At 40.8% G+C, this 135,817-nt stretch overlaps 1 protein-coding gene across 1 annotated transcript; it reads right to left on the bottom strand.

Annotated features, from left to right (window-relative positions):
* Nucleotides 1-42,668: 42,668 nt before the first annotated feature.
* LOC134803702 (serine/threonine-protein kinase par-1) lies at nt 42,669-98,067 on the bottom strand. Its single transcript, XM_063776502.1, has 26 exons — nt 97,456-98,067; nt 85,000-85,116; nt 84,125-84,188; nt 82,670-82,824; nt 80,093-80,224; nt 72,703-72,826; nt 72,234-72,359; nt 71,617-71,735; nt 70,555-70,645; nt 69,727-69,788; nt 68,462-68,566; nt 66,467-66,565; nt 63,724-63,801; nt 62,161-62,296; nt 61,080-61,171; nt 59,577-59,638; nt 58,882-58,963; nt 55,647-55,725; nt 52,883-53,452; nt 51,289-51,395; nt 50,380-50,485; nt 49,300-49,385; nt 48,071-48,197; nt 46,456-46,558; nt 45,657-45,753; nt 42,669-43,879 (listed from the first exon to the last, which is right to left on the bottom strand). The coding sequence occupies exons 1-26, from the start codon at nt 97,603-97,605 to the stop codon at nt 42,797-42,799; spliced, it is 4,152 nt and encodes a 1,383-aa protein (XP_063632572.1). The 5' UTR covers nt 97,606-98,067; the 3' UTR covers nt 42,669-42,796.
* Nucleotides 98,068-135,817: the final 37,750 nt, after the last annotated feature.

The raw sequence follows: 135,817 nt of genomic DNA, 5'->3' as shown, positions 1-135,817 counted from the left end.
ACTTGTTGTCACTCGCGCGACATGCGTGCGTCGCGCGAGTGACAACAAGTAAAAACAAGTGAGTCTAAACCGTAAAATTATTCAATATTGAATTATTATAAGCAAAATTAGTTGATTGTATAAGATACGTACAATTTAAGAAAAAAATCATGCCTCAAACTCAGGAGTTGACTAGAGACTGAGAGACTGACTGATGCGCTACAGAAGCGAGACAGTCGAGACCACTATCGCCCGAAACGTGTGACAGCTTAACATCATCCATTTATTCGTTTTTTACAGGGCGGTTTCAACTGTCACTCCCGCGCTTCGGTCGCGAGCGGCCCGGCACGCCCAACGTGGCCGAGATCAACATCCACGACCTGGACTTCGTGCGCCACTCGGCCGACACCTACACGCTCAACGGACGCACCATCAGGTAGTACAGCTAGGTTATACTGTGACTGTACCACGCCAGTCGTGGTCATGTATTGTGTACCGCTTCGGTCGCGAGCGGCCCGGCACGCCCAACGTGGCTGAGATCAACATCCACGACCTGGACTTCGTGCGCCACTCGGCCGACACCTACACGCTCAACGGACGCACCATCAGGTAGTACAGCTAGGTTATACTGTGACTGTACCACGCCAGTCGTGGTCATGTATTGTGTACCGCTTCGGTCGCGAGCGGCCCGGCACGCCCAACGTGGCCGAGATCAACATCCACGACCTGGACTTCGTGCGCCACTCGGCCGACACCTACACGCTCAACGGACGCACCATCAGGTAGTACAGCTAGGTTATACTGTGACTGTACCACACCAGTCGTTGTCATGTATTGTGTACCGCTTCGGTCGCGAGCGGCCCGGCACGCCCAACGTGGCCGAGATCAACATCCACGACCTGGACTTCGTGCGCCACTCGGCCGACACCTACACGCTCAACGGACGCACCATCAGGTAGTACAGCTAGGTTATACTGTGACTGTACCACGCCAGTCGTGGTCATGTATTGTGTACCGCTTCGGTCGCGAGCGGCCCGGCACGCCCAACGTGGCCGAGATCAACATCCACGACCTGGACTTCGTGCGCCACTCGGCCGACACCTACACGCTCAACGGACGCACCATCAGGTAGTACAGCTAGGTTATACTGTGACTGTACCACGCCAGTCGTGGTCATGTATTGTGTACCGCTTCGGTCGCGAGCGGCCCGGCACGCCCAACGTGGCCGAGATCAACATCCACGACCTGGACTTCGTGCGCCACTCGGCCGACACCTACACGCTCAACGGACGCACCATCAGGTAGTACAGCTAGGTTATACTGTGACTGTACCACGCCAGTCATGGTCATGTATTGTGTACCGCTTCGGTCGCGAGCGGCCCGGCACGCCCAACGTGGCCGAGATCAACATCCACGACCTGGACTTCGTGCGCCACTCGGCCGACACCTACACGCTCAACGGACGCACCATCAGGTAGTACAGCTAGGTTATACTGTGACTGTACCACGCCAGTCGTGGTCATGTATTGTGTACCGCTTCGGTCGCGAGCGGCCCGGCACGCCCAACGTGGCCGAGATCAACATCCACGACCTGGACTTCGTGCGCCACTCGGCCGACACCTACACGCTCAACGGACGCACCATCAGGTAGTACAGCTAGGTTATACTGTGACTGTACCACGCCAGTCGTGGTCATGTATTGTGTACCGCTTCGGTCGCGAGCGGCCCGGCACGCCCAACGTGGCCGAGATCAACATCCACGACCTGGACTTCGTGCGCCACTCGGCCGACACCTACACGCTCAACGGACGCACCATCAGGTAGTACAGCTAGGTTATACTGTGACTGTACCACGCCAGTCGTGGTCATGTATTGTGTACCGCTTCGGTCGCGAGCGGCCCGGCACGCCCAACGTGGCCGAGATCAACATCCACGACCTGGACTTCGTGCGCCACTCGGCCGACACCTACACGCTCAACGGACGCACCATCAGGTAGTACAGCTAGGTTATACTGTGACTGTACCACGCCAGTCGTGGTCATGTATTGTGTACCGCTTCGGTCGCGAGCGGCCCGGCACGCCCAACGTGGCCGAGATCAACATCCACGACCTGGACTTCGTGCGCCACTCGGCCGACACCTACACGCTCAACGGACGCACCATCAGGTAGTACAGCTAGGTTATGTCCAATGTTCCGTCCAATATTCAGTCGTGTCCAATGCGCGCAGCGACATGGACGCATTGATGATCAATTAATTTAATTAATTGCGAAATTAGCGCGGCTCGGCCGCAGCTAGCGAAGTGACGCGATGAGTGCCTCCGGACAGAGTGCACCGATCGTGAACGAGCTCCTCGCCTTTCTGCAACAGAAGCTGCTGCTGGAAGGAGTGATGGACACGGTGTCTGCTGTCCAGATCTGTTCGTCGAGTTTTTCCGTCGAAGATATCTGTGCAGCAAAGAAGGTGCTGCACGAGTCCCTCGGGATCGTCGGCACGTATGTACCTCACCGGAGAGGAGATGAAACCGGGAAGAAGACCCTCGAGAACATCATAAACGTTCTAAGGGAGAATGAAGATCGGATTCCAGAGTTTACGACGACGGGTGCCTCCAGCCTGCCGTCCTATATTCCGGATCATGTCGACGTTAGCTGCTTGTTGAAGGAAATCGTGGCCCTAAAAACAAGTCTAGCAGATGTCATTTCGAAGTTTGATGCAGCCCAGGTCACTATAACCGAGTTACGCAACGAAGTCATCAGTTTGCGAAACAGTGCCCTTACTCGGTCGGCGGCGTCGAATTTCAAGTGCGATGACCGGCAAGCCACGAGCGCCGAGTCGGTCAGTTTGCGAGTTGCTGACACTGTAAAATGTGTTGCATCAGCTGTGTTGCCGCCCGCGAGCCTCCCGCGCGCGCGCCCTCCCCCCGCCTCCTCCAAATCACGTCATCGTGTTTACGCGGATGTCGTCGCCGGTCCGAAAGTCGCACCGAACCGGGTTAGTGTAAATAGTGTACCTGTAAAGGGTACTGAAGATCGAGCGGCTCCCAAGGAGAAGCTCCCTGTTACCAGTGTGGATGAGGAGGATTTCACAGTGGTATCAAGAAAGAAGAAGGCGCGCACGGCGCCTCGTAAGACTCAGTGTGGTACCGCCGAACCGGCTAATTCTGGCTTGCGGATTGCTACACCGAGTAAGGCGCTGTACGTATCGCGCCTGCATTACACCACCACGGCTGCTGAAGTGGTGGAGTATGTACACCAGAAGACCGGCTACACGCTGAGGGTGTTCCAGCTTCGATCGCGCCACTACGTGCACTTCAACTCTTTTGTGGTGCGCGTGCCGCGACCGCTGCAGGGAACCATCGAGTGCGTCGACTTCTGGCCGAAAGGTGTCGTGTTTCGGAGGTTCCGGGGCAAACTGCCGAATCCGACACAAGAGCAGCCGATGCAACGGAGCCACGCCGTTTTGTCGACTAAATAGTGTTTAGTTTTAAGTTTATAAAATACATATGTATGTTAGTCTGTAAGGTATTTGTAATATGGGCCTTGTTGCCTGAATTAAATTTCTAAATAAAAAAAATAAAAAAAATATATACTGTGACTGTACCACGCCAGTCGTGGTCATGTATTGTGTACCGCTTCGGTCGCGAGCGGCCCGGCACGCCCAACGTGGCCGAGATCAACATCAACGACCTGGACTTCGTGCGCCACTCGGCCGACACCTACACGCTCAACGGACGCACCATCAGGTAGTACAGCTAGGTTATACTGTGACTGTACCACGCCAGTCGTTGTCATGTATTGTGTACCGCTTCGGTCGCGAGCGGCCCGGCACGCCCAACGTGGCCGAGATCAACATCCACGACCTGGACTTCGTGCGCCACTCGGCCGACATCTACACGCTCAACGGACGCACCATCAGGTAGTACAGCTAGGTTATACTGTGACTGTACCACGCCAGTCGTGGTCATGTATTGTGTACCGCTTCGGTCGCGAGCGGCCCGGCACGCCCAACGTGGCCGAGATCAACATCCACGACCTGGACTTCGTGCGCCACTCGGCCGACACCTACACGCTCAACGGACGCACCATCAGGTAGTACAGCTAGGTTATACTGTGACTGTACCACGCCAGTCGTGGTCATGTATTGTGTACCGCTTCGGTCGCGAGCGGCCCGGCACGCCCAACGTGGCCGAGATCAACATCCACGACCTGGACTTCGTGCGCCACTCGGCCGACACCTACACGCTCAACGGACGCACCATCAGGTAGTACAGCTAGGTTATACTGTGACTGTACCACGCCAGTCGTGGTCATGTATTGTGTACCGCTTCGGTCGCGAGCGGCCCGGCACGCCCAACGTGGCCGAGATCAACATCCACGACCTGGACTTCGTGCGCCACTCGGCCGACACCTACGCGCTCAACGGACGCACGATCAGGTAGTACGGCTAGGTTATACTGTGACTGTACCACGCCAGTCGTGGTCATGTATTGTGTACCGCTTCGGTCGCGAGCGGCCCGACACGCCCAACGTGGCCGAGATCAACATCCACGACCTGGACTTCGTGCGCCACTCGGCCGACACCTACACGCTCAACGGACGCACCATCAGGTAGTACAGCTAGGTTATACTGTGACTGTACCACGCCAGTCGTGGTCATGTATTGTGTACCGCTTCGGTCGCGAGCGGCCCGGCACGCCCAACGTGGCCGAGATCAACATCCACGACCTGGACTTCGTGCGCCACTCGGCCGACACCTACACGCTCAACGGACGCACCATCACGTAGTACAGCTAGGTTATACTGTGACTGTACCACGCCAGTCGTGGTCATGTATTGTGTACCGCTTCGGTCGCGAGCGGCCCGGCACGCCCAACGTGGCCGAGATCAACATCCACGACCTGGACTTCGTGCGCCACTCGGCCGACACCTACACGCTCAACGGACGCACCATCAGGTAGTACAGCTAGGTTATACTGTGACTGTACCACGCCAGTCGTGGTCATGTATTGTGTACCGCTTCGGTCGCGAGCGGCCCGGCACGCCCAACGTGGCCGAGATCAACATCCACGACCTGGACTTCGTGCGCCACTCGGCCGACACCTACACGCTCAACGGACGCACCATCAGGTAGTACAGCTAGGTTATACTGTGACTGTACCACGCCAGTCGTGGTCATGTATTGTGTACCGCTTCGGTCGCGAGCGGCCCGGCACGCCCAACGTGGCCGAGATCAACATCCACGACCTGGACTTCGTGCGCCACTCGGCCGACACCTACACGCTCAACGGACGCACCATCAGGTAGTACAGCTAGGTTATACTGTGACTGTACCACGCCAGTCGTGGTCATGTATTGTGTACCGCTTCGGTCGCGAGCGGCCCGGCACGCCCAACGTGGCCGAGATCAACATCCACGACCTGGACTTCGTGCGCCACTCGGCCGACACCTACACGCTCAACGGACGCACCATCAGGTAGTACAGCTAGGTTATACTGTGACTGTACCACGCCAGTCGTGGTCATGTATTGTGTACCGCTTCGGTCGCGAGCGGCCCGGCACGCCCAACGTGGCCGAGATCAACATCCACGACCTGGACTTCGTGCGCCACTCGGCCGACACCTACACGCTCAACGGACGCACCATCAGGTAGTACAGCTAGGTTATACTGTGACTGTACCACGCCAGTCGTGGTCATGTATTGTGTACCGCTTCGGTCGCGAGCGGCCCGGCACGCCCAACGTGGCCGAGATCAACATCCACGACCTGGACTTCGTGCGCCACTCGGCCGACACCTACACGCTCAACGGACGCACCATCACGTAGTACAGCTAGGTTATACTGTGACTGTACCACGCCAGTCGTGGTCATGTATTGTGTACCGCTTCGGTCGCGAGCGGCCCGGCACGCCCAACGTGGCCGAGATCAACATCCACGACCTGGACTTCGTGCGCCACTCGGCCGACACCTACACGCTCAACGGACGCACCATCAGGTAGTACAGCTAGGTTATACTGTGACTGTACCACGCCAGTCGTGGTCATGTATTGTGTACCGCTTCGGTCGCGAGCGGCCCGGCACGCCCAACGTGGCCGAGATCAACATCCACGACCTGGACTCGTGCGCCACTCGGCCGACACCTACACGCTCAACGGACGCACCATCAGCTAGGTTATGCTACATAGCAGGTAGGATCCTATAGAAATGCTATACGCGTGCCTCCGTGATGGACAAAACATACGCAATGCGACGCTATGATTGCTCGAATTTATTTGTTGCCAACCATAATCCATACTAAATTTACGGTGGGGAATAAAAACAATGTGAGACTGTGACAAGGACAATAATAGCTCTTTCGCTGCTACTCCTACTGAAAGATACATAAGACTATCCTGTTCGGTCATTTCCTCCCTCTCCTCATGCCTGATCTATACTAGATTCATGTATGCTATAACTGTACCACGCCAGTCGTGGTCATGTATTGTGTACTATGGGTTCTATTAAAACTGTCTATGATACTATGGAAAACTCTTGAGTGATCTGTCGAAAGCATTTGACTATGTTAATCAAGCGAATTTAGAAAGAAAATTAAGTTGTGTAGTATAAAAATGGTTCATTTAGCCTTGTCTAATTCTATCTTTCGGTTAAAATACAGAAAATAAATGTTAGTGGTATTTAATCAGCTAGGTCGCCCGCAGCAGCGCTTGGAGTACCTCAAGGTTCAAAGCTGGGATCGTATACTTTTCTTTTCCCAATACATACACCCGTTGTAACAAATTGTAACGCGGCACGGTAAACCTCGTCGGAAATGGCTTTGACATTGCGTAGGGTGGGGATACGCGGAAGGAAAAGAGTAAGATGTTTGCCCAGCCAAGGGACACTATTGGCTAATAATGATAAATGTGTGCAGACTGCTGGGCGCGAACTTCTCGACGTGCCCGCGGCCGCCGCCCTACTCGTGGCGCAAGGCGGCCGGCCCGCCGCCCGACTACGTGCGCGCCGACGCCGCCGACACCACCGCCGCCGCCGACGCCGACGCCGATAACAACACCGAGATGCCGCCCAGGTACACTAGCGTTAGGTTAAGGAAGCCGGCCTAATTCGATTTTATAATGCCTATTAACTTTCGATTCTCTCTGAAAAACAAAAAAAAATCAACAAGTTGCACTCCGGGAGTGCCGGCAGAAGTGAAAACTCAATGAATGTCTGCAGCACTATGTGTAATTGAGGTTAACGCCATCTAGCGTTATTTCGCCGCATTACTTCAAACCCCTTAGCACATCACTGTTAGTACTCGGGTTATATTAGACCAGTTAGAGGGAAACTCACTAGATGGCATTTAAATCAATAAAGAAAAACTCAATGTAACAGTTTTTCGATCAGGTCACGTGTCCGTCTTACGGTCACGTGACACCTGTTACGAGTTTATCATTTTTTCCCGATCACAAAAAGTGCACAGCGCCGCTAAAGAAGTTTTCACTCCAAAAATATTTGACATCTAGTATTGGTTGCGATGACGTTCCATTCGATTGATTTAAGCGCGTGATTGTTTTATGCGATTCGATGCGATATTATTTATTGCATGCCACAATGGCAATCGCAATATGCGGTTTTGGAACACGTAGAGAGCTTATAGTACGTGTGTAGATAAAGCAGTGTATACTGTACGTAACTGTACATGAATGAATGAATGATGATCCTTCCGGCCGATTTCGACCATGGCGACCACTTCGACTCCTAGTTAGCTCGGCGCTCGTGCGCCCGAATATGGCGGACGCCTGTGAGGTGAGCCCGCGCACATTGCGGGCACGTGAGAACACCAGCCACATAGTGGTAGTGAACGGAAGCAGGCTGGCGTGCGTTTAGCGTCGCGTTTAGCGTCGAGGCATAGACAAGGAATCCTCTATACGGAACTTAGAGCAATTATTTCATGAAACCGATGCTGTCAAAAATACAGGGGTGCGGGGGACGAGGTGAGCGAGTCCCGTGCCGTGATTGGTCCGTTCAAAGACACGGACGTCACACAAAGACACTTTGACTCGAAAATGGAGTAAAACTACCGTATGCGTGGCAGAGGGGGTAGCGCGACTATGCTCAGTCTGGAGGACGTCTTGTCTGTGGTCGAGGTCAGCTGTACATAATTAGGCGTTAAAGCACTCTGTCATCCCATTAGGTATTAAACTTGCGTTTATAGTGTAGTAAATAAAGGTAGTGGACCCCGCAGTAATTCCTCAGCCAGAAAAAACTTTACAGTATGATAAAGTATCAATAAATAAAAAGTATTGTATAAATTTCCAAAGAATAATTATAATAGAATTAAAGTAAATACCTAAAGTCTTAAATCGTTAATATCTTTTTACGGAAAAATGCTCCGTTCAAACTTTCTTCACCAGACATATTCATGTAACGTATTGCAACAATATATGAAATATCAAAAAAATATCCCAGCAGAAACACCAGTATTAATAAAATCAAAATTTTTGGCGTGTCTTGGACCGGAAAATTGCTCAGTCTAATTTTTTCACTGGAATGCCATTTTATTGCCGTTTTATACCTACAAAATGAAAATCTAAAAATTTTCCACTCTCAGTTTTTAATAGTTCTATAATACATACATTTCGATACGCATTTTTTTTTGGATTTTTTTACCCACTGCGCCAAATTATATTCTAAGATCATATAAGAAGAAAAAAATGACAGAGCAATTTTCCGATGAAAATGAGCGTCAAAAAAAGGAAGTATCATAAAAAAATATTCTCATGTTTGACAAAACTTTTAGATTTTTTTCTAGTATCACATACTGATACAAATAACTTATTTTGTAAAATAATTTTGGACTGAGGAATTACTCGGTTCAATATACAGGGTGGAAAGGCACGACGATCCTTCCCGGAAGTATTAGGTCGTTTAAGTGATACAGAGACTATTGGTAATGGTAAGAATCGTTAATTGAGTAAAAAATAAAAATTGCAAAAATACTACTTTTTAACTGTGGTGATAACCCTATAGCATGTGCACATGACGGCTAGATTAAGGATCTCCGTCGGGAAAGCTCGGGACTTTACACTTTTTTCCGATCGTTGACAGTATCGCAATGATGTATGAATGACGCATAAATGTCAAATAAATCAAATGCATGCAAAAATATTACGAACAATTTTATTACTTTCTTAGATAATTACTTTTTTCCAATATTTAATACTATCTTCTTTTCACATACGGTGTTCAAATGTACCTCCGTGTATTACAACGCCGCCGCAGCCCGTACCCGAGTATGTCGATGCACATGCGATATAGTGTATGCTCTTCGTCATTTATCCTCCGCAGAAAGCACCAATTAGCCTTTGTCTCATTTCGTCCGCAGTTTCACATTCCGTTTGGTTTGGTACACCATATCTTTTACACAGCCCCACAAATTTAAATAGCCACGAGCATCTAACATTTTTATTTGAAGAATATGACATTCAATAAGTATAGTTCAATGATGGTTCAATGAAAATTTAATTTCAAACATCAGACGTCTTGTCTATTTCCTACCACGCAAGAAGGTTTGTTAGTTTGGTATTGAAGAAGTATTTATTCTTGATTTATTCTTAGTATTTCATTTTTGCAAGTTCATTTGGTGCAACTAACACAACCTACATGTATTTTTTTATTATTTTAAATAGTTTCCAATTATTCGAAAATAATTTTGTGAAACGTGTTAAGAAACTAAAACCTTTTTATCAGTCAAGGAAACCAGAGATATTTATAAGACGATTGCGTACTTTTGAGTGGTTGTCAATGTCACCATTTGAACTGTCGTTGTAAACAATGTTGTGGTTAGTATTATTAATATTAAGGAATAACATAACTATTTCATTCAAGTATTGAACAAGTGGAACCATTAAGAAAGCGAAAATCCTGCAATGATTCTTACCGTGCTGTAAGCAGACCTAAAAATGGTTAGATGGCAACAAATTAGCATAATTTCCTGTCGAATACTGATTGTTTACAAGTAAGTTCATTGACCCTGTCACCTGTTAGGGTTAGAACAAAGTAGTTTTTTGCGTGGATGTTTAAAAGGTCATAATTTAGAAACGGTTGCCCATATTAACATAGTTTCTATGGAGAAAATATAGAGCTTAGGCTAAACTATCTCCCATTTCCGGAAAGGATCGTCGTGCCTTTCCACCCTGTATATTCAGATTTGTGTTTTTACCTAACTTAGGAGTGTTTTTTTTTTTGGATATTTATATGTTAGTCTCGGCTCATACTATACAATAACCAAGCTAAATTTCATCGACTGAGAAATTAATGCATGGGTCTCCATACAACAACTTGCTTCATTTACTACACTATTAGCTCATTTCATGAAACCACATTCATATCCTAATGCCTTTTATTATGTAGCAGTTACATAAACAACTCTTAAATTTGTGACTGATCATTGGCTTCTTTGTATGTAAAGATTTAAAAAATATATGTCATCTTACTCGATTCATCATCAATATCATCATCATCATCTCAGCCATAAGACGTCCACTGCTGAACACAGGCCTCCCCTTCTTACCAAAAATCTTCTTATCTAAAATCTGGGGTATATACGAAGGAGGAGGCCTATGGTTCTTACTCGATTATTTTTGATAAAATGTATTAATTTCAAAAGGTACGAAGACGTGAACAGCAACGAAGAACACATAGAGCGAGTGACCGTCTCCCTCAATGCCATCCGCGAGAGCGGCGAGAGCCTCAACTCTACCGACAATGTCCTCGACAACGCCGACAACGACAACATGAACTCCATCGCGCACATGCTCGCCACCGACAACATACCCGCCATCGACGACGTCAACGCCAACGAGATTGTCAGTGATTAGTTTAGTCGGTGGATTTTTGTCGGTGAAAGTATGAAGCTCTCGCCACCGGCAACATACTCATCGACGATGTCAACGCCAACGAGTGTTGACGACTAGTTTAGTGGATGGATTTTTGTCGGTCAAAATTTGCAGCACCGACAACGCGCTTTCAACGACGACATTCGTTGGTCGATGTTTAATGTTATATGTGAAAGTTTGTAGTATTGTTTGTCAAAGACTGTTTTTGGTTTATTTCGTCTAGTTAGTCGGTGATCGTATGGTTGACGATGTTTTTAGTCAATGAAAGTAGCAGATTTTCGAAATTCGTTTTTACATGACAAAATTTCCTATATTTTTTTTTTCAGTGTGCCATAGGACAATAATCTGCCTTTTCAGACATATACATACAAGTTACAATTTTTACGTCTAAAATGTTAGACATATGAAATTGTAATTTGACACGTAAAAAAACTAAAGAGTTCGTGTTTGAAGACGTGGAGCAAATAATTTTGTCGACGACAAAACTGTTTGTCGGTGCCGACAAATCACCGACTAAAGTATTTTTCAAATTTTATTCTTGCACTTCAAATCTTGCCTCTCCTAAATGTGTTGTACATAGCATAGTGCCTTAGTAACACAATAAACACAAAGTATATTTACGAAGTATAGGTAGTGTAAATAAAATTAATTATAAATTCTAATGCAACTCTGGAGAATGGACAATAACGGTACCGGTATATAAAGTTTCGGTTTATGAATACCGATTTTTTGTCACTTGGTTATCACTTAATGCCTAGCTTTGCCCAAATTTAATTACTTTATCTACAGGACAATTTTACATTACCATTATTTGATTTATAATGCAATTTTTTTTAATAATTTGTATAATAAGAAAAAAAATTGCAATACGTACGATGAAAAAAATGTATACATATTATGAACTCTACTGTACTTGTTATTGAATTTTGCCCCCTAAAATCCGATCTCTGATTAAGTGCATAATTAATTGCATAATAAAACTCAATAAGTCATAGCTAATACTGGTTTTATGTCTTCTCTAGGGTTGCTAGGGCAATTCGCCAGTAACTGGCCACTTTTAGTAACTGGACCACCCCAAACTATTCTATTCACCTATTGAAACCTTATACTAAAATGAATTCTGTTTATAGGTGAATATAATTCGTTTTTAGTTTATGCCGGCCAGTTACTAAAAGTGGCCAGTTACTTTCGTATTACCCTATATGAATTAGTGGGAAATATAATATCATGTCTATTTTTACTCCAGTGCATTTAAACTCTATATAATAGTTTAACTTTTAGAGTGATTTGGGGTAATACCGAATAATACGTTTTTAAAATATTACACTATTCATAGATTTTTTACATATTTTTTTCACATATTTTTAATTTTACACTAATCATATTACTGACCGGTGTTTTAAAGTATAGAGTTTATTTCGCTATTTTTAAAGTAGAAAATTGAATGTATAGAAACATCTATCAGTAAAAATCAACGTTAATTTGTCAAAATATTTTTATTTGACATCTATTGATTTTATTTCGTACGAAAAGCATTCGGTATTACCCCAATGCACTTATACTATTTGTTATCGACGTTATCGTGCTGCCATGTTGACATATTACCATTTTATTATTAATAACGTTAGTGATATTAATTTTTAATGAATTTGTAAATAATTTATTTTAATTTAGATATGTTTTTTAATAAGGCAGCTGATACATGTTTGACTGAATCACACAGCGGCGCATGGAACGCACGGACCGTTTTCAATATAAAATGTACAGACAGAATCAAATAGGAGGGAACAGTATGGGGTTGTTCAAAAAATACGTTTTTAGAGGGTCGGCAACGCGCATGTAACACCCATGGACTTACAGGCGTCCATATGCTACGGTGATCGCTTACCATGAGGACCGTATGCTTGTTTGCCCCCTGCGTGGTATTAAAAAAAACACGGCACGACATATTTTGGCCGTCTCTATCTATTTGATGCTAATAGGGAATATTACGCAAAACTTTAGATGGCGTCACTAGGCCAATCACATGGCCTACCGTGAAACAAGACAGTCGAAAGTTCGGTTTCTGCCTCTCTATCACTCTAGCTTGTTCGATCGATAGAGAGGCAGATAAAGAAATGTCGATTTTCGCGTTTCGCGGTAGGCCACCTGTAAACAAACCGCCTTGATGCATCAATGTCATAGTGAAAATTTGTCAAAAAACAGTTTAAGGCCTAGTATGTACAAGTTACTCTATGGTTTACTAAACAAATTAGTGCTGCACTCTGGCGGCAGAACATTGCAGTAATACTCCCTATATTGACGTTACGAAACAAAATTTGTCGTCAACTGTACAAAGAGAATTAAAAAACCGGACAAGTGCGAGTCGGACTCGCCCACTAAGGGTTCCGTACTTTTTAGTATTTGTTGTTATAGCGGCAACAGAAATACATCATCTGTGAAAATTTCAACTGTCTAGCTATCACGGTTCGTGAGATACAGCCTGGTGACAGACAGACGGACGGACGGACGGACGGACAGCGGAGTCTTAGTAATAGGGTCCCGTTTTTACCCTTTGGGTACGGAACCCTAAAAACATGCGGAGCCGTGCGCCGCAGTGGGATTTCATCTTGATATATATGAGTAATTTTAATGGTCAAATCACACAAATGTTCATTAAAGTAAATGTTTTATTAATAGCAGAATTATAGGGACCGTGCTCGTTTTAGGGTCTGCCATCTTGTGGCCTGAATCGGTAACGTATGTGCACATGTACATTGCCAAAGGAAACTTGTGCTACCATCTACCGTTCTCGTCGGTACGTTTCCTTGTGCATAGTAGGTTCTGCCATCTTGTGGGCTACATCGGAAGCATAAACGACACATTTACGCCTCGCGCCAAAAATCTGACGGCTCCTATGCTGCCCCCTATAGTTCATGCACGGGGCCCATTGGTTGTATTGACCTTTATCAAGTTCGAAAGAGATCAAACCTTTTTAACGGCCTCCTAGCCTAGTCGGTAGTGACCCTGCCTATGAAGTAGGAGGTCCCGGGTTCGAATCCCGGTGAGGACATTTATTTGTACTTGAATATTTGATTTATTCGAAGACTACTCCTCTTCTGCTATCAATAACTCTTTGATTTTTTTTTTTTTATACTACGTCGGTGGCAAACAAGCATACGGCCCGCCTGCAACTCCAGAGGTGTCACATGTGCGTTGTCGACCTAACACCCCGCACCCTCGTTGAGCTCTAATTAATGTAACATTTAATTTAATGAATCTAGTGTCATCGGTTGATTATAACTATTTTATGTATAGTTTTAAGATTAACGATCTTTGTTTATTCCTAATAGCGAACACTGTTGTTTGCGAATTCGACACAAATTAGTAAAATTAGTATAAATTAAACGAAATACGTACTTAATAAGGTATTTTTAAAACATTTCTATGGCAGCCTAGCGCGGTGCGAGGGCAAAAAACAAAGTTCATTACCCATATTAGACGTAAACTTTATTTTTTGTTCCCATGCCGCGCGTATAGTTCGTAGCTTCCTAATAGAGCCCGACGGCTAATCCTATTGTCTATTGTTAAGTAAAACCGCACGTGCTACTTACCTGCAAAAAGGTCTTAATTATTCTATTTGGCACCTGAGCGCGGGCTAGTCCAACGCTCAAAAAACCAGTGTAGGTGCGCTCTCCGATAACGCGCCTTTGTTACGCATCTCGATGACACATTTTAGACTGGTTCTGTAGCGTTCGACTCGCCGGCACTCAGTAACCGAAGTACTGGGTGCCGGCGAGTTGAACGGACCACACACATCCTAACAAAATTAGTTCATTTTGAATCTTATTGCAATTTCCATAGGAGTTGTAATTCAATTATCTGGGTAAAGTGAACGAACGATTTTTTATGCAGGTGGTTGTGGCACGTGGCATGAGCGGTTTTACTTAACAATAGACAATAGGGTTAGCCGTCGGGCTCTATTAGGAAGCTACGAACTATATACGTATAATACATACATCCGACCAAATAATGCTTTACGATACGAGTAAATATATAAACTGACATACAAATTATGAGCCTAAATCCGGTTCTTATATTTGAATTTAAGTTGGAAGTCTCGTGGACATGTTTAAAATATATTAAAGATAATTAAAAACGCTCATGATCGAATTAATTTTTTTTGGCCGTAATTTAAAAAAAACCGGTCAAGTGCGAGTCGGACTCGCGTTCCAAGGGTTCCGTACATAAGTCCGACTCATGCTTGACTGCACATTTCTAATAGGTTTTCCTGTCATCTATAGGTAAAGTACTGTTTTGTGTGTTTTTTTTTTTCAAAATTTTAGGCCCAGTAGTTTCAGAGATAAAGGGGGGGAATGGTCGGACAGACAGACAGACGCACGAGTGATCCTATAAAGGTTCCGTTTTTGCCTTTTGAGGTACGGAACCCTAAAAATATGGGATCTTCCTAAAGGCGAATTCTTGGTGTGAAAAAAATACCTAATTTTGCCTGTGACGAATTATTTGAATGTTTTAAGTTATTCAATATACTTGTTAAAATGTGTATTTTAAAACGACAATTTATACAAAATTAAACTATTTATATATTATTTCCTGTTACTCAATAATTTTAAAGGAAAATATCATAATATTTGTTACAAAATGTAACACAATAGCAGGAGGAAAATTATGTATATTTGTTTTACTTTCCGTAAAGTTATGGTTTTAAATAATATTCAACCAAAACGTGTAATGATTAATGTTCCAATTATAAATATTTAAAATATCCTCGAGAATTGCCACGTATGCTAAATATTAAATTCAAATATTTGAACCCGATATCCTGTTTTAAAAGGGAGTAGAAATTTAAAGGCCGCACACACAACTTGATTTTTGCCGTCGCGATATCTGTATCTATATTCCATTATAATCTAAAAGCAAGTAAATATGTAGTGCGTAATTATTTTCCATCGTGTTTTCACGGAAACGTACGAACGTGTCTTGCTATTTCAGTCAGTCACGGTACAAAAAGTGCTGACGTTGACTGAGGTGGCATGACAAATACGAACGTTTCCGAGAAAATACGATGGAAAACAATGATGCCCTACATCTGTTTACTATAGAGTTGCCAATAGAAAACATGTCTTTTCATTGTTGATAACATACTAAAAATAACTTTCGTAATCAGGGCTCGGAACCGGTATTTTTTAAAAACCCCGAAATAGCCCTTGATTTTGAATTATTTTATGCTCTGTACGTAGGACTGAATCATGTATTTAGGTAACAACTTCGTATTATTAGATTGTTCCATTAAAAATGAAATAATAAACCAAAGAACGAAAACGAACGTAATAATACCGGTATTTTTGTATGGAGCAAATACCGGTTTCCGACCCCTGTTCGTAATTTAGTCGGGATCATTGTTGCCCGCCAAGCTTTGACATGTTGCCCACCAAGCTTAAGATTATTTACAAATATGAAAAAAAAAGTGAGAGAAAGAACGATAACGCTTTCTCTGCTACTCCTATTGAAAGTTCCATAAGACCATCTCGTTCGGACTCTGTATTATACCTTGGCATTTCTTCTTGCTTTTAGATTGGGATCTTAAAATGTGGCGCTCAGAAAAGGGTCCTTATGCACATCGAGCATAAGGTCCCTTTAGGCATGGATGCCACGATACTTCAGGTCCTAATGGATTAGACCAGCGGTCGGCAACCTTTTTTGCGTAGTTAACGATGAGTAAGGTGACGCGGGCCGCACTTTGTTAATATTTATGACTTTATCAGACATTGTCGTTTCTCAATATTACATAGCCAGGGAGGCTCGTAGGCTGCAAGTGACAGTTTCACGAGCCGCATGCGGCCCGCGGGCCGCAGGTTGCTGACCGCCGGATTAGACTATAAAATAAATTAAAAAATGTGACGTTATCTATGAAAAGGGACCTTTCTGTCGATGGCGCTTACGCCATTATTAACGATGCTCCGATATAAATACAATGCCGCGCGACGCTGTGCGGCGTAACGGCTCGTCCACGACATCGAGCGACTTGCGACGGCGGGAGCGATAACCATAGGTTGGAGCGTGACACAACGATCGGACCTTTCGCTCTAACCTATGGTTATCGCTCCCGCCGTCGCAAGTCGCTCGATGTCGTGGCCGAGCCGTAAGGCCAAGCGCGCACCACGACTTTTTATCGCGCGATAATTTAGTCGCAGAAATGTAACGTATGTGTTTATATGGCAGTGCGCGCATATGCGATGTTTTTTTTTTTTTTTTTTTTTTATTTATTTATTTTAAATAAAATAAAATAAATAAATAAATAAATTAAATAATCGTAGCGATTTTAAAATTGTGATTTGTCACATTTTTTCGCGACTGCTCGCGACGCGATTATCGCAAAGTGAATTGCAGCATGCGGAGTTGTATGGCCCCGCGCGCACTGCGATAATAAAATCGCACCCCGGCCGGACCTCAGTCGGCATTTCGCTCTCCAAGCCTCAACATCTCGGCACCTGCTTCTCCAATGGAGTCTCAAAATGAGACGCTAGATGTTGACCATTTAATTATGGAAATAGACGGGGATCACCTTTGTGTTATAAATGCTCAAAGTCATACAGCGATCGCATATTAAAGACACGTTTCATGACAAACGACTGGTACGAAATCCATGTTGAGAATGAACAAATCGTCGACTTTTTCGTCGCAGTGCGCGCAGTGAATTTTCTGCGATATATTACAGAGCGATTCTAAAATCGTGTCGCAAAAATTAAAATCGTGGTGCGCGCTTGGCCTAAGCGCCATCGACAATAAGGTCCCTTTTCATAGATAATGCCCCAAATAGAAGGCGCCATGTGAAACTATTTTCATACAACTTTTTCTATAACACATGAATTGTCTACTCTCTTGTTAGATGTAAGGATAGATAATTGTACATAACTATACTGTTAGTCTGTTAATTCATATGTAGTTGTGTGGGTACGCGCTTACAGATATTGTATGACAAGATAAAACGTATGACTCTTTCTAACGCCTAATGATAGAAAAAGAGAGATTCTTAATCTTGCCCCCATCCTCAGGGGGCCCCGAAGGACAGACAGTAACAGTATATTTGATTACCCATAATAAATAGAAGATCATAGTAGAAAAATGTTAGTATAATTTGCTTTCTTTACTTTCCAAAAGGGCCCCAAAATCTTATATGCCCAGGGGCCCCAGCATAGTTTAAGACGGCCCTGCCGACATGAAAGTTGGTATGTTTATACCCTCTATTGTCATATATATGTGTAAACGCGGACCCGCGCGGAGTTGCCAGTTTATAATTTAAGCTTCGGACCTGCAAGTTGACACGTTTTTGTTAAAAAAATCGAATTAATATGAATAAAATCGGTTCAGCCAAACGCGAGATAATCGCGGACAAACATACATACATAAAAACACACGTCTTAAACATAACCTTTATAAAAACTTACGGCTCGACTATTTAAAATTATACGTAGGGAACATAATTATAATTATTTTATTTTGCGTTATGAATGGTTACACATAATTATACATAAAAATACGTATGTGGGGGAGGGGGGGTAGCCAAAAACCTCACGAAATATCACCAAGGGGGAGGCCGGAGGGGCCTAAAAAGTAGCCGAAAACACCTCACGTGATTTGTGCACAACTCCATAATGGTACCTTATGGAGGTTGGCGCTAGGGCTCGGTTACACGTACCGAGTAGAGTGGCGAGACAGTAAAACGAAGTATGGAATTTGTACTCTGCCGAGTAACAATTTCATACTTCGTTTTACTGTCTCGCCACTCTACTCGGTACGTGCGATCCTGGCATTACGACGCGTACTTGTATTAGAGCGTCGTGAACAAAAGCATGAGCTCCGGCTGCCATGAGGTACCTTTTCCGCGGAACGTCACATTTTATCCTATGTGAGAAAAATCAAACGAATACTTCGTTTGTAAAGCTCAAATAATAAAATTACTTATTTCGGAAAATATATTGAATACTAGTACTTAATTATGTTTAAGTATAAAATCTACATATTCATATTAATTCGATTTGACCTCATTTGCAGCACCACACAAAATGAATGTCGATATTACTGTGTAATTGTTATACATATTCAATTTAATGGACAATATTAACGGTAGTGACATTATATCTGATTTTTTTAAATAAAATTAGCATAGTTTTGTTAATCGTGCCTTGAAACCCTCGCAACGCTCATGATTCCTGTTTAAGGAGGGGGCAAAGTTGTTTAACCCCTCGTTCTGATATTGATACTAGTTGCCCGGGCACAGTGAATACTTTAAATATGTAAATAAATAGAACAGGATGGAATTTAGAATGTAATGCAAACTGATACAATAGTTGTTTACGATACAAGTGCGGAAAAAAGGAAATTCGAGACCACTCGTTAAATTAAAACACGACCGACGGGAGTGTTTTAAATCGACACGAGTTGCGAATTACCTATTCGCACGTGTATCGTACAACGTTTTACAGTACATATGGCTCATTAGGGGTCATCCATTAATTACGTCACACGTTTAGTGGGAGGGAGGGGGTCAAGAAAATGTGACATGTTGTGACATGGGGGAGGGGGGAGTCACAAACATTGTGATGTCACTTTAACTTCATCAGTAACCGAAAATTATTATTTTTTTTTTTATTCGCTGTACAGTTAAATAACGAGATTTTGGATGTAACTTTCGTTGTGTTATAAAATTACTAATATTTATATATCAAAAATATTTTTTTATTAAAAAAATTATGCCGACTTAATATTGTCGATTTCATTGAAAACAAAATTGCCTAAAATGTGACGTCACACCAGGGGGGAGGGGTTTGCAAAATGTGACCAAGTGTGACAAGGAGGGGGGAGGGGTAAAAAAACCTAGAAATTCGTGTGACGTAATTAATGGATGATCCCTTAAACTTTCGACATACGCACGGAAAGTGCTCTTTCCCGCACTAGTTCGGGAAAGTAGCACCATATGTACTGTAAATAACTATATTTTGCTATAAACTTCTTTATGGTTTTCAGCTAGTGACGAATATTGTAAATTATTTCTACAAATTCCTGTATGGGGATATGTTTAGGTAGTTTACGTATACAAGCTAATAAATAGTGTTGACTGTCCATCCAAATATTTCCTGTATAATGTCACTCTCGTTAATATAGTGATGTACCTGCAATCAAGTGTAAAAATATGGGTGCATATAACTTACTCAAAAATATGTCCCATAGTTCTTAATTCGCTGACATAAGAGCTATGGGACATATTTTTGAGTAAGTTATATGCACCCATATCTTTACACTTAACCTTTTCGACGCCGTGTCAAACACAAAAGCTGTCACTCAGACGCCACGTCAAGGGCGATGTTGCTCTGTGGTCTGTGACTGCTTAATCCGTCTTTGGCGTTGGACCTACGGTGCGGATACATCCGTCATCAATTGGCGTCCAAAAGGTTAAATGTACGTGTACCTAACTGTAATGTTAGTTTAGAAACACTTGTGAATATTGACGGTAACAATAAATAACATATCATATAATTGTTGGATATTTTAATATTGCTGAATCCCCACTTCGGGGCTGTCCATAAATTACGTCATCGAGTTTTGACGATTTTCGACCCCCCCCCCCTAAAATCATCCAAAAATCAAGCTTCTAATGACCCCGTTTCCTCCTACGTCATGCTACCATCATCCGATGTCCAGACCCCCCCCCCCCCCCCCCTAATTTGAAATGACGTAATGTATGAATAGCCCCTTCGTATAGGGTCAAGGAACAGGGGCTCGGTAGAAAACAGCCAAGTACAGTGGCTCAAGCCATTTAAGGGTCTCCCCAGATATAAAAGCCGGTAGGAAACAGTTTTATGTCTGCGCAATAGGGTATTTGACTAAGGCCCACTTGCACCATTCCACTAACCCGGGGTTAACCGGTTAAACCTGGCGTTACCATGGTTACCAGTACAATTTGACACTAGGTTAACGGTTTAACCGCTTAATCCCGGGTTAGTGGAATGGTGCAAGTGGGCCTTATATAGGTATTTAGAATAAATAGTTTTACACTATGCATGAAATAAAGCACCAGAAGATTAATAGCGAAACGTGGACAGCAGTTATTTTTAGACACAATTTCTATTTTAAAGCACGCATAAAACTATAAAAAGTAGGTAATTTGATTGTGACGTCACATGCTAGTGTTTCATATAAATTCCATAGTAGCAAAATCGTTTCGACATTTAGATAAAAGAAACTGATTTGACTAGTCCATTCAATACATATTATAAACCAAAGTCCCCTGCCCCGTCTGTCTGTATGTTCGCGATAAACTCAAAAACTACTGTACCGATTTACATGCGGTTTTCACCTATTAATAGAGTGATACTTGAGGAAGGTTTTGTGTAAGTTTGTTGAACTATCCGTGCGAAGCCGGGGCGGGTCGCTAGTACCCTATAAAGGCCCCAGTACACAATGGGCCATCGCCGGCCACTCCAAGGGACGCAGCCATGCGGTAGAATGAGATAGCAATATCACTTGCTCCCTCTAACGCATAAATGCGTCCCTTGGTGTGGCCGGCGATGGCCCATTGTGTACTGGGGCCTTAAGAGCGAAAGAGCCGTCGACGCGTCGGCAGAACGACGAGTTTTTCGCTCTTATTGCGCAGATATAAAGCTATTTCCTATTCCGCGTCGATATATCTGGGGAGACCTTTACCCGTAAAGGCTCCAGTACACAGTGGTCAAGGATGGTCCATGCCAAGCCATGCTTTGCAATGCGCAACTGTAGGCCTATATCACGTAGATGTTCACACAATGGTGCATCAAAAAAAAAATGTAGGCTCTGATTGATATAAATCTATAAACTGAAAAGTCTCTTCATTGCTCCACGATAATGACATTTTGGGCTATCAACATTTAATCAAGCGGTCAAAATTCAAGCTGTCAGTGATAAACTAAACAAACAATGGCGACTGTGTGAACACTACAGGCCACGGTACGCCACGATTCCTTTGAAGTGTGCCAAAAAACCGACAACTTCCCGATTGGCCACCACGGCTGACAACTGACGGCCAGTCGTCCGCCATAGTATACCATTGCCCCCTGTACACAATGGCGAAGGCGTGGCATGGCCCATCCTTCACCACTGTGTACTGGGGCCTTTATGGCTGCCACTACTCATCGCGGTGAATGGTGGTCCCTATGACACTAACATTTAACAATATCGGGCTGTGCATAATTTTTTAAAGTTTTTAAAGAGATGACGGGCGAGAGAGAGGTATGGAAGAAAAAGACATGCTGCGCCGACCCCAAATGAATGGGATAAGGGCAAGCGAATGATGATGATGGCCTCACTTTTACCAAAGACATGACAGACAGACACAGCTCGGCTAGGTGGCGTTGACGACGCCGTTTGATATTTAACAATACAACACATAGGTATCAGTGAATGAACATGGGTCGAAATGATATAAAAATAATAAAATCATTTATCCATATATGCACATTTTTTTGACAGTTTTATACATTTTCATTTTGAGTTTTAATCGTGTGTCGATAGATGGCAGTAAATTTACTGTGACTACAAAATTTCCTATGACAGGACCCGTCTATAGTATCCCACCAAAAACATTTCATGTAAAGTGTTGCCAAGACTAGGCGCATAAAGCTTTTACACTAAAAAGTTATCAGATCCCGTAGTAGGTACCAAGACTTTTACTCTGTAAGTCCTAACTTTATAAGCTCTAAATGTATAAAGCCAACATCTTGGTCAAACAGTACGGCTTGGCCGTTTCGTTGCTGCCATATTTATAAACACTTTCAGAATTTGTAAGACCTGTGTTACTACTTTGTGCAAAAAGTCCACCCAGGGAGTGTTTATGTGACTGCAACGAAACGGCCAAGCCGTACTGTTTGACCAAGATGTTGGCTTTATACATTTAGAGCTTATAAAGTTAGGACTTACAGAGTAAAAGTCTTGGTACCTACTACGGGATCTGATAACTTTTTAGTGTAAAAGCTTTATGCGCCTAATAGTCTTGGCAACACTTTACATGAAATGTTTTTGGTGGGATTTCATTCATTTTTGTAAGAGGTGATATACCAGTTAGAAATGACATATTCGTTTATAGAACCTACGGACAGGGTCATATAAACGGGAATAATTTTAAAAGATTTTAAAATTCAGGTTTTCATAAAAGTTACGTATTGCTAGCGCCCTCTATGTAGGGCCTATATAGATTATACAGTTGACTAACTACACATCGCGAAACATGTCAGCCGAGTGACTTAAAACATGTGATTCTAAACCGTAAAATTATTCAATGTTAGTAAATGTCTCACAACAGTTTAAATTCGACTTTATTACCAACTAAAGTAACTAAATACAAACCCCACATTTTAATAAAATAATACATCTCCACATAATACGAGTAGGTACTTGACGTTGGTTTGGTACCTGTCTAAAGTGCTCGAGAAACCTTTCCTGAACTTATGCACTGGCACGGTCCCGTGCATGGCCCTTTCAGGCTGACCAGGGGCGATTGGCCTATTCTGACTGAAAAGCCGGTTCACTGTCGTCAATTTGGGAAGTGTTTCCGATAAAGCCTTAAGCCTTGAGCTGCAGTTCCACGTGTATTAACAACTCTCGAACATCGTAACCCATTTTAAAGAAAATCTAATACCAGTTTTGCAAATTTTTTGGTTTGTTTTGACAACCCGACGTGTTGATGACTTTTGAAATTGTCATGTCACAGTTTACAAAAAACTCTTTAATTACTGTATTAGAACCTCCATACATGAACGCAATGATAAGGACGACAATAATTTTGTGATATTTGTCTCAGTTTTTTAGCCCGTCCCCGTACCACGGCATGCCTCGTACCTTGCTCGTACCACATACGTGCTTTAGCGATATGAGAAACGACAATAGGGAATATTTCGCAAAACTCTGCGTCACTAACTCAATCACATGGCCTACCATGAAACACGGCAGTTGAAAATTCGGTTTCTGCCTCTCTATCACTCTTGCCTATTCGATCGATAGAGAGGCATATATAACGAAATTTCACGGTAGGCCACCTGTAAACAAACCGCCTTGATGCATCAATGTCATAGTGAAAACTTGTAAAAAAACTGTTTAAGGTCGAGTATGTATAAGTTACTTTATGGTTTAGTAGGTGCACTAGTGCTGCACTCTGGCGGCAGAACATTGCAGCAATACTCCCTATTGTATGTATTACAAATTGTATGTTTCTAGAAATTTTAAAAAATGATTCACGATGAATTTTGTGTTCTCGTGTTTTTTGATTCAGTTTATGGAAATTTTACAAAATGACGGAGTCATTGTATTTAGATCAGCGCCTAAAGAAGTAGCGGTTTCGATATCATTAGACATTTTCAGGGTTCCGTACCCAAAGAGTAAAAATGGGACCCCTCTTACTAAGACTCCGCTGTCCGTCAGTCCGTCTGTCCGTCTGTCTGTCTGTCTGTCTGTCTGTCTGTCTGTCTGTCTGTCCGTCCGTCCGTCCATCCGTCCGTCCGTCTGTCTGTCACCAGGCTGTATTTCATGAACCGTGATAGCTAGACAGTTGAAATTTTCAATTTATCACAGATGATGTATTTCTGTTGCCGCTATAACAACAAATAGGTACTAAAAACAGAATATAATAAATATTTAAGTGGGGCTCCCATACAACAAACGTAATTTTTTACCTTTTTTTGCGTAATGGTACGGAACCCTTCGAGCGCGGCGAGTCCGACTTGCACTTGGCCGGTTATTTTTAAAATTAAAATTTGTACTGTTCTGTATTGACCAAGCGAGTGCGAAGTGCGAGCTAAGCGTAACCGTTTCAGCTCGGCAAAAATATTTTCTTGTCTCCGGCTGTTCTCCTGTACAAGGTATTCTTTTCGAGCGATCATCATCTTGGTGACACTTTTTGATATTTAACAAATTTAACACATATCAGTGAAAGAATAAGGATCAAAGTTAAATGGCGTTCTAAAAGTTTTAAACATCTGTCGAAAGATGGCAGTAAATTCACTATGACAATCCGCCTCTATTTCAAATTCGCTTTGTAGAGGAAGTAAGGTTTTGAAAAGTTTACGACAAGAAACAGTGCCAATATAGAGGGCGCTACTTGGCTGGTTTACGTGAAGCTGGTTCAAATCTGAACTTCGAAAACTTTTTGGTTTTTTTTATTGTGTTTTCTTTCAGTAATCAGTGTATTTATTGCTTTCATAGGCTTTGCTTTTGCTTTTATTAGCACTCCGATCACTGCTCCCACACAAAATTTCACGATTCTAGTACTTCAGGAACCAATGTTTTCAGGTTTACGGCAAATTTTAGGTACCCCCATTTCAAGGGGTTGCAGGGCGAAAGTTACAGATTTCTCATCACCATATGTGTTAGTATACAGACCTATCATTACATGCCAAATTTCAGCCTTCTAGGTCTTCAGGAAGTAGTCTGTATTTTCTATGACACGAATTTCATAGGGTTCGGACAGTGAAAATTAAAGAATCTATAAAATTTTAAGTATAATAGGTAGCCTAATAAAACTTGGTGTTTTTGATAAGTTTACTAACACCATGGTATACTAAAAATTTCAGCCCTCTAGCATCATCCAAGCCGAAACTACGAGGGTTCGAAAATACGACGAAACGTGCCGAGAAAAGATATGCACTGCCTTTTGCCCTTTGTCTCGTCTTGGCGGGGGCACGGCCGTGCCCCCAGATCTATTCTCTTTGCTTTTATGTAAACATAAAAATTCAGAGCGCCAGGTTGGCGCCAGGAGAATTAAATGATATACAAGCTGATCGATTTCGTACATATTTGTATCATACGAAGGTCCAAACAACGCTAGTGAATGTGACACGGTGCACGAACGTAAAGTGCTATATAGTACGAGCACAGAATAAATAATAGTACTAGGTAAGATTCACTCTCTAACAAAACGCGTATATTACGACAGACATGCGCGAGCAGGCGTCCCAGTTGCGTAGCGGTGCGCGGCAAGTACTATGGCTAGACACCAAAATTGGTATCGGCCGCATGTACTTGGAGCGACACGACGAAATCGCGGAGTGAGCCACGCCTGTCACGAGGTGTTTCGCAGCGGCCTTGATAGTAAGTCTCTGAGTATTTAATTTTATGAGTGCACCCTCTGTGTACACACAGAACAATAGTATAGTAGAATAGAATATCATTTATTCGTAAGCACAAACAAGCGAGACAATACATAATATAAAAGAAAACAAAATAAGATTAAAGTGCCACGAAATGACCCCATCTCAGCATGTTGCTGGTGGCTTCCAGCGTTGATCTTCCGATGACACCATCGAGTGAGATGAATCACGGAGGCTAACAGACAAGAAGAAAAAGACATAAAATAACATACAGTGAACAAATAGTTAAATAAGAAAAAGCTACACAGAAAGAAGATACAACATAGTTAAGTACTTTATCAAATTAAGACTATTTATACATATAAAACAAGCATCGTGCATCGTGGTAATTAATAGGTATAGTTAAATACACACTCTGAGTATTTAGCGAATACATTAGCACATAAATATTTTACCCTAATCTGTTCACTTTCTCGTTAATTTTTTGTGTCTTCGATAACACTGTAGAGAGCTCATTAATGATATCAAGTTTTTCCTTTAAGGAACTTTTTATCCTGTTTTTCAAAGCGAGGCTCTTACTAACAATCTCTTCTGTGTGTGTACAAGCTTTACAGGCCTGAGTGGAGACAGTCGGCCCTGCTGGTGTGTGGAGCGCCGCGTCACACGCGCATGCCGCTCTGGGCTTCGTGCGGACGAGTACAGACGCAGGGTCCGACCACACCCTGTCGTCTGTCGCGTCCTCATGTCTGACGCTAACCCGCACCTCGTACTCGGTGTCCGGGTACGGGAGGGGCAACGCGAACTTGCACCAAATATCGTTACAGCGCACAGAGGTCGTGTCCGCCTGTCGCCATTCATCTCTGAATGCCGGCAGCCGGAACTCCACTCTGTACACACAAGCAACGCAGTCACTGACGCCCAAGCCCGAATCAGCGATCGGTATCCGTACATGCGGACCCCACAACGTCATAACAGCCTTGTGTGAACTTGTTTGTAATACTTCTAAGTGCGAAACCTTTTCTAGTTTTATAAGCGAGTTAGTATTTACATTAAATGTTTCATTAAAACAAAGTTCATAATAGCATGTCATAAGTAATAATGAAATATTTTGGTTCAAAGTAAATCTTCTATGGGATTTTTCTTGGATATTTTTCTTACACGTGATATTCAGCTCACCTGGCACAGTATCACAGAGCAGCGTCGCTCCTTTATAGTTATCGTTACGATCTGTATAAAACAGGCTGAATGTAAATCTGTCACTCGGATACCGCCACGTACACTCCAGTATACGCCAGTCATGTATAACGCACCGGAAATGTTCACACTGCGGGTAGTAGTCCACTGTAACCTTTATGGCGTTCAAAACATCGTATTTTTCACCGTCTACCGTTGTTACTTTATCCACACACTCGTACCATATCTCCTCTTCTCCGCGGTCCGCTCGTGTCCTGTACATCAATGTTGTGCTGTTGATTAAGTGTGTTGGTAGCTTTTTATCAAAAAGTTCTTGAATCCGGAGAGAAGCACCACGATGCCCGCTGCAGAGCACCCGGTATTTCTCGCCGTGAGGCACGAAGTAGACATGCCAACCATGCTCATTTAGTTTATAATACTGCGCCCTCGGCGATTGGACGGTAATCCCGGGCTGGACCACCACAGGCAAGGAGTTTCCGCAGCCTGTTCCACTGTCAGTGCTGATGTATTCATAGTAACCGAGGTCTGGTTTGTACACCTTCAGTTGTACGGTCGTCGTATTAATTTGTACAGCTTGTATAGATTGGCGGTTTACCTTCATCTCGATGTTGCGTATATCCTCGCCGGAACAATTTATTACAAGGCTTTCTCCGTAAGATATCTCATAGTCTTGTTTATAGTCTTTCTTGTGGAGATTAATAGTTATGTTCGGAGGCTGGTCCTTGCATGGGACGGCGCGGGCCCCGCCAGCAGGCCCGGCTCCCGCGCCGTCGTCATTATAGTCATAGTAATAGTAGTCATCATCTTCAACCTCGGCACGCGCCGCGCTCAGCACCAGCACTGCGAGCATCAACACCCTCATGGCACCAGCAGCAGTCTTCATCGCGGACACAAGGACACGACCGAGTAGCTCAGAGTTGCAAATAACACTGTGTTATGAGACGGAGATGAAGTTAATTAATCTTTTTATCGCCGTCTTATTTTGTTTTTAAACTTCCTCCCAAGTTTCATTATTATTTCGCCACTTAATTAGCGCTCCCTGTCTCACTTACCTACATACAAGCAAATATTACTTATCCTCATGTACAAATATCGGTCAAGTGTGAGTCTTAACTCGATCATAGTTCCGTTCGTACAGCCAAGAAGGGTTTGATAGTGTTTTTATTTAAATCACAGTTCAAATTCCACATAAATTTCCCAATGTTTAGGTAACTACCCCAGCTATATGTCCAATTAATTGTTCGTCATTCCAATGCATTTTCACAGGCTAATTCCGATCGTTGACACCCTGTCTGTTACCTCTATTATTAGGAATTAAGAACTTTAAGAAGGAAGGCGGCATTATAATAGTTAGGGTGGTGATACAAAATGACAGCAGAAGATATATTGTAAAGTAGAGGCATAGAGGTAAGGGTTATTCATTTTAATCTGTTGAGGTCAAAGCTTGATGACAAATGAATGAAACATTTCTAAGCATTTCCACCTAAAATATAAATGAAGACAGCTTTGTATGTGAATTGATAGTCATTATTTTTACTTGTCTTTAAGTTTAGCACATATTTAATTAGGTTACCAGACGCGACTATGTTATCAAAATGGAGGAAAATAACGGCTCGTTGAAAACTTTAGGGGTAGGTACGTTTTAGTTTAGTTTAGTTTAGTTTATTTATCTCAGTATACAATTTTCATACAGGTAAAATATAAATACATTTCAGCTTGTACTACTTGTCGTATGATGATCGTTTTTCAGAATAATAATAATAAGAATTAGAACCGAACATCAAAACATAAAATAAAATAAAATTAGTATATAGGTACATAACAAATCAAAACAATTCAAATCGAAATAAATTAAAAACGTCAAAATGTCACAATAGTAAAAAATATAAAGATAAAACAATGTCAATTTAGCGAATTTAGTAATGTAATAGGTAAGTAACTTCAGCGTGGGCATAAATTACCACGGTCAACGGGGGGTTAGTGACAGGGTCTGTTTGTCTACCTTTGGGTACAAGTCCCTAAAATAGGTGCATCGGAAAGGGTAGCATTATAGCCACGAGGATTTTAAACGATTAAAATGACAACCATTTACCTTTGAGCTGAGACACAAAGGAGAGATCATTCTCTTTTCGCCAGTTCTTTTTTAATTTTCTCACTTTACTTAAAAAAGCTTCAAAAACATTGATAATTAGAAAAATGTAGGTACTAATATGTGACGTCCCAGGGGTAAAGGTGCCTTATGGCGGTTGGCGCTTACGCTATTATTAACGTCGCTCCAATATTATTGCGGCGCTATGCGACGTAAGCGCCAGCCGCCATAAGGTACCTTTTCCATGGAACGTCACATATCATTTCCTCAATAACAAATATCAAATATATATAGTGTGGTACTTACTAATCAAAATTAATAACTAGCTTAAATCTAAAATAGGCCCCTGAGGCATTGTACCAAGGATGCTGGCGGCATTTCCTCGCTGTATCGCAATGCTGATACGTTGTGCAAGGTAGCCGCCAGCTCTTCGGTCACCAGTTACGTCAACCAGATGCTACGCGATTTATGCGGACGCGGAATGAATGAATAACTTGTTTTGCAAATTAAATTAATTAGCCAAATAATAGTTAAGTAATTAAATTAATTTAACTACTTATTCGTTTTGTTGCAAATATTAGCAATGTGCAGGAAAATAACATGTTGTTTTGAACATATATTACCATATTATGATATACAATGGCTTTTTTTTTCAAGTAATATACATGAAATACTCTAATAACATCTTATTTAAATACAAAATGTCGCGGTGAACCAGAAACCTAATTATAATATTTAATATTAGGTTTAATAGTAGGTTTCTGGTTCATAGCGACATTTTACACAAAATATACATTTTACAAAATTTTGACATTTTGTATTTAAATAAGATGTTATTAGAGTATTTCATGTATAATTACTTGAAAAAAAAAGCCACACGTATTCTTAAGTCGAATAAACTTAAACGCCCGACATATATGTTTCGATCTAATTTTCGGGGCCCTTTCTTTTTAATAATGTTCTATTTCGGATTTTCGTTTTAATATTTTCGAGTCTCATGGGAGCTTCATAATTTAATAATAATTGGCCAAGCACGAAGTCAAGACTACGGTGTTCAGAGCACCGTTCCCTTTCTCTATACGCCTTACTAACTCTATGTGCTCTATTGTGAGAAAAAAAACACAACGACAGTGAAGAACGGAATTCTTAATTTGATTTTTTTCAGATAAACTGCAATAATAAATATGATTCTTACTGGGCACATTGAGATAGTCAATTGGTTGGAAAGCCTGTTCGAAATTTAAACTTATTTGCAATATAATAAGGTTGTATTTTGTAGATCTCTCTCATACTTATAGTAGGCTATTCAGAAAAAAAATATCCCACAAAAATAAGCAAGCAGAATTAAACTTTGTATCAAAGACATAAGTCATAAATTTCAATGCCAAAGTTTTAACTAAGGATCTTTCTCGCTAAAACTACTTCCTAATATGAAATGACCAGTGTAAGCATCAGTTAGCTAGCCCTAAGCAACCAAAGATCAGGCTGCAGTTGAAAAACTAATAAAGATAAAGTTAAGCTGATAATTTTCCCGCCGTCTCCATGCTTCTTTAAGTTGGGTATTGACTGGTCAGCTGCCTGTTAGCTATAGTTTTCGCGAAAATCGCCAGGACAGAGGTGAAAATTTTTGTATGAAAACTTGCAACTTTAAATGCATTTTTTATCGAAACTATTGCACTCTAAAAGAAAGTCAAAATCAGTCCATCAACTCAATTTTTTGCAAGCTTAACTATTCCAAATTTTAGGTACCTACATCAAACGGTCTTTGAGAAAAACGCATTTAACCGATTTGCAAGACCGAAGTGATCCCATAAGAGCACCGTGAACAAAGTTTTGTACGGTGCTCTAAAAAGCGGCACCGAGTTTCGTGCGCCGGTATTTTCTCAGGGCTGTGTGTAGAGTTAAACTCGACTAGGTTTTGTCGTGAATAATATTTGAAAATATGTATGCAAAAAGCTAATCCATTTCAGTGACTACTTTTTACCGAAACGGTATAGATATTGTTAAGTAATATGCATAAACAAAAGCTCACCTATTAGAATCTGAGTCGTGACTGAAATAGTATAGATTTTGTAAATTCGCAACCGGTACACCCCGTTCGTAACACCAACTCTCCCCATGCATGACCCAACTGTCCCCGTTGTCGAGCCAACTCACCCCTCAGTACAACCCTGCTCTCCCCATAAAAATCCTCAAATGTGGTTGGATCGTTTTCTATGTTAAAACCATTATAAATAAAGAAAATATAACTTAAGTTTTTCTGTTTCCATAAAAACAAAGTTAAATTCAACTAAAAATCCGCCGATTTCGAGCATCAACTTTGACAGTGAATTTGTGTTTCAAAATTGTATGATTTGGCAGCTTAGTGTTGCGAAAAGAAGAAATAATATGTCTAAAAATATAATCAAATTACTTTGAGAGCAACCTAAGCTCAAAAATTAAAGTAGCTACTCAAAAATGAAATTCTGGATTCGCAATCCAACTCCCCCCGCGAAACCTACTCACCCCGTTTTACGGTACTCACATTTTGTCGCAGTGACAAATATTATAGGTATTATAAAAAAAACTAGGGATCTCATGGATTTAGACCAAGAAAAGTTTGCAACGATTCTGATAGTTCACGCGGTGCAAGTGTTATTTTAAACGTGAAACTTCTATGAAATTATGACGTACAAATAACACTTCTGCTGCGTATATTATCAAAATCGCTGCAGACTTTTCTTGGTCTAACTCTATATAAATTTGTCAATGACTGTCCTATGTATAAGTATATTATGAATAATAGATAAAAAACATACGAATAATAAAAATTTTGGTTCTAAAGTTCCGATTGGATTAGTTGGCGAATTCTGGTGTCAGTAATAAAATAGTACCGAAATTGAAGCCTCCGGCGCAACGTGTGCGCTACGCCGTAGCGCGTAGCAGCGCTGGGGATTCCAATTGTTTGCGCCATAGCGAACGAAACGGTAATCTCTCTCTATCACGCCTCCATATTAGTGCAGCAGAGAGCCATTAGCGTATCGTTCGCTACGGCGCAAACAATTGGCATCTTGGCTAGGCACCGTGTTCCATTTCGGGGAGCGAAGTAATGTATTTCATCCTAAGCTGTTTAGTTTTTGAATCTCCGATAACACTGTAGAAAAATGGTTGATTTTGTCAAGTTTTTCTCTTAAGGAACTTTTTATTTTCTTTTTCAAAGCGAGGCTCTTACTAACAATTTCTTCTGTACGTGTACAAGCTTTACAGGCCTGAGTGGAGACAGTCGGCCCTGCTGGTGTGTGGAGCGCCGCGTCACACGCGCATGTCGGTCTGGGCTTCGTTCGGACGTGTATAGGCTCACTAGGGTCCGACCACACCCTGTCGTCTGTCGCGTTCTCATGTCTGACGCTAACCCGCACCTCGTACTCGGTGTCCGGGTACGGGAGGGGTAACGCGAACACGCACACACCATAACGATTATTTCCACAGCGCACAGACGCCGTGTCCGCCTGTCGCCATTCATCTCTGAATGCCGGCAGCCGGAACTCCATTCTGAACACACAAGTATCGCGCTTATGCGTATAGTACTTCCATTTCGAACCATGAGCGGACTGTACCAGTACATCCGGACTCCACCACCTCATAACAGCCTCGTGTGAACTTGTTTGTAACACTTCTAAGTGCGAAACCGTTTCTAGTTTTATAAACGAGTTAGTATTTACATGAAATGATTCATTATAACAAAATATTTCATAGCAAGTCATAAGTAAAAATGAAATATTTTGGTTCAAAGTGAATGTTTCTTGGAAATTTTTCTTACACGTATTATTCCTCTCGCTCGGCACAGTGTCACAGAGTGTCACTTCTTTATTGTTATCGTCGTGATCTGTGTAAAACAGGCTAAATGTAAACCTGTCACTCGGATACCGCCACGTACACTCCAGTACACGCCAGTCATGTATAACGCACCGGAAATGTTCACACTGCGGGTAGTGGTCCACTGTAACCTGTATCACGTTCGAAGCGCCGGATACTTTACCGTCTACCGTTGTTACTGTATCCGCGCACTGATACAATACATCCTTTTTTCCGCGGTCCGCTCGTGTCCTGTACATCAATGTTGTACTGTTGACTAATCCTGTTCGTAGCTTATTTGCAACAAAAACTTCTTTAATCCGGAGAGAAGCACCACGAGGCCCCCTGCAGAGCACCCGATGCATCTCGCCGTGAGGCACGAAGTAGTGATCATATCCATCATATCGTTTATACCGAGCCCTCCGCGACTGGACGGTCATCGCGGGATTGATCACCACAGTCAAGGAGTTTCCGCAGCCTGTTCCAGTGTCAGTGCAGCTGTAGTTATAGTAACCGAGGTCTGGTTTGTACACCTTCAGTTGCACGGTCGTCTGGTTAACCGTAACAGCTTGTATTGGTCGGCCGTTTACTTTCATACCGATGCTGCGTATATCCTCGCTGGAACAATGTATTACAAGTGTTTTTCCGTAGGTTGTCGTATAATAGTCTTCATAGTCACTATGGAGATTAACAGTCATCTTCGGTGGTGGTTGGTCCCCTCCGCACGGGCGGGCGCGGGCCCCGCCGGCAGCCCCGGCACGCGCCGCGCTCAGCACCAGCAGCGCCAGCACGCTCACAGCACCAATGTTAGTACACATCGTGGAAGGACACTACTGTAATGAGCCAGTGCTACGGCGCACTCACTTATATACACGACTTCTTGTATCATGTGCCGATAAACAGGTATATAAAAGACTAATTTGGAATTAAATGCAACTTAATTAAATATGAAATAATGAACTGTTTGCGAAGATAAAGCTCTGTACCTACATGACATCAGCCTGTTGTTTTCCTGAAGTGGTGGAGATTTAATATTACAAAATATAGTCAGGTCGTTTTAGAACGATTGTGATTAATTGATTATTAGTTTAGTTTCTTAAACCTATACATAGCTAATTTATAAAGAAGCGCTAAGTAAAAGCGCTGTTTTCCAAAGGATAAGGTTGTCGAGCCAGGTTTCGTCAGCAAACCGTGGCAAAAAACTACGAAACTAGTATGATTGAGTTTGCCAAAGTTTCTCTTATTAAGGTATATTAAGAATATAATAATATAGGTATTTTAGCTTTCATTTATTAAATGTTTCATTACCATGTTATTTATAAAATAGTCTGTATTGAAATGTTTACACTATTGAGCATCAACTCTCAAATTAACTAATCTATACATATAAGAAAAAAAATGGACTAAATACTGGGCTATGCTATGGGATATAAAACCGAACGCCTGCCTAACCTAACATAATGGTATTTACCTAATACAATTTTATTACCAGCAGACGGTGACTTGCCCTCACAAATAACGACATCTAAGATGATTCAGAGGCAACACCGCTGTGGGCTGTGGGGGCTGAGGGTAGTGAGGTGTCTGGACTTTAAACATATAGCCAAATCGCTACTTAGGGTAGACCAAGGTACCCAAGTAACAATTTGTGGTTCTATAGTAGTCGATAGAACGTTTCCCAAATACCACCTAAGGTCCTATAAAAGACCAAAGAAGATTGTATAAAGCCGAAATGGCGCATCTTATGTGCCATTCAGTGATATAGTAGACCTGTAGCAGTGTCAGTCGTGACGTTTTAGGTCTATAAAAGTCATGTGATGATCACTTTTGTGCTAAGTTGTTGTCAGTAACGCCATTATAGTGTTAGTTTATACTATAGTGGCATTGGAGATTCCATTATAGTGCTTGTTTTATACTATAGTAGTATTTGAAATTGTATTATAGTGCTTTTGTATACTATTGTAGAATTCATAGTTCCTTTACTACGAAATTTGCTATCAAGTTTTCCATCAACTGTTGTGAGTGGTTTTGTTGTGTGTTTACTTCACAAAAACGGTACTAAGTAAACTGGTGATAAGTAAAGACTTTATATTAATATGCGCCATTTAGATGTCGAATAATTCGGTCCTTAGTGCAAAAAGTATATGGGACGGAAGTTTTACCGTTAGAATAGTATTAGTTTAATGAGGAATTTTAAATGCCCCCTCGATTTATTTATGTTTTTAATAAAATAATTTAATAAAATATTATGATATTCACCATAGTTACTACTATACAGCCAAGAAGTAAATCCGACGCTTTTATAGGCTAACTATAGAACTTACGACGAAATATTCACCGCCATCATGATTAAAATTAGGGTTCCAAAAGAATTTTGCTGTGACCCAGTTACACCTACAAACTCTTTAGAAAGATATAAGATTTTTTTTTAAATTTAGATGTAGTCATTACTGTTGTTTCCTTTTTCAGTGTGATTGGTAAAAAAATGTGCTAATAATGGATGTCGATAAATATCTAAACCGTCACGATTTTATGCTTGTATTAAATCATTGATGATAAATCTCACCTACAATCACTAATATCACTGGGGTCTTTTTTATCAATTCATTAAAATATAAAAATATTTTTCACCTCAGCAGCTCGAACAAGTGTACTTTGCTTCTTAAAAACAGTGAGCAAAATGGGATTTTGCTCACTGAGTCATTTTGTCTCACTCAGTGAGCAAAATCGCATTTTGCTCACTGATTGTGACTCACTCAGTGAGCAAAATGCGATTTTGCTCACTGAGTGAGACAAAATGACATTCAAGTGACCTTTATAGTCATTTCAACATGCGGGGTCTAATACAAGTTCGATATACTTGGGTTCTATTATCTCTGTCCCTCTAGGTATGTTCTCACTGCTTAGGGTGAAAAATTTTGTGTACTACACGAGATCAAAGTTATTTACATCTCGTGCGCTTTTGAATCCCTTACTACGCTCAAGATTCTAAATTATTATAGAATCTTTCGCTTGCACGGGACTCAAAATAAGCACTCGAAGAAATATCAAACTTTGATCTCTTGTTGTACAAATAACTATTGTACGGAACCACATTATGTGGCTTAGGCCTGAACTTATATAAGCAAGATATAAGTAGCCATTACAGATCAAATTTATCATTTACAAGTAGTCGTTTTCTACCTTTATGTATCTAACTCGGTTTATATAAGACATAAAAACTCAACTATAACGCTGTTGTCTTTTAAAAGAAAAATCAAAACCACTATACAACAGTTTTGTGATATAAAAGAGTCATTGTGACGTTTACAGCGATGAGATATAATAGGGATTTAAAAACTACTAAAGCGCTTTTCAACGCTATAAATATGTCCCAAAAACGCTACTATAGAGCAAAACAGTTCTACAATAGTGTTCACATGACTACTAAAGTATTATGTATTATAGCAGTGATCTCTAAAGCCACTATATCCTGAAATCGTTGTATAGCTGGGTTTTTGTCACTGTTAGAACACAAAACTATAGCGGCTAGCAGGGAACCTTAATAGCGCAAATTAGTTGCATAAAAGTGATTCCAAATACTATTATACAGTAATATTGCTCTATAGTGGTTATATTTGAACCTGTTATAGTACACGCCTATAACGGCTCTATAAAATGATGAAATAAACCTTTACATCAATTGCTTATAGAATATATTAGCTGTATAAGCCTATAGAGCAAAAAGGTGTTGCCAAGTGCTTTTATACGACAGGTGGTCACCTCTGAAACCTTAATACGACGTCTATACAAGCTTTTAGCGATAAAAACTAAAATTATAGGACTAAAATGTTACTTGGGTATAGACTAACCCATTAGGTAGGTATAAAAACTATTAGGGAACTAATTAAATTGTTTTATACACACGATTCGTATAGACAGGAGGGCTTGGTCACTTATTGTTTAGCATATGAAGTTAGTGCGTTAGTAGAAGTGCGCGAAGTAGTTGTGTGTTCACACAAACCGGCTAAATCTGTAACTTTATCAGATCTCAGAAAAATCAAAGCCCCTGAGCCCTGACTTTACTCACTCTACACCTCGGTTTAAAAACTATGGCTTGGTCGTTTCATAGATCTTCTATTGCATCATCGTGGACTAGTTTATGCTGAGATGATAACTTTTTTATCAGTAAAAGCTAACGAGTCTTGGCCGCTAATTTTATATGAATTGTTTTTGGTGGGTTTGTTTTTTATTTTCCTTATAGGAATATATTATTGTTTCATTTGTATTTATCCTATCCGCTACCTGTTAGCGCTAATGGTATGATATCACCAGTGCGCATGTTTCCAGGATAATATGGATCTGCTGACTACAATAACTGATTAATGTATTTGTCGCCCGGTTTTTCAAAATATCAAACTGAAAAGGAAAACATGTTGTTGCGCACTTGTGAAGAATATTAGGTAATAATATATAGTTATAATTTAACTGTTTATATTTGGAAAAATCGTCAGTTACTGGCGTAATTACTGAAAATGAATTTGATTGACCTATAAACAGAATTCATTTTAGTATAAGGTGGCTAGTTATTGAAGGCCACCCTTCAAGTTATTGACACCTTATACTAAAAATGAATTCTGTTTATAGGTGAATAGAGTTATTTTTAGTACAAGGTGGCCAGTAATTGACGATTTACCCTACTAGCTGTTGCCGCGGCTCTGCGTGCGAGGGATGTCTGTGTGACTTCCCTTGCAGGAAGCTGGTTAAAAAATAGAATATGTGCAGCCCTAACTGATAATCATTGAAATCGGGTTAGCAGTTTAGCCATGAAATTAACTATACAGATAGAAATGCAAGCGAAGCCGCGAGCTGAGCTAGTTCAAAATGAAACAACAACAAACATTTTGGAACTGGAATATTTATTAAAATATTATTTACAAGGTATTCAAAGTTTCATAACTACACTTATGGCAAACTATCGACCTAGTATCTAGGACAGTAAGGTACATTATTGCTTGGCCGGGGCGAAGACAATAAGTAGAAAAATGCACATTCTCATCTCGCCTCCGCGCGTACCTTGATCATATGTGGCTTTCCATCGGAGAAGGTTCCTTATGCTTCATGTGCAGTAAGGACCTTAATATCAGAATATCAGATAAAAAGGACCTTATTACACATGAAATATAAGGAACCTTCTGTGATGGAAAGCCACATATTATATAACTTATATAATACATACAATCAGAAACGCATCTACAGTTATTTACAAAGCATTTATTATTAAAATACCTAAATATTTATTTTAATAAACTATATTTGGAATAAATTATTTTACTTAAACATCATAATATACAGAGTGCATACTATATACATTGGTGAAGTGAACATAATTAATGTACACCTACGTATATTCAAAAACAAATCAAACAAAGCTATATTTTATTAATTCGATAGAATAATACGTAGGAAAGACTGGACATTCAATTGTGTAACAAAAATATTGTAATAAAATTATTACCAAACTGTTTAGACGACAACGGTTTAACTCACTTGAATTTTTAGTCGCTATTGGCGACATGTGCACGAAGCGCAGCCGCCGCGAGCACTCGAGCCTGAGGAAGGACCCCCGACGGGCACGAAACATGTCGCCAATAGCGACTAAAAATTCAAGCGAGTGAAACCGTTGTCGTCTAAACAGTTTAAAATATGTGTCACGAAAGTTTAATTTCGAAGTTTATTAAATGAATGTTACAAAATTGAATAAAAATACATTCTTTAACCTTTTGAACGCCAAACGGCGCATCCATTTGCCGTGCCACTGACACCACGGGGCCCGGGGGTAAAAAAAAAAGGTTTTATGAATAAATAATGCCAACCTAAAAGTGGGGTGTTTATCAGTAGATTTTGATCAAAAAACGATCGACGTCAAATGCCGTCTTTGGCGTGGTTGTCACGATTTTGCGTTGACGTCAATTGCCGTCTGTGGCGTTCAAAAGGTTAAGTTTTCGCTGTAGATTGGTGCACGTGTCAGTCGTGGTCTCAGTGCAATTTATATTACTCTAAAAATGTAAAGGATCCAGAGGCTACTTGTTTACTGTAAACTATTGTTCGTAAAAGGGGTCACCCATTTTACATCACACGAATTTCTAGGTTTTTTGACCCCTCATTGTCACACTTGGTCACATTTGGCAAACCCCTCCCCCCTGTTGTGACGTCACATTTATTCAACGAAATCGGCAAACCGAATTAAGTTGGTTGTACCTATTATTAATATTTTATCAAAATATTTCTAAAAAAATAAATATTAGTAATTTTATAACCTAAAACTGAAAAGAAAGAAAATTAAACGAAAAAAAAAATGATTAGCGTTCAGATTTTTTATTTATTTAATTGTACGGCGAATTAAATAATGTAGTAAATAAGTTAAAGTGGCGTCACAAAGTCTGTGACTCGCCCCTCCCCCTCCCCCCCTGACGTGTGATGGATGACCCCAAATTATAGTCACAAAAAAATTACAATATTACAAAGTGTTCTGAATTGAGAATAGTGACCGTCATAACGTTGTTTATTAAGACAAAACAGGAGCTGAGTTTTAAATATTTTAGGTAAATATACCCGTCTCGCTAACGGAAGCGGCACCTAAAAGTAGTGCGATAAGGACAAGGCGAAAAATCCTGCGTAAAAATCTCAAAAATCGAGGTTTCGTACTCCTCTGTTTCCTCCTCCAAAACTTAACCAAATTTGGAAATCTAAATGATTATGAAATTATCTGTGTCGGACCGTTTTGCTTTTTTGGCTAATTGATATCAGTTTTGAATGCCACGCCTCTCATTGCGGCATAGTCAATTAGGCCATTTTGGCCATTTTTGAAGGGCTCTAGCGCCTTAAAAAATAAAAATATCAAAAAAAGCAAAACGGTCCGACACAGATATTGACAATATTAATCTGTGTTGAAAAAATCATTGCTCTAGCTTCAAAAACCACGGAGGAAAACGAGGAGTACGTTTGTATGGAGAAATGACCACTCCCGTTGGCTCTTAACCATTAATGTTAATCGTTTTGTATGAGAAGTTTCGTAGTTCCTTATTGACGTAGATAAGTCCGCCAAGTGAGTTTGTTGCAAAGTGGTATTAAAGTTCAACTCTCCCCTAGATCGACTTTAATCCAGTCTCCCCTACTGACATGACAAGCGACACGACTAAGCTATAGTAAAACGTAAGATAAGGATGTTATTCCATCTATCCAATGTGTATTTGCATCTCACATTTTGCTCAATGAGAGAGAGAGACGCAATGCGCATTGTACAAAGAAATTGGACTGGTGGAATACCACCCTTATAGTCTGTATTTTTAGGTATTTAAATAAAAGTAAACAAACAATTTTACAATGTAAATTTTCAGGTAGTTATAACATTTATTGGTTAACCAACCAAGTACAAAACCGCCTGGATCTGTCACTGAACGGCCTGACTTTAAACTACATTATTTGATCGTGTAATGTTTTCATCTACCCTCAACTGGCTTAACGAGCCATTTGAGGGTAGATTTTGTTTACTTTCATTCAAATACCTAAAGATACAGAGTATAGGTACAATATTTGTTCACTTCGACGTTATTATGCTATCAAAAATGTTGGATAATGTCCGATGGCAGAATGCAACTTTTAAAGACCAGAGCAACGCATCGTAAATTAAAGTAAAACTGATATCGATTTCAAAGTTGATTTGATTGGCGTCACACCCCATGACTTTCACGAAAAAATAGTTATTTGTACAACAAGAGATCAAAGTTTGATATTTCTTCGAGTGCTTATTTTGAGTCCCGTGCAAGCGAAAGATTCTATAATAGATTCACGAGCGTAGCGAGTGAATCTAATTTAGAATCTTGAGCGTAGTAAGGGATTCAAAAGCGCACGAGATGTAAATAACTTTGATCTCGTGTAGTACACAAAATTTTTCACCCTAAGCAGTGAGAACATACCTAGAGGGACAGAGATAATAGAACCCAAGTATCGAACTTGTATTAGACCCCGCATGTTGAAATGACATTTGACTATAAAGGTCACTTGAATGTCATTTTGTCTCACTCAGTGAGCAAAATGCGATTTTGCTCGCTGAGTGAGACAAAATGACTCAGTGAACAAAATCGCATTTTGCTCACTGTTTTTAAGAAGCAAAGTACCCTTGTACGAGCTGCTGAGGTGAAAAATATTTTTCAAGAATCCTTAATCATATGTGATGTTTTCAACTATAAGGAAACATTGTAGGTTGTCGCTAAGTTGTAATTATTTACAATAAGCGTTACTCTTGCCTTTCCACAACACATCGTTTTCGTAAAAACTCTAATATAGCCTGTCAAGCCATTTCCGTCAGTAGAAAAAACGCGGCATATTAAAAAAATGTAGGCGCGAAGGCACAGTCAGCAGCAAAAGTTGCTAAGCGGGCGAGGTGTCCAAAATTACCTTGACACGCTCTTATACTCTTAACAATAACGTCGCGTCAAGATCATTTTGAACACCTGGCCCGCTTAGCAACTTCTGCCGCTGACTGTACCATAGAAAATTTTAATTTCGCGCCTTTTTCTACTGTCAAAGTTGTGTGACCGGCTATAGATATCAAATTGTTCGCAATGTAGGAATCAAATTCACTTGGAATGCAAAATATAGGAAATATCTTTTTACAAAGTTTAGGAATTTCGAGTCGAATAGTATTAATAGTTAATGTTGGAATCCCATTCGAGCGGGCGCCGCTCAAATACCTCAGGAGTCAGGACTCCTGGGGTAAGTCCATCATCAGATCAGCTCGATGGTACCCACTATATTGTATTTTCCCCCAACATACATATGTATGTGAAGTTTCAGCTTAATCGAATTTGGGAACTGGGTCTTGCTGGGTCAAGCTTGCAAGATTTGACCCCAACATATACAGAGTGGAAAAAAATTATGCGCCCTGGAGGCAAAGTGCCTTAAAACCTTAAATTAGCTCATTTTACTTAAAGGAAACATTCTTTTATTTTTTTAAATAAACAAAACAGCATTAACAGATTTTTGAAGTGAAAACTTAGTTTAGCGGCGCTGTGCACTTTTTGTGATGGGGTAAAAATGTTAAACTCGCGACAGGTCACGTGACCGTAAGATTCGTAAGACGGACACGTGACCTGGTCGTAAAACTGTTACAATGTCATTGAGTTTTCACTTCTGCCGGCACTCCCGGAGTGCAACCCGTTGTTTTTTTTTAAATTAGCTTTTATGGCCTGGGAATCAGACCAACTAAAAATAAAAATAAAACTTGTGCTATTTTATTGCTCCAAGAAACATTAGGTCTTACACTCGTCTGTCGTACAAAATATCCATAAAATCTAATAATTAGAATTTTATAAATTTTTAGTCATTCGATTCCTGGACGGGGGAAGTTAATTAAAAAAAATCTTCGAATGCAGATTTGGTAATTTTTAAAAATCAAAGCATGTTTCCTTTAATTGAGCTAACTTAAGGTTTTAAGGTACTTTCTCTTCAGGGCCCATTATTTTTGACGTGATAACGTCTTCTAAATCGATGAACACCGGTAGCATGCACGAAAAAGTGTTACGTTGTAGATCTCCATGGTAACGTTACGGCAATTTTTCAACAATGTTTTCTTATGACGTTATCACGCAAAATTATCGTCCGTAAACCGACTTTACAGACAGCCATATTTCTTTCCCACACTGTATACATTGCAAATTAAAAGCTTTGATGTTCAGACCGTGAGGCTGGTGATGAGCTGCTGGCACAGCTTGCCGTACTCCCGCTGGTCTCCGGAGATCCTCCTCATCTTAAGCCCCTTCTTCTCCATAGCCTTGTTCTCGCACAGCACCAGCTCTATCTGAATACCCCCAGAGTACTCCAGGTTCAAGCCCGTCAGAGTATCATCGGGGCTCTCCTGAGTCTCCACGAATATGTTCTGCGGCGGTACTCTGGAGTTTATCGCGTCTTTTAGTAACTCTACTATACTTTGTGAATCCAACTTAGAACATACCGTTGACAACATTACTTCATAAGATTCCTGTATACATGAGACTTTTTGAGGGCTTAATAATATAGGTATCTTTTCGTCCGGCCGACATATGTCTGTTAACCGTAAGTCCATAGTTGATTTCTGTAGTTTCTCTAACTCCTCGCCTTCGTCGCATTTCTCTAACCTATCCCTAGGGAAAAACTCCTCCTGTACATCTCCTAAAACACCCTGATTTGAAAAGGACGATCTGGGCGTTTCACCCTTTTCCGAAAAGCTGCCTCGGCCGAAGTCGCTCCGCTCTGAAAAGGATGATCGTCCGAAATCGCCGCGCTCCGAGAAGCTACCCCTGTCTGAGAACGAGAAAGATTCCCTGTGATCCGAGAAGCTTCCGCGATTCTCGCTAAAACCTGAGCTAATAGAGACTATATTTGAGTAAATTGACTGTATATTCTGCTCGCAATTTGGAGACGCGTTAGCAGAATCGTTGCTTAAAGAGTCATCGCTGAAACCTAAGCTCTTTTCACTGTTTCTTCTGCTCTTATCCTCGTCTTTTGGGCTCTGCATTTCCGTATCCTTCTCTTCAACAGCCTCAGTCTCCTGACTGACTTTTCTGCCGATGCCTTTAGTTATGGAGGGTTCTAGATCAGAAGGTTCAGATATGACGAACTGTGGGAGGGGGTATTTGGTGTTCTCCAAGCTGTCCATGCTGTCCTCCGAGGAGGAGGCGACGAGGGTGATCTCGGAGCCGAGACAGTCGGTCAGGCTGATCTGAGGGTGCGTGGAGACGTAGTGCTGGAACTGCTGCTGAAGGTTGCGGTTCATCTCCTGATAGATAGATAAAAACTTTATTCAACAACTTACATGCTCACTGACACGAATAATGGGGTTGGCAACTGTCAAAGTTTTGCATAGATGGTGATGGTGCCATCACAGCTTGCCCCCTATCTTTTATTTCTCCAAGCCATAAAATTAAAAAAAGAAATCAAGAATTTGACACAATTCTAGGGATTGACAGGGCAAGCTATGCTGGCGCCATCTGTAATATATTTCGACCGGCCAACCCCATTGAGAAGAGAAAAAGAAAGTTATTTAGTATGTTACTTTTTACATACAAAATAACTGACGTCTCGCGTCGAATGATGGTCCCTATGACAGTTCCTTCAAGTTTTTGTTTTTTTTTTGTTGGTCGTTTAAAAAAAACGGTTAACTGGAAGAGATCCCAGAAAGGGATACCTTCGCCTTTGTACAAATGATGTGTGTTTTTTTCCTGTTTTATGGTTATTTTTGAAAAGTGTTTTATTACTACTACTACTGGGATTATAGATTTAATAAATAAAAATTATAGATTTTTATCATATTTATTACTTAAATGTTACATTTCTAATTAAGGGGCTCCCCCACGCCAATGACCTTCGATCTGAATCCCTTAGTTTTCTAATGTTTTTTGTAGCTTATTATATTAACAGCAACGGCTTTAAGCAATATAGTATCCCATATTTACTTCAAAGTTCATTGTCTTCGAGATATTTGGCATCAAAGTTGAACAATTTTAGGCTATAAACTGGTTTTCTGACCATAACTTTTGTGTTAATTAGTTTAAAATTTAAACCCTGGACACGTTTATCGAGACGTCAAAGACGAACCCAAATATGTAGATTTCATATATGTAAGATCCTTCACTGCAAACTAGATCTATACGAAAAAAGTGTTCTTTTTAGACAATGTTTAAAAAATTTAAACTTGTCAAAAATCGATGAAAACCTCGGGTAGCCCCTTAAATTAATGTACTAAGCTTCCTTCTTACGTTACAACTATTCCATAAATGTACTCTCATAGGGACCATCACGTGATGCGAGAGGTATAAGTAATAAGGGTAATAACGATATAATTTTTTTTTGATATTTATAATTCGTGGCTTTCCAACAGATAAGGGTCCATATGCCTCATCTGCAATAAAAACCTTTCTATTAGAATTTCTGATAAAAACGTCTGTGGACGACGCACCTTTTTGGAATAAATTTACAATAAAATATAAGAATTCAAAAAATATAAAAAGTAAACATTCCAAAAAGGTACGTCGTCCACCACGTCCTTATTGCACTTGAAGCATAAGGACCCTTCTGTGATGGAAAGCCACGTTCAGTGGAGGGTTATGTGTTGTGGTGTGGACCTGTACCTGTGTGAAGCCGAGCTGCGAGCACCCGTTGTGGATCTCCTCCTGGATCATGTCGAGCGGCGAGCTGGGGTTCGAGGTCGGACTGTTGTTCAGCGTGAGTCATCCTTTATGTGTTGTGGTGTGGACGTACATAAGTGTGTACCTGTGTGAAGCCGAGCTGCGAGCACCCGTTGTGGATCTCCTCCTGGATCATGTCGAGCGGCGAGCTGGGGTTCGAGGTCGGACTGTTGTTCAGCGTGAGTCATCCTTTATGTGTTGTGGTGTGGACGTACATAAGTGTGTACCTGTGTGAAGCCGAGCTGCGAGCACCCGTTGTGGATCTCCTCCTGGATCATGTCGAGCGGCGAGCTGGGGTTCGAGGTCGGACTGTTGTTCAGCGTGAGTCATCCTTTATGTGTTGTGGTGTGGACGTACATAAGTGTGTACCTGTGTGAAGCCGAGCTGCGAGCACCCGTTGTGGATCTCCTCCTGGATCATGTCGAGCGGCGAGCTGGGGTTCGAGATCGGGCTATTGTTCAAGGACCTGACAAACAATACACACATTAGTACACACGTAACTAACAGAAATAGTATTTTTATACACTTTTATACATATGTTTTATGTTATAAGATGAATATATTAATCCATTAATATCGAAACAACTTGACGAGTGAGTGACAGAAACCGAAACTTAGATCGGACCCTATCGAAAATACAATCATGTAAGTTTCGGCGACGGCGGCGACAGCGAAATATTCTGGCCGAAATCCGAACCTTCGATCGGACATTACTAACCAAAGAGAATTTAAAATAGAGGCGGATTGTCAAAGTAAATATGTAATTACAGTGAATTTGCTGCCATCTTTCGACAGATGTTTAAAACTTTTAAAGATGGAACCATACCTTCGGCCTATAAATATTTATAGTATCGAGTAGATAGCCCCACTTTTTTTCATTTAACAAATTTAACACATATCAGTGAAAGAATAAGAATCAAAGTCAAATGGCCTTCTAAAAGTTTTAAACATCTGTCGAAAGATGGCAGTAAATTCACTGTGACTACATAAGTTACTTTGACAATAATTCTCTATACACTCTATTCTCTTTGCTACTAACTAACCTGTGGACGTGGTGCAGCGGATGCAGGCTGGGGTGCATGTGGCCGGTGTCCATGTCGGCGTTAGGTCTAGGGGGTCGCTTGAGGTCCCACATGGGGGGGGAGCCATCTGTGGAGGGGAGGTGTACCTGTGGACGTGGTGCAGCGGATGCAGGCTGGGGTGCATGTGGCCGGTGTCCATGTCGGCGTTCTGCCGGAGGTCCAAGGGCGTCGCGTTCGCTTGAGGGGTCCCTGCGAACATGGGAACATATCAATATCAGCTGAACCTTTGTGACGTTTCTATGAAAATGGACCTTATAGTCGATGGCGCTTACGTCATTATTAACGATGCTCCGAACGCTCCATTATTAACGATATAAATACAATGTCGCGCGACGCTGTGCGGCGTAAGCGCCATCATCAATAAGGTCCATTTTCATAGATAATGCCCCATTTATTGGGATTAACTTGCGTCTTGGTTCTGGGTTTGATTTGTACTGAAAGCAACACCCATGTATACATACATTGCTGGAATCCTAACTTGTGTGTGTTTTTATTTATCTATCGTATATGATATGGCATTACAGTTACTGGTTTTAAATAAAATATTATTCTAGAGATTGAGGATTGCACTCTTCAGATACTCATAGTGCTGAGTGCATCGACTACGCTACAGCCGTGTGGCTCGGCCCAGGCGGAGTTTCGTAAAATAGGTTGAAACGCCAATTAAAGTGTTTATTTTTGTAAATAAAATAAGTCATTTATCAATTATTTATATGAAAATAAGTCATTTATAAATATTGTACGCTAACACAAACAATTTCTTACAAATTATCATAAGATTGTTCAATTATCATTGTCAATAAGTCCCTCCGGTCGATCCTCCGCATATTCTGGCCGAAGACTATAATAAATGAGGATTTGTGGAGTATGTGCCGACAACCTCCGATCGTCCAAGAAGTAGCGCTGCGGAAGTTGAGATGGATCGGTCATACCCTGCGAAGAGGAGATACGAACAACGCCAGTATCGCGTTCGAGTGGCGGCCTCAGGGCGGGAAGCGAGCCCGCAAACGCCCTGTGCACACCTGGAGGCGCAGCGTAGAGAACGAACTGACAGCCGTAGGACTGAGCTGGAACGATGCCAAGACGGTTGCTCAAGACAGGAAGGCGTGGAAGGATCTTGTGGAGGCCCTATGCACCTCCGGGGTGCCCTAGGACAGACAACAACAACAACATAAGATGCCTTGAGAACCGGGAATCCCGGTTCCGGCCATGCCCAGAACCGGGAAATAAAATCTTGGTGCCGGGACCGGTACTGCATACCCTACTCGATAGCCCTTTCACTGAGATTAGCGAGGTCTTCAATCCGTCAAGTAGGTACTTATGTGTGTTAACTCTGTTGATGGAGCCGGTGTGTGTGTGTGTGTGTGCGCGTGTGTGTTACCTCTAGTGATGGAGCCGGTTTGTGTGTGTGTGTGTGTGTGCGTGTGTGAGTTACCTCTAGTGATGGAGCCGGTGTGTGTGTTACCTCTAGTGATGGAGCCGGTTTGTGTGCGTGAGTGAGTGTGTGTGCGTTACTTCTAGTGATGTAGCCGCTGTGTGTGTGTGTTACCTCTAGTGATGGAGCCGGTTTGTGTGCGTGAGTGAGTGTGTGTGCGTTACTTCTAGTGATGTAGCCGCTGTGTGTGTGTGTTACCTCTAGTGATGTAGCCGCTGTGTGTGTGTGTTACCTCTAGTGATGTAGCCGCTGTGTGTGTGTGTTACCTCTAGTGATGGAGCCGGTGTGCAGATAGCTGAGCCCCTCGGTGATCTGCCGCAGCGGGGAGCCGGGGGGCGCGGGGGGCGTCGCGAACTCCCCGCCGTACTTCAACCCCAACTTTAGCGCTAAGTCCTGCGAAGTTCATTTATTTAAAAATTAGTTTATTTATAAATACGTAGCCATTTTGCTCTCACACAAGAAATAAAAACGGTAAAAAGACGGTAAAAGAGACGGCAAAAGGTCATATTTGGAATTTAATAATACCGGATTCATGTCGAATTCGGTCACTGTGCAGGTGACGCGTCTTTGGAACGGACTTCCTTTTAACATAAAAAATGCGCCAAATAAGTTCGCGTTCAAAAAATCCTTACGTGCTTTCTTTGCTAGCAGAATGAAAAATTCTTAGTGTATTATTAGCTTCATAATATGGTTTATATGTGTGTATTATATTTGTATACATAATATGTTATTTGCAATTTATTGATTGGTTTTGCTGTTGTAATTATAGCACCGCTCACAATCTCTCTGCTTAGCCTTAAGGTTGACTGGTAGAGAATGCCTTATGGCATTAAGTCCGCCTTTAGTACTATAAGGTTTTTCTTTTGTGCAATAAAGATTAAATAAATAAATAAATAGAATACGATTAATAAACTGAATTATAAAAGATAACCACTTTTTAGATCTTATTAGGGTGTATTCCACTTGTCCGATTTCTTGATCCAATGTGCATTGCGTCTCACTCTCTCATTAAGCAAAATGTGAGTATAATCGTCGAAACAAAAATCATTTTGGCGACACAAGTTTTAATGTTACATCACGCAGATATGCGATCACAATCATCAGTGTGCGGTCACATCACCTGTGTGAGGTCACATCACCTGTGTGAGGTCACATCACCTGTGTGAGGTCACAATCACCTCAGTGAGGTCACTTGCATGTGTTAGACATAATTTGTGTAAGGTAACAATCACTTGTGTGAGATCACATTACCTATGTGCGGTCACAATCTTGCATGAAATCACAATCATCTATGACAGGTGACATATCCCTAACTTATCCCCTGTGTGAAGTCACCTGTGTGAGGTCACATTACCTATGTGAGGTCACAATCATGTGTGAGGTCACAATCATCTATGAGAGGTGACATATCCCTGACTTATCCCCTGTGTGAAGTCACCTGTGTGAGATCACGTTACCTATGTGAGGTCAAAATCATGTGTGTGAGGTCACGCACCTGAGTGAGCAGCATGTGCGGCAGTTCAGGTTCAGGCAGCGAGGACAGCTCTAACGCCGGCGGGGAGGCGCCGTGGATCGGTGAGTCTGAAATATGCATGTAAAATTCATAATTTATTTTACAATAATCTAAGTTATACATACACGTAATGATTCCCGCGTCCAAAACCCCGCTTTTTTTAACGGGCTACCCCACGCCAATGACCTTTGATCTGAATCCCTTAGTTTTCTAATGTTTTTAGTAGCTTATTATATTTACGGCTTTAAGCAATATAGTATCCCATATTTACTTCAAAGTTCATTGTCTTCGAGATATTTAGCATCAAAGTTGAACAATTTTAGGCTAAAAAACTAGTTTTCTGGCCATAGCTTTTGTAAGATCCTTCACTGCAAACTAGATACGAAAAAAACTGTTTTTTTAGACAATGTTTAAAAAATTCTAAAAATAATAAGTACTTATTATTTTTTTTCAAAATCCGGTGGACAAAACCGGAGATAAAAGATTGAAAAACCGATAACCGTTTGTCTTATAATTCTATGTGTAGTGCAGAAAAAGGAGATACGATTCAAAACTTGTAAAAAATCGATGAAAACCTCGGGGAGCACCTTAATACCGTCGAAGGCGAATTAGCATACGACCCGCCTGGTAAGCAGTTACACGCAGGCTATGGACGCCTGCAACTCCAGGGGCGTTACATGACCGTTGTCGACTCTTTAAAAACCTGTACACTCATTTTTTGAGGGAACCCGTTTTATTCGTGAGCACAAACACAAAAAAGAAAATTATACAAGCAGAGAAATATAAAAAAGAAAGTGCCACGAAATGGTCTCACCTCAGCATGTGGCTGGCGACTTCCAGCGCTGATCTTCCGATGAGACCATCCGGAGTAACAATCACGACTGCTCACTGAACAACTTTTATTATGGGACCAATGCCGAAATCGCAAAAAAAATTGCCGCACATGCCAATTTTTATTTTTAACTTATTATTTTTTGTCTGTTGTGTGGCAATAAATGGTTTCTTATTCTAAATGGTTTGTAAGATAGATGAGATGGGTGGGAGAGAGGTAGCGGTACTGACTGGGCATGGAGGCGGCGGGCGTGTGCAGGCGCACGTCGTGCGGCGGCGCCGCGGCCGCGCCCGCCCCCCCCGCGCCCGCGCCCGCGCCGCGTCGCTCTAACCCGCGCTGGAACAAACATTGACAAATATAACACTAAACTCTCGCATTCGCATTCTGAGTTGCACCAGCTGTGGTCACGGAAAGACCATACCGCCACAGTGACCACAGCTGGTGCAACTCAGCTGAAACGTCGAAGTTTAAGGTAAAAACAATGAAATTATATCGCGGTAGACCCGTTTGTGTAATTTAATATGTAAACATTGAGAAATTTACAAATTAAGGTTTATTATTGGAGTTGCCCCGAATAGTAATTTTGGCCGAATACCGAATATTCGGCCCCTCTCTCGGCCGAAGCGCCGAATATTCGGCATGAAATGCGAACATTTTGACTCACAATTATTATGAAAACCAACAAAGCACAACGTTTACTAAGATATATTTTGCGCTCAGTAGCGCTCCGCGTGCTCGCGCTCGCACTACAAACAGACACACTGTTCTTACCTGTAGTTGCTGGTATTCTAGCCTCGCCGAGGCGAGGTCGTGCGCGGGTCGCGGTAGCGAGTAGCGCACCGTAGCGCTCCGTGTGCTCGCACTCGCACTACAGACAGACACACTGTTCTTACCTAAAGTTGCTGGTACTCTAGCCTCGCCGAGGCGAGGTCGTGCGCGGGTCGCGGTAGCGAGTAGCGCACAGTAGCGTTCCGTGTGCTCGCACTCGCACTACAGACAGACACACTGTTCTTACCTGAAGTTGCTGGTATTCTAGCCTCGCCGAGGCGAGGTCGTGCGCGGGTCGCGGTAGCGAGTAGCGCACAGTAGCGCTCCGTGTGCTCGCACTCGCACTACAGACAGGGATACACTGTTCTTACCTGAAGTTGCTGGTACTCTAGCCTCGCCGAGGCGAGGTCGTGCGCGACTCGAGGCGGGGAACACTCAGCGCGCCGCACCGGCGAGTAGCGCTCCGCGTGCTCGCGCGCTACAGACAGACACACATACATTGTTCAATGTGCTAAATACTTATAGTACCTAGAGGTAGAGGACTTAAGTTTTTTTTTCATTGTTTTGTAATATAATTTATGATAGATTCGCAATATTATAGTTAACGGGACTTTTTTTATACCACGTCAGTGGCAAACAAGCTTGATGGTAAGCAGTCACCATAGCCTAAAACTAACGACGCATATAAGCAAACCCTTATTTTCAATGAACTGCAATATTGAGAACGGGGTTTGGTCATAGACATTTTTTTTGTCCGTGTAAAGTGTTAAGATCAGTATCCCTGTACGGTTACCATCAGTTTCTCACTGACATAAACGCCGTCGAGAACGTAATTTACTTTCTATACATCCCGTTTGCACTAATATGCGAGTGCGAGCGAGATGTATAGAAAGTAAATTACGTTCTCGACGGCGTTTACGTCAGTGACAAACTGATGGTAACCGTACTGGTGTAAATTTAATTAGATGGTGTGGCGAGCGTTCGCGTTTGCGTTATGTCTATTTTTGTATGGATTTTGAGCAGCGCGCCAAGCGGGACGTTTTGGAAACTCAAAATCCCGTACAAAATGACACTTAACGCAAACGCGTACGTCACGTCACGTTATCGAATGAAATGTACACTAGGGGTACTGATTGGTTGCAGTATATTTGGTGAAATGATTCAGTGACCAAAAAAAGCATGTCATTTATAAAACAGTCAAGTGACAGTTAATTGTCTATATGTCACCATTAGTACTCTATATGTCACAAATAACCAGGCAATGTTTAACAACTGCTTCAAAAATCAAAAATGTAAAATCTAAAAAGTCATCTTATAATATATCCGAAAATATTTATTTCATGTTAAATTTTAACGAAATGGTACGATACTAAAAATATAATAAATAAATATCTTCGGATAAAAAGATTATTAAATATGAAACCAGTTGAAAAAAATTCGCCACGAAATAAACTAGTTTTAAGCAAAAAAAAAAAATTGTGATCTCTTACAAACGTGCACACACACTAATGCAAAAACACATTAAACACACACAAACATCTAACTACATGTGCCAAAACTGTGCTACATACTATTATAATTATTTTCTTTTCTCAACCTGAAAATTTTAAGAAAAACTTAATGCATTTATAACACTTCGGTGGTTAAATTCCCAAGACCCAAATAAATAAAAAAAAATTGCTACGAAGTCAAAATCTTAATTCTTATGTTTATGTATTTATATTCTGTAAAGTTATTTCGAAAAAATGGTAATTCCGATATAAGTCAAATTAATAACAAATATAACAACAGTGAAAACATCATTAAATAATCGTAAATTACATATCTAATTCTTTAAATTCAAGTAGATCTTCAAATTGTAGCAAATATGATTAACCAATAAGAAATTAGGCACATTTTAATTTTTAATTAAACTTCTATAAACTTTATACCGCCACCTTTCCCAAAACAGAAAATAATAATTACCCATATTCTCCTGTACAGTGGCTAACAGTTGTAACTTGACTCGCTGCGGGCCCGAATACTTCCTCTGCCTGTTATTGTGCGTCTGAGTGTACTGAGCGGGCGGAACCGGTACTTGGAAACCGGTATTATGCGTCTGAGTGTACTGAGCGGGCGAAACCGGTACTTGGAAACCGGTATTCGTTGTTTGATTCTGATACGCCGCTGGCGTCCCGCTGGTTATAGATCCCGGTACGAAATTATTGTAATTATAATTGGTTTCAAAACCGGTATTGATAGGCGTTCCAGTCATTATAGATCCTTGGTTTGTGTAATTTGAGAGTACGTTAGGCGTGTAGGGCGTTACGGCTTGAGTAGTGATGGGCGTGCCAGACATGATGGAACCGGTTTTCGGTACCGGTTCTATATTTGGTATGGGGTTGGGCGTGCCGGCGGTGATGGAGCCCAGTGTTGGGCTCTGCGAGGGTGGGCTCTGGTATCCACTAGGGTACTGGTATTGGTATCCGATGGACGGCGGGAGGTAGTTCCTTTTCATGCGCGCCTCCACTTCCATTACTAATTCTGGACTTATTACTAGAAGTGGGTTTAGCAAATTAATTTAAATAAATTTGTAGCCATGCAAATAAGTCGTCCATGAAATATTATAATTGTAAATACCAAGTTCTAATTACTAATCCGTCTAATGAATATATTTCTAATTAAAGTTTATAAGCAAATTTCTAATTTTTTTTATGTATCGCAGCCTTATGAGCTATGTTGCTTGAATAAAATATTAAATATATATAAAAAAAGGAATAAATTTAATTTAATATTATACGGACGACTCAAAAGTAAGTATCAGACTGAATTATCAAAAAGCAATAAATAATTAATTAATTATTTTTGGTTATTGGTTAAACGCGAGATTAGCAATATTCTTTTTTTAACTGTATCTAATTAGAAAAAGTAAAGATTTTAACTTGCACAATCTAATAAAAAAACTATTACTGCTAAACGCGATTTCATCAGTACAGTCAGCAACAGAAGTTGCTAAGCGGGCGAGGTGTTCACAATTACCTTGACACGCTCTCATACCCTTAACAATCAGGTCGCGTCAAGATAATTTTGAACACCTCGCCCGCTTAGCTACTTCTGCTGCTGACTGTGCTAAGTATATCAAATTAAACTAAATTCGGTCTGATAATATTAACCATCAAAACAGAATAATCATTCAAGAACTTTTATGATAAATATATTTAAAACTTATTTATAAACCGTGAACAGTCGAGTGTAAAAATATGGGTGCATACAACTTACTCAAAATATGTCCCATAGTTCTTAATTCGCTGACATAAGAGCTATGGGACATATTTTTGAGTATGATGAGTGCGCCCATATTTTTACACTAGACTGTACCATTTCTCTAACCAATTTGTTATGAGCATATTCTACATAATATATTCTGTATAAATAAAAACATTTATGTATGTGTTTGCTCTTAAACATATATGTATGTCACGGTATATTTACATTAAAAGTTCTTACATTCCAAAATCAGGACTCGGAACCGGTATTTTTTAAAAACCCCGAAATAGCCCAATATATTGAATTATTTCATGCTCTTTACGTAGGACTGAATCATGTATTTAGTTTGTATTATTTATCAACTTTGTATTATTAGATTGTCCCATTAAAAATGAACTAATAAAGCAAAGAACGAAAAAGAATGTAATAATACCGGTATTTTTGTATGGACCAAATACCGGTTTCCGACCCCTGTCCAAAATACTCAAAAACAGCAAAATAATCCAAGCAAGAACTACAAAAATACTGTCAAACTACAACACACATATAAACATCGACTATATAGCAGACATACGATGTATTACAATATCGAATTAAATGTATAGTCCGGCATCCAACGGCGTATTATGTATGTCGTGAGACTTTTTGTACATGAGAAGAAATAAACAATTCGTCGTTGTTGCCAAATTATTATTCACTAGCGACCCGCCCCGGCTTCGCACGGGTAAACTTAAATAAATTATACACCTAAACCTTCCTCAACAATCACTCTATTGATAGGTGAAAACCGCATGAAAATCCGTACAATGTTTTTGAGTTTATCGCGAACATACAAACACACAAACAGACAGACGCGGCGGGGGACTTTGTTTTATAAGGTGTAGTGGTTAGTACTATTTTATACTTTGAGTGTATTGTTTCATTATAAAAAAAAATTAAACAAGTTTTATTTAGTTTAATGCAAAATATAAGTATTAATTTTCAATCATTGTACCAATGAAGCAATACCAATAATATATTATTGCAAGTAATCATTTTAGAGACACACATATGTTATATCAGTACAAAAAAAAAAAAAGATAATAATTATAATATCATCATTAGTTCCAGAATACGAGCTTTCAAATTAAAAAAAAAAAATCTTGTACGATATGAGTAAACATACAGCTGTTGAGTAAAAATATGGCAAACCACTTCGATTTCATTATTTTTTTTAAACGTATCACGGGCGCTTCAAACGTCTAATTTCTTTGGACAAATTTTTAGAAAGTTTCCTTACTTTTTATTATATTTCTGGTTGCTCGCTAATATCCAGCGACCTCTACCAGAAAACCAATAATATCATCAAAATACCGAAACACAAAAATGTATCCAAAGAAATTAGAACTAACGCTCAGAAATTGACCCAAAAAATCTTGCGATGTATATACGTGGTCGGATGCTGGACTATCTGAAGCGGCTGTCAAACTGTCAACAGTCTTACCGGGAGGGCGCTCCGTCACCGTCAGCAGACCCGTCCTTCTGACGCGGATGTTGGCCGACGACGAGGGGGATGTAGCCGGCTGTGGGTTTACAAATTAAATGTAGACACATCCACAAACATCTCAGGATTCACTCCAGAACGGTACGGGCCCGGGCCTAGGCGTCCGACACTCCAGTTTTCTATAGAAAGCATCACGTGATCAGTGATCACCCATTGTAAATCACGTGGAACTGTAGGTTTTGTAAACGGTGGCTAAATACAAAGATCTCGATTATGGATTCACGCCAGAACGGTCCGGGCCCGTTGATAACCTCCTCCTATTTTGAAGTCGGTTCAAAATACGCGACCAACATTTTTTTGGTAATCGGACTTGTGTGTACATGCGCGACGTTAGGTTTAAGCATTTATTCTGGTTGACTTTAAAACAAACGAAATTCAATTCAATGAACTCAGTAGTTAGATCTAAATTAGCTTGTAATATAAATGTGTGTGTAATCTCACCATAGGTCCGGCGGCGGTGTTGGCCGCGTCCTCCGTGGTCGCCATCGTGTGCCGCTTACTGCTGCCGCGGTTCATCATATACCAGTTAGATGTAAATTAGCTTGTAATATAAATGTGTGTGTAATCTCACCATAGGTCCGGTGGCGGTGTTGGCCGCGTCCTCTGTGGTCGCCATCGTGTGCCGCTTACTGCTGCCGCGGTTCATCATATACCAGTTAGATGTAAATTAGCTTGTAATATAAATGTGTGTGTAATCTCACCATAGGTCCGGCGGCGGTGTTGTCCGCGTCCTCCGTGGTCGCCATCGTGTGCCGCTTACTGCTGCCGCGGTTCATCATATACCAGTTAGATGTAAATTAGCTTGTAATATAAATGTGTGTGTAATCTCACCATAGGTCCGGTGGCGGTGTTGTCCGCGTCCTCCGTGGTCGCCATCGTGTGCCGCTTACTGCTGCCGCGGTTCATCATATACCAGTTAGATGTGAATTAGCTTGTAATATAAATGTGTGTGTAATATCTCACCATAGGTCCGGCGGCGGTGTTGGCCGCGTTCTCCGTGGTCGCCATAGTGTGCCGCTTACTGCTGCCGCGGTTCATCGTATACCAGTTAGATGTAAAATAGCTTGTAATATAAATGTGTGTGTAATCTCACCATAGGTCCGGCGGCGGTGTTGGCCGCGTCCTCCGTGGTCGCCATCGTGTGCCGCTTACTGATGCCGCGGTTCATCATATACCAGTTAGATGTAAATTAGCTTGTAATATAAATGTGTGTGTAATCTCACCATAGGTCCGGTGGCGGTGTTGTCCGCGTCCTCCGTGGTCGCCATCGTGTGCCGCTTACTGCTGCCGCGGTTCATCATATACCAGTTAGATGTAAATTAGCTTGTAATATAAATGTGTGTGTAATCTCACCATAGGTCCGGTGGCGGTGTTGTCCGCGTCCTCCGTGGTCGCCATCGTGTGCCGCTTACTGCTGCCGCGGTTCATCATATACCAGTTAGATGTAAATTAGCTTGTAATATAAATGTGTGTGTAATCTCACCATAGGTCCGGCGGCGGTGTTGGCCGCGTCCTCCGTGGTCGCCATCGTGTGCCGCTTACTGCTGCCGCGGTTCATCATATACCAGTTAGATGTAAATTAGCTTGTAATATAAATGTGTGTGTAATCTCACCATAGGTCCGGTGGCGGTGTTGTCCGCGTCCTCCGTGGTCGCCATCGTGTGCCGCTTACTGCTGCCGCGGTTCATCATATACCAGTTAGATGTAAATTAGCTTGTAATATAAATGTGTGTGTAATCTCACCATAGGTCCGGCGGCGGTGTTGGCCGCGTCCTCCGTGGTCGCCATCGTGTGCCGCTTACTGCTGCCGCGGTTCATCATATACCAGTTAGATGTAAATTAGCTTGTAATATAAATGTGTGTGTAATCTCACCATAGGTCCGGTGGCGGTGTTGTCCGCGTCCTCCGTGGTCGCCATCGTGTGCCGCTTACTGCTGCCGCGGTTCATCATATACCAGTTAGATGTGAATTAGCTTGTAATATAAATGTGTGTGTAATATCTCACCATAGGTCCGGCGGCGGTGTTGGCCGCGTTCTCCGTGGTCGCCATAGTGTGCCGCTTACTGCTGCCGCGGTTCATCGTATACCAGTTAGATGTAAATTAGCTTGTAATATAAATGTGTGTGTAATCTCACCATAGGTCCGGCGGCGGTGTTGGCCGCGTCCTCCGTGGTCGCCATCGTGTGCCGCTTACTGATGCCGCGGTTCATCATATACCAGTTAGATGTAAATTAGCTTGTAATATAAATGTGTGTGTAATCTCACCATAGGTCCGGTGGCGGTATTGTCCGCGTCCTCCGTGGTCGCCATCGTGTGCCGCTTACTGCTGCCGCGGTTCATCATATACCAGTTAGATGTAAATTAGCTTGTAATATAAATGTGTGTGTAATCTCACCATAGGTCCGGTGGCGGTGTTGTCCGCGTCCTCCGTGGTCGCCATCGTGTGCCGCTTACTGCTGCCGCGGTTCATCATATACCAGTTAGATGTAAATTAGCTTGTAATATAAATGTGTGTGTAATCTCACCATAGGTCCGGCGGCGGTGTTGGCCGCGTCCTCCGTGGTCGCCATCGTGTGCCGCTTACTGCTGCCGCGGTTCATCATATACCAGTTAGATGTAAATTAGCTTGTAATATAAATGTGTGTGTAATCTCACCATAGGTCCGGTGGCGGTGTTGGCCGCGTCCTCCGTGGTCGCCATCGTGTGCCGCTTACTGCTGCCGCGGTTCATCATATACCAGTTAGATGTAAATTAGCTTGTAATATAAATGTGTGTGTAATCTCACCATAGGTCCGGCGGCGGTGTTGGCCGCGTCCTCCGTGGTCGCCATCGTGTGCCGCTTACTGCTGCCGCGGTTCATCATATACCAGTTAGATGTAAATTAGCTTGTAATATAAATGTGTGTGTAATCTCACCATAGGTCCGGCGGCGGTGTTGTCCGCGTCCTCCGTGGTCGCCATCGTGTGCCGCTTACTGCTGCCGCGGTTCATCATATACCAGTTAGATGTAAATTAGCTTGTAATATAAATGTGTGTGTAATCTCACCATAGGTCCGGTGGCGGTGTTGTCCGCGTCCTCCGTGGTCGCCATCGTGTGCCGCTTACTGCTGCCGCGGTTCATCATATACCAGTTAGATGTAAATTAGCTTGTAATATAAATGTGTGTGTAATCTCACCATAGGTCCGGCGGCGGTGTTGGCCGCGTCCTCCGTGGTCGCCATCGTGTGCCGCTTACTGCTGCCGCGGTTCATCATATACCTGCACATATAGCATAACATCATAGTAAATTAGCCTCATGCATGAAGTATATAGAGTTATACCAAAAAAGTCTGCAGCAATGTGGATAGCCCACGCAGTGCAAGTGTTAATTTAAACGTCAAACTTCTATGGAATTATGACGTATAAATAACAGTTGCACTGCGTGGGCTATCAAAATCGCTTCAGACTTTTTTTGGTCTAACTCTATTTGAACTAAATAGTTTTTATTCGGATGTTTGTTGCCGTTATATCACGTTACAAGTGCATTTCCGTTATTAAATTATCGTTTTATTGCTTAAAATAATAATTAAAAATTACAAAAATATGCCCGTGAAAAGCTACAGTTCGTATTTTTTTTGCATTAGAAAGAAGGTAAGCGATCTTAATATGTCTATTAATTGAAAATCGCTTTTTAAAATCAGAAACTATTACTTATGCAAAGAATGATAAACAATCGTATATGATTGATAATTGTTACATATTTGCCGTGACTTATTTTTTAAAAGTGTTTTTTCAATAAAAAGACACGTCAAGATTGTTCACCTTTTTTCTAATGCTAAAAAAAACGAACTATAGTAGTGGCAAAGGAGTTGATAACCATTTATGTCAGTACCTGCATATGTCTTCGGTTTGTTCGGTGTCTTCTTGCGGCGCGGGAGCTCCGCTGTCTGACACCTGCCAACAACAAACATAGGTATTATATTTCCAGGGCGGTAAAAAATTAAAATTAGTCAGGCTAGAATGGTCCGGGCCCGGGACGAGGCTTTCGACATTTTCTATGACAGGTGACCACGTGGTGCTTTCATAGAAAACTGAAGTGTCGGGTAGGGCATTGTAGCAAAGAGAATTTAGTATAGAGGCGGATTGTCAAAGTAATTTTTGTAGCCACAGTAAATTTACTGCCATCTTTTGACACATTATTAAAACTTTTAGAACGCCATTTCACTTTGATCACTGATATGTGTTAAATTTGTCTCACACTTCATCGTAATGTTAGATGTTTTTGAGGTGATCCGTTCGTTACTGCGATTATTGATGAAAATCTTATTGGAAATGATATTTTTCTATGGTTGATTTCAATACTTTGTGAGTTTCTTTAACAACAGTATACAACAACATTTTAAGTGATGATTATTGTGTAATTCCAGAGAAAAGTGTGATAATGTCTTCGCGAAGTGTTTGTTTACATTACATGATAGGACTAGTAAGGACTTCGAGCAACACCGGCTTCCGACACATCGGAAGGGAGGGGCCCAAGCGATATCTCACCGTACAAATCTTTCTGCCATTTTTCGCGGGGGGAAAGGTGCACACAGTCGCACTTCTCACACACTTACATACAGAATCCAATCTGTAATGACGACACAAATACATAGAAAATGACACACGTCAAAGACAAATCTTGCAAACCTCGATCTCTTTTTGTGTACGGACGAGTGACAAGTGTCACAACACGCACACTAACACATTTTCGTTGAAGTATGTTATTGTATTCTGAGAGATGAGAAGTCGGATTTGTCGCTCGACCGATCCGCAATTTGTACTGAGCGAGCAAAATCGATAAATCCAACAATTACATGAGACTAAAATATAATAATTGTGTTTGAATGTAATTAAACGTATGATATGTAAAAAAAATATTACATGTGAAATGTAACACTTTCTTTTTGTAAATTTGATGTCCCCGACCTCTTTTTATAACAAAAAACCGAGCAAACAGGTATTTTTGTGCAGCAGTGTTCACGCGCGCGTCTGGACTCGGTCTAGTGAAAAATCCAAGTGCAACTAGTTTTATTACCCGCGCTAGATTAGATTGACGCGCTAATCTTGTACCTCGGCAGAGGGGAAATAGTGCGAATGCCGCCTCCCTTCCGTGTTGCTCGAAGAGTAAGGATGAATACACTGTATTTAGTTAGGTCACGGAATAAGTAATAGTACCACCGTACAGAAAGGACACTTCCTACAAAACCGAAGTTTGACAGCGGTTCAGGGTCGAAACATGATATCCCTTTCTAACTTATGACTTACCCGAAGTCAGGAGTGTCTCCCCACTGATTAGGTGTGTGTGTGTGTGTGTGTGTGTGTGTAGTGTGTGCGTGTGTGTGTGTGTACTCACGTGGTGCGGCGGCGCGCTGTGGCAGCAGGCCCTCTCCCTCCCGCGCGGCACGTGCGCCCCCCCGTCCGACGCGCGCCGGCCGAACGTGGACGCTGCGGGGAAACATACGTGTTAACTAACATAGTAAAAATACAACAGTTAGGTTTACGGATAGATCATAAAATCAAAAATCAAAAATATACTTTATTCATGTAGGCCTAGCAACAAGCTCTTATAGACTAGGAATCCTCTAGACGGAGTTTAATGCAATTATTTCATGAAACCGATGCTGCCATAAATACGGGGGTGCGGGGGACGAGGTGAGCGAGCCCCGTGCCGTGATTGGTCCGTTCAAAGACACGGACGTCACACAAAGCCACTTTCGACTCGAAAATGGAGTAAAACTACCGTATTTGTGGCAGAGGGGGTAGAGCTACTATGCTCAGTCTGGAGGATGTCTTGTCTGTGGGATAGATAAATAAATAATTAATAAATATTATAGGACATTCTTACACAGATTGACTAAGACCCATGGTAAGCTCAAGAACGCTTGTGTTGTGGGTACTCAGACAACGATATATATAATATATAAATACTTAAATACATAGAAAACAACCATGACTCAGGAACAAAATATTTGTGTCATCACACAAACAAATGCCCTTACTGGCATTCGAACCCGAGACCATTGGCTTCATTGGCAAGGTCACTACCCACTAGGCCAGACAGGTAGTCAATATGTATAGGTCAAGTGAGTTCGGGTAACTACAAAAAGTTCAGAATGTCGGACGACCCCAAAAGTGGACTCTAATACGATAGAAGTATGGCTGACTTTTGGAATTAACCGACATTTTATAAGTAGTCGAAATTACCAGAATACATACCCTGACTCTGCATGGCTATCGGCGGCTTAAGTAAATGCTGGTCCTTGACACTAAAGTGGTGCCACGCGGGGAGAGCCGGACAGGTTGGAGCGGGGCAACATGGTCTACATACCCTGACTCTGCGTGGCTATTGGCGGCTTCAGTAAGTGCTGGTACTTCACGCTGAACTGGTGCCACGCGAGGAGAGAGGTTGGAGCGGGGCAACATACTCTACATACCCTGACTCTGCATGGCTATCGGCGGCTTCAATAAGTGCTGGTCCTTGACGCTAAAGTGGTGCCACGCGGGGAGGGGTGCGGCCAAGTTGGTGTGGGGCAACATGGACACCACCGGCGCCTCTCGCGACGAACTTTGCTGAAAGTAAAAAGCTTATATATGACTTGTAAAAAAAGTGACATTTCACAAAAAAATAAAGTAACAAAAGAGATAAAAAGTGACATTTCACAAAAAAAATAACAAAAGCAAAATAAAGAGACATTTCACAAAAAATAAAATAACAAAAAGAAAATAAAGTGACATTTCACAAAAAAAAATAAAGTAAGAAAAGAGAAAATAAAGTGACATTTTACAAAAAAAAAAACAAAAGCGAAAATAAAGTGACATTTCACAAAAAATCAATAAATAAATAAATATTAGGGGACATCTTACACAGATCAACCTAGCCCCAAACTAAGCAAAGCTTGTAATATGGGTGCTAGGCGACGATATACATACTTATATAGATAAATACATACTTATATACATAGAAAACACCCATGACTCAGGAACAAATATTAGTGTTCATCACACAAATAAATGCCCTTACTGGGATTCGAACCCAGGACCATCGGCTTCGCAGGCAGGGTCACTATCCACTAGGCCAGACCGGTCGTTAATAAAGTAACAAAAAAGAAAATAATAGTTCTCCAATGACAATTATCGTGAAAATAATAATAAATCGGATTGGGCGGAATTCGAGTGGTTTACCTATTTTTTTTCTAAACAAAAAATACAAAAAGTAGATTAAAATAACCAAACAAGTCGTAGACAAAACTTTTTATAAAGAAACTGCGTCTTCGTCTGCGTGAAATGATCAACTTTATCTTAATTGCTTCAGCGGTTTAAGCGGGAAGAGGTAACAGACTGACAAGAGTTTATTTTCATATATAAGAACTAGGTTTTACCCGCGACTTCGTCTGCGTGGAATCAGTGACAGCAGCTAAAGTATAGCGCCTGGATAAAGTGTAATAGCAATCATTCAATTTGAGCATTTTAATTGCGTACATCAATTATCAGGCAATTTATTAACTCTCTCAATTCCATCCCCTTTTTGACTCTCTTTAGGGATCCTATGTCCTTCCCCGGGACTCAAACTATCTCTATGCCAAATTTCAACTAAATCTGTTCAGCGGTTTAAGCGTGAAGAGGTAACAGACAGATAGACACACTTTCGCATTTATAGTATTACTAGCTTTTGCCCGCGACTTCGTCTGCGTGGAATTAGTGACAGCAGCTAAAGTAGGTATAGCGCCTGGATAATGCTAATAGCAATCATTCAATTCGCGCATTGCTTACTTCAACTATTAGGCAATGCATTAACTCTTTCAATTCCACCCCCCTTCTTTGCACTCTCTTCAGGGATGATTTCCGACATAAAAACTATCCTATGTCCTTCCCCGGCCCTCAAACTATCTCTATACCAAATTTCAACTAAAGCGGTTCAGCAGCTTAAGCGTGAAGAGGTAACAGACAGACAGACACATTTTCGCATTTATAATATTAGTATGTATTAGGATACTTACAGCGAATTCGGAGACGTAGAGCGGCGCGTTCCGCCCGTCGGCCGACGCCGCCGAGCCCAGCGCCACGCCCACCTCCATCTGACACAACAGAGTAGAGGGGTCATCCATTCATTACATCACTACAGTTTTAGCCCCCCCCCCCCCCCCCCCCCACTGATAAATTCCACTACTTGACGCTAGATGTCGACTACGAAATAAATGATTAACCGGAACTCTATTTTCAACTCCTTCTGCTTATAATATTAGTTGTAAATTGTTTTAGGAGTAGATTTTTCGTCAGTAGCTACACTTGTGACATCTGGTGTCAAGTAGGGGTACTGATAGTTCCACTACTTGACGTTAGATGTCGACTACGAATTAACTCGCGTTTTGGTAAGAAAACTGATGTATGGAGTTACCAATCTTTACTTGTATTTCTCTATGGCGTAATACATAATTCGATTTTATTTTGTCTTTTTTAAAGAAACTTAGGAGGTTATTTGGAAATGGCATAATTAAATAAATAAATAAATATTATAGGAATTTTACACAGATCGCCTTTGATCGCCTTAGTCCCACAGTAAGCTCAATAAGGATTGTGTTGTGGGTACTAGACGACGATATATATAATATACACATATATATAAATACTTATATTATATACATAGAAAACGTCCATAACTCGGGAACAAATATTTATGATGAACACACAAATACATGCCCTTACCAGGATTCGAACCCGGGACCTCCTGCTATAATTATGTGGTATAATAGCAAAGAGAATAGATAGTATAGAGGGGTCCTGTCATAGTAAATTTTGTAGTCACAGTAAATTTACTGCCATCTATTGACACACGACTAAAACTCAAAATGAAAACGTATAAAATTATCAAAAAATGTATATATGGATAAATGATTTTATTATTTTTATATCATTTTGACCCATGTTCATTCACTGATATCTATGTATTAAAATTGTTAAATATGAAACGGTGTCGTCACGCCATCTAGCCGAGCATAGGCTAAAGGTGTGTGCGCCATCTATCCGAGAATGACTTTTTCTCGATTTCCGAGGCACGTTTTTTCCTTAGACTTTATTCATCTTATACGAAGTTACATATGTGACGTCCCACGGTCAAAGGTACCTTATGGCGGGTATGGAGTTATGCATACCCCAGTAATCTACAATAAATAAGCTATCGATAACACAAAAGATCAACCTTCTAGGTTGCGTAGTTACAGAGATATGATTTTTTGAAAATAATGTTGTGAAATTAGCAACTTTACGATAGAGAAGTTTTAAGTTTAGCCGCCTAAAAAACTATATTCCTGAAGTAAGTTACATAGTTGACTACAAATAATAATACCTTATATATGTGAGATTAAAAAAATATTGCGACTTGTTCTGTAATGCAAATAGAAATTATTTATTTAAGACTGTTTGTTTCTCAATAAAAAAAAAAAAAAAAAAAAAAAAAAAAAAAAAAAAAAAAAAAAAAACTTTTGATATCGACTGATTTATGTGTATACTAGCCAATCTCTTGAAAATAAAGTTTTATTTCATTTTCACGATTGATTGCAATGAGCTCTCAAGATTTAAATTTTATCTATTAGAAAACGACACTGACAGACAGTTTAAGCAAAAAACAATACCGATTTAGAGGTGAAAATGTATTTTCTGACTTTTTCATATAAAATCACAAAATTGAATATTTTTACTTTTAATGTGACACACAATCAATTTTTCTGAGCACATATGAAAGAAATTCTGTCATTCAAATGAAATAAATCCTAAAACCCCAACTAAATACTATATTTAACCCCTTATGCCACTTTAAACTTACATAACAATAACAGTATTTGCTCCATACATTTACGAAAAGGTACCTTATGGAAATAAATCTAATAATACATCACTACAAAATATCAATCATATTACAGTTTATCTTTTATGAATAGAAAATATTAATTTACATTAAACTGCCCCAAATTTAATTAGTTCTTCGTCATAATAATCTTAAAAAAGACCAATAAATTGTATGTAATGAAAAGGTACCTTGTGATTAAGTTACATGATGAGGCATGATGATGATGGAACAGTTAGGATAAACTAATAATATTTTGGGGTTAAGATGGTATAAATCGTCTATTTCTTATCAATAATATATTTCGGTTGCTATTGAAGATAAGCGGCATTGAGGTTCAATGACCTCAGATATTCCATAAGGTAATGCGTCGGGTATTGGCATTTTTCAGCAAACCAATGGCTGATTTACTGCATGCGACCAAACCAAATGAAGATTATTCTAGTTAAGAAAGACTTGACGAGAGTAACTTTGGTATAATAGCAGTCTACTTGGATTTGTGATGTCGGTCTATGTACGGTTATAATATTTGCGAGGCGCCCCAACCAGAACTGAAATTATCAAATTAGTTTTGCAGAATGCTAATACAGTTCTCTACCAAACTTCTTTTCCCGTATTGACTAGTTTTTTTGGGAATTTTCAATCTTTTTTCCATAAGGTACCTTTTCTACTAAACTCTGAGACGACATTACTAGGCTTATAACTAACTTATAACAAAAATAAAAACAGGTAAACAAACGTTACGCATTAAGGTTTCAGATCACACAATAAAAAAAAATTGAGCATTTTTTCACCTCTTTACAAAACATTTCATATCTCCGAAACTAGAAACCCTCATAAGGTACCTTTTCCCGTGGAACGTCACATATGTCTTTGATAATAGTAATAGAGATACAGACCTGGTCGTAGCGGGGCTGCGGGCCCACGGTGTGTCGCCGCTGCGGGTCCGCGGGCTGCGCACGCGCCGCCGCCACCGCCACGCCGCCCATAGACCCGAACTATAAACAACATATACATAAACACTACTATTTACCATATAATAGTTAATTGTTTCACAAGGGGGCAAAGTTGTTGTTTAACCGCTCGTGCTAATATTGATAGACGAGCAAGCGAAAGATTCCCAAAATGGAATTGCGAGGGTTTCAAAGCACGAGGGTTAAACAAAATTTGCCCCCGAGTGAAACACAAATTTTTTCACCTCAGCAGCTCGAACAAGGGTACTTTGCTTCTTAAAAACAGTGAGCAAAATGCGATTTTGCTCACTAAGTCATTTTGTCTCACTCAGTGAGCAAAATCGCATTTTGCTCACTGAGTGAGACAAAATGTCATTCAAGTGATCTTTGTAGTCAAATGTCATTTCAACATGCGGGGTCTAATACAAGTTCGATATACTTGGGTTCTATTATCTCTGTCCCTCTAGGTATGTTCTCACTGCTTAGGGTGAAAAATTTTGTGTACTACACGAGATCAAAGTTATTTACATCTCGTGCGCTTTTGAATCCCTTACTACGCTCAAGATTCTAAATTAGATTCACTCGCTACGCTCGTGAATCTATTATAGAATCTTTCGCTTGCACGGGACTCAAAATAAGCACTCGAAGAAATATCAAACTTTGATCTCTTGTTGTACAAATAACTATTTCACCACACCAACCCGAAGCAAATATTAATGTAAAATATCAAACAAAATCAAATCCAAATGAATGTTATTAATTATTTATGTATCATCCAAAGTCAATTCTAGCAGGAAACATAAGAAAACAGCTCAAAATTTTCATTTGATAACTTTGCCTCACATGTGAATAAAATGCAACTTTGCTATCAGTTTTTGAAGTGAAAAGTAAGCCTTTCCGAGCTGGTGTGGTGAAAAAAATTATACTGATATCACTTTCACACACCGGCATATATAATCAGATAAACACAAGTTGTCAGTCAGTAAGAACCAGTACTATAGAGGCGATGGATCCGGCACAAGCGTTATAGTCGTTCGATTTGTAGCTGGCCCCGAACGGCTAATCCTTTGGCTATTGTTAAGTAAAACCGTACACGCTCCTACCAAAAAAAAGATTTGGTCGCTCGTTTTACGACTCTATGGTAATTGAAATATATGATTAAAAATGTACTAATGGAACATATTTTGCGAGGCTGTGGGTGGTCCCTCTACGGTTGCCGAGTGCCGGCGAGTCGAGCGCTACTGAACCAGTCTAAAATGTGTCATCGAGATGCGTAACAAAGGCGCGTTATCGGAGAGCGCACCTACGCTGGTTTTTTCAGCGTTGGACTAGCCAGCTCTCAGGTGCCAATTATAATTATGCAACCCTTTTTTTGCAGGTGGCACGTGCGGTTTTACTTAACAATAGACAAAGGATTAACCGTTCGGGGCCAGCTACAAATCGTACGACTATACATGTAATGCTCGCACGCAGAATTCGTGTTACATTATTCATTACACCCGTCTGGATCCGGCTTAAGGATGCTCTTTCAATGTACGGAAGATCATTAGAAATGTTTTTTTGAAGTGATAACTTCTTTAGCGGCGCTGTGCACTTTTTGTGATGGGGAAAAATGTTAAACTCGTAACAGGTGTCACGTGACCTGATCGAAAAACTGTTACAATGAGTTTTTCTTTATTGATTTAAATGCAATCTAGTGAGTTTCCCTGACTTTCCCTCTAACTGGTACTAATATAACTCGAGTACTAACAGTAATGTGCTTAGGGGTTTCAAGTAATGCGACGAAATAACGCTAGATGGCGTTAACCTCAATTATACATAGGTCTGCAGACATTGATTGAGTTTTCACTTCTGCCGGCACTCCCGGAGTGCAACCCGTTGTTTTTTTTTGAGCTCTTAAATTTTATAATAATCTATCTGGAGTTTATCATTATAAATGACCTGTTCCAGGCTGTCGGTCCGTTCAGACAAGTAGTCCACAGCGTCAGGCAAAACCAGGCAGTCTTGAGACGAGTCCTCGGCGTCCATCTGCTCGTCTGTCCCGCTCTGGTAACATACAATAGACAGAAATAGATCATTCGAACCTTAGTTTTGCTTTAGGTTCCACATGTCCAATTTATTTGTCCAATGTCATTGCGTCTCACTCTCTCTTTAAGCAAAATGTGAGACGCAATATACATTGGACAAAGAAATTGCATAGGTTAAACAACCTTAGGAAGGTATAGAGCAGAAAATATCGTCAAAAAGTAGCTGATTTCGCTTGTCAGTCAAATAACTAATACATATAGTCTGTCAAGCAAAGTATATCAGTAGCAATGTACAGCAAAGTGAAGTAGGGCAACACTCAAAGAGCAGTATTGCGCTAAGAAAAGCAGCAATGGGGCTGTCCATAAATTACGTCATCGTTTTTTGACGACTTTTGACCCCCCCCCCCCCCCCCCTTCCTAAAATCATCCAAAAATCATGCTTCGAATGACTCCGTTTCCTCCTACGTCATGCTATCATCATCCGATGTCCAGACCCCCCCCCCCCCCCTTAATTTGAAATGACGTAACTTATGAATAGCCCGAATGTACATCGAAGCAAAACATGTAATTATCATAACCTCAAATTGTACAAATATTTACGATCAACAAGCATGATTGTACATTGTAGGCACCTTGACTTTGCTTCAGTTCATGCACAATCTTATTTAATACAGTATTTAATGGTGGCAGCAGAAATTTCTCTTGAAATAGCAACGATTCAGAATGTAAACAAACAAGATGGCTGCCATCCACGATCGACATTCCACAGATAAAACACAGATGACACGCGATTTTGGAATTATTCGAAAACAGTGTTGCAAACCCGCGATTTTTCAAATTTGCCGCCTTTTACTACTGACAAGATTTGCTTGGCCAAGTATAATTAAAATGCTGGGAGTATTTTAATAGGGTATTATACTGTATTTACAATAAATTATTTTACACCATGCATGAAATAAAGCACCAGATAATTATTGTAAAAATACAGATGGGAGTTATTTTTAAACACAAGTTCTATTTAATAAATCGGATAGAACTATAAAAAGTAGATGAGTTGACCGTGACGTCACGATGTAATGTTTCATATAAATTCCATAGCAAATAGTTTTGACAGCTCTAAAAAAGTAACTGATTTGACTAGTAGGAAAATACCCTATTATGTCTTTACAGTTAACATACCTTACAGCTTGTGAGATCTAGGGCTCCGCCACCTTGGTCTCCCGTCGGCGACTCCAGGGAATCTAGAAAACATAACAACGTACCGTCAACCGGGGTGAGTAGGAATGGCTGGAGTGAATAGGGACACCCCTTACAATGTGATTTACCTGACAATTTCTTAAAAAGGTGGGTACTTTTACACGGTACAAATTGAATCATTCGATTGAAAATAGCAGAAGATTTTGTATGAAACTAAGAAAATAAGTTATTAAGAAAAGAGCTATGAGCGTGCGACTTGCAATCCGGAGGTCACGGGTTCAAACCCCGGCTCGTACCAATGAGTTTTTCGGAACGTATGTACGAAATATCATTTGATATTTACCAGTCGCTTTTCGGTGAAGGAAAACATCGTGAGGAAACCGGACTAATCTTAACGAGGCCGAGTATCCCCTTTTGCTGGAAGGTCAGATGGCAGTCGCTTTCGTAAAAACTGTGCCTACGTCAATTCTTGGGATTAGTTGTCAAGCGGACCCCAGGCTCCCCGGTTGACGGTACATGAAAATTTCAGTGTTCAAAAGCAAAAGAGAAGAGTCTTCTCTTTCCGCACAGACTCTTGATACATTTTATACCTTTAAAAGAGCAATTATTGTATATTTATTTATATATATATTTCGGGGATCTCGGAAACGGCTCTAACGATTTCGATGAAATTTGCTATATGGGGGTTTTCGGGGGCGAAAAATCGATCTAGCTAGAGTAGGTCTTATCTCTGGGAAAAGCGCATTTTTGAGCTTTTATATGTGTCTCCAAGATATTAGGAAATAATGAGATTAATATCTGATGGTGTACCTCTGTGTATCCACTGGGTCCGCTGCTGCACTTTGTCCATGAGTAGATGGTAGATGGCCGAGATGTGGTCGAAACGTTCTTCTTGGACAGACTGGAACAGCGGGGAAATGACATTTACTTGTATGTAAAAACCGGTCAAGTGCGAGTGAGACTCGCGCACGAAGGGTTCCGTACCATTGCGCAAAAAACGGCAAACAAATCACGTTTGTTGTATGGCCCCACTTAAATATTTAATTTTGTTTTTAGTATTTGTTGTTATAGCGGCAACAGGAATACATCATATGTGACCATTTCAACTGTCTAGCTATCACGGTTCATGAGTTACAGTCTGGTGACAGACAGACGGACAGATGGACAGACGGACGGCGGAGTCTTAGTAATAGGGTCCCGTTTTTACCCTTTGGGCAGGGAACCCTAAAAATAATGCTCGGCGCCTTTCGCTACAATGCGGAAAATAGGTGTTATCGGTTAAGCCGTTAAGGTGTATTCCATCTGTCCAATATATCAATCATGGTCCAATGTCATTGAGTCTCACTCTCTCATTAAGCAAAATGTGAGACCAAACACACATTGGACAAAATAATTGTACACACATTGCGCGTATAGACCGACAAGAAATTGTAGAAATTAAAAAGTGGCAACATCGTAGTGTCGTCCCGTTTTCTTAGATTGATTTGAAAGGGACGACACTACGATGTTGCCACTTTTTAATTTCTACATTTTCTTGTCGGTCTATAGCTCGGGCTAACAGTGAAAGGGTTGAGAAAAAAAAATATTTCGGATATAAATCTATAGTTGTTAGTTACATTTAAAATTAACTTATAAAATACATTAAAACTAAAGTATGTTCATGTCATTAGGCCATAAATTACGTCATCTATTTTTGATTTTAAAGATTTTTGACCCCCCCCCCTCTTTAAATCATCCGAACATCACGCTTCGAATGACCCCGTTGCCTCCTACGTCATGCTACCATCATTCGATGTCCAGACCCCCCCTCCTAATTTGAAATGACGTAATTTATGAATAGCCCCTAGGATCTACTGTATCAAGTGTGTGTACCTGTTGTATGAGGTCGGGGGTGAGCCCGGGCAGGGTGAGCATGTGGGACAGCACGGTGTCGCGCGAGGGGGTCGCGGCGACGCCGGCCGGGTGGCACGTGCACGCCCCCGTCGATGGATCTGTCAAACAAAACAAAAATGGATAACACTGTCATACAGTAAAACGAAATTAAATATCTCCGACACGGCCCTCCTGACTTTGGAAGCGTCCCAGACACTCGACCATCCGCTATCAGGATGCGTCCTCGTGTACTTTTACCAAAACATACCGAACAGCTTTGATTTAAATTTTACAATTCGGAATACCCAATATTGTATGCGTCCTTGATTACCCATTCACGAGGTATATTTTCAACATTTTGATACCACGTCAGTGGCAAACAACCATACGGCCCGCCTGATGGCTAGCAGTCACTGTAGCCTATGGACGCCTGCAACTACAGAGGTGTAACATGCGCGTTGCCGACCCTTTAAAAATAACCCTGTACTGTACACTCCTTTATATATAAATATTAAAGGATTTCCTTTACGAGGTTTGAGAGCTGCAAAAGTGCATGCAAAAGTTAATGAATTCCGTTCATAAAGTGGGTATACATTTTTGCAGTTGTGCGTGCATACCTATAGGCGCAGGAGGGCCGGGGCCGGCGTGGTGTGTGGACAGCCAGCGGTGCTTGGCGACGCCGCGGAGCGACAACCTCTTCTCCGGCTCCACCACCAGCATGTGCCGGATCAGCTGCTCGCATTCTGTAATCAAACGAAATCGTATACTTATAATAGCACAACCCCCAATACGAATATAACCATGCTGGACCGAGTCGCGGGCGGAAGCTAGTATTAGGATGTTATACAATCTAAAGCTAAGATTGTCTTTATTTAACGTGTTAGATCATCATTTTATATCTAGAAATAATACAGGATTACAGGATTCCATCTCGTATGATTCGTGGGACACTAAATAGTTTATTATCTCTACATAGTTTCATAATGGATAGTGATTCAAAAAAGAAAGTTCTACACTGTATCTACAGTGTGGGAAGCTAGAATCTATAATAACCATGTTTAGACTGTTTCGTTTCGCATGTTTTACCTTGCGACATGAAGTACGGTATCCGGAACTTGCCCGCCAGCACGACAGCCCGCAGCTCGTGCAGCGTGCCGCCGTCGAAGGGTAACGCGCCGCACACCAGCACGTATAGGACCACGCCCAGCGACTACATAAACAGGACATAATACTAATTAGGTTACTAGGTATACTAATAGGTAATTTATAGTCTGACAAGCCATTTCCGTCAGTAGAAAAAGGCGGCACTTTAAAAAATTTAGCTCCTGTACAACATTTTAATTTCGTGCCTTTTTCTACTTACAAGATTGGTTTTACAGAGTATATTATAGGTTGTTTTTAGGTATTGAGGTGAATATATAGGTAATATTGATCAACTTTTACTATGGGTCCAACCCCGAAATCGCAAAAAGTATTTGGCTGTTTCATACTTTTTGGTTCACCAGATGTTCGGAGAGGCAAAAAAAAATATCGAAAGTTCGAGGTCGGTCTCGTAAAACTTGCTCAATATGATTTACCTCGCAAAATTTGTCTAAGGGTCGATAAAATAACCCGTTTAATATCAATCTTTTCAATAATTTAAATTTTACACCAGAACTTTCGCTTGTTGGCTGATGGTGACTGTGCTTGTGTATGAGACTGCCTGTGTATGTATGTGGGGCATATTTATCTTTATATATAAACGCGAGCGGCTTTGACGGTAGAAACAAATTAAATTATGCTCAAACAAAAGAGCGTAAAAAAATAACACTTTTGAATCGACAACATATATCCGCAAAATTCGTATTGTCGCGTATTTTGCATTTAAAAGTGAAAAAATTTCGACAAACAATACTAAAGGCTCAATTTGTTGGTTGACATTTGACAGCTATGCGTTGCGTTTAGAAACTGCAAACATGCTTACAAGTTAGGTTGGTCGTATTTTTTTTAATAAAAAGCAAGACGAATATTACTGTTTATTTGATGACTTTCCGGTATGTATAATGGTTATTATTTGCATTAAGTTTCGTTTCATATGGATATGTATACCGGTATAATTATTACATAAATTTGTTTTTAAGCCAGAACGTGCGATAGTCTGTTACGGCTTTTAAGACGATAGTAGTGATGGGTAGGACATCAATTTAAAATGAGTTTGTATGAGTACCTCATTTTCTAAAATGAGGTGTTACAATGTCTTACTTCAAATGAGGTGAGGTACTAGCATATATTCAGCGTCGACTATTCCATTAACTCCAACGGCGACAAAAATATTTAATGTATATACATATTTATGTATTCATCACTTCCTTTATAAATAAATAAGTAGTAATATTTAATTGGAGTGCAATTCTGGAGGTTAAGAATAGAACTTTTAGGAGAAAGATAATTTTAGAATCAAACTAAGAACATAAAGTACCTAACTTAATTTGCTGCTTTTATGAAACTTGTTCTAATGTAGCTCTTTTTTATTGTTAGATTGTTTAGACCTCCTCCTTGCTACTTGATATAATTTTAAGTATAATAATCACTAGCGACCCACCCCGGCTTCGCACGGGTTAGCAAATTATACACCTAAACCTTCCTCAAGAATCACTCTTTTGATAGGTGAAAACCACATGAAAATCCGTCCAGTAGTTTTTAAGTCTATCGCGAACATACAAACAAACCCACAAACAGACAGACGCGGCGGGGGACTTTGTTTTATAATATGTAGTGATATATTTCATAAGTACCTATTAACCATAAAACTACCACATTTTTAACAAACTAAGGAGAACAAATTCAATATTTTCACTAGTCATTATTATATAGAAGTGACTAACTTACCACCTCAGATAATTTAACAGTAATATCATCAATATGATAATAAACAAAGCACCATTCGCGCCTGCCGCACCGGCTACATTTACACTTCATTTTTTCATGCAAAAGGCACCAAGGAAGATCCGCGGGTATATTTACTGGCAAAAACTATGTCCATATTTTGTTATGATTATAAGAATTATCACTAGGTATTAGGTATTAGAGAACTAAAATTAACTAGGTAGTGAACGAAGTACGAACAAAATAAATATAAATATGTCATAATCATAACTTGACAGTTCGAAGTCGTTTGTTTACAAAGAATGTTAATAAAAAGTATTGCAAATTCAAATCGGTATAATTTACATCTACATTTTTATTTTACCTATGAAAATTATACTTACTTTTTATTTAATAAACTTGAAACTTATTGAAATTATCATAAATTGTGTACGCTACCGTATTATATTTCAATAATATTTAAGTTACTTAAGGGATTTCTGTTTCTAAGCAAGCTTCGTAAATGCCCGCCTGGTATACAGAGGGCGTACCGCGAACCAAGTTCGTCATGTTGCCTTCCTGTCACACTTACGTACGAATTTACAAGTGCGACAGAGAAGCAACACGTCGAAATTCGTTTTGAGACTGATTTCTCGCGCCATTTTGACACGTAAGTTAGGATCAAAAAGGCGTAAGATGTATGAAAGCTTGCAGCGCTTACGCTTGTTGTCTTTCGTGTTTAATTTTTAACGTATTTTCGGTGGTGACGCGAGGCGATATTGAAGTACGGCGCGTGTCTGTCTCACTCCCTCTTTGGGTATTTCTAATTCATTGTTTCATTTTGAAAGGATTGAGGTGTTCATGTCACAGAGAGGCGGTGAGTGGTACAAACTCAATGCTTTTCTCGGTGGACCTTTTGTCGTTGCAATAAGGTTTGTAGTTCGGCAGTTGACAGTGTGGACCATTACGTCCATTACTCGTTTCTTCATTTGAGTTTTGAGTGTCGGCGAGCGGGCGAGCACCTCGAGCGCCTCGCGCGATCCAGGGACTCTCTTGCGAGGTTATGAGGAGCGTATGAGTTTTGAAGGTCGCGAGTGAAATTGAAAGGATAAGAGTTTTTTTTAATTTGAAGTGTGTGAATGATTTGTGTGGCAAGAGGTGTTTGTGATGCGCGCGAGTAAATGAGTAAAATGAATAGAGGAGTGATGTAAGACATTTTTGCGGTATGAAGTACTGCGACAAATTAACAAAATGAGTGGTACAAATGAGGTGCCTTACGAGTGAGCGACTCAACACTAGACGATAGCAACACTGCCTAGACGTCAACGACGGCTGTTATTCGAAAATACTTTATCCGGTACTCCAGACGTGATAAAAACCTGTTAAATAGTGTATTGTGTGTGTTAACAATAAAAAATAGTCACCGAACATAGTGCAAAGTGCAAACGCCATCGTAACGTAACGAGATTTGAACTTCAAAGCGTTCCATGGGTGTATTGTGTTTAGTATAAACATCGGTCTCTCAGTTGTATTTTAATATTTCAGAATGATTCCAAATATTCTTACATGTCAAGGCACTACTAGCTACCTGGAAATGCAAGTGAAAGCAACCTTGAAGCAGCTGTGATAAACTAATAAGTGAGCGAGATGAAAATGACGTTGTTCAAAGAAACTTTGAGTTAAGTGCCAGCTGACTGTAACACACTCTAATTAAGTACATTGCCAGTGTGAAACAGTGCAAAAAGCTACAGTGTATTGTGGACATATTTAATAACTGTGCTTTAGACTATGAATCAAATTTGAGGTGTATCGGTGAATTGGAAAGTCAACTGCATAAAGCTAATAAGTTATCTCCGGAGTCAATGTAAGTTGAATATAAGATTAAATATAATAAGATATATAGATAGTATATATGTCGCAGTCAAAAGTGTGAACTGGTCAAAAGAACTTTTAACCGACAAAAACAGGCAAAACTGCTTTTGACTGAGCATGTTGGTCAAAAGTAGTTATACCTGAACATCATTGGTTAATAGTAATTGTGTTGTGACTGTTACTATCAGTCAAAAGTACTCGCAGAGATAGGTAGGTTAGGGTTATTTTTTTGCTACGCCCAAAAAACGAAACTGTTCCCAGAGATAGGTAGGTTAGGGTTATTTTTTTTTTGCTACGCCCTAAAAACGAAACTGCTGCCAGAAATAGGTATGATTTTCAGGTAAAACTACTTTTGACCAACATGCTCAGTCAAAGCAGTTTTGCCTGTTTTTGTTGGTTAAAAGTTCTTTGGCCAGTTCACACTTTTGACTGCAACAGGTTGGGCTGGACATATGGCAAGGGAAGGTAAAGATAAGTGGGATAGAGAGGAAGCGGAATGGTATCCTAGAGATGGAAAAAGGAGAGAAGGGAGACCAATAATGAGGTGGTCGGATGACATAAAGAAGCATGCGGGACCTAATTGGATAGGGACGGCAAGGGATAGAGAGCCGTGGAGAGAGCTGGGGGAGGCCTATGCCAAGAAGGCAGACTGAAATAATTATTAAAAAGCAATGACATAAAAATTATTTAATAAAGTTACTAAGGAAAAAATATTGAAACTAATTGATATAAATGAAATGTGAATTTATTTAAATGTAATATGTGCTGAAATTTAATTTTTTGGTCAATAAAGGCTATTCTATTCTATTCTATTCTAATTTGACAGGTGACAGCAAAAAAAATATGAATTCCTGCTAAAATTTCAGAGTCATAGTGAAGCATAGTACATAGTACCAAAACAAGGTTGATTTTTAGGGTTCTGTAGCCAAAGGGTAAAAACGGGACCCCTATTACGAGGACTCCAATATGTTATTAGATCAAAACAAATTATTTTCAGAAAATATTTAATTTAGGCTTAGGGATGGCGAGGCTCCATAAACCTTCAGTAAGTAGTGCATAAGTATCCTTGGAAAAATTCGACCTATGCCGCCGTGGGTGGCCCGGTGGCAGAATGGCACAGGCACCTGCTGCAATAGCAGAGGACGCTGCTTTGATTCCAGCCTAGGGCACTGGAGGCCTTGGTCACTTTTTAGGGTTGCGTACCCATAGGGTAAAAACGGGACCCTATTAAATATTAAGACTGCTGTCCGTCTGTCTGTCACCAGGCTGTATCTCAAGATCTCATGAACCGTGATAACTAGATTAACTAGACAGTTTCAATTTTCACAAATGATGTATTTCTGTTGCCGCTATAACAACAAATACTAAAAACAAATTAAAGAAATATTTAAGCGGGGCCAATGCAATGCTAGGCTGGATATGACTGATGAAATGAGTAAATTTTTATTAATATGTTTTAATATGACATGTTGGTGGCAAACAAGCATACAAGGCTGTTAATGCCGATGGTAAGTGGGAGTTTAGACTAGACCTCTGCTTCTCCAAGGGACTCACATTGCTGACCGAGTAAATTTTTATTAATATGTTTTAATATGACATGTTGGTGGCAAACAAGCATACAAGGCTGTTAATGCCAATGGTAAGTGGGAGTTTAGACTAGACCTCTGCTTCTCCAAGGGACTCACATTGCTGACCGAGTAAATTTTTATTAATATGTTTTAATATGACATGTTGGTGGCAAACAAGCATACAAGGCTGTTAATGCCGATGGTAAGTGGGAGTTTAGACTAGACCTCTGCTTCTCCAAGGGACTCACATTGCTGACCGAGTAAATTTTTATTAATATGTTTTAACATGGCATGTTGGTGGCAAACAAGCATACAACTCATACAAGGCTGTTAATGCCGATGGTAAGTGGGAGTTTAGACTAGACCTCTGATTCTCCAAGGGACTCACATTGTTGACCGAGTAAATTTTTATTAATATGTTTTAATATGACATGTTGGTGGCAAACAAGAATACAAAGCTGTTAATGCCGATGGTAAGTGGGAGTTTAGATTAGACCTCTGCTTCTCCAAGGGACTCACATTGTTGACCGAGTAAATTTTTATTAATATGTTTTAATATGACATGTTGGTGGCTAACAAGAATACAAGGCTGTTAATGCCGATGGTAAGTGGGGGTTTAGACTAGACCTCTGCTTCTCCAAGGGACTCACATTGCTGACCGGTTACAAATCTATTACACTCATACTAGGGTTCCGTACCTGAAGGGTAACTAAAAAACGGGAACCTATTAGCGATTCCGACTCGCACTTGGCCGGTTTTTCTTAGTAGGTATATGAAATTTATTTCAGTTTTACTTCATTGTCCGTCTGTCTGTCTGTCACCAAGCTGTATCTCATGAACCGTGATAGGCCTAGGCAGTTGAAATTTTCACAGATGATGTATTTCTGTTACCGCTATAACAACAAATACTAAAAAGTATGGAACCCTTCGTGCGCGAGCACTTGCCCGGTTTGACATTTCAGGCTCCGTCACACAGGCGCGTTTCGCGTGCGGCGCGTGAGCGGGGCGCGCCGCTTTTTCATATAAAACGCTCAGGCCCGGCTCTGAAATCGCGCCGGTGTGACGGAACCTTTATTTCAGTTTACTCCACTGTCCCTCTGTCACCAGGCTGTATCTCATGAACCGTGATAGCTAGACAGTTGAAATTTTCACACATGATGTATTTCTGTTGCCGCTATAACAACAAATATTAAAAAGTGTTCCGTTCTTGATGGGTGAGTCCGACTCGCACTTATTCAGTTTTTTTTTTGTAAACGAATTTAATATTAACGGATAGGCATTAATATTAAAGAATGAAATAGTAGTGATAATTTCCATACTTATACTTTAGTGCCATGAAGGGTAGGTACAAAAGGGTTCCCTCTTTTGAGATTGGAAAGTGGGCTAGGTTATAAATGCGGCCTTCACAGAACCGATCTGCGACCAGAAAAGTGGGTCAGGTTAGAACTGTGATCCTTACAGAACCGAACTGCTACCAGAAAAGCGGATTAGGTTTTTTTAATTACATATTTGTTTTTAGATATAATTATCGGAATAGTAAATTTTTCGAGTTATGATTGTATGTTACGGATTTAAAGTTTTCTGAGATGAGATAGGTTTGTAACCGCCTTGATGAAGGTATGAAGTCTAAAAGTAAATAATTACTTAATTCAAAATGAGTATTACCTATTACTATTATTTATTTTACCCGAGCGAAGCCGGGTTTTCATCTATATATTTAAATCAGACAACAAGGCCTATATAAAAATACCTTACAAACTAACATGCATATACATATATTTATTTTATAAACTTACAACTAAACACTATTTATGCAGCTATTTATACTATTTATACATATGTAGTAGACATCGGCCGACGGATTGCTACTCTTAAATGGGCCTGGGCCGGGCACATATGTCGCAGAGATGATAGGAGATGGAGCAAGCGTGTCCTAGCGTGGAGGCCTCGTTCAAAAAGACCAGATCACAGACCTCCAACAAGATGGGAGGATGACATTAAAAAGATAGCAGGCCCACTCTGGAGGAGAGAAGCAGCAAATCGGGCTGCTTGGAGGAGTTTTGGAGAGGCGTATGCCCAATAGTGGGCGCATACTCGCTGAGGAAGAAGAAGAAGAAGAGGACTATTTATGCGACAAAACGGCGTGGCTCCGTTGAATCATATAATGTGTGGAATTGAATGAATATACTCACCCATATGTCTGCCTTGGGCCCGTCGTATCTCCGTCCCTCGAAGAGTTCTGGCGCGGCGTATGGCGGACTGCCGCACCACGTGGCCAGAGCACCCCCGCGTACGTACTCGTTGCTGAACCCGAAGTCTGCCAACTGAAACATTGAGAGAAACTATTAAAAGACAGCCCTGATAAAGACATAATAGTTTATGTGACTGCTACACAATGAAAAAGCATTAAAATACGAGTATTGGTGCAAAGCATTAATAGCGGTAGCAGTGACTATGGTATCCTAAAGATATTTGCTGTAAAGTTAGATACTCCGTTAGCGAGACATTGGAACAGTCTACATTTTACTGGATCCGTTGACGACTGACGGGGTGTCTAACTTTATACAGGGTGGAAAGGCACGACGATCCTTCCCGGAAGTATTAGGTCGTTTAAGTGATACAGAGACTATTGGTAATGGTAAGAATCGTTAATTGAGTAAAAAATAAAAATTGCAAAAATACTACTTTTTAACTGTGGTGATAACCCTATAGCATGTGCACATGACGGCTAGATTAAGGATCTCCGTCGGGAAAGCTCGGGACTTTACACTTTTTTCCGATCGTTGACAGTATCGCAATGATGTATGAATGACGCATAAATGTCAAATAAATCAAATGCATGCAAAAATATTACAAACAATTTTATTACTTTCTTAGATAATTACTTTTTTCCAATATTTAATACTATCTTCTTTTCACATACGGTGTTCAAATGTACCTCCGTGTATTACAACGCCGCCGCAGCCCGTACCCGAGTATGTCGATGCACATGCGATATAGTGTATGCTCTTCGTCATTTATCCTCCGCAGAAAGCACCAATTAGCCTTTGTCTCATTTCGTCCGCAGTTTCACATTCCGTTTGGTTTGGTACACCATATCTTTTACACAGCCCCACAAATTTAAATAGCCACGAGCATCTAACATTTTTATTTGAAGAATATGACATTCAATAAGTATAGTTCAATGAAAATTTAATTTCAAACATCAGACGTCTTGTCTATTTCCTACCACGCAAGAAGGTTTGTTAGTTTGGTATTGAAGAAGTATTTATTCTTGATTTATTCTTAGTATTTCATTTTTGCAAGTTCATTTGGTGCAACTAACACAACCTACTTGTTATTTTTAATTATTTTAGATAGTTTCCAATTATTCGAAAATAATTTTGTGAAACGTGTTAAGAAACAAACCTTTTTATCAGTCAAGGAAACCAGAGATATTTATAAGACGATTGAGTACTTTTGAGTGGTTGTCAATGTCACCATTTGAACTGTCGTTGTAAACAATGTTGTGGTTAGTATTATTAATATTAAGGAATAACATACTTAACTATTTCATTCAAGTATTGAACAAGTGGAACCACTAAGAAAGCGAAAATCCTGCAATGATTCTTACCGTGCTGTAAGCAGGCCTAAAAATGGTTAGATGGCAACAAATTAGCATAATTTCCTGTCGAATACTGATTGTTTACAAGTAAGTTCATTGACCCTGTCACCTGTTAGGGTTAGAACAAAGTAGTTTTTTGCGTGGATGTTTAAAAGGTCATAATTTAGAAACGGTTGCCCATATTAACATAGTTTCTATGGAGAAAATATAGAGCTTAGGCTAAACTATCTCCCATTTCCGGAAAGGATCGTCGTGCCTTTCCACCCTGTATATAATTATAATAATTAATTCTTTATTTTATTTTATTCTTAAATTACTATGTTACTAACCATAGTTTTGATAAGTCTTGTAAATATGTAATTACTAACAATTTTAAGGATATGTATGTCTGAATTAAATAAATGAATTGAATTAAAATATGAGTATTAAAATGCCTAATTATGTACAGTCGCCATCAGATATATCGGAGCGGTCAAGATGCTCACAAATATCTGCACACGCCTCTATTGTAGAGCGTTAGAGTGCGTGTTTAGATATTGTGAACACCCTGGCCGCTCCGATATATCTAATGGAGACTGTACAGTTGATTGATTGATTGATAAACACTACTTTATCTACACATATATTATAAGCGTATGATGCGTTCAGGAACGGAATTTTACGACCGCCATTGCGGTATTTGATCACACACAATAAAACGTCATTTAGATACTAGAAATGCTGTCCAACTCTACTGTATAGCTGTCGCGCATACCTTGATGTTCATGTGTGTGTCCAGCAGAAGGTTCGCTGCCTTGAGGTCTCTGTGCACGACCCCTCGAGCGTGGCAGTACCCGACTGCCATCTGCCATACTGATGCTGTCCCACTCTCTGTACAGCTGTCTCACATACCTTGATGTTCATATGTGTGTCCAGCAGAAGGTTCTCCGCCTTGAGGTCTCTGTGCACGACCCCTCGAGCGTGGCAGTACCCGACTGCCATCAGCCATACTGATGCTGTCCCACTCTCTGTACAGCTGTCTCACATACCTTGATGTTCATATGTGTGTCCAGCAGAAGGTTCTCCGCCTTGAGGTCTCTGTGCACGACCCCTCGAGCGTGGCAGTACCCGACTGCCATCTGCCATACTGATGCTGTCCCACTCTCTGTACAGCTGTCTCACATACCTTGATGTTCATATGTGTGTCCAGCAGAAGGTTCTCCGCCTTGAGGTCTCTGTGCACGACCCCTCGAGCGTGGCAGTACCCTACTGCCGACACCATTTGTGAGAATAGCCGCGCTGCCTGCGGCTCCGGCATGCGCCCTTTCGATACTAGGTGATCTGAAAAGGTAAGTAAGTAATAATAATAATTCAGCCTATATACGTCCCACTGCTGGGCACAGGCCTCCTTTCATGCGCGAGAGGGTTTGGGCTATAGTCCCCACTGCGGATTGGGGACTTCACATACACCTTTGAATTTCTTCGCAGATGTATGCAGGTTTCCTCACGATGTTTTCCTTCACCGGAAAGACAGTGGTAAATATCAAATGATATTTCGTACTTAAGTTCCGAAAAACTCATTGGTACGAGCCAGGATTTGAACCCGCGACCTCCGGATTGAAAGTCGGACGTCATATCCACTCGGCCACCACCGCTTACTAAGTAAGTAAGTAAATATTCTTTATAGCACCAATAATTATACATTTTACATACATGTGAAACTACAAAGAAATTTTAACGGAAAAATAGAACCAGTTAACAACAGGCGGTCTTATCGTTAAAAAGCGATCTCTTCCAGACAACCTTAGGTAAAATGTGCATAACTCAATTTTTTTTTCTGTTCTGTAACTTTCCTGCTGCTGCAGCGCTAAACGAAGTTGTCGCTTTCCGGCTTCGTCGAAGAAAAAAAAATAGTATACAGTATAACACCTCGGACAGTAAATTAAGAAAGTTAAGACATTTACTACGTTACTGCCTTTATTGCGCAAAACACAATTTAAAATAAAAACTTTTTAAATAATAGATTTAAAAACAATATAAATATAGATGGTCAAGCAAATCTTGTCAGTAGAAAAAGGCGCGAAATTCAAATTTTCTATGAGACGATATCCCTTCGCGCTTACATTTTTCAAATTTGCCGCCTTTTTCTACTGACATCTGCTTGACCAACTTTAATATGTAGTTACAAATGTGGCGAATTGCCACGCATCCAAACAAGCATCTTGACGAAGATAATTAAATTGAGTTGTTGTTGGCAACACATACACTACTCGCTAGAAACTAAGATGTCGAATTTGTCGATTGGAAACAAGTACATTAGACTAAGGGGCTGTCCATAAATTACGTCATCGATTTTTGACGATTTTGGACCCCCCCCCCCCCCTATAATCATCCAAAAATCATGCTTCAAATGACCCCATTTCCTCCTACTTCATGCTACCGTCATCCGATGTCCAGACCCCCCCCCCCCCCCTAATTTGAAATGACGTAATTTATGAATAGCCCCTAAGTAATTAATTGATTACTACGTAGTGCCTACTGTGGAGTATTCTGTGACTTCTAACCGCCGATAGAACAGCGACATCTAATGTGATATTGGGCAACTATAAAACTAAACATGACTGCATTAACACTAACTTACCGAATATTTCCCCGTTCGGAGCGTATTCTGTCACTAGGTATATCGTGTGTGTGCTCTCCATCACCTACAACAATATAATAGCGTTTAAATTACATTTTTAAATGTATTAAAACGAAATAAATGTCGTACACGAAGAAAAAGTGACCAGGGCTGGTATCGAACCAACGTCCTTTGCTTCATCACCGGCGTCGGTCATCGCGACACAGTACTACTAAGTACTGGGTCGGGTTGACCCTACACTGACGCTTACCAGGTGCAACCGGATAATGTGTAAATTTATATTTCTCTAACTAAAGGCCTCCTTCAGAATGTCTCATAGCCTAACCTAAACCTTGCAACAGCATCCCGACCCAGTACTGGGGGTCCCTTACCTAGTATAATCGGACTGTGTGTGGGTGCCGCCTTCTCTTCATAATTGCTATTTCTCTAAAGATCTTCAGGTGTCTTGCAGGGTCATCCCGACCCAGTACCGGGTCTCTTACCTGGTATAATCGGACTGTGTGTGGGTGCCGGGGTCTCTTCATAATTCCTATTTCTCTAAACGCGTCTTTCACATTGTCTGACAGCCTGACCTGATGCAGGGTAATGCCGACCCGGTACTGGGTCTCTTACCTGGTACATTCGGACAATGTGTGGGTGCCGCAGTCTCTTCATAGTTGCTATTTCTCTAAAGGTCTCAGATTATCTGACAGCCTAACCTGATAGAGGGTCATCTCGACCCAATACTGGGCGGGGTATCTTACCTGGCATAATCGGACTATCTGTGGGTGCAGCAATCTCTTCATATAATTGCAATTTCTCTAAACGCGTCCTTCACATTGTCTGACAGCCGAACCTGATGCAGAGTCATCTCGACCCGGTACTGGGTCTCTTACCTGGTATAATCGGACTATGTGTGGGTGCCGCAGTCTCTTCATAATCGCTATTTCTCTAAACGTCTTCTTCAGGTTGTCTTCGTCCAGTCGGCTTTTGTCTATTATTTTGATCGCGACCTGAAATTAAAGACATTTATATGATTAAGCCTATAGGGCAGTGGTTCTTAACCTTTTCAGTCCAGTCACCCCTATGACTAACTAGGGAACCTGATTTTACCCCTCCTCCCAATGGTAATAAAAAATAAAACGTGTACGTTTGTTGTATGGTTATATTAGGTTAACTTATTACCCCCGTAAAATACCAGTTTTACCCCCACGGGGGTAATTACCCCCAGGTTAAGAACCACTGCTATAGGGCCTAGGGGATATATTTCTTACAATATAATAAAAACTTTATTTAAAGTGATAGGGTTCAATTAGGGAAGTGGTGGGTAGACCCCACACAAGGTGGACTGACGACCTGGTAAAGGTCGCGGGAGTCCGCTGGATGCGGGTGGCGCAAGACCGGTCATTGTGGCACCCTTTGGGGGAGGCCTATTTCCAGCACGGGACGTCCTGTGGCTGATATGATGATGATGATGAGGATTCAATTTTGCGTAATTACTTAAACGTTTATGCTAGTTAACTATAAGAGTGAAACATAAATAATGTACCGAAACCGATATCACTCTAATGGATTAAGAAAAAAATGCAAAGATTCGCACGCTTCTGGTAAGCTTCAGTAGCTCAGTTGGTTAAGAGTGATCGGACCGGTGTTCCGAAATGTCGCAAGTTCGAGTCTTGCCCGAAGAACCAGAACTTGTTTCGTCCGCTACTAATGATGCTGACTGTACATTTTCTTCTTCGATTGACGTTTTCTATGAGCAACTGCCACTTGGCTAGGCCCCCTGGTATTTAAAAACCGGCCAAGTGCGTGTTGGACTCGCGCACGACGGGTTCCGTACCATTGCGCAAAAAACGGCAAAAAATCACGTTTGTTGTATGGGAGCCCCACTTAAATATTTATTTTATTCTGTTTTTAGTATTTGTTGTTATAGCGGCAACAGAAATACATCATGTGTGAAAATTTAAACTGCCTAGCTAAAGCTATCACGGTTATAGTAGAGGAGTCGTATGAAAATTTGTATGTAAGGGTCAAAATAATTCCCACAAAGACGGGGTTTGATTTTTTTAGTTCTTTGTGTGTATCTTTTTGACATACTAAAAATATATCAAAATATATGCATGCAAAACGCATTTATTGACATTTCAAATTTGAAAAATCAAAAAAAATATTAAAAATCGTGTGTGGTATCAAATGACAGGAAATTACACGCTAAAAAAGGTTGTGAAGTTGATTTTACAAAATAAAAATAAAAAACAAAGTGGTGGCTGTAAGACTGATTTTTTTTTTCAGCCTTCGTTCATTCTCAAAAACTTTGGGATGAGCCCCTCTGCAGAGCCACCTTAAAAGCTCTTATTGATAATGCTCAAAGCCCTGCAGAGCGCGCTCGTCTCTTAGCTGTATCGGAGCCAGAGTCGGGGCTCTCGCTCCATGCATTGCCATCCCCCAACATAGGCACTCTCCTAGAGAGAAAGGCCCTCGCACTCGCTACCAGTCTGCGATTGGGGGTCAAAACCAATGAGCCCCACCGCTGCCGCTGTGGCTCCAATGTTGACGAGCTGGGCCACCACGGCTTGCCCTGCCAGAAAAGCGCAGGCCGCATCTCTCGCCACACCTCCCTGAATGATGTCATCCGGAGGGCGCTTGCTTCCTTTAGTGTGCCGGCCATCCTAGAGCCGAACGGTATCGCACGCGACGACGGCAAGCGGCCCGACGGAACTTCACTTATTCCGTGAAGGCTGGGGAGGACGCTTGTGTGGGACGCCACCTGCGTTGACACGCTCGCGCCGTCCCACCTACAGGCGACCTCCGTCAAGGCGGGACCGGCGGCTACAACCGCTGAACAGAACAAGCGGCGCAAATATGCTGTCCTCGGCGAGGGCTACATATTTGCGCCGTTTGGCGTAGAGACTCTGGGACCGTGGGGGCCTAGCACAAAAAGCTTATTTAAGGAATGTCCCAGCGCCTCATGGACATCTCAGGTGACCGGAGGGCTGGCAGCTACCTCGGCCAGAGGATAAGCCTGGCCATCCAAAAAGGTAACGCTGCCAGCCTTCTGGGCACCATAACTCATGAAGGTGACCTGGGGAGCATTTTTTACTTATAAGTTTAGTTTAAGATTTGTTATATTTTAGTTTTAATTTTAACGTTTAGTTCGTTTTTTCACTTTGTTATTAATAAATAATATCTTTAAAATTTATTATAATGAACTTACTCGCTGCTTTGTTTTTTCAAATTATTAACGAAAAAATAAAAACAAGGAACCTTAGAATTTATTATAATTAACTTTCCCTCTGTATTATCTTTTTAAATATTAATCCCTGCGAAAAGTGTACTGAATCTTTTTTGTAGAGAATTTTGTGTAGATTATTAACATTTAACAACATTTTAATATATTGGCCACCGTTTACGAGTTATTTACGAAAAACTAAAAAAAAAACCGACCTTAGAAGTGATTATAATTAACTTTCCCGCGTTAATATCTCTTTGAATATTGATCCTAGCGAAAAATTGTACGAAATCTTTCTTGTAGGAAATTTTATGCAGATTACTTACGTATAAGAACATTTTTGCTATGCGCCACCGTTTAAGAGTTATTTACGACATGCTAAAAAAAGGAACCTTTAATATCAAATATCTCACTTCCGGTCAAGAATTCGATCGAGCAAATTCGGATTCAGCGGGATCTAATTAGGGTAAAAAACCCGGTTGCCAAAAAGTAATATAATTTGCCAGTCGAAATCGAGTTTTACAAAAATATGACCAGTTTACAATAGTTTTTGTTCCATATATTCTGCCAAGCACCTCCTTTGAGGTGCGTTCAGTTTATTGATAAAACTTTTTAAATTAATATAGAGCCTATATTTTTCATATTATATTAATATAATTAAAAATAGGTATTCATTAATTAAATATTCTTTTCTTTTACTACATTGTGTAAAACTATTGTGTTGATGTGTAAAACTATGATAGTTTAGTTTAGTTTTCAATGTAGGAAATAATTTTCAACATTGAAATAAAAACAGTTTTTCAGCCACCACTTTGTTTTTTTTATTTTTATTTTGTAAAGTTAACCTCACGACCTTTTTTAGCGTGTAATTTCCTGTCATTTGATACCACACACGATTTTTAATATTTTTATTGATTTTTCAAATTTGAAATGTCAATAAATGCGTTTTGCATGCATATATTTTGATATATTTTTAGTATGTCAAAAAGATACACCCAAAGAACTAAAAACATCAAACCCCGTCTTTGTGGGAATTATTTTGACCCCAAAGGCTATATCATCTCTACTATTAATGAAGAAATACAGCCTGGTGACAGACAGACAGAAGGACAGTGGAGTCTTTAATAGGGTCCCGTTATTACCCTTTTGCACGGAACCCTAAAAAAGTAATAGTTTATTTTGTTGCAACGAAACGCACCCCTTGGCACGATGAAACCTTGACCCGTTCGGTTCGGGGCCAATCGAAGACCTTATACAGAACCAGACACGACCTAATAAACACGTATACCTAGTTATAACGTTTAACTGAGCCGGTTGGTACGAACTGTAAGAACTTATTAACTAGCGACCCGCCCCGACTTCGCACGGGTAAACCTTATATACCTAAACCTTCCTCAAGAATCACTCTAATGATAATCCGTTCAGTAGTTTTTGAGTTTATCGCGTATATACAGAACAGACAGTCATGGACTTTGTAGTCGGACATGGTCATATTGACGACGTCATTCGGCTGGAGTAGATGGCATGCGCTGCTGTCTCCCGGCAATTTTGGGGTCACAATATCGGCTCTGACTGAACTATCTCTTCGACCCTTTCCCATATACAAGGTTGACTGAAAGAGCTCCCTTATAGGGATAAATTTACCTTTGTACATTGTATAGTTTTTGGTATATTGTATCTTAACCTAGCTTATCTACAATAAAGTGATTACATACATACATACAAGTTATATTAGTGTCAGCTATGCACCCTAATGAATTGCATGTGATATTTCTTATTTACTTTGAGACATTTCTTACTCTACTGTAGGTACCTATGTACTACTTCACGTAGTTACATACCTACTTAAGTATACTATAAATTGATCGATATCATCATCATCATCATTTCAGCCTATATACGTCCCACTGCTGGGCACAGGCCTCCTCTCATGCGCGAGAGGGCTTGGACGGATCTATATCTGAATCCCTAAAGTCTTTTCTCCTATCTTTGCATTCCCTAATATTGTTTGTCATAATGATCAGTTGTCCTAACACTCGTATACTCTAATTTTGGTTTCCCTATTATCGAATGGCCGATTTTTTTTTGTCCTAATATGTTTTTCCCTAATGGCACTTTCCATATTGAGTATTTATCCTAATGTTATGTAGCATATAATTCTTTTTTTGCCTAATTATTGTTAGGCCTAAAAATTATATATCCTAACCATCATGTTACCTAATTTAACTTAGCCTATCGTTGCTTGACCTAACACTCGTATGCCCTAATTTTGATTTCCCTATTTCGTTTCATTTTTATAATGGTCGCAGTTCTAACCTAACCTAACCCACTTTTGTGGCAGCAGTTCGATTTTGCGAAGATCACAGTTCTAACTTAACCTAACCCACTTTTGTGGCAACAGTTCGTTTTTGCAAGGATCGCAGTTCTAACCTAACCTAACCCACTTTTGTGGCAGCAGTTCGTTTTTGCGAGGATCACAGTTCTAACCTAACCTAACCCACTTTTGTGGCAACAGTTCGTTTTTGCAAGGATCGCAGTTCTAACCTAACCTAACCCACTTTTCTGGCAGCAGTTCGTTTTTGCGAGGGTCACAGTTCTAACCTAACCTAACCCATTTTTGTGGCAACAGTTCGTTACCATTCATTATGGAAAGTAATTTTTATGATAATTGATCAATAGGAAAAGTAACTGTTATGACAATTGATCATTAGGGCAATAGCCATTAGGTCAAAACAGTTAGAGCATGTTATTTTATGCCAAACATTGTTAGGGATTTCGAAGAATATGGTAAAAAACATTAGGGATCTTGATAGTTATGGTACAAATGCTTAGGACAAATGAGTCTTAGGTTAACCATTACATTATGGAAAATAATCGTTATGACAATTGATCGTTAGAGCATGTGCCCATTAGGACAAACCAGTTAGGGCAAGTGACTTTAGGACAAACGTTGTTAGGAATTCAGAATGACACCCGGCTTGGACTATAGTCCCCACGCTAGCCCAATGGGGATTGGGGACTTCACATACACCTTTGAATTTCTTCGCAGATGTATGCAGGTTTGCTCACGATGTTTTCCTTCACCGAAAAGCTAGTGGTAAATATCAAATGATATTTCGTATCGTACATAAGTTCCGAAAAACTCATTGGTACGAGCCAGGATTTGAACCCGCGACCTCCGGATTGAAAGTCGGACGTCATATCCACTCGGCCACCACCGCTCAGTACTCGATTCTAATTGATCGATATAATAAGCCAAAAAATTCTAAGGGCCCGTTCACAAATACTTCAATTGGTGTATTTGGTATTCGACCCTCTGTAGACACGCCCTAACACGAAAGCTCGGCAAGGCCAGGTCGGGAGCTTCCGCGGCACAGACGTACACACGGGTCAAGGCGAGCGGGCGAGGCCGACTGGAAGACATCCCTTGAAGGGTTAAGGCCGACTTTAAGTTATATTGTAAGTTTTGTGTTTAATAAATTAGGTTAAAATAAAACACATTATAAATGGTTCTAACTGTAACGAACCCAAAAGTCTGAACTTTTTTTTCCACGTCGGTGGCAAACAAGCATACGGCCCGCCTGATGGTAAGCAGTCACTGTAGCCCATGGACGCATACAACTCCAGACCCTTTAAAAATCTGTACACTTTTTTGTAGAGATGCAACGGATAGTTGTTTGGCCGGATACCGGATATTCGGCCTGACCATCGGCCGAATATTCGGCCGGCGGAACTATACCTACATTTCGGTATTTCAGGTGCGTATTGTGCAGGTTTTGACCTGCGGACTCATTTCTTGGTTCAAAATGAGTGCGCGTGCATGTGGGTGGATTAGTGGAATGTTTAAATTGTTTTTAAATAATAAAAGGGTACGATTATGACCGTGACTTTTTCTTAGATCCAATTTGTTTACTCCGAAATCAAGCAATGTCCCGGTCCCGGTATCCGGCCGGATAGTACCTAGTAGGTCACTATCCGGTATCCGGCCGGATATTAAGATAATGGCCAGATAGGCCGGATACCGGATAGTAACCGAATATCCGGTGCATCTCTACTTTTTTGGTCACCCCAATTACTGTAGCCCCTCAAGAAAATGTCTTCTTTCGATTGGCATATCTGATGACATGTTTTTATAACGACTACTGTGCCATTTACAGGATTATCTTCATCAAATAATTTGGAAAAAAAAAGCTGATCCACAAAAAAAAAACATACCCACGAAAGGGCTTGTGCACAAATCACGCGAGGTTCGATAGGGGTTGGGAGGGGGGTAGTATATCTACTTTTTCTCGGTTTCATTAAATCTTCACTCTGCACTTCAATAGCGACTCGAGTCTATTAAACGAAAATAGAAAAATAAACAAGATTTTCTATATACAATACTATTTATCTCAAAAATTAGGTCAAATGAAATAATTTCAAAAAAATACACTTGAGGTTGTGAGGGTAGGGGGGGTAGTTAAAAACCTCACCAAATATCACCAAGGGGTCAAAAAGTGGCCGAAAACACCTCGCGTGATTTGTGCACAACCCCAAAGCATTTTCGCCCAAGCTGTGACGGAGACCTTCGCTTGGCTCGGTAAATGAGTATTAGGGTGTTTCATTTTTCCGAATTTTCGATTTTCATCTGACTTTGCTCGAATTCTTGTTCTAACTGATAAAAAAATATTATACGTTAAAAAAAATTAGTATCGGTCAACATTTAGAGGTTGCACAACATCAACAAAGATTTTTCAAATAACCAACGACTCTACATCGGAGGGTAGAAAATGGTTTAAGCGGCTACCATCAAAGCGGAGAGTAGTGTGATACTGAACCTTCTACATATAAATAAATTTTAAAATTTGTAGTAAACTTGGATTTTGGTTACTCGATAAATGTTCTAATTAAGATTTTTCAGTTTTTCCACCTGTTTCCAAAGGAAAAGTGCTTTTATCGTGTTTTAGACGCAAAATTCAGTTTTCTCATTCGATTTTAGTATCAGTTCATTATATTTTGTCATTTTAGAACATAGTTAATTTTCACGCAATGTATGGGGTTCTCACTCTACCTTTTCAACTTGTGCAACCTCTAAACGTTATTCGATTCTTTTGAAAATTGAAATAGATAGTTTTTAGTGTGGGGAGACTCCATTGGTGAGCAAAGTCAGGAAAAATATTACAACTTTTTTTTCTCCATACAAAAGTGAATCACCCTAATGAGTATGACTTTAATATGTTTTTGAGAAAAACTCTTACCCTCTTAAACACCCTCTACCTTCCAAGTACTAAGCAACAAAACAAAACAACGGTCGCTGAACTTGCCGTTCTAAACTTTTGTAACAAAAACCCGTTTGCAGAGTTTCACTTTAAAGTTAACTTTTAAGGGCTTCCTTTAGAATTACTCTCGGATTTTTTTAGCTGTTGTGAAGGAAAAGAATGTAAGTACAGCCGGTTGCAAAAATATCTACACTAGTGGCTCTGCGAGCTGTAGACCTCGCAATAAGCTTAAATAATACATTATTTAAGCTTATTGCTTTTTTACATGTAAAAAGAACTTCCTACGATAGTCTTAGAGTTAGACCAAGAAAAGTCTGCAGCGATTTTGATAGCCCACGCAGTGACAGTGTTATTTTAAACGTCAAACTTCTATGAAATTATGACGTATAAAAAACACTTGCACTGTGTAGGCTATCAAAATCGCTGCAGAATTTTCTTGGTCTAACTCTAAGTATCATAGACCGGCGCTTAGTCCTTTAAGCCGATTTCCGCCATTTTGAACATGAAACGACTTAATCATAGTCTAATAAAACATGGTCTTCCATTCCCAGAGTGACACGGGCCTACGTCACAACAACATGGCCGCTATATATAGCGCTATCGCATATTATCATATAGCGCTGTCGCATGATGACGTAGGCCCGTGTCAGTTAGGTGACCTAGAAACGACGGGAATGGAGTACCAGGCGGAGTATATTATTATACCATGGACTTAATAAATTCTACTACCTACCTACTACCGAACCTTTTCATTTCACGAGAATCGGTTAAGAAATGCGACCTGCAAAGCAGAACATCCGGCGGACATACGAAAGCATTATTGCCCAAGTTGAAACGGAGACCTTCGCTAACGCTCGGTCAACATGCTTCAACTGATAACTCATTAGGTCTTTGGTGTTCTACTGCTTGTACAACTTGTGCTCTGAAGACTTGTTACACATAATGCCAATGGCCGCTTTCGGCGCATTCTATCCGCACCGCTCGCCATCGGCAGGGTGTTCATCCTCGGAGGCCGCCGTGGTGGAATCGATCCCAGTGCGCCCTCACGAACGGCAAAGAGGGTGAAACGCCGGAGTGGGTTTAGTGGGTAGGGCCAAATTCTCCCCCTCTCTCGCCAGGAGAGGGGAAAGGAGCGGCGAGTCCCACACACCGTGCGTAAACGCATTCCCACTCCGTCAAAAAAAGGGTGTTCATCTTCACACCCTAGAATCTAAATGGTCACGTCCTGTGCCTCCCGCGGACGCTCCGGCTGTGAAATGGGCCCCTGCCGAGGTTTTCTCGAGGGGCTACAGTATAGGGTGCTTCAAAAAAGGAGGTTTTTAAAGGGTCGGCAACGCGCATGTAACACCCTTACACCCCTTGAGTTGCAGGCGTTCATAGGCTACGGTGACTGCTTACTGCTCGCGTCGAATGGTGGACGGAAAAAATATTTGTAATAAGGATACAAATAAATGCCGTTACCAGAATTCGAAGCTGGGGGCTCCTTCGCAGGCAGGGTTACTACTGACTAGGCTAGGAGGCCGTTAAATTTGTTTACTACTTTGTATGATCATTAATCAATCTTACAGCACACAGCACACACACACACAGCACAGATATTTCTTCCTGAGCCATGGGTGTTTTTTATGTATAATATTAATATCGTTGTCTGAGTACTCACAACACAAGCCTTCTTGAGCTTACAGTGGGGCTTAGTCAATTTGTGTAAGGATGTCCTATAACATTTATTTTATTTACTTATTTATTTAATCATAAATTAGCAAAGTGCTTTTATATTGGTTTGTATAATAATATTAATCAAATGCAGCTTTGAAGTACGAGATTTCCATGAAAATTTGAACAAATATTAGTTTTGAAAACATTAATATTGACATTGGCCGAGCCAGCTGCTTATTTTCTTTGGGCCATGGAGGCCAATCCATTTATCACCCCAACTAATATTCATCTTCCTCGCGTTGTCCCGGCATTTTTGTCACGGCTCATGGGAGCCTGGGGTCCGCTTGACAACTAATCCCAAGAATTAACGTAGGCACTAGTTTTTACGAAAGCGACTGCCATCTGATCTTCCAGCTCAGAGGGTAAACTGGCCTTAAGCCCCTGCTACACCGTGTAGCAAGGGCTTTATTGAGATTAGTCCGGTTTCCTCACAATGTTTTCCTTCACCGAAAAGCGAAAGCGAAGCGGGTTTTTTTAAGTGAAGCGAGGTAAATATCAAATGATATTTCGGACTTATGTACGGAACTTACGTTCCGAAAAACTCATTGGTACGAGCCGGGGTTTGAACCCGCAACCTCAGGATTGAAAGTCGCACGCTCTTACAGCTAGGCCACTACTAATATTATAAATGGTAAAGTAGCTCTGTCTGTCTGTCACCTCTTCATGCTTAAACCATTGAACCGATTTAGATCAAATATGGAATGGCGATAAATTGAGCCCCATGGATGGAAATTGGATAGTTTTTATCAATCATCATCATCATATCACACAGAAGTTGTGGGCAGAAGCTAGGGCTAGTACTGTATGTCTGCTTCATCCATGTCACCAATAATAATGTGATATACCAAATTTTACTGACCATTTCTTCTTACAAGACAAAAGTGTACACTTGAGAGTTGGTAGAATCAGCCTTGCTAATATTAGTGAGGGGTAAAAGCCACATACAAACAGCATACTCGTAACCTTTAACTGTCCACCAGTGGGCCTTATGCCTTTTTTAATAAGGTTTAAGAACTGTCAGATAACAGTGCGGGCGATCGTACAGTAGTATGGAGATATGGAGAATACATCATTTCTTAAAAGAATCCTAACCAGGACACGGGGGCGCCAAGCTTTAAACGAGATGTGTCAGTGGGGACATATGGCCAGCTTAAATTAATACCCCGGCCACATACTCGACGAGTGGCATGGGAAGTAGCAAGGGAAGTAGGCAGACGTAGTATGCAGGGCAGTATGGCGGCCAATGACAAGTAGCGCTGCCACACTATGTCTCTGCCTACTTCCCTCACTACTTCCTATACCACTGGTCGAGTGTGTGGCCGGGGTATAAGAGTTTATGGACATGGTTTCCTTCTCTATACATGTATATATTGTGAATTACTACTTTATATATAGGTTAAAGGTAGGGCTGCTACCTGTCCGGGTTTCCCCGGATTTGTCCTAGTTTGGAGGCTGTACAGGGGGAGTTTTCAAAAAGTGTCCTAGGAAAACCCAGGCACTTTTTATATAAGGAAACACATTATTGAATTATTACCAGCATTATTGTGTACAAATTAGGTAAAAACCGTATAAATACACATCCGGGGAAAAAATGCGACTTACGCCAAATCCGGGTTTTTTTAAGTCTTTGTCCGGGTTCGGCGAATTTAGAGATGGCAGCCCTAATTAAAGTGTGCGATTAAGGGCTCATATAATGAACTTCTGAAATAGTGTAAGGTAAAATGTGAGGTGGATTGGGAACTCCAAAAATCTATCATACTTTACCCATGTCAAAGTCCATTTACAGATTAATGACAAATTTGAAACTAAGTATTAACTCATATTCAATTACATATATAAACTATAAAACTTAAAACCTAAATCTAAAAAGAAATAATACTCTGATTTAAACTTTCACGATTATTAAACATTATCAAACTACACAACGGGACTTAATTGCGTATTTAAGTTTTAAGATTTACCTCCGATTTTTTGAGGACGGCGTTGTCCCCGTGGTCTCGGAGAAGACACCACCACCACCACGGGGACAATGCCGTCCTCGAACGTCGGAGGTAAATCTTAAAACTTAAATATGCGATTACTAATCTTAAAATAAAATACTAAAAAACATCCCCCTGTGGCACGGCGCCATAGATGCTGGCAGCATTCCCTCGCTGTATTGCAAGACTAATTCTTTGAGCGAGGAAACTGCCAGATCTGCAGTCACCGGTGACCTCTGCTAACCTTTTGGAAAGTTCCTTACTAAGCTTAAAGGCACTTGGACCCCACGGGCCAAGAGTCTTGACGACAAAAGGTATTAAATTGTATTTAGCGCAGAGACACCTATATTTGAGAGAGAGAGAGAGAGAGAGAATTTTTTTATTTAACACCATCATTTACCAGTTTACATTTATAAGTAGACATTGACATTAAAAAAAAACAGTGTGATGCTAAAAAGGGTAATTTTAAGTATTGACTTCATTTTCTAGTCACAATACTGTCTATTTCAGAGCATAATATGTTTAAAACATGTATATAATTAGTAGGAAAACATTAAAGTAAATTAATTCTTAGACAAGCAATGATGATTTGCAGGTTATGTCCTTTGACATTCCAATAACAATCTTATTAGAAAAAAAAACAACAAGGAGTTTGTTATTCTGATTTTTTCATTATCAACCATAGATACATGTAAAAGTGGTACACAATGCTGGCATACTCAGTACAATAATTGACTAAGGACATTGAAGTAGTCAATTGACAATAATTGAGATCGTTTGCGAGGTCAAATAAGAAAAAAACTGAGTGTATTTCCCACACTTTTTTTGAAGATAACACTTACAGATTAGAAACTGCACTATTTCAGTGTCAAACAACCATGTCGGAGAGGTGCTGCGAAGCAAAATTAAAAAGTAAACAAGGACCTAGCAAAACGAGTTGCGTAGTTTTTTTTTAGCAACAAAAACCACGGTTCGATGTATAAAAGACAGTGTTTTGGATGGAAACCTGTTCCGTTTGTCAAACCTGACGAAGTTTTCTTGATGGAAAAAAACCAAGCGCACAACACTTTACACTAAACTTCACATCGCACAGATGTACAGCAACAGCAGCTGAAACAGCGTAATAACACTAATTTAAACACTAAAAGATCACTTTGAGACGATACGCACCTTACATTTCGTTATTACATGTGTAGCTAGTTTAACCACCGCAAAATTCCCCGTTCCTATTGTCTTTTCTAGATTGTAATTGCCGACTCGGACTAGCTGATCTATCGGGAAATGCTTTGATTTGGCCATTGGTTCGAAACTGTTGGCCATTTTCGTGGAAAATTAAGAAAATCGCTCGGTGTCGCGACGTACCGAGCGATTCTTTAGCTACTGTCGTTTAGTTCAGAGCTTCTGCCGCCGCGGCAGCACTGCCGCTCACGTCACCCGCCGAGGGAAGCTCAAGTGCGTAACAACACATTTCATTAATAAACACATTAATTTATTGTACAAACTTTGCTTTATGCCACATTATCACAACTTTATGACATTTTCACACCATAAACACTTCTCGACAGCATCAACGACGTTAACTTTATTCAACACTTAGCCCTTATCACCTTGTTTGTTATCATTTCAATGGGTTGTACTTGAACGTCACTCAGTTACGAAAAAAATAACTCGATTCACAACATTTACGCGCTACAGTGATCTCTTTCGCGCCCATTCATTTTTCATGCGCTAGAAGGAGCAAGACGATTGATGCCCAGTCTGTGACGTCATGCGTCTCTGCTTACGTCATACGCGCCAATTTTCAAATGGTCGTACGTCAAAGAAAATATCGATTTCTAGGACGAACTGCACATTTTAAAGTTCAAAGCTCACGACAGTTTTTCTTACTTTAAAATGTTAAAATTTTTTAGGGTTCCGTACCTCAAAAGGAAAAAACGGAACCCTTATAGGATCACTCGTGCGTCTGTCTACTGTCTGTCCGTCTGTCACATCCCATTTTCTCCAAAACTACTGGACAATTGAAATTTGGTACACATAAGTATTATTATTTATTTATTCATTTATTATGTAAAACAATTATAATGTTACATATATACAATAAATGCGCCAAACTGGAGTAACCAGTTTGTTGACGCGCCGCGCTCTAGTCTTACTTAATATTATTATAGTTATTTGTTTCACTCGAGGGCAACGTTGTTGTTTAACCGTTTATGCTAATATTGATACCAGAGCAAGCGAAAGATTCCAAACTTTAACCACGAGCGTAGCGAGTGGTTCGAAAAATGGAATCTTTAGCGTTGCGATGGTTTCAAAGCACAGGGATTAAACAAAATTTGCCCCCGAGTGAAACACAACATTTTTCACCACACCACACGAACCCGAATAGAAGCACATATTCAATGTAAAATATCAAACAAAATCAAATCCAAATGAATGTTATTAAATATTATTTATCATCCAAAATCATCATTTAAATGTGAATTCTATATACCAGTAAATAATTGGGTGCGGAACTCAACCATACTAGGACTGAACTCGGTTGGTAAAGTTTTATACAATACTAACGGAATTAAGCCTAGGGCTTGCATTGCTTTTGGCAAGAACATTGACTTTTTACCTGTTCCAGAGTTATGCACAGACGACCTGGTAGCAGCGTATGTAAATTTCAAGGGATGGAGCGGGCAGAGAGTTATACTCTGTTCGGCATACCTCCCTGGAGATAGGAACGACCCCTCTGCGGAACTCACAACCGTGGCCGACTATGCCCGCAAACACAACGCAGAAATACTGGTGGGATGTGATGCCAACGCCCACCACACCAACTGGGGGAGCACCGACATCAATGATAGGGGTGAGTTACTACATGACTTTCTTCTATGCAATAACTTCCAAATTCTAAACATAGGATGTTCACCCACCTTTGTCACTAGGGTTAGGAAGGAGGTTTTGGACTTGACTTTTGCATCTTCAAATCTAGCCAGGCATATTCAGAACTGGAGGGTAAGTGATGTAGAATCGTTGTCAGATCATAAGCACATCTGTTTTAATATATGTTTTTCTCTCAGCGTTCAAACGGTCATCTTCAGGGATCCCCGGAGGACTGACTGGGAAGGCTACAGGAGCTGCCTAGAACGTAATCTGGAATCCGCAGGGAAGGTAATCAAAACGCGGGAGAGTTTAGAACTTGCGGTAGAGGTGGTCTCAAATGGCATTGTAAGTGCCTTTGAAGAAAACTGTGCTCCCAAGGTCAAATCTACTAAACGTGTGGTCCCGTGGTGGAACTCCAACCTTAGGAGGCTCAGGGACAAAACACGCAAGTTATTCAATAGGGCTAAGAGGACAGGGGAGTGGGAGGTCTATCGGAAAGCCCTAAATGAATACAGTAAAGAGATTAGGAAAGCTAAGAGAGCGTCATGGAGGAGGTTCTGCGAGGAAATTGAAAATACGCCTCAAGGAGCGAGACTCCACAGGATACTCTCCAAAGCTAGAAGCAATCAAGTAGGCCTTCTCAGGAGGCATGATGGCTCCTTCACTGCTAGTGAGACGGAGACTTTGGAGCTCTTAGCTGAAACTCACTTCCCAGGGACAGGACAGTCGCACCAGTCCCAGGTGGTCAGAGGCCTGCACAGGCCTCGCCCGGAGGACTGGAGGCAGGCTGCCCTCGTCATAAGGCCCGGGATAGTGAAGTGGGCTATAAACTCCTTTAAACCTTACAAGACGTGCGGCCTGGACGGAGTAAGCCCTGTGCTAATGCAGCGAGGAGCTGAAGTCCTAATCCCGCATTTGGTTAGAATCTTCAGAGCTAGTTATGCCTGGGGACACTTACCAGAACAGTGGAACAAGGTCAAGGTATTATTTATACCGAAGGCTGGGAGGAAGGATTATGCTTTAGCCAAGTCCTTCAGACCGATCAGTCTCTCCTCGTTCCTCCTTAAAACCTTGGAAAAGGTAATCGATAAGTATATCAGGGAGAGCTGTCTTCTGAGAAAACCCATACACGACAGTCAACATGCTTACCGCAGGGGCAGATCTACAGAGACTGCCTTGCTGGAGCTAGTTGACAGAGTGGAAAGGGCCTTGGAAGACAAGGACATAGCCATGTCGGCCTTCCTAGATATTGAGGGCGCTTTTGATAATACACCCATTCGGACACTGGTGGAAGGGCTTAGGGCCAAGGAGGTGGATTCCACCACTATCCGCTGGGTGCAAAGCATGCTCTCAAGCAGAGTGGTTAGGCTAGACTTGCTTAACACTACTCTCGAAGTGGCCACTGTGAGAGGCTGCCCGCAGGGAGGTGTCCTATCTCCCTTGCTCTGGACTCTCGCGGTGGATGGACTTCTGCACAAGATGGCGGAACTCCGAATCGACACTCAGGGGTACGCAGACGACCTTGTTGTGACGGTGAGGGGCAACTGCCAAAGTACTTTATCAGACCTTATGCAGAGGGCTCTCAACACCATAAATACATGGTGCGGAGAGAATGAATTGTCTATCAATGCAGATAAGACAATTATAGTACCATTCACGAACAAGAGGAAACTGGACAAACTTAAACCACTTGTCATGAATGGTAAAACTATTCCGTTCTCAACAGAGGTCAAATATCTGGGGGTAACACTGGACCAGAAACTGACCTGGAACAAGCATGTGGACGGAACCATACAAAAGGCTAAATCAGCCTTGGCAATATGCTGTCGTTTGGCAGGCAACAGATGGGGTCTAAAACCCAAAATTGCCTTATGGCTGTACACATCCATAGTGAGGCCGATAGTGTCTTACGCCTCTGTAGCATGGTACAGGAAAACGACGCAGAAGGTAACAGTGATGAAGCTTGGCAGCCTTCAAAGAACTGCCTGTGTCATCGTCACTGGGGCCATGTCATCCTCCCCGACGGCAGCCCTAGAAGCCATACTAAATCTACCACCCCTCCACTTGCATCTAGAATTGGAGGCGAGATCTAGTATGTTTAGAATAGCGGGCGTGAGGAGAGGTAATTGGTTATCGCAAACTCTGAGACTGTTTAATGAATCAGTGTACGATATTCCTGTTCTTGGGATGCCAACCGACACTATGTCACCCAAATTTTGTCCACTCAAACTTTACTCAGTGGAAATCCCCAAACGGGAGGACTGGTCAAACAGTCAAATTAAGTGGAAAGAAGGAAGCCTGAGGTGGTACACTGATGGCTCCAAATCCGGATCTGAAGTAGGTTGCGGAGTATACGGTGAAGCGCCTAGGAAAAGCATCAGCTTAAACCTAGGACGTTTTTGCTCTATATTCCAGGCAGAGGTATACGCCATTCTAGAATGTGCGTCAATCAATCTGCAAAGCAACTACGGCAACCATACTATCTATATCCATTCGGATAGCCAGGCGGCACTCTTAGCTCTAACCTCCGATGTCACCACATCGAGGCTGGTTGAGAACTGCAGGCAACTATTGAACAACCTTGGAGCCAGGAACAAGGTTGTTCTACGTTGGGTCCCGGGGCATGCGGGTATCGTAGGAAACGAGAAGGCCGACGAACTCGCGCGAGCAGGGGCTAAGGGGAAGAACTACAGTCCTGAGCCCTTTTGTGGTATCCCCAAAAGCCTAACGCGGCTCACCCTAAAGACCTACTGTCACTACAAAACCATTCAACTCTGGAGAGAAACAACAGGTTTGAACCATTCCAAAGCGCTTATCAAGGCCTTCAGCAAAAAGGCGTCCTCGAACGCCTTAGCGCTGTCTAGGAACCAACTGCGCAACTTGGTAAGGGTGCTTACCGGGCATTGCGGCCTAAATAAGCACATGCGCACCATGGGGAAACGTGACATAGGGCGGTGCAGACTCTGCATGGAGGCGGAGGAGACGCCCTTGCACATCCTCACAGAGTGCCCTTGCCTAATGCGTACTCGTGACCTAATCTTGGGCGGACACACATTACGCCCGGAGGAGGTAAAGTCTCTCGAGACCAAAAGGATCCTGCAGCTATTCGAAGTTGCAGGGTTGGATCGAGAGTTGTAATAGGTGGCGATCACAATAGATCAGGAATGGTCGCAGTGATACATAGGCTTTGGAGCCTTATATAGCCCCTAATAAAGAAGAAGAAGAAGAAGAATACCAGTAAATATAAGAAAACAACTCAAAATTTGAATTACTTTGCCTCACATGTGAATAAAATGCAACTTTGCTATCAGTTTTTGAAGTGCAAATTACTTTGCACTTACGGCTTTCCGAGCTGGTGTGGTGAAAAATATATTGTGTAACCCAAAGACAGACATGTAATGAATGAATGAATTTCGAACCGGGTAAATGAGAAAATTTTTCAAACTACATATAATAATATCGTGTTACATATCAAATTAAATAGCTCAATTTGAGAATCTCGAATATATTTTTTTGTAATTATAAAATAAATGGTTTAGACGTTATTTAAGAAAATACACAAAACAATCCCCCCCGCCCCTTATCTCCGAAACTACTCTTTACCTATACAGGAAAACCTATTAGAAATGTGCAGTCAAGCGTGAGTGCGACTTAATTACTTAGTTGTTGATCCCACCTCTACGAGTTTTTTAAAACATTTCACTCACGTTCACATAAAAAAACATTGTTAAAAATTGTGTAGGTAATGTACGGAACACTTGGAACGCGAGTCCGACTCGCACTTGGCCAGGTTTTTTTATAGGAGGTATCTATTTGATCTGAGAAGACAATAGAGATACACAATAATTTACAAATACATTTTTTTTCCCTAGCCTACTTTGGTGTCCCACTGCTGGGCAAAGGCCTCCCCTCGTTTTTTCCACTCGACCCTGTCATCGGCATTTTCCCACCATTTGGGGTAGAATGCGTCCAAGTCGTCCCGCCATCTCCTTTTCGGTCTGCCTAAACTCCGGCCTGCACCGTCTATTGTGTTCCGTGGGTCCCACTCAGTAACCATTTTGGCCCACCTTTCTGGGTGCATGCGGCAGACATGTCCAGCCCAGTCCCACTTAAGCTTAGCGGTCTTGACGCCGACATCTACAACTCTAGTTCTGGAGCGTAGTTCCGTGTTTCTGATCCGATCAGTACAAATACATCTGGGGGCACGGCCGTGCCCCCGCCAAGACGAGACAAAGGGCAAAAGGCAGTGCATATCTTTTCTCGGCACGTTTCGTCGTATTTTCGAACCCTCGTAGTTTCGGCTTTTATTATGTTGATTTAAAATACGAACGATAACTATAATACTATAACGATAGGTAACTATAATAAAGAGGTGTTTATTTTTTTCAATTTGATATTTATGAAATTACTGCGTTACTATGGTTACTCACTAAGTACCAAATTATTTTGATAGAGTTATAGACCAGGAAAAGTCTGCAGCGATTTTGATAGCCCACGCAGTGCAAGTGTTATTTATACGTCATAATTTCATAGAAGTTTGACGTTTAAAATAACACTTGCACTTGTCTATCACAATCTCTGCAGACTTTTCTTGGTCTAACTCTACCTACTATAAATTCCTGAACCATTCCTTTTAAATTCATACTTTTGATACTAATAAACCGAGCTAATTTAATAAAGGATTCTAGGGTGATTTAAAAAGGAGTTTAACAATACTTCGACGTAAATTTCATACCTACATTTGTTTCAATTTTACTCTCAGAACTATCTGTAGAAATTATATTATTAAATTATTATCAACCTCTTCTGCAGTACGCTCCAGCAAAAATAGTGCATAAATTTTAAAGGCTGCTATTTAACTGATCACCAGATTTAGTAAAATTTAATACCAAAAAAATCTATTTTACCACCCTAAAATCATGAATGATCACCAAAATTATAACACCATTTTAATGTGAAATGATTACCAATTTTATTACATTTCACTATCCTTTTAAAGGAAATGACACCAAACTAATCATTATTAACCCAAAAATAGTCAATGAATACCAAATTTCAAACCCCATTTTAATGTGAAATGATAACCAAATTTTTACATCTTGCTATCCTATTAAAGAAAATGACTCCAAAATAATCATTGTAAACCCAAAAATAGTAAATGACCACCAAAATTAAAACTCTATTATAATGTAAAATGATAACCAAATTTTTAAATCTTGCTATCCTACTCAAGCAAATGACTCCAAAATAATCATTGTTAACGCAAAAATAGTAAATGATCACAAAAATTGTAACCACATTTTAATTAATAATGTGCATATATTTAATATATCGTTATCCTATTAAATTAATTAATCCACTTCGTCACTTTTTCTAGTAGCATTTTATTTCTGTAACACTCGCAGTTCTAACCTAACCCACTTTTCTAGTAGCATTTTGTTTCTGTAAGGGTCACAGTTCAAACCTAACCTAACCCACTTTTCTAGTAGCATTTCTTTTCTGCAAGGGTCGCAGTTCAAACCTAACCTAACCCACTTTTCTAGTAGCATTTCGTTTCTGTATGGGTCGCAGTTCAAACCTAACCTAACCCACTTTTCTAGTAGCATTTCTTTTCTGTAAGGGTCGCAGTTCAAACCTAACCTAACCCACTTTTCTAGTAGCGTTTCGTATCTGTATGGGTAGCAGTTGAAACTTAACCTAACCTACTTTTCTAGTACCATTTCGTTTCTGTAAGGGTCGCAGTGTTAACCTAACCTAACCCACTTAACTGATAGCAGTTTAACTTGCTTTTCTAGTAGCATAACGAAATGCTACTAGAAAAGTAGATTAGGTTAGGTAGGTATGCGGTGCGAGCTACGGGGGGTTGAGCGGGAGGGGCTAGTAATTTTGGCATCAGTTTACTTTATTTGGTAATATGTATACATTTGGTAATCATGGTGGTTTATTTAGGTGAAAATATCGCATTAATTTGGTCTTCAAGATTTGGTTATCATTAATGATTTTTGGTGATCATTCAATATATTTGGTATTTGAATATAATTTGAAGTGCAGTCGTAATTAAAATGGTGGTACTTTTGTATTTCTAGGCCTTATTTTTTTGGTGTTCAGTAATTTTTTTTGGTAAGCAGGATTTTTTTATTTAGGGTACCAAAGTATTTTTTGGTGGTCATTATATTTGTAGCCAATTTTAAACAATGAATATTGTAAACAGTGCCATCTTTGTTTCTTTCTTAACATTACCATATAATAACTTTGCAATTCATAAACTAAACTACACAGTGTGACTTAGTTCGTTTGAATATGTATAATATGTTTGTGAACTACGTAGTTAAACTACTCGCCGTCAGATGGCATTATATTCAAACATTGCATGCGTTTAAAAAATGGAGATAGGCTGTATGAGGGACACAGCCGCCACAGTGTTCGATTTCCCTCAAAAAATTTCCCTATGCTGTTTATTGCATAAATCAATCAAGGAATGCATTTGAAATGCAAGACTAGAACACCCAGAAGTCTATTTCAAATACTTTTTTTTATAAAAAATAAATTATATTTCATGAGCTTGACATCGAAAAATTACTAAATAAATTCTACAAAAGTATCTGATGAAGAAGTCGCTTTTTAATCAATGTAGTTCGATAAAGAAGCCTTTGGCGCATATTTTCTAGTTCTTAGTTTTGGAATTTACCCTCTGCTTACCGAGTTATTCATATAAATACAGATTTTTTATTTCATTTTTTTTCTCCTGAAAAACTCAAAAGTGCGACTTGTAACTAGCACTGAAAGATGGCTCTTAACTAGGTCTACCACTGGTAAAAAAATCACGTTCCACTATCGCGGCGTTTGGGAGTTACGTATAAAGGTCAAATTATACTTTTTAGGGTTGTAGACATTAATAAAGCGCATTCGCAAAGTTTTCAGTACCTTTTATACAAATAACATTAGGCATGCCTACCTATTACACTTTACACACAGATACACTACACTTTACATACGGCATTTTACACAGATTTCCAACTTGTATTCATACATTTCTTCACGGTTAATTAATACGCTTTCCAGATGCGTTATGACTCGGTTCCTTCTGAACCCCCTAAAGTTGTAAATTTCACTCTGGCTGCTTCAACAGCCGTTGCTCCGCATTTAGCACATTTTCTATGTGCATTGCTGTAATCCATGTAGGTACAGACTTACAGTCTTAAGTGGTACGTAGCGGTACACGTTGTATGTATTATTTAAAGAGTTAATAAATAAAATTTTCGTTATGAACTTTAACCCCAGCAGTTGGACAGAGTCATTGACAAATATATTTTTTATTATGGTGGGTAGACGTACCTACCCTCCATATATTTTATGAACATTGATAAAGACCAGTTGGAAGCAAATATTCATTATAAAACTTAATCGCATGTAATTAAGTTTTAAGCGTTTTAAGTCCCGTTTTATGATTAATATTGTATAAAATTCGTGATAATTTAAATCAGAGTTGGGAGCAATGTTGCTGTAGAAAAATGTTTTTATTTTTATTACTCGCAACTTTTTCCCGGAGGCCAACGCACCAGCACACATAGAAGATTAAGGCGCACACATGCGCAATTATTTGGGGACATAACTTTCTTAGGAAGTGAACAGGCCTTGATCGCGGGCGAAGCCGCGAACGCGAATGTGGAGTCGATTTCGCTGTCTGCGAAAATCGACGCCATACTCGCGTTCGCGGCTTCGCGCCGCGATTCGCGCAAGAGTGTGGAGGGGGCTTTACAATCTAATAAAGCGAGCCAAATTGGCGTTTGCGTTCGCACCACTAGATTTTATTTTTATTTCTGATAAATTTTAAAGTGATAACACCGCACCGCACCGCGACCTTGGTGCGTCGCACCCATAAGTGAGAGCGAGAAACAGATATCTCTTCCTCGTAACACTACTACTATTATAAGCCCGTCTGGACGTGCCTTTACGCTGCGCATGCACAGGTCAAGAAAGGCAGTACCTTAGTCTCGTATTATAAAAAAAACACCTCATTATAATTATGACATTTATGACAGTTGAAATCACGTTGAAATAGCTTGCTTGGCGGAGAGCAAAGGATTGTTGCCTAGAAGTCAATTTGGTTTCCGCAAAGGCCTCGGTACGATGGATAGTCTTGCCATCTTTTCAACTGATATTCGAATTGCGTTCTCCAAATGTCATTCCGTGTGTAAGATTCATTAAAATTACTAATTATTAGAAACAGATTTAATGAAATGAGTTGAATAATCATTGGTAATCTATAATTTAATAAATTTAAAAGTAACGTGATTGATAGTTGACCTTTGTAAATAGAAGGTAGTTGGAAGAAAGAATAAAAGACGACTGGCATGGCGGTTAACGGGCATTCGGTTACGGGCAGAGGTGAAGGGAGGACGATTGTGAAGTAAGGTGATTGGAGATTGAACTGTAACGGAATATTGTGATCAGGAAATATATTGCTGTTATGGAAGAAGGAATTATTATTACAGATCAGAAGTGGTAAGTACCTACAAGTCAGTATGGTATTCCTGAATGTATTATATTATGTAGGTATTAATATTAGAACTGATTGAGTTAAATCTTAATTGCCCAATTAAGTTGTTACAATAGTAACCTAGTGGTGTAAAATTATTATAATTATATACCTATACATATATTAGTAACACTTATATTGGTTGTTGTTTAGTTGAAGTTAATTATCATTTCGTATATCCTATGTTAGGAAGTTTATGTTTAACGGGCGCTTAGAAACAAAGACACCGTTAATTTTATCAAGAACAAAATAATTGGGTAAACCCATTTCGGCCTAGTCGTTCACTCGAGAGCATTATACTGCAAGTTTTCTCTTCAAGACCAACACTTAGGTTATTGAACTCTCAACGCCCAATATAGCCGACGATAGCAGTTGGAGAAGGTAACTGGTCTACTGGCGCCTCGCTCGAAACCGCAGTCGCCCCAGCCTACTAGATGCCCATGTGCGAAGCCCTCGACGAATATCTTCAACCGCCTCGCGATAAAGAATAAACTACACGATTTAAAAAACTGACTTTTATTACGCGGTACAAATATAAAAATACTCCTACAACGATTAGGCGGTACAGCTTCGGATCCCTCAGGTCTTCCTTGGTTTTCTTCCTTTGGTTTTCTTCCTTTTGGTTTTTCCTTTTCGGCTGCTCCTGGTGTACTGTACGATCCGAAGCGGTTCCGTCTTACTTTTATACGAAAAATCAAGAAAGAGAGTCACCTACGATAGGGAGATAAAATCATGTCTTAATTCGCGGAATTAATCGGCCTGTGATTGGTCGCTTACGTCATACGGTCATTTTCGGGTGAATTTTCATTATCCCGCTATCGTTCTGCGACTCATATTACATACATCCGATTAATTACTGACTTAAAACTATTACAAATAGTTAACTACGTTCATTAGTTATAAAAACAAACGATAACAAGTTCACTAGTCCTTACGACTTGGCTTACAATAGATAGGAAAGCGGCCGAAATGAATACAATGGATGGTTTATGGCCCTTTTGCCGACTCGCAGGCCTTTGTCTACCTGTGACTGCCTTATGATTCTTATCTAACTAGGTGACTAGGCTAACGACCTATAATATCTACAAATATTGTTATGATGTAACTTTAACAGGTTACGAATTAATTAATGAAACGTGTATGTTTCTAAGTGAAAATTACGCTGTATCGGAGCGCTGAGCTCGAATTTGGCCGACCAATGAGAAGCGGTCATTCTGTCCCTTTCATATTGAGACTTCCTTGTCTTGATCCGCCTTTCTTTGGTTAACCAATGACAGAGCCTACATTATTTTACCAAGTTTATAGTGATTACTTGGGAATTGGGAAATAGGTTTAACCATGTTTTTTCCTAACTTACTGGGTGACCTAAAACTTATTACGAACCTACGAGTTAAATAACGGATATTTTGAATACTTATGACTACTGACAATCTAATCGCGGTTTTCCCTACCTATCAAATAAATCTTTATTGAGAATACAGTCTTAATCGAATTTGATCTTAATCTAACTTATAATTATCCGCGTCTTGTCGTAGCGTCGCTAACATTTTGTCCCCGCAGTCGAAGACTCCTGGTGCATGGGTTGCGACGCGATGACCGCCAGCTTGCAGCTCGGCCTGCGTAGCGTCCCGTGCCTCGTTCTGACGTCTGCGGAGCGAACCCTCCCGTCGGGTCCATGATAGACGGTCTCGACGACTCCTTTAGGCCACACGCTGCGTGGTCCGTTGGGTTCAGAAATGATGACAACATCTCCCGGCTGGATCTGTCGCCCTCCGTCGTCGGATGATTTGCGTGGTGCCAGCAGTGGAAAGTACTCCTTGGTCCAGCGCCGCCAGAAGTGGTCTGCTAGCGCCTGGGCAGCCCTCCATTGTCGCTTGTCGTTTTCCTCGTAAGCGCCAATCATAGGTAAGTTAGCGTTATGAAGTAGAAGAAAGTGCGCAGGTGTGAGACTTTCTTCGCTCTCTGGGTCGACGTTCACGTGTGTTAACGGCCTTCTGTTAACGATATTCTCGATCTCTGCCAGTAGAGTCTCGAACACTTCGGTTTTCGGTGCTCTAGTGTTGAAGGTATAGAGCATCGCTGTCTTCACGGTGCGTACCATTCGCTCCCAAGCTCCGCCTGCAGATGGGTTGCCGGGGGGAATGAATTTCCAATCCATTCGTCGCTGCACGCCGTAGTGTTGCAATTGCGGAAGCCATTGCCTGTAGGCCTCGCGCAGCTCGTTCGATGCCGCCTTGAAGCAGGTTGCGTTATCGCTATACATAACGCTCGGCCATCCTCTTCGTGCGGCGAAGCGCCTTAGCGCCAGTAGAGCGCTATCCGTAGACAGGCTATGTACAGTTTCGAGGTGAATAGCCCGAGTTACTAGGCATGTGTACAGACACACCCAGCGTTTCTCTCGTCGTCGTCCTATGGTCACGTACATAGGCCCGAGGTAGTCTTGCGCGGTGTAGGTGAATGGCCTCTGGTAAGCCTGTAGCCGCTCGGGTGGTAGATCGCCAAGGGGCTGCGCTCGCGGTGAAGCTCGACGTAGCTTACACAGCGCGCAGTCTCGCGCTACAGCTTTCACAGTAGGTCGCAGTTGTAATATCCAGTAATGTTGTCGTAGCTGATTTACCACTGCCTCGTTATGGATGTGCGCCATTCGCCTGTGTGCGCGTTGGACCATTAGTCTGGTAAATGAGTCCTTGCCGTCCAATATTACGGGTCGTACCGATGTGTACAACACTGGAGCGTTTCCTAACCTCGTCTTCATTCGCAGCACGCCGTCGTCGCACAGCTCGGGTGCTAGATTGTATATTCGCGATTTCTTGTCCAAATCGCGTCCTGCGCTTAGAGTGCGCAGCTCGTCCGGGAAACTTCTTCGTTGGCTATTCTGTAGCCACATATGCTCGGCTCGCTTTATGTGGTTCACTTGCAGCTGCAGCGTCTTGTTCTTATTTTTCATCTTATCTATGAAAAGTAGAACGTAGGCCGTCGAATTCATTAGCCTATCGTAATTACTGAAGCGTCGTATGTCAGGTAGCACGCTCGACGGATCTGACTTTGACGTAGTAGTAGATAACGTAGTCTCTACTGTGACTCCGCTTTTCCTTTCAGGAAGGTCTTCAGTCGGTCTGCTTATTTCTTGACTCGGCCACTCCACTTCTGGTCGGTGAAGAAATGACGGTCCTTTGTACCATTCGTCGTGAGCGGTGATTTTCCTCGCCGGCTTCCCTCTCGTAGCGTGGTCTGCGGGGTTCACGTCGGTTGGCACGTACATCCACGCCCGCCGGTCCGATTTTTCAGCTATTTCAGCCAAACGGTGTGACACGAACGGCTTGTAGTTTCTTGCGTCGTCTTTGATCCATCCTAGCAATACTCGAGAGTCCGTCCAGTAGATAATTTTCTTGACGTTGTATCGTTGCTCCTTTTTAATCGTCTCGGCCAGTCGAACTCCGATTACTGCGGCTGTAAGCTCTAGTCGTGGTACTGACAATACTTTCAGGGGGCAAACTCTGCTTTTGCCCGCTGCTAGGCTGACTCGTACATCTTCTTTGTTCTCGATACGCCAATACGCCACGGCGCAATAGGCTTCAGTTGACGCGTCGGTAAAAACGTGTAACGTGTATTTCGTAGCTCCGCCCGGTGACTCATACCTTCTAGGTATGCGTAGCGCCGCTACGTGTTTCAGTGCGTTCTGCCACTGAAAAAAGTCTTCAGCTTCTTTATCTGGTAGCGGTGCGTCCCACGTAGTGCCTTTTGTCCAAACTCGCTGAAATATCATTTTAGCGCTGATGACGTAGTGAGCGATAAGTCCCATGGGGTCGTATATGGACATTATCGCGCTGAGAAGTTCCCTTTTTGTCGGCGGCCGTTCTTGCGTCTTCACAGCCTCGGGAACTCGCAGCATTTTCGTGTTGTAGCCCAGAGTGTCCGTCCTAGGGTCCCACGTCATGCCTAGAACTGTAGGTTGACCTTCGCCCAGATGCGTCGGTCCTTGCGCTGCGTGTAGTTCGTGCTCGACGCTTGCCAGCATTCGCGTACTGTTGCTCGCGTAGCCTCGTAGATGAAAACTGCCCTCCGCGTGCGAGTCTCGCACTTGTTGTGATACTCGTAGCAGCTCATCCTCGGTCTCGTACGATGCCACGTAATCGTCCATATAATGATTATTGTGGATGTCGTAGACCGCGTCCGGATATTTGTCCTGGTTGTCGAGCGCGTTCCTATTACGCACCGAATGCGCGAGGAAAGGCGATGACACGTTGCCAAAACAAACTCTGTTTAGTTTGTACACCTGGGGCTCCATATCTCTTCTAGTGCCGCGCCACAGGAAGAGTTGGCTCTGTTGATCTTCTTCTCGCATTTGAATTTGCAGGAACATTTCTTGTATGTCCGCGACCACCGCGAAATTCCATTCGCGGAATCGTAGCAAAATTCCTAATAGGCTTCGTAGTAGGTCTGGCCCCGATAAAATATAGTCATTCAGACTATTTCCTTGACTTTTTGCCGCGCAGTCAAAAACGGCTCTTCCTTTGCCTTTATTTAAATTAAATACATTAAAGTGCGGCAAAAACCAGGTTCGGTCGGTCTGCGGCGGCTCCATGATACGTTCCGCGTATCCTTTCTGTAGTAACTTCTGAATTTGGGCTTCGTAGTCTTCAGCGAAGTCCTTGTTGCGCCGCATTTTCATCTCCAAGTTGTGTAGCCTCGACCGCGCCATTACGTAACTCGGTGGTAGCTTCACGTTGTCCGACGCCCACAGTTGACCGACCTCGTACCGGCCCCCTGCAGTCTTGCGTACCGTAGCGTTGAAAATGTCGATGGCTCGCTGATCGCTCGGACTGACGTTTTCTTTATTCGTTACTCCTAACGCTTCGATCGACCAATGCTTCTTAACTTGATCGATTAATTCGTCGTCCTCTGTGCGGCAATGAAGTACGGTTTGCTCGATCGTGCGAATGATGCGCGGCATTCGCCCAAAAAATACCCAACCCAAGGGTGTCTTCATTGCGCAAGGCTCGTCCTCTCCGCCCTGCCTGATCTCGATGGGAGTCTTCAGGTGGCAGAAATCGCCTCCAATCAGCATCTGCGGTACTCCTGTACCCACGTAGCATTCGTCGCCCAAATCTTCTAAGTGTTTGTGCTTCATCAATTCGGCCTTGTTGAGTGATTGCGATCGTATGCCAAGTCCTTCTACGGTCTTCATGACGATCTCGTGCACGGTGCCTCCTCGCAGCGGTCCCACTTGCGCCTTTACAGTTTGCGTGATAGATGTGTGCTTCAGGTTTCTTATCCCACGTAGACAGAGAGGTTCGTCTTCGCCTACTGCTCCGATTTCATCTGCGACGTCTTGATCTATCATGGAAAGCGTTGACCCGTCGTCGAGGAAAGCGAATATTTGAGCCGTACCCTTCGGCCCCGTGACTGTTACAGGCAGCACCTTCAGTAGCACGTTGAAGTTTGGGGTTGACGACACGTAGACGCGCGGATCGTTGTCCTCTCGTTCTGTAGGCCGCGACTCCGTTTCGGCCGCTGCCGCAAACGATGACGTCACTCTCGGAGAGGCGACCGCTCGATGCGTCGACTGAGCTACCGCTATTGTAGCCCCACTGCTGTTGTTCGCCTGTGTAGGCTCGGTGTGCAGCAAACGGTGATGCGTGTGCGGGCAGCCTGTCACGCCGCACCCTTTCGCGTTGCATTGCGACTTTAAATGTTTCGCGTCCATACATCTGAAGCATATACGATTGAGTCTTGCCCATTCCCATCTAGCGCCTATACTCTGTGCGGCCAGCTTGCGACAATCTGTAGTAATGTGATTGCCACCGCAGTACAAACACGTGCTCTTCGCTGTGATTTGTCGAGCCGCATACGTCGTCTTCTGCCCTCCGCTGCATCGATTTGCGGCCGGAGCTGGAGTGGGGATGGGATAGCGCGGCGCGGGCGCGTTCAGTCTAGCGCCAGGCGCGCGCGCGTACGGTGCTGTCATCGGTCCCTGCGCGCGCTTCGCTGGTGCGCGCGCGTGACAGAATGACATCTCTAGCTCGCTCTCTTCCATCAGAAAATCAGCCAACTGCAGGATCTCGGGGTCGTCAGTATCGCGATGTCTGTTGGCGTAGTCGCACCATCTGCTTCGTAGATGAGGCGATAATCGATCGGTTACTTCCCGTATCAGCATCGGGTTGTCGGCGTAGTGTCTTCTATCTATGTCCATGATAGTAGATACGACGTTCATAATCTTGATCGCAAACGTATTGAGGTCGTTCGCGCTCGGCCCCAACGGTGGCAGTCTTCGTAGGTCCTCGATTGCTTTATCCAAAAGCACCTCGCTTCGGCCAAACTGCTTCTTCAAAATACGTATAACCATGTCTGGACGAGTAGCTGTAGACAGGACATGTGACACGCACATCTTAGCGTCCCCGCGTAACGCCATACGCAGTCTTGCAACGTTCTCGTAGTCGGTGAACTTGTAGCGCTTCGATGTCTCGATGTAGGTATTGTAAAAGCTTCGCCATTCGCTCACATCTCCATAGAAGTGAGGTAGCTCGAAGATATCTTTAGGTGCCGGACGAGCCGCCATCTGCATCTTCTCGAACAAATGCAGCATAGACTCCGCAACTGTGCCTTCTTGCGTGTGTTGCGTACGCGCCGTGTGCGGCGTACGGGGCTCCTCCGGTGGCGATTCCGATCGCCGTTGACGTTCCTCGCGGCTCGGTGAGCGGCGTCGCATATGTCGCTCGTCCCGCAGAGGCCGTCTAGGAGTCTCGTAGTCCGGTGGTGGCTCGTTGGCTAACCTCTTCTTAACTGGCTCGGTTATAGTCTTGTCATCCTGAGAGTCGTCCATCCACTTCAGGATTCGTTTCTGTTGTGGCTCGATGTCACCCGCATCTGAGACTGCGCCCGTGCTTCCTTCCGCTATAATCTGTGATTTCTGCGCCTCTAGCCTCTTCTTTATTAAGTCGGCTTCGATCCGCAACTCTTTTCGCTGAATTTCTGCTAGACGTTCGCTCGCCTCAAGCTCCACTTGAGATAGCCTTGCCTCGATGACCGTACTAGCGCATGAGTGCACGGACTAAGTAGGGGCAGGTGCATACGGAGTGCTCGACTCCATAGTGTCTCCCTGCTGCGTAGCTGCGACGTCCTTAAGTTTCGTTCTCGCCCGTCGCAGTGGTAACGGTGTGGGCCTCGCAAGTCGTCGTAACCGCTTGCGGAGCTCTCTGCTCCACAGCAGTGTATTTACTTGCGAGGGAGACCCCGGTGGCCTCGTGAAGTCGTCCGCCCTGAGGGAGTGCTGTGGTGCGGCCGCTACGCCAAACGGCTCGGCGCTAGCGGCGCGCGGACGCTCGCTGAGCGCGTCGGACGACGTTACAGGGGTGAGGAGGGGGCGCGCCGCCTCGGCGCCCTCTGACCTCTCGGCGTCCGCGCGGGCAGCCCTCTGAGCCGCTGCCGCGCCCTCCGCTAGGTAACGCCGCCTATCTTCGTCGCTCTGCATCGACGCAGCCTTTCGCGAACGCGTACCGACCATTTTATCGGTCATTTGTGACGTTTCTTCGCAGCAAGTGTAGACTTGAGCACGACGTCCCGGTGCGCTGACAGTAGATCCGGTTCGAAGGACCAGAAAATATTGAACTCTCAACGCCCAATATAGCCGACGATAGCAGTTGGAGAAGGTAACTGGTCTACTGGCGCCTCGCTCGAAACCGCAGTCGCCCCAGCCTACTAGATGCCCATGTGCGAAGCCCTCGACGAATATCTTCAACCGCCTCGCGATAAAGAATAAACTACACGATTTAAAAAACTGACTTTTATTACGCGGTACAAATATAAAAATACTCCTACAACGATTAGGCGGTACAGCTTCGGATCCCTCAGGTCTTCCTTGGTTTTCTTCCTTTGGTTTTCTTCCTTTTGGTTTTTCCTTTTCGGCTGCTCCTGGTGTACTGTACGATCCGAAGCGGTTCCGTCTTACTTTTATACGAAAAATCAAGAAAGAGAGTCACCTACGATAGGGAGATAAAATCATGTCTTAATTCGCGGAATTAATCGGCCTGTGATTGGTCGCTTACGTCATACGGTCATTTTCGGGTGAATTTTCATTATCCCGCTATCGTTCTGCGACTCATATTACATACATCCGATTAATTACTGACTTAAAACTATTACAAATAGTTAACTACGTTCATTAGTTATAAAAACAAACGATAACAAGTTCACTAGTCCTTACGACTTGGCTTACAATAGATAGGAAAGCGGCCGAAATGAATACAATGGATGGTTTATGGCCCTTTTGCCGACTCGCAGGCCTTTGTCTACCTGTGACTGCCTTATGATTCTTATCTAACTAGGTGACTAGGCTAACGACCTATAATATCTACAAATATTGTTATGATGTAACTTTAACAGGTTACGAATTAATTAATGAAACGTGTATGTTTCTAAGTGAAAATTACGCTGTATCGGAGCGCTGAGCTCGAATTTGGCCGACCAATGAGAAGCGGTCATTCTGTCCCTTTCATATTGAGACTTCCTTGTCTTGATCCGCCTTTCTTTGGTTAACCAATGACAGAGCCTACATTATTTTACCAAGTTTATAGTGATTACTTGGGAATTGGGAAATAGGTTTAACCATGTTTTTTCCTAACTTACTGGGTGACCTAAAACTTATTACGAACCTACGAGTTAAATAACGGATATTTTGAATACTTATGACTACTGACAATCTAATCGCGGTTTTCCCTACCTATCAAATAAATCTTTATTGAGAATACAGTCTTAATCGAATTTGATCTTAATCTAACTTATAATTATCCGCGTCTTGTCGTAGCGTCGCTAACATAGGTTTTTTTAGTGTTTGCTGTAATGACTATCCATAATATAATTAAAGCATTCATTACATCGCGGGTAGCGTGAAACCTTTGGAACACCGTTTTATTTTGAATAGTTCGGATACCTTTATGATTATTTACAGGTGTAGACCGGATTCTTTTAGTCTATGTATGTACCGCTTATTTGGTTACAACTTTTACCATATTTTCAATATATTACTTATCAATACGTCAGTATTATATAGCGGGGTTAAGTGTTTTCGAAATTATAAACTACTCAGACTGTAAATAAGTAGGAATGATACTTTTACTGGTAGTTACCGACCCGCCGACCTAGCCGGAGTTACAATCGCTGTCGCTTCGACAACGAAAAGCATTATGTATCTATATCACTCTTCCATATTAGCGCGACAGTGACAGTTGCGTTCCGATCGCTACGGAGCGTAAGCGATTGGCATCTTGGCTACGCGGCCCGTTTCGTATTCCGGATCCCGTTTCGAATATCGGATCCATCTCGCGTTCCTGGATTTGGGTCCGTGCCGGATACTGGAACCGTGCCGGATGCATACCTGATTTGTGCCGGATGAGTTCCGGATCCATGCCGGATTCGTGCCGGATCCGTGCCGGATTGGTACCGGATCTGTGCCGGATTAATACCGCATGTATATCATTTGCCGGATTCGTGCCGGATCTGAACCGGACGCGTGCCGGATTGGTATCGGATCAGTGCCGGATCCCAAATTTGTTCTAGATTCCGTTTCTGTACCAGTTTTAGAATTCTCTCGTTTCGAAAAGCCTGTGTTCCGGATCCGTACCGGGATACGGATCTGTTTTGGATTTAAGATCTGTTTTAAACGTCCCGCATTCTACCCCGGAAGCAGTAACGTAAATTAAATAAATAAATAAAACAGTTGAATTTAGCTTAATAAGAACAATTTATATTTGTCTACTATTAACAATCCAAAGATTTAGAACTCTTCCATTGCTGGTGTTGTTTTCGAGTTCCAGACTATGGACCATGAGAAAAAAAACATCCAGGCGGCGCTTGAAAACTCCTGAGCGTGACCGAAAATCGAAATCTGATGATGGACAAGAACGTCGAAGCCGAAGTCGCAACCGCCGCCAGTCCCCGAGGAACAACAGACGGAGTCGCAACCGGCGAAGCCGCAGCAGCGGCAGACACGGCCGAGGCAATGAGAGGTGGCTTCGAAGATCAACACGGAAGGACAACACGGCCAGGATCGCTTTCACGTGGAAGCCGCACAGGACAGGAACGGATGGCTTGTATATCTTTGTCGTCTTCAGTTGTAGATTTTAATAGATGTCGTTTATTGCTTAAACTGCGAATATTTTGGTACAGTACCTTAAAGTTATTTCTATTGACGAAAGTTGTCTCGAGGTACGGCTTCACAGATTATGGGGGTGGAATCGTTGTCCAGGAAATGCTGTGGTGTCCTGTAGTTCGCTCAAGTTAGTTGTATGGGGCTCGTTAGCCTAATTTATAAGTTTTGATCTTGGTTGTTTCCTCTTTTGGCAAAATGTGACGTTAACGCTGGTAAAGGAAAGACTAAGTTGGGTCAAACAGATCACTGTGTTATGTCTTTCCTGTAGACATACACAAGAGTTAAGGGCTATAAAGGTTAATTTTCTTATTTAACCCTTACCCACGTAAAACGGTCCTCCTTTTATTTAGAGAACTATGATAAAATCATTGCTTACAAGCCCACAAGCTGTTAACTATTGCCCACAGGAGAGAAAAATGTACTGTTCGCGATAACACACTAGTTTTCTCTCCTGTGGGCAATAGTTAACAGCTTGTGGGCATGTAAGTAATGATTTTATCATAGTTCTCTAAATAAAAGGAGGACCTTTTCACGTGGATAAGGGTTAAATAAGAAAATTAACCTTTATAGCCCTTAACTCTTGTGTATGTCTACAGGAAAGACATAACACAGTGATCTGTTTGACCCAGTTACGTTTCTTCAGTATTTGTTCATAATTTAGTATATTAAAAAAAAAAAAAAAAAAACAACAATAACGATCGATCCGCTATACGCTATACACCGATATTAGTACCTACCTACGTAATAATGGGTTGAGCTAGGGCAATATAGGTTGATAGGTTGATTTTGTGGTATATCCATGATATTTCGAAGATATTTAAATGAGTGTTAGGTTATTTCCTGACACTATTTAACTGTGGTTTGAATGTACGCTGTAAAGTTGAGTTTCTCATCTTCCTCTGTCGGTTGTCAGTCTGCTCATCCAGAATAACACCTAAGTACTTTATAGACGAAGTTTTTCTATTGTTTTACAATTACATGACGTCTGGTAGGTACCAGTGGTAACTAATATACTTATGAATAAACTTTTGCCACATTTAGAGACCACGAGGCGGAAGCAGCTGTTTTATACACGCACACATATCTCGTTTAGTCTGCGTTTAGAGTTACAAATTGTATTGAAGCCTGTTCGTCACCAAAGCTAGACCGCTTTCTGTGAAGGCGCTTACTGCATCCCAGGAAGCACCGTGAAATAGTATTGCCGTGTCATCTGCGTAGCACAACGTCTGCATTGGTCAGATCCAAGAAAGTCAAGTCGTTAATGTAGATTAGAAACAAAGTTAGTCCAAGTATATGTAAAGTTGTTTGGTTAAAATTACCGACTTGTTCTTTAACCCTAACACAAGTGTGCGGCCTAACAGGACAGTTCCGCGTATCCGGGAAATCTACAATTTTCTAATTATTATTAGAATAATAAGAGAAACTGACGGGAATTTTTTTTCAATCTTATAAATCTTATAATGTTGGCGGGATCATTTTGGCTGGTGTTGATTGAATAACCAAGGTTGGGCCTACACTAGTAAAGAATTCATTATAACCGTGTATTGATTCGCTTTCAGTATCCTTGGTTTTAAGAAGTTCGTTGCATTTTAAATATTTTAGCTTGGTTATTGTAGCAAGCAAAGCTCTGCTGATTGCTGTTGATTAATTCGTCAATTGTGGTTGGTGCAACTGACGCTTTAAGTGGCAAGTAATATAACGATATGATGATAATATCTACATATGATGATAAGTATAATATTATCGAAATTATAAAATTGCTGGATTATTTTAATTAATGAGTTACGGATTGATCAGTTACGGATTGATGAGTTACGGATTAATGAGTTACGTATTAATGAGTTACGTATTAATGAGTTACGTATTAATGAGTTACGAATTGATGAGTTACGGATTGATGAGTTACGGATTGATGAGTTACGGATTAATGAGTTACTGGATTAGTGAGTTACAGGATTGATCAGTTACTGGATTGATCAGTTACTGGATTGATCAGTTACTGGATTGTTCAGTTACTGGATTGTTCAGTTACTGGATTGATCAGTTACTGGATTGGTCAGTTACTGGATTGATCAGTTACTGGATTGATCAGGTACTGGATTACTGGATTAATCAGTTAATGAATTATTGAGTTATTGGATTATTGAGTTATTGTATTATAGAGTTATTGGATTATAGAGTTATTGGATTATAGAGTTATTGGATTATAGAGTTATTGGATTATAGAGTTATTGGATTGTAGAGTTATTGGATTGTAGAGTTATTGGATTATAGAGTTATTGGATTATAGAGTTATTGGATTATAGAGTTATTGGATTATAGAGTTGTTGGATTATAGAGTTATTGGATTATAGTTATCGGATTATAGAGTTATCGGATTATAGAGTTATCGGATTATAGAGTTATCGGATTATAGAGTTATCGGATTATAGAGTTGTCGGATTAAAGAGTTATCGGATTATAGAGTTATCGGATTATAGAGTTATCGGATTATAGAGTTATCGGATTATAGAGTTATCGGATTATAGAGTTATCGGATTATAGAGTTATCGGATTATAGAGTTATCGGATTATAGAGTTATCGGATTATAGAGTTATCGGATTATAGAGTTATCGGATTATAGAGTTATCGGATTATAGAGTTATCGGATTATAGAGTTATCGGATTATAGAGTTATCGGATTATAGAGTTATCGGATTATAGAGTTATTGGATATTAGAGTTATTGGATATTAGAGTTATTGGATTATAGAGTTATTGGATTATAGAGTTATTGGATTATAGAGTTATTGGATTATAGAGTTATTGGATTATAGAGTTATTGGATTATCGAATTATTGGATTATCGAGTTATTGGATTATTGGATTATTGGATTATTGGATTATTGGATTATTGGATTATTGGATTTTATTGGATTATTGGATTATTGGATTATTGGATTATTGGATTATTGGATTATTGGATTATTGGATTATTGGATTATTGAATTATTGGATTATTGGATTATTGGATTATTGGATTATTGGATTATTGGATTATTGGATTATTGGATTATTGGATTATTGGATTATTGGATTATTGGATTATTGGATTATTGGATTATTGGATTATTGGATTATTGGATTATTGGATTATTGGATTATTGGATTATTGGATTATTGGATTATTGGATTATTGGATTATTGGATTATTGGATTATTGGATTATTGGATTATTGGATTATTGGATTATTGGATTATTGGATTATTGGATTATTGGATTATTGGATTATTGGATTATTGGATTATTGGATTATTGGATTATTGGATTATTGGATTATTGGATTATTGGATTATTGGATTATTGGATTATTGGATTATTGGGATATTGGATTATTGGATTATTGGATTATTGGATTATTGGATTATTGGATTATTGGATTATTGGATTATTGGATTATTGGATTATTGGATTATTGGATTATTGGATTATTGGATTATTGGATTATTGGATTATTGGATTATTGGATTATTGGATTATTGGATTATTGGATTATTGGATTATTGGATTATTGGATTATTAAATTATTGGATTATTGGATTATTGGATGAAAAAAAAGACGGAAATAGAGCATGTTATGTTGTGATGAGACACGTTTGTGTGATGAGAGTGATTCAGTAAGTAGCACATTAAAAAAATAAAAATGGAATCAAAAAACAAGAGAAATAATGTGCTACACGTAAAATTTGATTTAAAAAATGGTATGTTGTGAGACACGTTTGTGTCATGAGTGATAAAAAAAAAAAAACAAACAAACAAACAAACGGAATCAAAAAAAAAAGACGAGAAATAATGAGTGAAAAAAAAACATAGCAATCGAATATGTTAAGTAATGTACTTTATATGTATTGATGCATAAAAAATATTGTATATTGTTGTATAATTATTGAATAGAAACTTAAAAGATATAGATTAATTCTATAAATAATAAGAAAAATGTATATAGACAGACAAAGAAATTGTATTAAATGGGTAATGAAGGATTAATAATTTTCTTACTGAATGCCCGATGATTTGACATGCCGAGTGTAAGATTAGATGACAGACGCGATTAGTATGACTGTGCATGAGGACATGCACAATGTCAGGATGGGCGAGTGTAAGATTCATTAAAATTACTAATTATTAGAAACAGATTTAATGAAATGAGTTGAATAATCATTGGTAATCTATAATTTAATAAATTTAAAAGTAACGTGATTGATAGTTGACCTTTGTAAATAGAAGGTAGTTGGAAGAAAGAATAAAAGACGACTGGCATGGCGGTTAACGGGCATTCGGTTACGGGCAGAGGTGAAGGGAGGACGATTGTGAAGTAAGGTGATTGGAGATTGAACTGTAACGGAATATTGTGATCAGGAAATATATTGCTGTTATGGAAGAAGGAATTATTATTACACGTGGTGGGGGTTTTTTTGGATGTAGCTTCTGCTTATGATAATGTACGTCTCCCTCGTCTTAGGCAAAAGCTCCATGATTTACATTTTCCAGAAAGGCTTGTAAATTTTACAATAAATTTTCTTTTATGTAGATCCATTATTATCAGTTCAAAAAATATCTGTCTTTCTCCTAGGTTAGTATGGAAGGGTCTTCCTCAGGGTTCAGTCTTAAGCCCAATGTTGTATAATATTTATACTTATGATTTAGAACTCTCAGTTAATTCGTTTTGTAATGTGTTACAATATATGTTTGTATGCTTCAGCTCCCAATATCGTAGATGTGGTTCCTTTACTTAATTCAGCTTTAAGTTATTTACATATTTGGCTAGAAGACCATGGGTTATCCCTCTCTATTACTAAGAGTACAGTTGTTCCTTTCACTCGTAAATTACGTATTCCGGATTTTGCAATTACTTGTAACGGAATTCCAATTCCTCAGTCAGATAAAGTTAAATTTCTGGGTTTAATTTTTGATACAAAATTGACTGGAATCCATCATATTAATTATACAGTTAAAAAGTGTGAGAAGAATATTAACATTATTCGTTCCCTTTCTGGTGTCTGGTGGGGTTCCCATCCTTACTGCCAAAAATTAGTTTATAATGCCCTAGTGCGTAGTAATCTTGATTACGGGTCTTTTCTCCTTGAACCTTGTAATAAAGTTTCATTAAACTTTTTGGACAAAATTCAATCCAAAAGCCTTCGTATTGTTATTGGTGCTATGCAATCTTCTCCTGTTATAGCTCTTCAAGTAGAATGTGTTGATCCACCTCTTCATTTAAGAAGACAGTACCTCTCAGATAGATTCCTCTTTAAAATTATGCAATCGTCTGCTCATCCTCTTGTTCCAAAACTGCATGTTCTTTCTGGGTTAATTAAATCATCTAAGTTCTGGTCTCACAAAGAACCTCCTTGTTTAATTAAAAGTTATCTCAAATTTACTCACCTCCCTTGTCCAGTTTTTCAGTGTAGTCTTAATCCAATCTTCGAAACCCCTTATAAAGCAATAATATTTAAACCTAATATATTACTTGACATAGGAATTGATAAAAATACAACGGCTCCGCTCTCACAGTTAAATAAAGCTATCGCTAAGTATTGGCCTAATTGGGTCACTATCTACACAGATGCTTCCCGATTGTCGGTTCATGGTTATGTAGGATCAGCTGTGTGGATTCCTAGGTTTAATGTTATCCTGAACTTTAAATTACCCACTTACTCATCTATTTTCACAGGTGAAGCGGTAGCTATTTTAGAATCCCTTAAATATATAGAATCCCATAATTTAAATAAATGTGTCATATTCACTGATTCTAAAAGCTCTTTGCAGGCTATTTTATCCAATCAGTTTAGATCTAAAATTAAATTTCCGGTTATTTTAGAGATAAAACTCCTTTTGTTGTCACTCTTTCATAAAGGTATCACGATTGTATTAGTTTGGATACCTAGTCATGCTGGAATTCCAGGCAATGAAATGGTTGATCGGTGTGCTAAGGATGCAATAATCAATGGGTGTCTCTCGTCATTTAGGACTTATACTCATGATTTGCTTTCGATAGCTAATGATAGTCTGAATGATGCGTGGCTTGTTGAGTGGTCTCGATCTAGCCAATCCATAAAATCACATTACCCCGAAATTCAAGAAAGAATTCCCGTAAAACCCTGGTTTTTTAAATATCGCAATGCCAGTAAAAAAGTTACTTCTACTATTTGCAGATTACGTTTGGGCCATGCATGCTATCCGGTATTACTATGTAAACGTCATATTAAAGATACGTCGGTGTGTGAATGTGGATTGGATGAGGGTAATCTAGATCACATATTTTTTGAATGTAACAAATTAACCTCTTCTTTGTATGATTCGCTTCCTCCATTTATACCTCGCCCGACCAACATCACTTCTTTACTTCGATTAGTTTTTACACCGTTCATTTCCATTTTATGTAATTTTATCAGTCATAATAACATTAAATTATAATCATACATATATATCCTAACAACAAAACAGGAACACAATAGTTTTTCATAATTCCGTATTTCTTATTTTTAACTTGCTGCTGGCATTCCTATTAATACCCGAATTACTAAAAACGCCCCAACTGACTTTGGCAAAGGCCCACGAGGCTGCCATATCTCAAAACAAAAAAAAACAAAAATAGCTTGCTTGCGATAGACACATATTATTAATCTGTGCGATAGACGCGACTTAAAATTCTATTTGATTTCATTTAATAATTTGCTTGCTTTCGTTGACTAGTGGCCCTGATACTCCTGATGGCAACTGCTAATCGTGGTAGGGGTAGAAGACCTCCTAGACGAAGGAATCACGAAGTTAACTTCGAAAATGGAGGGGTTCAGGAAGACCCAGCGCTTGCAGATCTCGCTAAAGCAATGTTGCCGCAGCACATTAATTTGCCCATTACGACCAGAGGAATAGGAATGAGCGTTTGCAGTCTTGTAAGGGAGTCCTCAATATATTTTCTGACGGATGACTCAGATGATTCATCTGACGAAGATATAATTACAATTCCAGTGCCTGATATCTATGCATTGTATAGATTGTTCCTCGGATTACTCGAATACAAACTGTATGACACTTGTTTTAGCTCGGCTGATACTTACCAGTATGTAGTGCAAGCAGACTGGAGTGTGGTTGCCCAGTCCATCCGGGTCCCCAAACAAATACAACATATAATAAATGCAGTTGGTAAATTTAAACATAATGATATAACCTACGTTCCTGTAGTGGCCAAGGATGTAGACGCAGTTCCTCGACCAGACAACTTGCTGCTAAGCAATTTACGAAGAGCTGTTGAACTATTATCAAATCCGGAGACATTAGTGGAACACAGAAAGTATTTCTATGAACATAACCCCATTCCTGGTGCTCAGTGGAATGAAGAAGAATATTTGCTATTGAATGCAAACGACATTATTAAAGCAAATTACAATGATAGTGATTTTGAAAAAGATTTTGATAAAAATTACTTCCGGAAACTTGATGAAAATTCTAAACATAGGCCACATTTTGCATGTGAATATATAAACTTTACATCACATGGAGAGAAATCACTGCTTATATCAAGTAAAATGGGAACACTTAGAGTGCCTGATAGGGGAAGTAAAGAATTAAGCGCTTACTGTAAGCGCTGCTTTCCGGATGGCGACATAAAGGTAGATGATTATTACACTTTATCAAGGCTGTCGGTTACATCTCACGATATATTATACTCCTGCTTGCTGCTTGGAGAATGTCCAGACCTGATTACTTGTAATGATCCAGTGTACAACTTAAGAAGGGAAACTGTAAATGGATATGTTGTTAGTTATGAATGTACATACTTAGACATGACGTCTATGAGGTACTCTAGACCTCCTTCAACCATGTCGCTTCATTCACCTATAGCACTTACGCTTTCTGTCACCACTAGAGGAATAGGCATGAGTATTTGCCATCTTGTTTACACATTGTCAAGGTATGCAATCCCAACGCCCGAGAACTATGCAATCTATGCATTGTATAGAATATGTCTTGGCTTGTTTGAAGTCAAACTATCACAGGATATGTACCATCTATTAAATGCAGACTTGTATCATATTGCCCAAAGTATCTGGGTCCCTAAAAAAATACTATGTATCATAAATGCGGTGGGCAAATTTCAACATGAAGGCATTACCTATGTCCCTGCAGTTGCCAAGGATGTAACCGATCATGCAGGCGCAGTCCCTCAACCAGAAAACTTGCTACTCAGCAATTTACGAAGAGCTGTTGAACTATTATCAAATCCGGCAACACCAGTACAACACAGGAAGTATTTTTACGAACATAACCCAATTCCTGGTGCTCAGTGGGATAATGAAAAATATCTACTATTAAATGCTGATGAAATCATACAAGCAGATTACAATACAAATCTTGTAAGTAAATTTCAAGGAGATTGCGAGGCAATTCAACCCTACCTTAGGAGCCTTTGTAGGTACTCCATAACAAGGCCTGGATTTGCTTGCGGGCGTGTAGACCTAAAATCGAATGGAAAGAAGTTTCTGCTTATGTCCAATCAAATTGGAAAAGGGCGGTGGTCCGACCAAATTGAAAATCTAAAAGTGCCAGATAGAGAGGCCGATGAAGACTTAGACACTTACTGCAAAAAGTGTCGCCCAAATGGTAACATAGACAATTATTATGCTGTAACCAAGCTGTCGGGGTATGAAGTACTACTGGGGACAACCAGCCTGCTCGGAGAACGTCCAGAGCGCCCCTTCAATACTGATCCAGTGTATGATTTGCGAAGTGAAACTTTAGCTGGATTCAGATCCATATCTCTTTCCTATAAACAAGTCAGTAACCTGATAGACAGGTATATCTAAGAGGGTTATTAGTTACTAGCTGTTGCCCGCGACTTCGTCCGCGTGGACTCTAATCTTGAACATTTTACATATTGAGTACCTATAATTTTCATCAATGCAAGCTTTATAATACAAACTTTTAATATAATGTTAATGCCCTTTTACCAAGTTTGAAGTTCCTTGCTTGAAAGCTTGAAAAAAAATGTTTGATATTCATACAAACTTTCAACTCCTTTTTCACCACGTTAGGGGATGAATTTTCAAAAATGCCTATGTAATTTAATTTAATACCTTTTTGCAAAGTTTCAGAATCCTAGCTTAAAATAAAATTTGCACCCCAAGACGAAATTTCATCCCCTTTTTAACCGCCTTAGGGGTTGAATTTCCAAAAACGTTGCAATTACTTTTTTTTGTAATCGGCTATTATGCCTTTCTAAGAAGTTTCAAAGCATTTGTAATGGATTCAAACTTTCAACCCCTTTTTAACCCTGTTAGGGGCTGAATTTTACAAAACGCAGAAATTACTTTTCTTGTCTTCTAATAATATCCCCAAATACAAAGATTCAAGTCTCGCGCTCGAAAAAATGTTTGATATCCATACAAATTTTCAACCCCTTTTTCACCACCTTAGGGGATGAATTTTATAAAACGCTGAAATTAGTTTTCTTGTATTTTAATTTAATACCTTTTTACAAAGTTTCAAGTTCCTAGCTTAAAATAAAATTTGCACCCCAAGACGAACTTTCATTCCCTTTTTAACCCCCTTAGGGGTTGAATTTCCAAAAATTTTGAAATTACTTTTTTTGTAATCGGCTATTATTCCTTTCTAAGAAGTTTCAAAGCATTTGTAATGGATTCAAACTTTCAACCCCTTTTTACCCCTGCTAGGGGATGAATTTTACAAAACGCTGAAATTACTTTAATTCCTGTCTTCTAATAATATCCCTAAATACAAAGATTCAAGTCCCGCACTCGAAAAAATGTTTGATATCCATACAAACTTTCAACCCCTTTTTCACCACCTTAGGGGATGAATTTTCAAAAATCCTGAAATTAGTTTTCTTGTATTTTAATAATATATCTTTTTACGAAGTTTCAAGTTCCTAGCTTAAAATAAAACTTTAACCCCATACAAACTTTCATCCCCTTTTTAACCCCCTTAGGGGTTGAATTTCTCAAAATCGCTTCTTATCTCTTGTACACTTTATAAATGTAATCTGGTGTGCAAATTTCAACTTTCTATCTTTTGTAGCTTCGGCTCTGCGTTGATGAATCAGTCAGTCAGTCAGTCAGGACACTTCCATTTATATATATATATATATATATATATATATAGATTACATCTATCCTTTTCAGGATGCTTTCTGCTGAAAGGGATAAGTATATGTTGTTTCTCTGTACCCATCACAGATCTGATAAGCGAGCAATAAGAAGACTAGCTAAGAAGGGATATTAACATAAGAATAAAAACTCAGCATTGTTGGAGTCTAGCTCCATCAGGCTGGCATAAAAATAAAATGATATTGACATTGTATGACATGTCTTCCATTTGTTGCATTTTTGGAATAAGTAATTTTTTAACATTTAATTTGTACTATTTGTTCATAAGAAATAAATGATAATTAGTATTTGCTTTATTTCGTTTGTTTTATAAGTTGGAGCTATAATAAACTAAGCTTAGAATAAAAGTGGAAAAATTACTGTCTTGGGTGAGACTTGAACTCACGGCTTCTGGATCGATACTCCAGCGATCTGCCATCTGAGCCACCAAGACCTTATCCAAAAAAAAATTAAAATAAATTAAATTAGTATGGGTAGCACATCGTAACTGGTGAATTTCCAATGTAACTTGGAACTCCGGTAGCCGTTTAAGAAGTGTAACACTCTTAAGGTAGATGTCGCTAGGGTCCCCTTGACCCGTAATATGGTGGAAAGATTTGCTGGCTATGGATGAGGTCTTGATGGTTCAGATGGCAGAGCGCTGGAGTATCGATCCAGAGGCCGTGAGTTCAAGTCTCACCAAGACGGTAATTTTTCCACTTTTAAATTTATTCTAAGCTTAGTAGCATCGTTAGCAGACGTCTCTGCTTGTTAAAAATTATAATAAACGATATTTACCAATTACAGGCTTATAGTTCGTTTTTTTTAGCATTAGAAAGAACTTGAAAGAAGGTAAGCGATCTTGACATGTCTTTTAATTGAAAAACGCTTTTTAAAAATCAGTAACTATTACCAACTATTATGAAAGCAGTAGAATATAATTATATAAATGATCGTATTAGATTCATAATTGTTACATATTTGCCGAAACTTATTTTTAAAATGTGTTTTTCAATTAAAAGACACATCAAGATTGTTTACCTTATTTTTATTTCTAATGCTAAAAAAACGAACTATAGATTAGATATACCTTATGTCATTGTACAAACAGCAACACTCCTAACTGTACATCGGTGGACCTTATTACAAAAGGCATAAGTTACCAATGTACAGTTAACAGTGTGGGCGATGTTGTGTGCAAAGTTTCATTACAATCCAACACGTAGTTTTAAAATGAGAGCGAAACCCCGTTTGTATGGGAAGGTGAAACACGGCCGAGCTTGCTGCGGACTCAACTAAGTAATAGTAGTTTGTGTTACAAGGGATCAAAATGATATATTTCCGTCAAGGGCGTACATTGAATCGTGAATGAAGCGATGGATTCTACAATAGAATCCCGAACGTACTGAGGGATTCTAAAGTAGAATACTGAGCGTAATGACGGATTCAAGTGTTAACGCCCAAGACGAAATAATTTTGATACCGTGTGACACATATTGCTTTTCACATCAACTATGAGGAAAATACAAATATCTTAGTGTTGACACAAATTATTATGATTCAAAATATTATTCAAGATAAAAAAAGAATGCAAAAAATAACAAAAACAGCTAGTGTCCTAGAACAGAAAAGTGCCATTTTGATCCCCCCTAGCAGGGAGGAAAAATGCCACTTTGATCCCTCCTAGCGGGGAAGAAAAAGCCCTTTTCCGAATAGGTGATGTGAAAAAGTAATTATAATGCTTTTCACATAGCTTGGATGCGGTGACAGCTGTCATCTCAATACAATTTTTCGTTTTAAGGTTATAAAATGTATGGAGACGACAGCTGTCACCGCACCCAAGCTATGTGGAAAGCATTATAGTGTCTTATTCATAGAAGGTAGGATGGTCTAGAAGTGGTATACGCGTGCCTCCGTGAGGGACAAAACATACGCAAATGCGACACTGTGATTGGTCGAATTCATTTGTTGCCCACCATTCTCCATACTAATAAAAAGGTGGGGAACAAACAAAAAGTGAGACTGTGACAAGGACAAGCAATAATACCGCCTTCTCTGCTACTCCTACTGAAAGTTCCATAAGTGCATCTCGTTCGGTCGATTGGCCCCTCCCCCGTTTCATCTCTATATTATTGTACCTCTATGGTCTTATTGGCATTTCGCAAAAATCAAGTCACTGATAATTCGTAGCTGAATTGGTTTATTACCTACACCTACATGACAGGCTACGCCTAGTGTGGGAGGGAGGGAGGGAACCGGTACAACCATGATTGTCATTGCTTTGGCATGAACTCTTTTAGTATGAGGGCGCCGAAGGCGCCCGGCTTTGGAACGCGACATCGTGCTTCGTACGTCGGGCTACGCCCGACTCTTTTAGTATGAGGGCGCCGACGGCGCCCCGGCTTTGGAACGCGTACAGCGAGCCTCGTACGTCGGGCTACGCCCGACTCGTTTAGTATGAGGGCGCCGAAGGCGCCCGGCTTTGGAACGCGTACATCAGGCCTCGTACGTTGGGCTACGCCCGACTTTTTTGGTATGAGGGTGCCGAAGGCGCCCGGCTTTGGACCGCGTACAGCGAGTCTCGTACGTCGGGCTACGCCGCTACGCCTGACTCTTTTAGTATGAGGGCGCCGAAGGCGCCCGGCTTTGGAACGCGTACAGCGCGCCACGTACCTCGGGCTACGCTACATAGGTACGTTTCAGTATGCTTCGCCTGACCACTGCGAATTTTAACGAGGTGAATATACTAAGATTACTAAGCAACTTTTACTATGGGACCAAACCCGATCTCGTAAAAAAAATTGCTGATCTGGACTTCTATACCTATTCACGTTATAAAATATTGCAGGTCATTAAAAAACACCATATATATAGCGGCCAAACAAATTTCTTTTGAAAAATCCTTCTTGTATCGCCGTAGTCGCGTAACACGCGGATAGATAGAATCCAGAGCGATTGTAGATTCGTAGTTCGAATTACCTACCAGATAAATTAATGTTTTATCGGGTGCATGCAAGCAAAGCCGGGTGCAAAAGCTAACAATATGTATATATTTGAAATGTGCTAATTGAGATCTTTCAAATGATATACAACACGTCATCATTACTTATTTTTATTTTTTTGGTTCGTGACTTCATTCGAATCGTGTTAATCGTCCGCTGATGGTTATAGGCTATATGGCGTCACAAAAAAATGAACACGGCGCCCTCTAGAGGTCATAAAGTCACGAACCAAAAAAATAAAAATAAGTAATCATACTAAAAGAGTCGGGAATACACCTGTATCCGGGTAATACCGAATGTCGGATAATTCCGAAATTCAGATTAAAATCACCCTTAATTCCATCATAATAAAAGTCTCTTTTCGGAATTATCCGACAGTTTTCGACATTCGGAATTACCCGAGTAACTTACAGAGATTCAGAGGATAGCCGAGGTCGTATGCCACTTTACCTTAAAGTTTATAATCATGGCTTACGACCACGGCGATCCTTTGAATATCTCTGTAAATATATAAAAAAAATAGTAAATTATATTACGTTGTATTTTTTATTTAAAAATTGTAACATTTATAATATTTCCTGTTTGATAATTTCAGATAAGAATTCTATCTTGATCCATACTTTTTAGAGCGCGATTTGCAGTAGTCGGGTTTTAGTTTTGGAACTTATTTTTTACTAGTCATAATTCGTTTCTAATAAAATCAGGTGTTTTTATATTAAGATTACGATTATGAATTCGACACTATTATAAGTTTATATTGTTTATATCTGCTGCTGGCAGGTGCAGGCGCACAGCGAGATCCATAGATGTATCGATCTATTTAAAAATAAACCCAGGTGTGAAACTGTGAACACACCTTTAGATGTCAGTCCCACTTCCATCCTGCCTCATGCCACGCGCTGACACAAAAAGTAGGGTAAACCGAGCCAGCCCTTATAGGTACACTTAGAAAAACCGGCCAAGTGCGAGTCGGACTCGCGCACGAAGGGTTCTGTACCATTACGCAAAAAACGGCAAAAAAATCACGTTTGTTGTATGGGAGCCCCAGTTAAATATTTAGTATATTTTGTTTTTAGGGTTCCGTACCGAAAGGGTAAAACGGGACCCTATTACTAAGACCCCGCTGTCCGTCCGTCCGTCCGTCTGTCACCATGCAGGCTGTATCTCACGAACCGTGATAGCTAGACAGTTAAAATTTTCACAGATGATGTATTTCTGTTGCCGCTATAACAACAAATCCTAAAAAGAGAATAAAATAAAGATTTAAGTGGGGCTCCCATACAACAAACGTGATTTTTGACCGAAGTTAAGCAACGTCGGGCGGGGTCAGTACTCGGATGGGTGACCGTTTTTTTTTTGCCGTTTCTTGCATTATGGTACGGAACCCTTCGTGCGCGAGTCCGACTCGCACTTGCCCGGTTTTTAGTATTTGTTGTTATACCGGCAACAGAAAATATGTTACATCTGTAAAAATTTCAACTGTCAATTTTTTTTCAAAGATATGACCTGTCTACGGGATTTAATCGCGTAATTATGTTTTAAAATTTACCTCCGACGTTTCGAGGACGGCGTTGCTCGGCGAAGACTGCGCAGTGCGCAGTGGGCACCATATTAGCAGAAATGTGACAATGACCTAAGGTTCGGGAATCGGTAGAACAACAATAATTAAGTAAGTAAATATTCATAAAAATAATTCGTTTATTAGAAAACAATTCCCTCGAAGGATGCCCTCTTAAGGTTTTTAGGGTTCCGTACCCAAACGGTAAAACGGGACCGCTTATTACTAAGACTCCGCTGTCCGTCTGTCACCAGGCTGTATCTCACGAACCGTGATAGAGTAGAGCTAGACAGTTGAAATTTTCACAGATGATGTATTTCTGTTGCCGCTATAACAACAAATACTAAAAAGTACGGAATCCTCGGTGGGCGAGTCCGACTCGCACTTGTCCGGTTTTTTGAAATCCTATAATTTATTAGTTTTATTACTTAGAGTTAGACCAAGATAAGTCTGCAACGATTTTGAGAGCACACGCAGTGCTAGTGTTATTTATACGTCATAATTTCATAGAAGTTTGACGTTTAAAATAACGGCCCCAATTTCACCACGGTGACAGGGGCGACAATTGTAAAACATCACTGTTGCTGTCGTCACAGGCATCCATGGGCTACGATTACCACTTACCATCGGGCGGGCCGTATTCCTGTTTGCCACCATCATTGTATTATTTAAAAAAACTTTATTATATCGGAAAAAAACAGATATTTCTCTTGCGAAGTTTCTGACAATTGTCAAGATTTAGAAGAATTGTAGGTAATTCTTGACAGGTAATGAGTTATATGTCGGAATTTCGTGACAGTTGTCGTGTTTCTTGTGACAATTGACACAAACTTAGCAAGAGAAATATCTGTTTTTTTCATCATCATCAATGATGGTGGCAAACAGCGGTAAGCGGTAACCGTAGCCCATGGATGCCTGTGACGTCAGCAACAGTGATGTTTTACAATTGTCGCACCTGTCACCGTGGTGAAATTGGGGCCTGCACTGCGTGTGCTGTTAAAATCTCTGCAGACTTTTCTTGGTTTATATTTATAACTCTACACATCGTATACCTTCAAACATCGTCAGTCATAAAAAACCGGCCTAGTGCGAGTCGGACTCGCACACGAAGGGTTCCGTACCATAATGCAAAAAAAAACAAAAAAAAAGCAAAAAAAAAAACGGTCACCCATCCAAATACTGACCACTCCCGACGTTGCTTAACTTTGGTCAAAAATCACGTTTGTTGTATGGGAGCCCCATTTAAATCTTTATTTTATTCTGTTTTTAGTATTTGTTGTTATAGCGGCAACAGAAATACATCATCTGTGAAAATTTCAACTGTCTAGCTATCACGGTTCGTGAGATACAGCCTGGTGACAGACGGACGGACGGACGGACGGACAGCGAAGTCTTAGTAATAGGGTCCCGTTTTACCCTTTGGGTACGGAACCCTAAAAACCGGCCTAGTGCGAGTCGGACTCGCACACGAAGGGTTCCGGTACCATTATCTATAAAATTAAAAACGGTCACCCATCCAAGTACTGACCCCGCCCGACGTTGCTTAACTTCGGTCAAAAATCACGTTTGTTGTATGGGAGCCCCACTTAAATCTTTATTTTATTCTGTTTTGGTATTTGTTGTTTTAGCGGCAACAGAAATACATCATCTGTGAAAGTTTCAACTGTCTAGCTATCACGGTTCGTGAGATACAGCCTGGTGACAGACGGACAGCGGAGTCTTAGTAATAGGGTCCCGTTTTACCTTCGAGCAACACCGGCTTCCGACACATCGGAAGGGAGGGGCCCAAGCGATATCTCACCGTACAAATCTTTCTGCCATTTTTCGCGGGGGGAAAGGTGCACACAGTCGCACTTCTCACACACTTACATACAAAATCCAATCTGTAATGACGACACAAATACATAGAAAATGACACACGTCAAAGACAAATCTTGCAAACCTCGATCTCTTTTTGTGTACGGACGAGTGACAAGTGTCACAACACGCACACTAACACATTTTCGCTGAAGTATGTTATTGTATTCTGAGAGATGAGAAGTCGGATTTGTCGCTCGACCGATCCGCAATTTGTACTGAGCGAGCAAAATCGATAAATCCAACAATTACATGAGACTAAAATATAATAATTGTGTTTGAATGTAATTAAACGTATGATATGTAAAAAAAAATATTACATGTGAAATGTAACACTTTCTTGTTGTAAATTTGATGTCCCCGACCTCTTTTTATAACAAAAAACCGAGCAAACAGGCATTTTTGTGCAGCAGTGTTCACGCGCGCGTCTGGACTCGGTCTAGTGAAAAATCCAAGTGCAACTAGTTTTATTACCCGCGCTAGATTAGATTGACGCGCTAATCTTGTACCTCGGCAGTAGGGCTTGCAAATATTCGAAACTTTCCGGTATTCGAATATTCGACTTTTTCTGACGACTTATTCGAATATTCGAATAATTATTCGAATATTATAAAAAATAAGAAAAAGAACGAGAAATCGGTTTATTATCGTTTTATTCAAAAGCTTATTTCACTTATTGCTAAAACTAATGATATTTTGCAGAAATCCACTTAATTGACTAGATTTTATCATCCTACTATGAGATGCCCACATTTATAAAAACAAGTAAAACGCCAAAATAAGACGTATTCAATATTTCTAGATAAAACTTTTATTATAAATGCGCCGTTGAGTGAAATAATATAACTTTAATCATCTAAACCAAACCTAGGTATGTAAGATATTTTTTTTAGTAGGTAATTATTTTCTGATTTAAATTAACTTGTAGTCACTCAGAGGCCTTAATTAATGGTTGGCTTAATTATATAATATTGGAATATTTAAGGGAAAAAGTTAGTTGACTACTGGATTATTCGTCAGCTAAAGATGCATAGTTAGATTACCTAGTTGGGCAGGTTTGGTATGATCAAATTTGAGAATTGCGATAAGTGCGGGCAAGGTTTAGTCTTAATAAACAGAATGACCCTTTAACTTAAAACTTGCACCGTAAAAATAACATACTTTTTGATTTAGTTTTCTTTCAAATTGAGTTTGGTTTCACTGTATTCACGAAGTCTATCGAGAGGAATACAGTAAAAATATTATTTCCTTCGTATTTGGGTACCTACCATTACTCATTCACTGTAAATACCCGGAAAACACACAGAAACTGTAACTGCAGCGGATTAAATAGATTTTTTATAGTAATAAAAAATATTCGAATATTCGAAACCTGAGCGGCCGAATATTCGAATATCAAAACAGGCCGAATATTC

The sequence above is a fragment of the Cydia splendana genome, chromosome 27, assembly GCF_910591565.1.
Source record: "Cydia splendana chromosome 27, ilCydSple1.2, whole genome shotgun sequence".
NCBI classification, from domain to species: Eukaryota; Metazoa; Arthropoda; class Insecta; order Lepidoptera; family Tortricidae; genus Cydia; species Cydia splendana.
This window is presented reverse-complemented; position numbering and strand designations above follow the sequence as displayed.

Excerpts from the sequence above, each read along its gene's own strand:
- LOC134803702 (XM_063776502.1), bottom strand. The coding sequence starts at position 97,605 with ATGGCCAACAGTTTCGAACCAATGGCCAAATCAAAGCATTTCCCGATA. Across the intron at positions 85,117-97,455 it reads ATGTAATAACGAAATGTAAG|GTCGCGATCAAAATAATAGA; the intron begins GTGCGTATCGTC and ends CTTTAATTTCAG. Across the intron at positions 72,827-80,092 it reads GGCCCAAGGCAGACATATGG|TCGCTGGGCGTGGTCCTATA; the intron begins GTGAGTATATTC and ends CTGTTTATGTAG.